At 39.9% G+C, this 120393-nt stretch overlaps 4 protein-coding genes across 9 annotated transcripts; 3 read left to right on the forward strand and 1 right to left on the reverse strand.

Moving 5' to 3' along the window:
- Positions 1 to 924: 924 nt before the first annotated feature.
- On the reverse strand, positions 925 to 92980 carry LOC134224133 (protein Fe65 homolog). Of its 3 annotated transcripts, none has more exons than XM_062703389.1 (14): positions 92820 to 92926; positions 92458 to 92501; positions 54083 to 54308; positions 53725 to 54023; positions 53360 to 53663; positions 53108 to 53297; positions 52911 to 53038; positions 51588 to 51686; positions 11115 to 11245; positions 10857 to 11056; positions 10606 to 10788; positions 10376 to 10543; positions 9168 to 10171; positions 925 to 8930 (listed from the first exon to the last, which is right to left on the reverse strand). In XM_062703389.1, the coding sequence occupies exons 3-12, from the start codon at positions 54268 to 54270 to the stop codon at positions 10397 to 10399; spliced, it is 1869 nt and encodes a 622-aa protein (XP_062559373.1). In that variant the 5' UTR covers positions 54271 to 54308; positions 92458 to 92501; positions 92820 to 92926; the 3' UTR covers positions 925 to 8930; positions 9168 to 10171; positions 10376 to 10396. The 3 variants fall into 3 exon arrangements, with proteins under 3 accessions (XP_062559373.1, XP_062559371.1, XP_062559372.1); XM_062703387.1 differs by lacking the exons at positions 92458 to 92501; positions 92820 to 92926 and adding exons at positions 69434 to 69934; positions 80399 to 80564; XM_062703388.1 differs by lacking the exon at positions 92458 to 92501 and having other exon boundaries at positions 92820 to 92980.
- Positions 17487 to 18567, forward strand: LOC134224140 (uncharacterized). 2 transcript variants are annotated; one of them, XM_062703401.1, is made up of 3 exons: positions 17487 to 17635; positions 17724 to 17915; positions 17972 to 18567. In XM_062703401.1, the coding sequence occupies exons 2-3, from the start codon at positions 17828 to 17830 to the stop codon at positions 18265 to 18267; spliced, it is 384 nt and encodes a 127-aa protein (XP_062559385.1). In that variant the 5' UTR covers positions 17487 to 17635; positions 17724 to 17827; the 3' UTR covers positions 18268 to 18567. The 2 variants fall into 2 exon arrangements, with proteins under 2 accessions (XP_062559385.1, XP_062559384.1); XM_062703400.1 differs by having other exon boundaries at positions 17506 to 17664.
- Positions 26073 to 27064, forward strand: LOC134224141 (uncharacterized). Its single transcript, XM_062703402.1, has 3 exons — positions 26073 to 26234; positions 26350 to 26477; positions 26539 to 27064. Exons 2-3 carry the CDS (start codon positions 26390 to 26392, stop codon positions 26868 to 26870), a joined length of 420 nt encoding a protein of 139 aa, XP_062559386.1. The 5' UTR covers positions 26073 to 26234; positions 26350 to 26389; the 3' UTR covers positions 26871 to 27064.
- On the forward strand, positions 40832 to 43090 carry LOC134224135 (uncharacterized). Of its 3 annotated transcripts, none has more exons than XM_062703394.1 (4): positions 40832 to 40955; positions 41007 to 41210; positions 41293 to 42283; positions 42354 to 42487. In XM_062703394.1, the coding sequence occupies exons 1-3, from the start codon at positions 40880 to 40882 to the stop codon at positions 41625 to 41627; spliced, it is 615 nt and encodes a 204-aa protein (XP_062559378.1). In that variant the 5' UTR covers positions 40832 to 40879; the 3' UTR covers positions 41628 to 42283; positions 42354 to 42487. The 3 variants fall into 3 exon arrangements, with proteins under 3 accessions (XP_062559378.1, XP_062559377.1, XP_062559376.1); XM_062703393.1 differs by lacking the exons at positions 40832 to 40955; positions 41007 to 41210 and adding an exon at positions 42614 to 43090 and having other exon boundaries at positions 41647 to 41960; positions 42145 to 42283; positions 42334 to 42537; XM_062703392.1 differs by lacking the exons at positions 40832 to 40955; positions 41007 to 41210 and adding an exon at positions 42614 to 43090 and having other exon boundaries at positions 41647 to 42283; positions 42334 to 42537.
- Positions 92981 to 120393: the final 27413 nt, after the last annotated feature.

The raw sequence follows: 120393 nt of genomic DNA on the forward strand, positions 1-120393 counted from the left end.
AAAAATTTGGAAGCCGAGAAAATTGAATCCGCCTCCAAGGAATATTTTCCAGAATAGTGATCAAAGGTGGCTAATGCTTAATTTACAATGTTTTGTTTATATTTATGTTATTGTCATTTCTACATTCAATTCAATATAGAAATAAGGACATTAAAATGTCCAAGCGCTAAATGAGCTCTCTCCTGGCCATTGCGAGTTGTGGAGCTAGCCTAGGATCTGGTGAAGTTTGACAGAGGAAGGAAGCATTTATGAAATGTTGCATGTATTAGCAAGCAGGTCCTTCCAGCCAGAGTGATCGTGTGTCGCTCGAAGCTTACTGACCTAAATCGTGGTGTTGGGTGAGATTCTTAACAAACCGAACACGATTGCCTCCTGGTCTGGCCAGGTATAATTAGCCGTCGAGGATATCGATCACTACGAACAACACAAGAGTCTAGGGACATGAATCTGCTTGACGTTCTTTTGAATTTCTAAAATATTTCATTGGTGAACTGCTTTTAGCTGAGCCATAACATATTAAATTTTTATGCAATCAATATCTAATGTTGAGAAGCACAACTATGGTAAAATTAATTTGATGGCTCATGATTCCAGTTTTATCATACATCAGTGCCGCACGGGATCAATCCTGTAAATTACGAGTTACTTGACACCGGCAGGGTTCTGATGATTAGTCATGCTATCAGAAAAATATATTAAGCTCTTTTAGTGGAATGTATTAAACCGTCTAAGACGAATTAAGTACTGTCCATTTAATTCCACCAGTTAATTTTCGTTATCTTTGCAGATACGTATTTCGACCACAACTGTGTGGTCGTCTTCAGTGTCTTGTACAAGTCGAGTCAAGTACAAGACACTGAAGACGACCACACAGTTGTGGTCGAAATACGTATCTGCAAAGATAACGAAAATTAACTGGTGGAATTAAATGGACAGTACTTAATTCGTCTTAGACGGTTTAGTCATGCTATGTTTATACACACTTGCAAACACGCCGTTAAAATCATGGACCTCATGACAGTTGATTTGATATAAATAATGTGCAGTTCAACGCACACTGTGTACGACTTGTTCCATGCGGGGATTGCCCTCTGCGCGTTATTTCCGCGAAGCTATCTAAATTTTTCTTTTTCTCCGTAATACTTTTTAGCGCTAGTGTTCATTCCTTATTCCCCCTAAATTCGCTCCTAGGTGGTAACACTACATTGTTTATGTAGTGTATGCCAACGCCATCACTTAGTGAGATTGAGTTTTTATGTCGTGCAGCCTGCGTTGGTGGCGCTGAGGTGCGATTTAAATCTTTACACACGTTTTTAACGAAATTTTGTTTCATGTCTGTTCTCAGTGCCTGATGGTAAAACCACATTGAAGAATCTCATGCTCATCAAGCCCATCAAGATCGAGTAGACCAAATATAAACCGGTGCTTCGAGACGATCCTCAATGTATGAACTGTTTCCGTTTCGGCAAAGGAACTCAAAACTGTTTCATGAACTCTCGAGGAACAGATTGAAGAAGCGGACCCCAAGTCCGCGTCTGACCGCGCGGCTAAGGAGGGCCCCCGAATTGACATAATCTGGTGCAACGATGAGCTGGAGGTTCATTACTCAGTCGACACGGTACGGAGCCCACACTACGCTCGGCATCTTTGTCACCAACATGGACGACCAAATAGCTCAACCGATAGTCAACCAAGCTACCAGCTTCGGCTACCACTATTCGGTGGAAGTCGAAGTTGGAACTTCGATAGGTCGGCGCCCGCTATCCCGGCCAAATTATCAACAACAACTATAGCCCCTTCATCTATTTTATCTACTTTGAGTATCTTTTCAAAAATTCTTGAACATTTTAACACCTCATTAAGTAATCTTAGTGGTAATGTGATGAATCCGGTCCAACCACCTAAGGCAATTGCGGATCAATGACACTCATCCGTATTCTCTTTTCTCAAGCACGTGCTTTCTGTTGTAGCCCACAGTATCGAAGTGTGTTTGTTTACTTGCCGATGATTGCTACAATGACTCAAATTGATAGCGCTTGGTTATTGCGTCTAAGTGTAGTAGCGCTCGGCTTTGTCCAGCACACTCAAAGGACAATTTGTGATGGATCGCCGTCAAGTTCCCACTGAGGCAGTGAATATTATTGTATATTTCATAAACAAAATATGCAAAATTCCTCCAGGGGCTCCGACGAGAATCCTCCAAGGATTCCGATGAGAATACTTTATTGATTCCGACTTGAATGGTTCAGGGATTCCGAGGGGAATCTCTAGAGAATTCGAGGGAATCCGCCAAGCATACCGAAGGGAATCTCCAGGGGTTCGGAAGATAATCCACCAGGGATTCCAGCAGAAATGTTCCAAGGAGTCCGACGGGAATGTTCCAGAGATTCCTATGAGAAACTTCTAGATATCCTCCATCCTCCAGGAATACCGACGGGAATATTCCAGAAATTTGAACGTAAATTATCCTCCCGTTATCTCGACGGGAGGGAGGATTGTTTGGGAACCGCTGAACCGTATACATCATTCACTACCTCGCGCGCTACTATTTTCTCGTCCTATACGCTTAAGGTGTCTCGTCTATTGTTTAATTTATTTCCAGTCGACTATATGTGTGTCTCGTCGTGATAAACAGTGGCAATAAACATGAACTATGTTATGTTATGTTAGTTATTAAGCGATAAGCGTTTTTCGGCATATTGATGTTGTGAATCTACATTCCAAAGCAATATCATCAGCTACAGTCATTTGCTAATTTGACCTGTTGCCAATTGAAAGGTGCATCACCGATATATTTAAAGTACAGTCGCATTGCGTATCATTGAACTGTTATCGAATTTGCAGTTAACGACATGAAGGCTTGTCGAGTTTGTTCAAATCCACAGAATGCTGGTAGGACTGTAACATGCAGTGGGACATGTGGCATGTTATGCCATCATATTTGTTTTGGACTCTTTAAGTCGCATCATGGTCGGCAAACGTTGGACTTTTGAGGTGAACCGGTCAAGGGCCGAAAACCTCATTAATAAAGACAAAAAAAAAAAAAAAAAAACGTTGGACTGTACTGGTTCTGTGAAGCCTGTCGACTGAATTACGACCCAGCAGTTTACGACCGAGAAAAAACGATTATAAAAGCACTGCGGGAATTATTAATAAGAACAGACTCTATGGACACACGCCTTGGTAATTACGGGGAGAATCTAAGCAAAATCAACAAAACACTCTACGGTAGACACCAGCAACAGAAGCAAGTGAATGTGAATCAGTCCTCAGATCAAACATCTCTCCAACGTAATTTGGATTTGCTGAATTTCGACGACACAAACGATCCTATCCAACACTCCAGGTCCTGTACTGCCCTTCTACGCATAATTGTCCCATGTTACCCTTGATGAAAAATCTCAAACTCGAGTCAATTTGTCCCACTGAAAAAATAAAGTTTTTGCCTGATAATAATAGAGGCTGAAAACCGTTTAAATAAGTAGGGATTCGTTTTATGTCCCGGAAAAGTGTTGCCTACGCTCATAACATTCCAAAAATATTTGTTAAATTTTAAGATCGAATCGATTTTATAAATTGGTGGAACAAATTGACTCGAGTTTGGATTTTTTCATCAAAGGTAACATGGGACAATTATGCGTAGAACGGCAGTGTAGGGACACATCTTTTTTTGAAGTACTGGATGAAATAAACTCAACAGTTGCCCATAATTCAGAAAAGTTTATAGTGGGGTCGAATAAACGAGTGCATATCCTAACCAAGAAACCATCTTCAAGTTCAAGCGGCCAAGTCTATGCCAAAGCTTCAACTCCCACTACATCATCACGTCATCCGAAAACATCAACCACCGCGCACTGAAATCGCTTTCCAAAGAAACAATACGCAGTCGGCAAACAGTAATGTTCAACTACTTAGCAGCGCGGGACCGCGTTCCGGACCATTAAGTGTTGCGAAACTGGTACAATGCGCACCCAATATGAAGGACTTTTACATGACTCCATTCACGCCGGATCAAAAGGAAGAGGATATCAAGCTCTATGTTCAGGAAATATCTAACGTTGATAGCTTTTCGATTAGAGTGGTCAAACTGGTGCCTCGTGGGAAGAAACTGAACGACCTCTAATTCGTATCCTTCAAATTTTCTGTCAATAAAGCTGTTTCGGAAATGATTGGAAATCCGTGGTACTGGCCAGAAATCGTTAATGTTCGAGCATTTGACCACAATAAAAAACAATCACCCATCCATCGTCAGACGCAGTTGTAGAACGTGATTATCGTCATCTACGTACATCCATCGAATCGTATGCACATTAACTTCATTGTCAACCGAAATGCAACATTTTCCACCGCGTTTAGGAAGCCCCAATTCCTCTCAAAGAAGTGGTGCCCTCTCTGCCAGCGAACAACAGCCATTCCGGTCCTGCGCTTGAGTTAGAAAACGGGGTCTTCCGAAACCCAGTTATAGACAAGTATCGTTGCATATTCAATTCCACTGTACCTGAAGATGCTTCAAATTCCAGCGTAATTGTCTCATCAAACTGCCAGGATGATAGCTCTGTCCGAACAACTTCCACCAATCATACAAATTATCAACCAGAATGCACACTTGCCCTTGCCCTGCCTCAAGGAAGCCCCAATTTCCCTCAATGCAGTCGAGCTACTTCTGCCAGCAATCAATAGTCATTCCGGTCCTGCGCTTGAGTTGGAAAACCGGGTCTTCCGAAATCCACCCGTATTCAAGTATTATCATTCATCTGTTTCTACTGTGCCTGATTGTGTATCAGTTTTTTGCACAAGATGTGAAGACGAGACGACAACCAACCAACAAGCTACAACATAACATATACGAACATCATTGGATAACCTATTGGCATTGTACTTTAAAAATGTACGCGAATTACGAACAAAATTGGACGAATTACGGACGCTGCTATCAAGCTGTGACTATGAGATGTATTAGTATTTACCGAAACTTGGCTCCGGGATAACATCTGCAGCTCCGAGATATCATCAGATTACTATTTCTTCCGTTGTGATCGTAGTGTTCATACTAGCGATTTTTTTTCGAGGAGGAGGAGTGTTAATTGCCATAAAAAGCAATCTTAATTGTAATGCGGTCTCGTTATCAGATTACTTGAACAAGTCGTTGTTCGCATCATGGTTTCTACGCATTCAATATTCGTGAGTATATATCTACGTCCAAATTCAAGTCCCAGTTTGTACTGGACGCATTCCACTTCAATTGTTACCATTCTTGGTCAACTGCAAGATCAAGATATTTTGATCTTAAGTGGAATCTTGACGAAGATCTCGGAGCATATCTCTTACTAACGCCAGTTCCGAACAAGAATTAGCACTTCTTGAATCATTGCCTGCTCATGGACTGATTCAAGTAAATTATATCACGAACCTAAATGGACGTTTGCTAGATTTAGATTTTGTCAATGCCTCGGACGTTATTGAAATAATTGAATAATAAGCTACCCAGCCATTACTGCCGATGGATCCTCATCACAAGCCATTTGTCATACTGACTCACAGTTGTGGCAACATAGTGAATAGTCCAGAACAACAAAATGTAATTATTCAGATGGACTTTAGGCGCGCCGATTTTCAAGCACTGAATAGTGCTATAGCTTATATCGACTGGTCGCAGTATTTTACTAGTAATACAGTCGATGCAAATACAGCAATCTTTTATGAACAGCTTTCTGAAATATTGAACTGTCATATCCCTTGTGTACGTCGTACGGCAACTGAAACGAAGCGGAAACCATGGTGGACTGCTGAACATCGTCATATGAGAAACAAGCTGTGCAAGTTAAGAAAACGTTTTTTCAAATCGAGATCCTTAGTCGATAGGGGTCCGCGACGTTAGGCATAAGCTGTTCTTTGGGTAATTTTATGCCTAACGTCCATTATGCCCAACGTACATGATACCTAACGTCCGTTATGTCTAACGTCCATTATGCCTAACGTACTTATGGCTAACGTACTTATGGCTAACGTACATATGTCTAACGGGGCACACCCGTCGATAGTACTCACCTGCGATATATGGAATGTACAAGAGTTTATTGACCAAAACACACACTGAACACATGGAACAAATACAGCGAGACTTGAAGCAAAACCCAGCATCACTCTGGAAGTTTGTAAAATCCTTGAAAGCTACTCCTAAAATACCAACCAATGTTGAGTTCAACGAAGTGACTACCGAAAACTGAAGCCACAAGCATTTTCGCCGACTTCTTTTGGAGAGTTTACAATGAAAAACAACCAAATATCATATCACTTATCGGAAAATCGACCGCGATGTATGTTGATTAATTTGGAGACGCTATTGGCCCGGAGAAAGAAAATTCAATGGTTGTTTGTATTTGATGTGTTGGAGGGTAATATCGACTGCCCGGAACTTCTACAAGAGATTAATAATAATGTCCCACCTCGCAGGCTCCGTAATCTTCCGTAATCCACAGAATCCAACGGAAATATTTCTAGATTCCAATGAGAATCTTCTAGAGATTCCGAATGGAATCCTCCAGGAATTCTGACGGGAATGTTCCAGGAGTTCCAACGGAAATGTTCCTGAGACTCTGTCGGAAATTCTCCAGGAATTCCAACATGAAAGTTCCAGGGATTTCGTAGGTAATGCTCCACGGATGTAGTAGCAAATCGTCGAAGGATTCCGAAGCAATCTGTCGAGGGGTTCCAAAGCAAATTGTCAACCCAACAAACAGTTTTAGCAGAATAAGCTAGTTTTACAGCTGAATAAGACTATTTCTGGCTATATAAGCGCTTTACACACCGCCACTGTTTATTGGGGAGGCACTCCAAATTAATCCTCCAGGGATTCCGTAGAGAATCCTCCAGTGAACTAAGTCTTCGAGAAATTCCAAAGCTAACCGTATTCTGAAAAGAATCGTCGAATGATTCCGTAAAGAATCTTCCTGGGATGTTGAAGCAAATCATCGAAAGATTACGAAGCAATTCGTCGGAGGGATTGTGATCGTCGAGGAATTCCAGAGAAAATCATTGAGGGATTTCAAGGCAAAACGTAGAGAGACTCCGAATTAAATTATTAAAAAAGTGCTCTGAAAAAAATCGTTAAGGTATTCAGAAGCAAGTCTCCGAATGATTCCGAAACAAATTCTCCATGGATAATGAAGGGTGTCCCCACAGATCCCTCAACGATACCGAAAAGCATCTAATGTGAATTCTTCTGGATTCCGGTTGGAAGTCTTCGATGATTCTGAAATGAATTCTTACGAGATTCCAATGAGAATTCTGCTCAGATTCTGATGAAAATTCCTGTGGATTCTGATGAAGGAATCTAGAATGCTGTTGGGATTTGTGAATATTATCATGCTGCTAAGCAAGCGGAAGTCTGCTGATAAATTGTCATTCCAGTTCGTGATGGTTAATCACATCCCTTTGACTGCTGGCGATTGCTTCGATTGATATTTTGGTGGCTCTCCGTTGTTGTTCATATCAAGCTTACTTTGATGCTTTCAAGTAAATTAGATATTGCTTTTTAATCATTACACCAAGTGCAATTTCACTGCCACACAAGAATCTGTCTCGGAAATGAGAAACAAGCTCATATGTCTTCTACTTATTTCATTATGATAGGGTGAATATGGGAGATAACTCTTTTGTCTTCAAACTTTTTCAGTAATTCATTATGCTATATGTTGAACATTGATTTCACTGCTAACTAACTTTTCAAGTCCTAGAGGGGTTAGAACACCCCCCCCCCCCACATATATACGACAATGACTAATGCCTTTCACACTGGGCAACCTGCGCTTGAGACATGTTGTGTTCGCAAGACAAAAACTATCAAGACCAAAATGATGGACCTTCGAAATAGAGATTTCTCCCATAAGGTCCGTGCTTTCACTGACTGTGCTAAGCCCGATTGACCTTTGATCCCATTACATAGACAATAATGGCACTAAGGATCGTTTGTTAAATCCTGCAGACCGCAACGAAGGCCGCCGAATTCATCGGTATCAGGAAGGAAGACAAAGGAGCATCATCCCTCATCTTGGCTGATCTGCTTTGGGTAAAAAAAGACACATCGCACCAAAATGCGAATATCTTATTTCAACGTAGAATCTCTTCATTACTGTGATTTTTTCTGTACAAGAAGTTCATCACTTATAAAACAAAAGTTAAATTGGAACCGAGAAGGACATCGCAGTATCAGACACAGAGACTTGATGAAAATAAGTCATAAGTCGACAAAGATACAACAGGTTAAGGCGATAGTCGGTAATCGTCTAGAATGATGATGCTTCAATAGGCTTCGTGCACCACACGATTAACTACGGTGTTCCAAAACGTCATTATTAGCACTAGCATTAGCATTGTTACGGTGTAATTCGTAGATTGGACACTAGTGATACTCATGTTTTACTTTTGATATCCTTATCTAGAATGCTATCAGAAATCAAGAAGGGTAGTGGACCTTGATTAGACAAAAATAACAAAAGCATGAGGATTACTACTCATGGCCACGCTCATCTTCACCGTAACTAGGGAGAGGAAGGAAGTGTTGATGTGGTACTTACTTAACGAGAGGCCACCTACTTAGCGACACCCTCATAAGTATCACGGAGTTGGATAATGAGGAAGGTATTCGTTGGGTCAGGATTTGCCTGTAGCCTGCAATGTAACCGTGGTAAATCTTACCCCGTAACACACCACGTAAAGGTGTCTACCTAGCGTTACGGGTTATAACAGCGGTGTTCCAAAACGTCGTTATCCACAAAATCGATGATGGAATACCTATCTCATTATCGGTCAATATCGGTAATTTGTTAAATTGATTAAATATATTCAAAGCCTCTCACAGTGAGGATGCTTCTGATTTTCACTATACGATCGTGGATTACAATATTCTGATGTTCAATTATGTGCAACTTCTTGAGACCAAATCGAATCAAAATAAATCCTTAAACGTCTGATACACACTTACAGGATGATAACAACCACATTATGATCACATATTAACAAGAAGTGTAATTGTCACAGACAAAAACGTGTTTGCTTTTGACAAACTATTTGGCCGAAACGACTGTCTGAGCCTTCTAGGCCAAGTAAATTTGTTTTTACCTAACCCAATAAAGATAGTTGCTTTTGAAATTCTAGACATCGTATACCTACCAGTATATCCACTAGAGAAATGTTTCGAAATTTTTAACGTATTGAGCTATTTTGATTTAAACAAAAGCAGATAACGGCTTAGGAATAGTTTCAATATTATCCTACTCATAAGGTGGGATAAGAATTATCCATTCTGCGTAGCATAGCTGAGGACCGCGGGTAAATCAAAAAATAATTCTGCGATATATCCTAACTATGTCGCGAATGGTAAATTTCACACGAGATCTCTGTACTAAAAACCATCACACTCATTCAACCGACTTACTTTTCACTTTCAAACTTCAACATATAGTGGTCTCTCAATTCCCATCGACTGATCGTTTTCCATTTCCATCGTTTCGTGGTGTTGTAAAATAAATGTTGAACATATAATCTGTTCTCTGCTCACACTGTCTATACAAATTACAAACTACATATTTGTTTTAGCTAATACCAACATTTACCGAACTCAGCCAAACTAGAAATCAGGTGATGAATCAGCGGCGTACAATTACAAGGACTCTTCAATCACTCGATCTAGCTTACTGTTGCTTCCGTCGTCATCCTTGGGCAGCAGAACCTGCTGCTGCTGCTGCTGCTGTTTCAACTGTTCGAGCGATACTTCGTCAACAGTGTTTCGATGACTCAATAAACTATTGCTAAAACTATCACTGTCGCTGTCTATGATACTGGCTGTTGTTTGCTGATGGTTGTTGCTGCTGCTGCTGCTGTTGAAATTGATGTACGTCACCATCGTGATGGACGTTTCCGTCGATAGCGTGGACGCGATGGATGCTATCGACAGCGACGACAGCGATGATTTGCGGCTGCTGCTGTCAATTCTACTACTAGTACTACAGGGAGCTCCAGCGGCTTTGGTGAGTGCTATCTTCTGCCAGGCTGCTGGTAGCATCATACGCTAAGGACTGTTGGGACACTCGAAGATTCTCTTGTTTATCAGCGGCGACTGCAGGTGCCGATGGGGGATGACTTCCCTCTCCGCGGCGTGTGGCCAGATTTCCTAAATTACAATTACGGGGGTCTTGATTTACTACAGGTGGAAATGCGAATGGCAGGGGTTCGGTGTATTTGTGAGTCGTGTTGAAATGACATTTTTATTGGGGATGATTGGAGGGACCACGTGGGGGTAAAAAAGGGGTAATTGTACATGTTGTAAGAATCTGGAGGACATTCAACTTCTGGGTAATGCAATGCAATACTGTACCTGCAGCGATTTTGCTCGTTCTCAGGAACTGGCCTTATCCTTTTTTAGTGAGAACGAGCTCATCAAGTTTTTTAAAGTCGCTCCAATTCCTTTTCCGGGTGTGTGGGAATCAGCCGAGTAGCGACCACTACCTTCCGGGTGAGCATCGAGACATTTCTGGTATCGAAGCTGAAAGAGACAATCCGTGTTTTGGTTCAACTGACGATATACTAAATTCCAATCAAGCTCACCTTGCAAGCAGCTTCTATCGTTTTGCACAGTGCCCCGCTAGATGGTTCGCAGTGAAACACGTGTGCTACAAATTTGTCTTGCGCCGTATGCATGATAAACGCACAATTCTTGATATTCTTTCCAATTCCCAAAAAGCTAAGATACCTCACCCTACATTCGCATAACAAACGTGCCTCCGTGTCCTGGAATCGAATGAAACTTCTTTGTAATGCGGCATTCATAAACTATGCGAGGTGAACCGATAACTCACCGATGTATTCACACTGATCATACTGGGAGCCACAGAAACGTTAACGCCGTCCCAGTTTTCCACCGGAATGCTGGTAACAAGCTTGTCAATGGCATCATTCAGCACCTCCATGCCGGTGGGTTGATCAACTTCGAGCGAACCGAGATATTGCGCCCTCAGAACCTTTTTCGGTTCCTCCATTGGAGTGGGAAAAGATGCCGCTGTTGAGGAAGACAGTCATTATTGTTAAATGTGGTGTAGAAACACACGAGTACGTACGGTGTCGTATCCATCGTCGGTTCTCGGTTGGTAGATCAGTAGGACGTATTGCACAGCGGGAGCTGCCCGAACTAGAACTGCTCACATCGAGCTGGAGGGATCGTTCAATCATTATTCGCTTGCAAATGTCTCTGTAGGTAAAAAATAGAAATAGATTGTTTGGTAATTCATTTAAATTGACTGCAAAGCATATGAGCATCCTTATAGACATCACATATAAAAACACACAAGATGAAATAAACCTTTCCCGATAAACATATATTAGCTAAATCGACTCTGTTAAGTTTATCAAAAGACAATCTTCAAAACCCAGATTAATCCACCTAGCGTTGGTGGTGCCCTTCTGGCGCATTATAAAAATGAGAAAAAACACACGAAAGAGGTAAAAATAGATCTTTAGATAGGGGTATAGATTTTATAAATTCTATTAACGCATACCATTTCCCGAAACCCGGGAAATATTTTTTTGGAAATTTCGAAGATACCCAAGTAGGTATCAGGAAACCAAATAACTTTTATTATTCAAAAAGTTTTTGAATTCTGTATACATTGCTACACAGTTGTTTTTTCCGTACTTCATGGAAATATATGCCAGAATCTGGAAGCCAATAACAATTCGTCAAACAATACAATTAACTTACTTAAACTACAAATGTGTCCTTTCAAACTTAACCAACAGTTGTCTGCTTTAATAACCTAATATTAACCTTTAGATAAAAGCATCAATTTGTATGTGTTATATTTTTATATTGTAGGCCCCGACCGAAATCAAAGCCGCAACATTTGCGCGAAATTTCCAAGCAGTAGACCTGTGCACCGATTGAAAATGTATCGGAGGCGGGGTCACGCTGTTGGTAATCGGCGGCAGCGGTGCAGCGACGCAGGTCGGCGTGAGCTTATTTCAAGCAATTCCGAATTTCTTCCACAAATTCTTCCGTAAATTCCACCAGGAACTGCACTGAGAGCTGTCCAAAAGTTCCACCAGGAATTCCTCCGGATGTTCCTCTGAACGATCCTAAAGAAGTTCCTCCGAAAGATCATTCAGAAGTTCCTCCAGCAATACCTCCAGAAGTTCCTCCACGCATTGGAAGTTCCTCCAAGAAGTCCCCTGTAAGTTCCTCTAGGAAGTCCTCCGGAAGTTCCTCCATGAAGTCCTCCGGAAGTTCCTCCAGGAAGTCCTCAAAAAGTTCTCCCAGGTAGTCTTCCAAAAGATCCTCCAGGAAGTCCTCCGGAAGTTCCTCCAGGTAGTCCTCCCGAAGTACCTCTAGAAATCCTCCGAAAGTTCCTCCAGGAAGTCCTCCTGAAGTTCCTCCTGAAATTCTTCCAGAAGTTCCTTCCCGAAGAGCTCAGGAAGTCCTCCGGAAGTTCCTTCTGGAAGTCCTCCAGAAGTTCCTCCAGGAAGTCCTCCGGAAGTTCCTCTAGAATGTCCTCCAGAAGTTCCTCCAGGAAGTCGTCCGGAAGTTCTTCCAGGAAGTCCTCCGGAAGTTCCCTCAGAAAGTCCTCCAGAAGTTTTTCCAGGAAGTCCTTCGGAAGTTCCTCCAGGAAGTCCGCCGGAAGTTCCTCCAGGAAGTCCTCCGGAAGTTCCTCCAGGAAGTCCTCCGGAAGTTCCTCCAGGAAGTCCTTCGGAAGTTCCTCCAGGAAGTCCTCCGGAAGTTCCTCCAGGAAGTCCTCCGGAAGTTCCTCGAGGAAGTTCTCTGGAAGTCCTTTAGGAAGTCCTCCGGAACTTCTTCAATAAGTCTCCTGAAAGTTCCTCCAAGAAGTCTTCGAGAAGTTCCTCCAGGAATTCCTCCGGAAGTTCCTCCAGAAAGTCCTCCGGAAGTTCCTCCAGGAAGTTCTCCGAAAGTTCCTCCAGGAAGCCCTCCGGAAGTTCCTTCAGGAATTCCTCCGGAAACTTCTCCAGGAATTCCTCTGGAAATTCCTCCAGAAGTCATCCGAAAGTTCCTGCAAGAAGTCCTCCGGAAGATTCTCCAGTAATTCCTCCAAAAATTCCACTGGAAAATTCCTCTAGGAAGTCCTCCGGAAGTTCCTCCAAGAAGTCCCCTGGAAGTTCCTCCGGCAAGTCCTCCGAAAGTTCCTCTAAGAAGTCCTAGGGAAGTTCCTCCAAGAAGTCCCCTGGAAGTTCCTTCAAAAAGTCCCCTGGAAGTTCCTCCAGGAAGTCCTAAGGAAGTTCTTACGGAAGTTTCTTCAGCAAGTCCTCCGGAAGTGCCTCCAACAAGTCCTCCGGAAGTTCCTCCAATAACTCCTCCAGCAGTTTCTCAAGGAAGTCCTCCGGAAGTTCCTCCAGGAAGACCTCCAAAAGTTCCTCCAGAAAGCCATCCGAATGTCCCTCCAAGTAGTCCTCTGGAAGTTCCTCCAGAAAGTCCTTCGGAAGTTCCTCCAGGAAGTCCTTCGGAAGTTCCTCCAGGAAGTCCTTCGGAAGTTCCTTCAGGAATTCCTCCGGAAGCTTCTCCAGGAATTCCTCCGGAAATTCCTCCAGTAATTCCTCCGAAAGTTCTTCCAGGAATTCCTCCGAAATTTCAGAAATTCCTCCGGAAGTGTCTCCAGGAATTCCTCCGGAAATTCCTTCAGGATTTCCTCCTAGAGTTTTTCCAAGCATTCCTCCGGAAGTTCCTCCGTGAATTCTACCTGTAGTTCCTTTAGGAATTCCTCCGGTAGTTCTTTTAGGAATTCCTCCCAAAGCTTCTCCAGGAATTCCTCCAGGGATTCCTCTGGAACTTCCTCCCATAAATCCTCCGAAAGCTCGTCCAGGAGGTCCTCCGAAAACTCGTCCAGGAGTTCCTCCGGAAGCTTGTCCAGAAGTTTCTATAGGATTTCATCCAGTAATTCCTTTAAAAAATCAGAAATTCCTCCGGAAGTGCCTATATAAATACTTCAGAAAATCCTTAAGAAGTCCTGTAGCTTTTTAGATAAATTTCTCCTGAAATTCTCTCTGGAGTATCTCTTAAAACACTTCATAAAATACTTCCTCCAAGAACACTTCATAAATAACTTCGGAGACGCTACAGAAATTACCTCTTCGGATATTTTTTCTGAATTCCTTCCAAAATTCACATGAAATTCCACTAAACCCACCTCCCGGTAATTCTTCCGGAAAATTGTCCAAGAATTCTTGGAAAACTTCTTATGGCAATAAAATTGCGGAATCTAGATCTAGAAAATCTTACGCGCATTCCTCTGGGACTTCTCCACACGAATCAATTCGACCTATCAGTCGGCGCTTCAACGAATTCTTCGACATGTTTTTTCATGTTTTGTCGATTTCTAGACTTTTTCCGTACCGCTGGCCACAACCAATTTATTTAAGTTGTATTCATTTGGACATTTGTTGTCAGTTGGATAATTTTATTAGATAAACAAATAAATCCAGGCATGTAAGATGTTGTAAGGTCTCCAAATTGTCCTGGAGTTCTTATCAAATGATCTACCAAATCAACCACGACTTTCATGATGTTTCCAGTCTCGATTCTCAGCGATTTTTCTTAAAGAATCCCAGAATAAATTTTCTATGAAATTTTCAAAAAAAAAACTCCTTGGTTCTTTCTCTAGACTTCTTCTTATTGTTAATTGAACGTCAGATAACAACTCCAGATCTTGAACTGAATAAGCATAGTTTAGCGGTTCATCACCGATTACGTAGTTTCATAATTATCACCGTGAGCGGGCACTTCTTTCGATCAAAACTTATGATGGAACACTTTAACACGCTTTAAATCATGTAATTTGCCCAACACCTGACGAGAAGCGATGTCTAGGACCCTTAGCTTGATGCATACTGACGATTTATCGACGACAAACATATATTTGCATGTGGTCTGCTCATAATATGCAGTTGCCTGCAACATTGAGGACCACACCGCTTTTTTTTGTTGGGGCGTAGAACCACTGCGTCCATTGAGTTATATTTTTCAAGTGATATCTGTTCGGGCAGTGTTCGGTTATTAGGCCAGTAAAGGTGCAAAGAGCTCTCTTGCTGAGCCCTAAGAGCTTTTCGGTTACTTTAACATTGAAAATTATAAATCTCTTTGATTGAGCACACTTTTCGGCAACCAACCAATTGGTCATCAACCTTTGTGCTTCCCAGGATTTTAATTCCATACTACAACGCTTAAGAAGAGGGAGAATAGTAACGGTCCAAGATTGCTTCCCTATAAAAAAAATCCGTTTGTGAACCATTCAAAAACAGAGGAGCCTATTTTGACCGCTAGTTTTCTATCACACATATAGGACCTGAACCAATCAAAAAGCCCAAACAATTTGGAGATCCTACAACATTTCAAATGCTTGAATTTGAGATGCAAATAAAAGACAAATACTCGGAGGACATAATGAGGTTGATACCGCGGCTGGGGACAGCAGGTTGATTCGGTAGACCATTTAATTCAAATTCCAGGACAATTAGGAGATCCAAGAACTTCATTGTTTAGTTTACATTGAATTCAACAAGTTCGCAGAAGATAATTTGGAACATTTTCTGTAGTATTATACACCCTCAAGGTTCGGATTTCTCACTCACTCACGCGATAACAGATCTCTCCACCATCCATTTTATCCGGATAAATTACAGTGCGATAAACTCCGGCACAAGCGATGGTGCGAAAAATAGTTATCCTTCTTCCCATGTTTCGCAAAAATCAAATGCTGCTTACTTTGCCTCTCCAAGCCGATTGAATCTACTGACGATGCGTCACGATAAGTAGAAGGTTCAATACAGCAGTTTTTCACTTCGTTCTCAATAAGTTTGTGTTGGCGTGGTTATAGTGGGCGCTCTAAACATTTTAAAATTGTTTTGGGTTAGAAATCCACTGCGGTTCTAAATTTTTGTAAATATGCTTGTAAAATTTATCTGGAGAGGCGACGAGAAGGAAAATTTGTGGCGAATTTATCACCCGCCATTCTATCCGGTTAAAAATGTTTAATAAGGCTTTCAAAACAGTAATTTTCACTCACAACGTGGCTTTTAACCTGAAATTGAGCAATTAACTTTGATTTGTCTTGATATTCCCTTTGGTGCCGAGAACCGTCCATGTTTGGGTGCCGACAACCATAATTAGCAATCATTCTAAAAATGTGAAAATAAAAGATTGATAGCGAACGCTACGGTAGCATTCAATATTGAATCACAAAATATAGTAAATTTATTTATTCTTTATTATAGAGGTCTTCAGCCCTTAACTGGTTCACCTCTCAAAATAGAGTAAATTTACTTTTTGATCGTTTTCCGTTTTGTAACACTAAGCAAATAACCGAAAAAAAAACTTCTGAGTTGGTTTTCACTTGATCTGAAAACGTTTTCCTTGTTTAACGAAACATAGGCTTAGGTATAGTCGGCACAAAAAGATCGTACTTATATAGCGCGTGCTTGACATGTGTCAAAATGTCCATATCTGTTACCTGTCAGAGGTAAAGTAAAGATGCAGAAACTCGACCAGTGCCAGCCAGGGTAGAAATATTTCACAGTCAATGCAGTGAAAAACATGGATCTCAGTATAATCTGCAGTCGCCTTCTTCGCCGCCGTGGTGAGTGCGACTGGGTGCAGCCGAAAATTCATTTCCAACACTGACCTTTCAATTTCGCGTTCAGCCACTCACAAGTCACTCTGACATGCTGCTCAGTTCGCTCCTTACCATATGACTGTGAGTGGCCCATTTAAACGCGTGGTGAATTTTTTCAATTTGCTGGGTGAATGTGTACATTTTGCTGTGGTAGATTTCATCTTCGCGGCGCAGTGGATGATGTGAGTTCTGTTGTTTACTTTTCTGCCTCTCCGGGAATGTGAGGTTGATTTCAAAGCAGGAAGAAAATAAAAACATGATATAAAAAAACATCACCTTCATCCAGTGCTGCCGAAAATTTACAACCCTGGTGCCAGCAACCGACCACCTTTCGTGTGTATATAAAGTGTATATTTTGGACCTCATTTCCTGAACTCGTCAAATGATACAAAATTTATAGGAATACTGTCCCGCGTAAACTATCCATTCCTCTTAAAATCCATTCTAGCTGTGGTGCAAATCCCGTTTGTTGCTATGTAATACAATATATGTGTCAAGTGCACACCAAGACGTCACTTTATTTTATCTCTTCATTCAATCGAGCAATTATCTGGACAGAACTTTTTATTTGCACACCCTCTTGTGCATGAAGAAAAAATTGTCTAAGATTGCATAGGTGTTAGGCTTGTAATACACGAATGCCAAAAAAATGGAAACTAAGAAATTTCGAAAGTGATAACTGTGAAAGTGCTTAATGCACAGATATGAAGCGGCAATGTCCCAGTAGGGGATGTAACGCCATCTAAGAGGGAAGAACTCATACTATAAATAATAAAAATCAGACCCTCCACAAGTTCCGGTCTCCGATAAGCTGATAAGCGAACTGTAATATTCTGAAGCAATATAAGAGTGAGAAACGAATCGAACCCATTCATTGTGCCAATCTGAAAAGTCCAACTTATTTGAACCAGAATGAAAGCTTCGGTATTTGTGATTCTGTTTCCATTCTGTCTAGCGGTGAAAATCAAGTTAGAAAATTATACTAACACATTTGAAAGTGATTTTCAATCTTTATTTTGTCAATGCTGGAGCTATCATTGAATCGCATCTTTTCAGCAACATTCGGATGTCTTCAGCTCAGTACGAATGATGGCTGTCGACCTTATCTGTCCACCAACAGATTCAAAAACCTCAGGACAACGGTAAATAACGTTACCACCATGAGGATGGGTGTGATGGCAGCTGAAGGACCGCACATCCGCTTGTCAAGGATCGAGTATCCGGTAGACGCTAAAATTAATGAAATCGGTAATTATGCATATACAGCTTTGAATCGTGCACACTGATAATTTCTCTTAATTCAGTACTTTCTGCTTGGAACAATACGGCAAGTGAGATGCGAAGTTACGTACGCAAGGCAGATGGAACTTTAACGGATTATCAACTGCTGAAACGTATCAGTACCCCCGGGATGTTGTCACAGTTCTACCCGATGCTGTTTACGATAGAAATAGACCAGACGGGAGTTGTCAAACTGGTTAAAGATGGACACAGGGTTCCGTTGGTGGAATTCCAAGATCGAAACCTTTCGTTTAACTATGTGGGATTCTGTAATTACAAGGCACCGGCCACATTCTTCTTCGATTGTCCTCTTGTTTAATGGATAACAGTTGAGCTTCCATCTTATTTATTTTTATTTCTTTATCTCTAAGTTCAGATTTTAGGCCAAAAGTAAATTTCATCACATTTTAATGTTTTGATTTGAGTTCCAAAAATAATTATATTCTATAAATAATTACCAAAAAATATAGGTTCATTCCAGAAATTTGACCATGAATTAGTTTAAGAATCGATTGAGCACATGGAAATCCCGAATTTTCTTCTCTAAATTGAAATTATTGTCATGATTTTTTATGTGCAGAATAAGTTTCCAGAACATTGTTGACCTCAAAAATGCGACCATGCCAAGTTATTTATTGTATACCAGTTTTGAAAGAATAAAATGACCAAGTAGTGTAATTGTCGCCAAAAATGCAAATAACAAGCAACAAAAGAGAATAGCGATAAGTTTTTGTCCTCATCTGCAGATGATAAGGACAATGTTGCGTTCCATTTTCTCTGCAACAAACATGGAGAAGTAATTGTGTTGTTGTAAAACTAGGATGCTTTCGGTTGGGAAACATCCCGGGCAGAAGCCATGAGCAGAATAACAAAACATGATATGGTTTTGATTGATATAAGAGATAAAAGAACAGGCAACAATATCAAAAATTTGCACCGAAATATCATTTGAATATCAAAATATGCTATGGATAAGAACAAACTAATAGCAAATGATATTGATCACTTCTTACAAATAGCATAACTTGATCTCCTTGTGATATTTTAGTGCAAAATATTGATATTATCGTCTGATCTTTTATCTCTTATATCAATCATATCAATATCTCATTATGCTATCTTATCAACATTTGATATTAATGAGCTATTTTCGTCTACTCGGGATTCTCGACACCCTGGGTATAGTGTATCCATTGTACTTGCCGCACAAGATACATACTCATGCAATGGCGGGCATAGAAAAGCTTTCAAATAATAACTGAGGAAATGCTAGTAGAATACTAAATTGAAAAGCCGACTAAGTTCCAATTGGAATGTAGAGCCATTGAAGAAGAAGAAGAAGAAGAAGAAAACACAACCCATGTTAACAGATTGTTAAGTTTATGTCTAATAATTAATAGTTGATACTTATTTAACCTTCTTCAGCTAGGAAACTAGCTTATTCAGCTAAACTTGTTTGTTGGGCTTTTAAATTGCTAAAAATACCGGATTGTACCAAACATTCTGTCGATATTTTAAACCCCGTAGCAGTTTTTGCGGAAATTACTTTATCTTTGTGTATTCCTAATGGATTCTCGATCTGCAGCTAGCACTATTGCTCGGCAAATTCTAGTTCTAGTTTTTGCGAAAAGAATTTAACATGAGTTAAGCTCACGTCACAAATTATAATATGCAGAAGGAACATGTATTTAAACGCTCTTGGAAAAGCCTGAACATTTGGTGTCCGTCAACAAATCTAGGACTTAGGACAGAAAACTGGAAAAATTTCTGCGTCCATCAGTTTCGTTTATGTTTATTGTTGCAATGTTAAACAATGAATCACTTAAAGTGAGCGATCTGATGATCACACAATCGTTCTGTGGGCAGGAAGAAACACAATCGAAAGCGCACTAAAATGTACTCGCTTCTTAAGTTGCTCACTCGCACAAAACAGAATAAACCATACTGACAATTGCGCAATTGTTCCGCGAGCTGGAAAAAACACGATCGAACGCGCACTAAAATTTAAATTACTTGTTCATTTATTCACTTGCACAACGAAAAACTAAATATTTCTATGTTCGCGCGATCGTTCTGTATGATAGAGGGAAAAGGTCGGACGTGCACTCAATAATCGAGAATTTTAAGAATTTAATATAATCTTTTAAATCTATGTGCAAATGCCAAAATTTGACATAAATTCTGGAAGGCTTTTATACAGAAAAAATTATTCAAACTAAGATCAGACGCTCTGATATAAAAACATTCTAATAACTCTGAAAATGTTCAAGGTAATTTTCTCTGCGTGATCAAAATGATCTGCGTGATCAAAATTAACTGAGAATTGAATAAAACTGTGAAAATGGGTAAAAAAAACATCCTCACCGGTTATCTGCTAATCTATTCTAATCTATATAAATTTTAGCTGATCATGAAAAAAAAGAAACTTTTTTCTCTAATGGATTAACACCAGCGGAACGCCATCTGAATATTTCAAACAGGATAAAAAATCACGTTCCCCTGTTAACTCGCCGGACAATCCTACTCCTGTTCCATACCATACTGAACCAGCAAGAACCAACACTCGCGCACTCCACGGAAGCTTTTCCGGCGAAATCCGTAATTCAAATCGAAAAAAAATCGGACTCGAGAAAAATATGCTGTCGAAATATTAAACACAACCGACAGCGTGCAAGACCTACTTCGATCGTCAATGCGCCATTTCAAGCACTCCTGGCCGACCTCGGCACCTAGTGGACGAAGAAATGTCATGCAGGAGAACTTGTCCAGAACCCCCGGTAGTCTCCCATCGATTATGGTACCCCTCCAGATTTTTTCGGGGAACAACAACCCAACGCATCACATGGTTTCGGTTCATCTAACGGTTCATCATTCGCCCCTACCTTCTTCTGGTTTGGAGGTCAATCTCTGTTGCCAGTGGAACATCATCGGCTCATGGAACAACCTTCCCTATATAAAACTGCTCATGCATGACACCCCGCCCCGTGGATTATTAGCCTTAATGTCACTCCTGACGGAATCCAAGTTTCAAAGTGCTCGCGTTTTCGGGGGCACACCACTCGATACGGAAGCAACGCACAACTACTGTCATTTTTATTTGTTCACGCATGCTGTGTGAGGCTCACATGACTCCATGGACTCCGCTTCCTTGGCAGGAAGAAAAAGTGGACCATCAACCCTAGCAGCACCTAGCAGCACAATCCTGACAGATTTGGTTGCGGCTACTTGAGTGTGACTAAATTCAGTTGTATATGGGTCACAGAACCTTTTGTGCAACATTTGTGCTGCACGGGAAGATAGGTTCAAATATCCGGCACCCGAAGGTGATTGGGGTCTATCGGAATATCCCATTATATGTACATCAGCTCGACAAAGACCCTCCAGTTGCAGGAATCCGTCTCAAGGAAAGTTACGTGGTCAGTGAGGTAAATCTCTACTTACCTTGTGGCTCTGTACTGGGCATTCAGAGAAATGTAAGCGACATTATCAACGACTCTCCCGCCTCTAGCCACCGCCATCGACGTGACCGCATCCAGTCGGTCCATACTTCCGTCTTTTGAATGAGAAGTGCCCACTGACTTATTCGGTTTCGGTCACTGCCCACGCTTCACCCGGGCATCAGCCGGAGGCCAAGATAGTGCTACAATGCCGCCAACTGGGACGCATATGATCACCAACCACCTGGATTCACAAAACGTTATTCTCCGCTTTCCGCTCCTGAGCAGTCCTTTGCCTTCTCAAGGAGTAACGGAAAATCATCAAGTCCCGCTGGGATTGGTTATCCCATGATCAAAAACCTTCCACCCACCCTTTCCCAAAATCTGGTTCCTGAAGTTGATCAACCAAGCATGGTCTGAAAAAATCTTTCAGGACGAATGGCGGAAATGTCTCGTTGTACCCATCCCCAAGAACATTTCCTCCCGAGATGGCACAAAGTATCGTTAATTGTCCTTATGTCTACACGGTAGTGCGTCTCCGCGGATAGTGAACCGGCGGCTGAATCGGATAAATTAGATGCCGATGGTTATGTTCGGCTTTCGCCAACATGCGTTTCGCTCTGGATACGGCACGGGCACATATTCCGCATACCTGGAAGATGTACAGCCGAACGATGGCAAGCACGTGAATCTGGTTTTCTTGGATATTTTCTTTAACAGAACTCTTCCCTCTTCGTTCTTCAACAGCTGAAATAGTGAGGCAACCTCCTTACTTTTGTCCGGAATTAGCTCACAGGGCGCTTGTGATTGGTAATCAAAGTACGAGGACTCTTCACGAAGAAACCAGAGTTCCACAGGGCTTCGATCTAGCCGTCACGGTATTCTTCGTGCATGTGAACGGGGTGCAGAGCAGGCTATCATTGGCAGTCCCTTAATTCAAGATCTAGAACTGAACTGTATCGCCTACCGTAACCTCTTCGAAACTCTGTCGCCAATATTCAATTCCTTCGTTCGAACTGTCAGGATTAGGTTTTGTAGAAATCGCTCTCAATAGATAACAATAAAAGAGAGGCAAAAACCTATTCCAATCATAACAAGCAATGAAAACATGTTTATCAAACTTTTATACAAGTGCGAAAAAAACAGAATTGGATAGGTAGCTCCCACCGAGAAGCCGCTTGGTTCTCGCTCATTTTTCGTAGGGACCATACCGCACAGCTATGTAAAACAAGTTGAAACGCATCGTCAGAGCCGGTGACCTCTGCAATTGATGCTTTAAAAGGATAAGTGTGATATTTTTTCCTTTTTCTTCGGATTCAGTTTTTGGTCGAGATTGTTACCCTCAACTCAACACCAGTCGAGTCTGCCTCTGCCAAGGCCATCTGCTTAAAGCCACCTCGTTATGCTACGTACACACCAGTCAAGCAGTTCGACGAACATTGACTCCACCCCCAAGAAAACGCATCGGTTGCTGCTTTGTTGGAACGTGTGTGAAGTTGTTCGAACAACCATTTGACAGTTGGCGGCTCGGTTGGAAAAAATTAAAACGGTTTGATTTTGGTTTGAGTTGTCGGGGGTGGAGTCAAGGTTCGCCGAACATGTTTGATCATTTGTAGTGAAGTTGCACAAACCCCCATATATTTTTTGATGGTTGGTGCTCGAGTTGGTGCTTCGGTCGTTCGTGTGTGATATTGTTGGTCGAATAAATTGATTGTTCGTGTCGGTGTTGATAAAAATTGATGAATGTTTGAATAAACGGGAGGTGGAGTCAATGTTGATCGAACTGCTTGACCGTGTGTACGTTCCATTAGACGCAGCCACGTAGAATATGGGATCATTCTCTTCACTAAAGAGGACCGGATTCAAGGCACGATGGTTGGCGTCGGTCTCCTCTAGTTGGCGCCATGGAGCGAGGAGCTAGTACTCTTCATCAGCTATTATAAATAGCTACATAGCTTAACATCCGTAGAGGTGCAACTCCGTGGCCGAGCTTGTTAACAGAGATTTTCGCAACCACACACACAGGTTTACGAATGGGTCAGTTTCGGGTCGGTTTCACTGTTCCAGACAACCTCCCGGATATGTTCAGCATCTTCTCGACCAAAGCAGCCACGGCATTCATCGCTGCCACCTACCCGTTCAAGGAACTCAACCTCGCCCTGTCTTACTCTGCCAGCGTCATTTCCACATTCCAGAGCGACCAGCCTGAGCCCAACCCTGAATCCAAAGCATCTTTGCGTACATGTTACCGAACACGACCTGAGATTGGATTCCGGGTCACTGCAAAGGGCCTGGCAACATTACGGCAGATCTCCTTGACGGAGCCGGACATGAGGGCGAGCCATACAAAGAAAATTTGGAAAGTTCCTGGATCGCCTCCACCTCATGATACCTTCGGAAAATTAAAAGGAACCACATCGCCATGGACAGATCTACTCAACCTAAAAGACAATCATCTTAAGGCTCCGAACTGGACTCACACGGCTCTTGCATAACTTCGGCGGGATCCCTTTACATACAACCTGCGACGTCTGTGATGTTAGCAACATTGTGGAGCATTATGTCTGACGATGTCTCAAATATTAGGTTCCCAAATTTAACACAAACGGCTTTACGTGCATCCCGAAATCAATATCGGGAGTAACTTCTCGCAACACGAGACTTACTAGGGCATACTTTTGATAACCCCAGGATTATAAGTTCAACCCCAAACCCAACCAAAAACCAACCTGGACCTGTATTATTGCCACCAAAGTTTATCTGGATTTTCCGTACTTTTTTCCTGGAGTTGGAATCATTTTTAACCAGTTTAATTTAAACTTTAAAGTTTTAGCATTAGGTTTTAAAATGTCAGTAAAGCCTTCAGAAATGGGCACTTTATTTTAGAGATAGTGGCGTTCCTAGTGATCGGATATGCAAGTTTTTCACAGCGTTTCATAATTAGTAAACCATTCTTTTGGGTCTTTTTTTTCACAGTTTGAAACTTACATGGTTTCAAAATATTCACCATGCAGGAAGAGAAACGATAAATAATTTACCCTTCATCCAGTCCCATGATGGCCCATTTACGTTTTGGCTAGATTTAGCCAGCTGTCATTGTAGCAAGGAAGTGCTACAATGGTACTACAATAGTGGAGTCTAGGTCATTCCAAAAATCTGAATCCATAAAATTGTCCTCAATTCCATACAACAGAATAATTTTGGGTGATTATTGAAGATGAAGGGAGCAGTTGCCACTGACATTGGCTGTATAAAGAATTGGTGGAATTAGCTAGCCAAAATCATGACTGGAAAAGGTGTGCGCCGACTGACAAGCGGCACCGACAGTAAAATGCGAGATTTTTTTTCGAAACAACGATGCGTGATTCGTTTCAGTCAAATCGGAAATTTAGGAAAACACGTGCTTTTTTTCAGTTATGCTACACAATCGACTTCAGTTTCAGCACTGTATTAAGGCGATTATACAATCAAGCCATGGGGTGAGTTTCAAATTCACCACACGGTTTTCTACTCCTATTATCAAAAGTTCAAATCTGGCTATTAATTTTCGTACAATGTTGAAATTAATGTCGATTGTTTAGCATAAGTAAGCAAACGATCTACGGATGTTTCATCCCCATAGGCGCTGTGGTTCTCTCAATTCGTACTCTTGAAAAATCACAAGAAAAGCACGTGGTTTCCAAGATGGTGTTGGCCTTGTTGTATAACCACCTTAAAATTATTATGTCGTATTTTACCTATTGAAGATGGGGGTGGAAAAACATGTGGTGAATTTAAAATTGATTGTATAATCACATTAAATCAACTCGAAACTAATGAGATAACTGCAGGTTTTGTTAATATTACTCCAAAAGTGGATATTTTTGTTGTATATTTGAATTCACCCAACCAGCGGATGGCAGATTTTAATACTATTCTGCATAAGAACCTTGCAGAAACTGTATAATAATTGGGCATATACAATTTTTGTAAGATTTTAATACAATCGTTGTATTGAAATTATACAGATTTGTATTTCTGTATAAAATACAATTTCTGTATGAAAATCTTACATGCCACGTTTTTATACAATAATTGTAAGATCTGTTTTTTGGGTGTAGGAAAAACAAAGTTTTTCCCATATAAACATAAATTGCCTTTGCGCCACCCCTAAACCACCTCCAAATTGCCTAAATTTTTTCCAGGATTCCTAAGTCATCAAAAAGATGCTGATGTTCGACTTTTCGAACATTTTTAAAAATTTGAGCTCCCTAGTGGCCATTCTGCCACCCCTTTCTGCTAAGTTCCCCTGGCCATGGTCATGGTACTCTTGACGAGTGAAGAACTTAAAAATTTGAAAATTCACATAAATAAAGGAAGAAAAAATCCTGGGTAGTAGAAAATAGCTAAATAATTACCATGCACCGGCAAATCTATATGGAAGGATGTGTTTAGGGAATACTAATCGTTTGAAGTATAATTACTGGTTGCCATCATTGCTCTTTAGCCTATTAGCTAGCATTACAAAGTAGGTAATGTGCATTGCTCTACCATTCAATAACCCTCTTACCATAATCCAAATAAAAACCAGTTATTAATCTTACACAAATCATGGTCATACACATACACACGCTGAAGAAGACATTCATATTTCGTTAAACTCCGATAAGCACATTATTAAGAAGTAAGACAAGTAATACAGCGATAAGAGAGTCTGAAACACTCAAACTAAGCTTGATCTCTTAATGTGTTCACTGTTGCCTGTAAAGGACTGGAGAAATCAATTTCAATTTATACGAGAATGAAGAGTTTGTTTATCATTATTCTAGTTTCGACTTCACTAGCAGGAGGACTCAATCCAGAAAACCACGTAAGCAATTAGCTATTCCAATAATAATAGTAAACTTATCGATTGGCTTAGCAACATATGGATGCTTGCAATACAGCACAAAAGATGGATGTCGCCCGTACCTTTCGACCAACAGGTTCAAGCATCTTAAAACCACGGAAAACGGTGTTACCATTATGAGAATGGGTGTGTTGGCAGGTGAAGGACCACACATCCGTTTGTCGAAGATCGAGTATCCATTTGACGTGAAAATCAATGAGATAGGTAAATCGGATTTTTTTTTTGTCAAATCTAATTGTTGATGTTCAGGTTACTCTTATTTCAGTGCTTTCCGCTTGGAATAACACGGCAAGTGAGATGCGAAGCTACGTACCGAAAACCGGTGGAGGCATTGGAGAATATCAACTGTTGAAACGTATAAACAGTCCCGGGTTGCTGTCACAGTTCTATCCGATGATGTTTACAATTGAAATCGATCAGAAGGGTAACGTTAAACTGATTAAGGACGGCGAACACGTCCCGCTGGTGGAGTTCCTAGATCCAAATATATCATTTGAATATATGACATTCTGCAATTACATGGTGCCGGCGACATTCTTTTTCGATTGTCCGCTGGAGATCGACCGGCGGGATTGTAGTGGTGTTGTATTCAGTTAATAGTGATAAATAATATAAACAAATTTCCTCTATTTCACACGTAGATCTAATACAAGCTAAATAGAACTGAAGTTAGAAAAGTAAAACAAGTATCATTTTGAAAATTTGAGTCAAGTTTTAATCCACTACTGGTTGGTGTAAATAAAAAATAGTTTTCGGCTGTGAAGAAATTGGAAACATAGAGCTGATGATAGGTTGACAAGTTGATTATTTATTTAAAAAAAAAACCTCAACAATGTATTACTTATGGGGTCAAGATAACTTTTCTTTCATGCCTTCCTGAATCATATGCGCTTTGGAAGCGTTTCCCGACGAAAACAAATCCTATCCTTTCCGTGCGCATGGAAGATAACGATGATTAAACGTCAGATAGCCTTATAGAAAATTGGTCATGGGATTATCGGTTCGTATCGATTATTTGGATCCCAAAGCATGACGTGAAAACTGTTTTTGGAGACGTTAACGCTCAGGTCGCTAGAGCGGACTTGTTCCGTCCCACAATCGGTAAGAAGAGCCTTCACTCCGCTACCAACGACAACGTAAATTTCGCTGCTGCCAGAGGGATGGCCGTCAGTAGCACCTACTTTGCACGAAAGAACATCTGAAAGCACACCTGGAAACACCCAAAGGGTGAAACTGGTTGCAGATAGACCATATTCTGGTAGATGGGCGCAATTTCTCGGATGTTGTCGATGTACGGACATTCAGAGGTCCGAACATTGACTCTGATCACTGATCATTGTCAGCAAAATTCGATCACGGTTGTCAGTAAGCATATGCGGTATTTCGAAAAATTTCGTTTTAGGGCATTCGAAACGAAATTTCGCGGAATTCCGCGGAATTTGAGTATGGCGAAATCTGTTTTTCTGATTTCGTTCCGTATCGTTAAATTTCAAAAATTTCGACTGAAAAATCTTTCTTTTAACGAAATTAAACGAAATTTCGCGGAATTTCGAAATTAATTTTTAATAATTCCAATCCCAAAAAATAAAAAAAATCGGCTGCGCCGCTGAATGAAACCATTCAAATTCTACTCAATATTTTATACATAATACATATTTAATACATTTCACTAAATCTCACTACGTAATACAATTCTGTATCTTCAACAGAAACGCATTTGTTAATTTAAATAATATTGTTCAGTGAAGTAAAATAATTTGTAGATCTCATCGTTTTGGTATGCTATATTTTCATTTAAATTAACTGAGTTGTGTATGAAACATGTAATGTATTATGAGGCGCTTGTTCGATTTCTGCTCTTCTAGTTGTAGAAACTCTTCGATAAGCGAAATAATCCTCACTGGACTACTGAGTATTGTCCGTTTTCCGTTGTCTTTTGAAAATATTCAGTTTAAACAATCATTGTTTGAAAGCAGTGAAATGGAGATGGTGGCGTTTCAGAAGTTTTCCTGATTTAGTAGATTGTTAGATATTTGCAGATTAAAAAATGCTCCAGATTAGAGACATTCTCTGGTATCTCATTTATTTCGGATTCTGGAACTGATTCATATCTTTCCGTCTGAGATCATTGTCATGACCTAAACTTCTACCTTCAGATATTTCTGATTCCGTACATTATGGAAATCTATAATTTTCTCACATTTTCTAGATCCTTCAGATCCAGATTATTCAATTGTTTCAAAATCGTACCGATTTTCTGTCACAATCGTGCCGATACGGTGCGTTTACCGTAGGGCAGTTTGTTGTTAGTTTGGACGTGCTGCTGCTTTTAACAAATCATATTTAGCAATAATCGAAAAGGTCTGCGTTCGAGTTGTTGGCATAAAATGAGTAATGGCCAAAATACTATTTTTTGTACAAAAAGCGCGTAAATAGTCCAGTTTTTTTTTTACACGTATTCTCAACCAACAAGTTGCATTCAAATGGAAATCCTGTCTTATCATTTCATATAGGTTCATTTCAAGTAGGCTGGATCGGACTATGGACTCAAAAGTTATGGCAAAAATACTATTTTTCCATAATACACCAGAAAGTCACCGCAGGTGGATTATTCAGGTTTTTTTTTTCTAAATGATTTTTGACTATACCGCTGCAAGTGAAATAAAACATAGGTTTTTTAATTGCAGATTTAATGTTTTATGGTGATTCGATTATTTGGAGGATTGAAAATGAAGTGAAAATAAAATCGATAATCCGGATAATCGAGCCCGACCTGTATTTAGAAGATCTGTGCCAGATTAATTAGGTTACACTAGCGATTACCTTTTCAGAGCTACCGACTGAAAAGTAACAAGGCAGTCTCAATTGAATTGTTATAAGGCTCCCCCAGGCCAAAGCGATTTCATCGCCGCGACGGCGACAACTAGTCGCCGCGATTCTATCGTTGGGTCGCTGCAGGCTATGCTCTATTTACGCTTCCATACCAACGGCGACAGAATCGCTGTCGCCAAACGATAGAATCGCATCGCGACTGTCGCGTCGCGTGTGTTTGGGGGAACCTATATCATGTCCTAGCTTCAGCGCCGTAGCGTGTGGTTGGCCAGGTTGGCCCCCGCCAAGGGCGCCAGCCTTCAGGGGGGCGCCAAAATCAATGTTTACTCTATAATAAATAAAACAGTTTCATTACTTATAGGTCTTGTAATTATCAAACCGAGTATGGGTTGGTCCAAAGATCCATGGGTGGGTATATAGCAGATATGTGTAATCTAGTAATCTATAGAGCAAACAAAGAATATTTTTTCATTATTTCACATCCACATGTTATAAGTGTTTGTTTTGACTACTATTCAGGATTCTCAGGGACTTCTGAAACCGGGTTGAAAAAGGCAATTGAATAAGAAGAAATCTGATAGTATCTTATAAAGTTGAAAATTATAATGTTTGATACCCACATTGCGATTGGCAAAGTTTTTGGGCACTATTACGGCCATCGAGAGTCCTCCGGAACCGTAATGTTTCAGCATTGAGGAATGATTAGTGAAGAAATGATTCAGTTTTTCCCTGTAGGTTCCTTCAAAGGAATACATTCATAAACAAGCGATTAGCCAAATTTCGAAGGGTCCTTTTGCTCCTAGGTTTGTAGTGGTAATGGTTTGGTTTTACGATTTGATATCAATTTGCTTGTTTAATTTAGAAAAACTCCATGTAGTCTGAATGACATTGAGTTATATCGGCGGCTGTATCGAGGAATATCGATAACTCCTAAATATTTGCTTTGTTAGAATTGTTGCTAGGAGAATTTTCTTCTTTTTTAATATTAATCAAATCGAGAGTTGGATATTTTCCTTCGTCCTCCTGCTTCCGATGGCGTTTCCGGCCCTCGACTAAATTGTTTCAGAGTTGGATTCTATTGACCAAACTATGTGTATAAGAGCCTCGAGACCACCAATAGCCCATTGGATTCTATTGACCCAACTAGGTCCAGTGGCATCTAAAAACCATCCAAGGACTTACTCCGGATGGCGATTCCGGCCTTCAACCAATCCACTTTAGTGTAACTTTTCTTCATAATTCGACTAGTTCCGATAGCAATTCTGGCAATCTCATTTCCGAACACAGATTACAGATGCTTGCAAAAACCATAAAGAAAATATTCATTTAGTGCATCACGCAAAAATGATTGATTTTGAACTTCCTCCCCTCGACCCCTTCGTGGCGATATCTATCGAATTATCTAAATGTTTATCTTTTTAATGGGATGCTTCCGACTGATATGCTCTATTTTGTATGAGTATTATCGTCTCTTTCAGTCTTATAAAGCAGCTGAAACGTTGCTACGTCTATTTTCCGACGTGTCGCTGTATATTTCATTACCTTCTTCAGGGATTTAGAGGCTATACAACAAAACGTAGCCTTATTATAAGATTCTAACCCGACTCTGTAAGTTTCCTTACATTATTTGCGTAAAAAAGTACAACAAAATTTCAAATAATTTAAGGATATTTTATTCAATCCTTTTTTGTGGATTTCAGGTATCTGCGTCCAATACATCTCTGAATATTGAATGCTATTTGAAGTATGTTTAAACCATTAAACATTTTTTAGGTATTGATATTCAAATTGTGCTCCAAATGTAAAATTTACGTATTTGATTTCTCTTAGTAGAAGAGGGCCCTCCTTAGCCGTGCGGTAAGACGCGCGGCTACAAAGCAAGACCATGCTGAGGGTGGCTGGGTTCGATTCCCGGTGCCGGTCTAGACAATTTTCGGATTGGAAGTTGTCTCGACTTCCCTGGGCATAAAAGTATCATCGTGCTAGCCTCATGATATACGAATGCAAAAATGGTAACCTGGCTTAGAAACCTCGCAGTTAATAACTGTGGAAGTGCTTAATGAACACTAAGCTGTGAGGCGGCTCTGTCCCAGTGTGGGGATGTAATGCCAATAAGAAGAAGAAGAAGAAGAAGAAGAAGAAGAAGTAGAAGAGGGGCGCCCAAAAAACAATTCGCCAAGGGCGCTGGAAGTCCACACTACGACTCTGCCTAGCTTTCATTTTATTGCTAACATCAGCAAATAACTGTATTTTTTACGGAAATTTGTTCTTTATTTTGCTGAGCTGCAGAAAATGCGAGGCAAGTAAACTGTTCCACATAATCCGGGACGTTTAGCCACTGTAAGCTAATGCCTATATGCAGATAGCTTGAACCTTAGACCTTAGTAAAAAATTTGAAAAAGTCGAGTTTTGTATTGCAATCAACTGCTTAGATCTGTTGAAAATACCATTTTGGAAAATTTTATAGATTCAATAAATCTTCATGAATTTGGTCGAAAATTTACCTGGAGACTTTATTTAAAATGTTAATTGAAATGGAGGGGTGGCACTTTGAATATGTAATACTTTTCAAAATGGTGAACAGATCTAATCAATATGAAATCTGTTGGAAATATTGAGCGATATTAAGCGATGAATATTCTTACGCTGTTTATGGTGAGGGCATACTTTTTGAAAATGGTGAATGGATCCAAAGTGATCTGTTACTTACCTATGTCCTTTTGTAAAATTAAGCCAGCCCTATGGCATATGGGTAACAATAATGTAGAATGAAATCAGTAGTGATTCAGTTTCATTTAAAATGTTCGATCGCTATTCTAGTTTGAATCTGGAACAAAATAGAACGAACTCGCTGGTTTCCCCAACACATATATTAAAAATTTTCAATTTAACGAAATCATTTTGTTGCTGCCAAGAAAGGTGCCGTAATTGCAAAGTGGATTGATCCGTGGATAAAATGACGCATTCATACACCAAAACAAATAATTTTCCGAATTTTTTAATGTTGTCGCATTAACATTTTATTTTAGAGAAAAAAAATCTACGACCTTGACTCAAAAAACATTAAACAAAATTATTTTCCACGCGGAATTTTATTTGTATAATGCTAAAAAACTATTTAATAAAAATTTCGCGGAAAAAAATTAAATTTCGTTTCGTTTCGTAAAATTTCGAATTAAATGGACCCGGATTTCGTTTCGTTTCGAAGTTTCGGAAAAAAAATTGAATTTCGTTTCGCTTCGTTCCGATCCAACAGTTGCATTTCTAATTTCGTTTCGTTTCGTTTCGTCAGGAAAAATTGTGTTATCGCATACCCTTAGTTGTCAGCTGTATCGAACGAAAGATCACAGCGAACGATGCGTTATCCAGCGATTTTCGGCGGAAGGAGTATTGGCTGAGTACCGCCAGAAGCTCGACGAACGGATAAGTGCAATCAACGTTAGCGACAACATCAACGATCTATGGGAGTCGATCCATGGAGCGGTGAGCATAACAGCACGATAAGTGGAAGGCACTGCACAGAGTCGAACGAGAAGAACGATGCCAGAAGCCGGATATTGGTGTCGGGTACTCGATCGAATAGAGATCGGTACAAGTAAGCAAAAGCAGCCGAAAAAAGAAACCCACGGCAGGAAGAAAAAATAGTATGAAGACCAAGTAATTAGTGAGGCGCTTGAAACAATGGAGCAGAATGATATGCGGAGGTTTTATGTCAATGGCGTGCGGAGAAAGACAGCGCCATCTCCCGTCATGTACAACGACCAAGAAGAGAATTCGATGACAGATAAAACCGAAGTGGCTGCCAGGTGGAAACAACACTTTGAGACTTTGTTGGATAGTGGAAGTTACGGGACATCGGTGAACAGAATAAATATTAGCAACGATGGGCGAGCTGTGGAGTCGCCCACACTAAATGAGGTTAGAAAAGCCAAAAACCAATAAGGCTGCGGGAAAAGACCAGCTCCCGGTTGAACTTTTCAAACATGGCAGTGAGTAGCTTTATGAAGTTCTGCGCCATATTATGTTGAAAATATGAAAAGACGAGGAATTGCCTGCTATCTGGTTGAACGGCCTCATTTTCGCTTTCTTTAAGACAGGGCACAGACTGGAATGCGCCAAATATCGAGGAATAATCCTCCTTAATTCGGCGTACAAAATTATGTCCCATATTCTGTTCAACAGATTGAGACAGCTTGAAGAGTCCTTCGTCGGCGAATACCAAGCAGGTTTTCGTGAGAGCCGATCGACGACGGATCAAATGTTTACCCTGAGACAAATCCTTGACAAATTCCGGAAATACAACTTGCAGACACATCATCTGTTGATTAATTTAAAGACAGCGAATGATTCAGTGAAACGGAATGAATAATGGCAAATTATGCTAGAACGTGGTTTCCCGGCGAAACTGATACGGTTGATTAGTGTAACGTTGGACGGATCTAAATTCAGTGTAAGGATTGCAGATGAAATATCGACTTCATTTTTTACCTTAGATGGATTGAAGCAAGGTGATGCACTCTCAACTCTACTGCTCAATATAGCGCTCGAGGGAGCGATTAGGAGAGCTGGTGTGCAAAGAAGCGGTACCATTATCACAAGATCGCATATGCTCCTGGGCTTTGCGGATGATATCAATATTATCAGGATTGATCGCAGTGCTGTGGAAGAGGCTTTTGTACCTTTAAAGAGGGAGACAACTACGATTGGACTCACGATCAATACCAGCAAAACGAACTACATGGTCGTTGACAATCAACGTGGGTTAATTAGCGGTGGTAGTGAAATGGTGCTGGATGGTGCAAAATTTGAAGTGGAAGAAGAATTTGTGTATCTTCGTAACCAGCTTAAGTCCCGTAGTCTGCAAATGACGTAAAAATTCGAGCTGTATACTACCCTGATTCTTCCGGTGGCTTTATTCGGCCATGAAACATGGACGTCAAAGTATGCTGATCGAGCAGCTTTCGGAGTGTTTGAGCGTAAGGTGCTGCGGAAAATACTCGGCGATAAACGAGAGAACGGTTTTTTGCAGTTGAGGAGGACCTGAGGGCGCTTAACGCTCAGGCGACTGGAAGCGATTGGCCCAAGATCGAATCCAGTGGAGAAGGATCCTCCATTCGGCGTAGTATCATCAAAGAGCTGTAGCCCATCAAGTATCAAGTAAGTATTCATCCATAATAACTAAAATAAAATTTGCCCTAAAATATAGAAATTGCCAATAAAGAAATTAGAGTATGAGCAATAAACAATTAAAAAAATCCTCAAACTATAAGGAATCTCCACAAAACAAAAGTCAATTATAGAAATTTTGCATTATTTGTGGAATTTTTTTTTTCGCTTTATTGGCAATTTCCTAATATTTTATGGAAAATGTCTAATTCTTGGGGGAAATTTTGTTTTGCTGCCTATTCATAATATCGGATATATTTAACAACATTATATTAATCCCAAATCTATATCTGTGGTGACAGATGAAAGGTAATACTACTCCCATATAAAATAGTCTAGGCTTGTTACAGTACTTACTTGGTACAGTACCGCCTAAAAATTTGAGCGAATCGCCTCAAGCTAATACTAATATTAAACGGAAAGACACGTTTCAGAGGAAAATTAAAGCCATAGAGACGAGCCAGCCAGTAAAAAAAGCCAAAAATGGGGCTTTCTACAATTGGTTGGTTGGTTCAAAGGTTGTTAGAAAGATTATTTTTTTCATGTAGCTATAGTACTAAGGGTATGCGATAACACAATTTTTCCTGACGAAACGAAACGAAACCAAATTAAAAAAATACTACTGTTGGATCCGAACGAAACGAAACGAAATTCATATTTTTTTCCGAAACTTCGAAACGAAATCCGGGTCCATTTGATTCAAAATTTTACGAAACGAAACGTATTTTTTTTTTGTCCGAGGAATTTTCATTAAAAGTTTTTTAGCATTATATAGATAATGCAAAAAAGAAATTAAAAAAAATCCGCGGAGGAAATAATTTTTTTTTGAAGAATGGAAAAACGAAATGGCTACTTCCGAGAAAAGGATCACATCCGTCGTTGTCTTATTCCAGGAAAACGCTTACACAAAATAATAATTTTAAATCCGCTTACTTGATTTTGACAAACACCTTATTTTAGAGAATGGATCAAATCCAAGATTGTCTCAATCCGGACAAAAGCATACTTTCACAGAATGAATCACATCCATCATTACCTTACCAGGGACAACGCACGATATCAAATTTAATTTTGTTTCAATCCGGGCAAAAGCCCACTTTCAAAGAGGGAATTACAACTACCATTGCCTTACCCCGGGCCAACGCCCGTAATTATATTTACCAGCATATTCCAAGAAAACGCCAACTTCCATAGGAAAAATCACATATACCATTGCCGTATTCTGAACAAACTTCTATTTTCATAAAAACAATCACTTTTAATTTTGAAGAAAGGATCAAATCCCCCATTGCATTCTTGCGGGCAAACGCCCACTTTTACTTTACCACTATCACTTCCACCATTGCCTCAATCCGGACGAACGCCTACTTTTAAAGATAAAAAATCACATCCACCATTGGCCTAATCCAAGCAAATGCCTACTTTTCAAGATCATATCCATATCCACCCTTGCCTTATTCCGAGCAAGCGCCTAGTTTGCAGAGTTCAGAGTTCACATGCAGAGTTCACATCTACCATCGCCTTATGCCGAGCGAACGCCCGAAGGGGTCACATGCATCATTGCTCAAATCTGGGCGAGCAACTACTTTTGAACGCCTTCTTTTGAAAAAGAGTTTGCATCTACCATTTTCTTAATCCGAGCAAGCGCTCCATACTCGGCTAATGCATGTTTTCTTTGAAAGGATTGTGTATTTTATAATGTTATATTCACTATTCCAGGGTTTATTTACAGCACCACTGAGACTTGTAATTTATTTTATGAACAAACGAAAATTATGCTATATGTCCGTTATGCCAAATGACCCTCACTTTTGTCGCTGTAGGCAATTATGCAAAATGTCCGTTATGCCAAATGACCGTTATGCCAAATGGTTTTAATGCCAAATGACCTAATGCCAAAAGATCTAATGCCAAATGGCGTTATGCCAAATGACTTTACGCCAAATGACCCGCTCCCTAGGCATAACCCGTCCCGGATTATGTGGAACAGTCTACTTGCCTCGCATTTCCTGGTGCCCCGGAAAACGTTCCGAATTCCATGATGAATCTGTAAAGCCGTTATTTCTGCAGCTCAGCAAAATAAAGGACAGATTTCCGTAAAAAAAATACGGTTATTTGCTGATTTTAGCTATAAAATGAGAGCTAGGACATGATATAATAATTCAATCGAGACTGCCTTGTTACTATTCAGTCTGTAGCTCAATAGAGGTGATCGCTAGGGTGCTTGGTGGCCTTGTGTCACTGCTTCTGCCTCATAAGCAGGAGATTAAGGGTTTGATCCCTGGCCCTTTCCAATTTCCTATTAGATAATTTCATTAATCATATAACTCAATCTCTTTGCAAATCAAATTCTCATTGCTAGCAAGTATGATTCTAAATATAGAATTGTTATAAAAAGCTGCCTGTTACTTAGTAGCAGTAAATGAAATGTAAAAATAGATTGGTATTCATTTGTACCCGCATACGAATGCTATATGCGGTCGCTATGCTCGTGCAGGCCTCATACAAGTAAGAATGTGTGAGGTTGATGTGCGGGTAGCGATGGTATGGTAGACGTGTGCGTGGTATTAGAATCCAATAGCATTCAAATTCTAATTGTAAAAAATGAATCCCATTAGAATTCACTTTAATACTTTCTCATTACTCTAGTACTTCTAATTCTCATTCATATATTCCTATCCCATAGATCGCATCACTTACCAAAGTGAATCCAGATAATATATCCCTTCATACTAACACAATATCCAATTCTAAGACTATCGTGGAGATGCAGAGGTATACTCGGTCTCTAGTAGCAACGAGGGTTGAACTAATAATCCTTCCTTCCCTTGATGACCGTAAGGACGTGGCCGGCGCCGTAATTGACTTAGTAAAATGCATTGAATTTCCGAAATTTGCACATTGAGAATGATAGCTAAACCCAAGCTCCATTCAATTGGTTCCCTGTGCAATTTCGCAAGTTCTAGTCAATCACGGAGTAGCAACTACGAATTGTACGGTTATCCTGCTCATGCTCATGCTCATGCTCATGTAGCTCAATAGAGGTGATCGCCATGCCAGTGTAACTTAATTAATTTGGTACAGAATCTTCCAAATACAGGAGGGACTCGATTATCCGGAGTATTAATTTTATTTACACTCCGGAAATCAAATCCTCCGGATAATTGAATCACCATAAAAAAAATTTAATCTGCAATTAAAAAATCTATGTCTTATTTTACTTGCACTGCCCATGATCGCATATTTGTATCGACCAATTTAATCGACCAAAGTAGGCATGGGAGAAATGGAACGATGAAGTTTATGATATAAATTAGTATGGAAATCTAACTCATTTAAAAAAAAATCTAAAAATTTCGCATACACTTTTTGCAGTTAAAATCATCGGCAGCTATATCTGTATCACTTAATATATGAGTGCAAATCAATTGTGCTATTTTTTTGTGAAATAATGAAATAATTTTCCAGTGTTACAATTATGCGGTCACTATGCTCGATGTTACAAAACAACTTGGTAGTTTTTTCAAGATTTTTAGAACAAACTTTCAGATTTCACGGACTTAGATGAAAGAACTAACAATTTGAAGACAATTCATGAGCCTAACTCAAAATCGCAAAAAATGCAATATTGTTACAAATATGCGATCATGGGCAGTGCAGTGGTGTAGTTAATTATTTAGAAAAAAATAACCCTGAATAATCCACCCAGCGGCATCGGTGACTTTCTGGTGTATTATGGAAAACAGTATTTTTGCCATAACTTTTAAGTCCATAGTCCGATCCAGCCAATTTTCAATATAAAATGATAAGACAGGATTTCCATTTGAATGCAAGAATGGTTGAGAATACGTGCAAAAAAATGGCGGGATTATTTACGCGCTTTTTGTGCAAAAAATAGTATTTTGACCATTACTCATTCTATGCCAACAACACGAACGCAGACCTTCACGATTATTGCTAAATATTAACTGTTAAAAGCAGCAGCACGTCCAAACTAACAACAAACTGCCCTACGGAAAACGCACTGCACCGGCACGATTGTGACAGAAAATCGGTACGATTTTGAAGCATTTGAATAATCTGGATCTGAAGGATCTAGAAAATGTGAGAAAATTATAGATTTCCATGATATACGGAATCAAAAATATCTGAAGGTAGAAGTTTAGGTCATGACAATGATCTCAATCGGAAAGATATGAATCAGTTCCAGAATCCGAAATAAATGAGATATCAGAGAATGCCTCAAATCTGGAGCATTCTTAAATCTGCAAAGATCTAACAATCTACTAAATCAGGAAAACTTCTGAAACGTCACCATCTCCATTTCATTGCTTTCAAACAATGGTCGAACGTCGAACAAATCGAACAATCGCCTCATAATACATTACATTTTACATACACAAACACAAGTTACTTAAATAAAAATGTAGCAACCAAAATGATGAGATCTACAATTTTTTTTTACTTCACTGAACAAAATTATTTAAACTAACAAATATGCATTACGTTTTATACTTGAACAGTTTTAACAAAACATCGAAGAAATTTTCAAGTCGCAGCATAAAATATTGAGTAGAGTTCGAATGGCTTTATTAAGCGGCGCAGCCGAATTTTTTTATGATGTGGAAATTGGAATTAATGAAAATTATTTTCGAAATTCCGTTAAATTTCGTTAAAAGAATGATCGATTTTTTTTAAATTTAACGATACGAAACCAAATTAGGAAATCGGATTTCGCCATACTCAAATTTCGCGGAATTTCGTTTCGAATGCCCTAAAACGATTTTTTTCGAAAAACCGCATATACTTATATATTACATTTATTTATTGTCGTCAATCATAATGGTAGACCTATTTACATTTGTATTCTTAACTATTCTAAATAACATTAAATAATGTTGATACTGTTTAAACTTATTGTAAAGTGTCATTAGCTTATAATACGAGAGAAGATCTGTTTCAGCTATGTTTTGGACATCGATAAGTCAATAGTGTCACAATGTTTATTATAAGTGATCATCATTTGATTCATTGGGCCATTTTTTGCATAATTTGTTCGATGATAACTTACGGAGAATATTTGACGATGTCGTAAAGATCGTAATGGAACATAAAAATTAAGTTTTGATAATAGCTCCGTTGAGTCAATTCTGTTTGAAACAATATTGTTTATAAAAGTTACCATTGCTAAATCTCGACGCACTTTCAGTGAATGAATATTGATGAGCTTACAACGAGCTACATATGGTGGCAATGGAAATTCGGTCCACCCTAACTTTCGTAGTGCATATAATAAAAATTGTTTTTGAACTGACTCAATTCTGTTGGCATGAATTATGAATAGCTGAAAATGGGGACCAAACTATGCTGCAATATTCTAAGATTGGCCTTACATAAGCTGTATATAGTGTTTTTATTGTGTATGGGTCCTGAAAATTGTCACAGAATCGTTTTATAAAACCTAACATGTTGTTGGATTTGCTTACAATTAAGTTATAATGATCGATGAAAGTGAGTTTTGAATCCAATATTACTCCCAAATCTCTTACTCTATTGCTTCTTACTACGTTCTGATCATCAAAACTAATATTTGCGCTGAGTATGTTTCGTTTTCTGCTGAAGGTTATTAAGTTGCATTTTTTTATATTCAACTGTAGAAGACTTTTTACACCATGTATGGAATACCAATATTTCATCTTTGAATGTATCGATATCCTCGACAGTTTTGATTTTAGGAAAGGTTTCATGTCATCTGCATAAATTAAGACATTCAATTTATGAAGCACAAGAGGGAGGTCATTTACAAATAAAATAAAAAGTAACGGACCTAAATGAGATCCTTGAGGAACTCCAGAAGAGGCTTGTATTGGGGTTGATAATTTTCCTTTGAATCTTACAATTTGAACCCGACTTGTTAGATACGATTCAAGCCAATGAAGAAGTTTTGGTTGAATTCCATCTTCTGCAGTTTGAACAAAAGCATGGGTAAATCAACGCGATCAAAAGCTTTGTCAAAATCTGTGTACAAGGCTTCTACATGGTGACCACTATCCATTGCATCCAAAGAATAATTAACGAATTCTGTTAGATTTGTGGCTGTCGAACGACCTTTAAAGAAACCGTGTTGCTTAGATGTGATTCGATTTTTAGTTTGAACAAATATTTTTTCATTAACAATTGCTTCGAACAATTTCGGTATGCAAGATATAAGAGCAATACCACGATAGTTACGAACATTGGATTTTATACCAGATTTAAAAATTGGAACTAAAAATAATTTTTTCCATATTAACGGAAAACATCCTGATTCCAGTGACATGTTGAAAATCCAGTAGTGATAAAATCAACAATAATATAGATTGAATGTACCCTAAACCATTTTACATATAAAAAGAAAATATATTCGAAAATAAAATAAAACATTGTTTTGAACTGTGCAGCTCGTCACCAATTCGAGCACCACTATACTGCTCCAATCGCATATGTATAATGACGTCGAAACCTGTTCTGAACGGCATCTCTCTTCTATAGACAATTCTCTCAAGCTACCCTGCACGAAGCTGGGATTACCAATCACCAGTCGCAATCAGCAGTTCGTCCGGGCTACAATGCTTGTTTTAATTTCGGCGATTTCAATTATTCTCAGTTCATCTGTTAGCAGTGAACCGGCAAACAAATTTGAAAGTGAGTTTTTATTCTTTACCAAACTTCTGTCAATAAGTTTCTAAATTTTAGCCACATGGGGTTGCTTACAGTACAATACGGATCATGGCTACAAGCATGCACACCCGTATTATCCTATTAGTCGTTTTCGAAACTTGAATGAAACCAAGGATGGTGTCAAAACCTTCAGGATGGGTGTTCTTGGCCCTAATGATGGACATTTGCGTATAGCCCCAAATATGTATCCTTACGATAAAACCGAAATGAATGAGATCGGTAAGTACAATTGTCTACGTTTCAAATAGGTATGTGAACATCAAACCGGTTTAAAAAAAAAACTAACGATTGCTCTTCATAGTTCTATCCGGATGGGGAAACACCAAAACTGTTGTTCGTCATTATACACGAAATTCACCTCAGGAACAGATTAGTGAGGTTGTGCTCCGAGAGCAATCTAGCATTGGAATGCTGTCGTACTTCAAGCCACTAATGTTCACCGTCGCCATTCACCCTGAAGGATTGGTGCAACTCACAAAGGATGAGGATTCTCGGCCGTTTTTAGAATATCGAGATTCAAAGGTGGCGGCAAACTATATTGGGTTCTGCAATTGGGACAAACCGTTGGTGTTCTTCTACGACTGTCCACTGGAGCTGGATCAAAGAGCTTGCGAAGGAATAGTGTTCCGAAAGTAGTGAGATTTCGCTGGTAGTTTATCATTTTTTTTCTCGCCATTTGAAATAGTATAACGCTGTTGGAAATATATAACGCCTCAATTACCTCTTTGTAACGCATGTTTTATTAAATTTTAAACATTTCTAGTTATTTCAGGAATGAGAACGTATGTCGCAAGAGAGAGGTTACTCAACATGTTCTGACTAGACAAAGTGAAAGCGTCAAGACGGGTTAATTTTCATCTTATCACTACAGAACGCAAGTGTTCAATACTTATGGGTCCGTAATACTATGGGTCTCCGGGCCGTCTATGAAAGTTTGTTTTTGGAGCGAAGCCTTTCGGCACATTTTATGTAAGTGAAAGGCAGAAATGCAAAAAAAAAACAATCTGACCACAAAAGTTTTTGTACTGAACGGCTTTCATATCGGCACCAATTCAAGTATCATTATACTGCTTTAACCTTATTATGTATATAATGACGTATGCATATAATCAGTTCTGAATGGCATCTTCCATCTATAATCAATACTCTCAAGCTATTCTACACGATGCTGGGATTACCCATCGCCAGTCGTAATCAGCAACTCATCCAGGCTACAATGTTTGTTTTAATTTCGGCGATTTCAATTATTCTCAGTTCATCTGTTAGCAGTGAATCGGCAAACAAATTTGAAAGTGAGTTTTTGTTCTTACCGAACTTCTGTCAATAAGCATCTAAATTTTAGCCACATGGGGTTGCTTACAGTACAATACGAATCATGGCTACAAGCATACACACCCGTATTATCCCATAAGCCGTTTTCGACACTTAAAAGAAACTAAGGATGGTGTCAAAACCTTCCGGATGGGTGTTCTAGGCCCCAATGATGGACATTTGCGTATAGCCCCAAATATGTATCCGTACGATGCAACCGAAATGAACGAGATCGGTAAGTTCGATTGTCTGCGTTCCATAGATATATGAATGTCTGGTTAAAAATTGAAAAAAAATATTGATCTTCGCAGTTCTATCTGGATGGGCGAACACCAAAACCGTTGTTCGTCATTACACGCGAAATTCCCCTGAGGTACAGGTCAATCAGACTGTGCTCCGAGAGCAATCCACCATTGGAATGATGTCGTACTTCCAACCACTAATGCTCACAGTCGATATTCACCCTGGGGGATTGGTGCAACTCACAAAGGATGATGATACTCGGCCGTTTATAGAATACCGAGATCGGAAAGTGACGGCGAACTATATTGGATTCTGCAATTGGAATAAACCGTTGGTGTTCTTCTACGACTGCCCACTGGAGCTGGATCGAAGAACTTGCGAAGGAATAGTGTTCCGAAAGTAGTGATATTTCGCTATAGGATGACCTTTGTTCTCGCGAGTTGAAATTGTATAACGCTTATTATATTTTAATTTTGAAACGTATAACTTGCCCATATCTAATGTGTTTTAATTAAATTTCAATAAGAATTAAAATTTTAAATATATGCAGGAGTAAGAGCGTATGTCGCAATCGTTTGTTTATACATCATGTTCTACCTTTGAACAAATTCCAATCGTCGTCTCTTCTTATCATTATGAGAAGTAAGTGAGAGTTCAATGTTATCGTTAACACTTCAATTCAAAACAAAAAAAATCAATTAGGGGAACTCTCATTTGCAAATTACGCCAGTATTGCTGGAAAAAAATAAATTGTAAGTCAACTATTAGTTTTGTTACACTTTGATCTTCTATCTCTCGTTACTCAGATACGACTAACAACGAACGAGGTTATCACTCAGCGTTGGAACTAAGAGAGATTACTAGAAGCAAACTTCATTAGATAGAAAGAATAAGAATTTGGGATTTCTTAGCTCAAGTAGAGATATTTAGAAATGTATAAATTATAAAATTGAGCTGAACTTGAGCAATCTCCCGTAATTGCTACTCTTTCATGGCCAGATGAGCTTTTCTTGCACAGAGAACACACAGAGAGATGTGTGCGTCACCGCCGATAGTTTTTAGCATCACACCGTCGACGACAATTCGAGTTCCGGCGGACTTGCTAGGCTCTCCAATAAACCAGCCGTTTTCATTCGCCGAACTTTCCCTCGCTCTTGCTAGAAGCAACGGGATGGAATAAGGTATACGTTGCTGAAGATTCTTCCCCCTACCGCAAAAATAGCATTCTGGGAAATCAAGCCTGGATCATACGGTTGGTTCGCTCGAAGGAGTATTCAAGCGAAAGTGTGAAGACTTCTCTTTCTAAATTCGTTTTCTGAGAGAATCGTACAGGAAACCAGTTTCTCTTTGTATGCAAGAGCAAGCGTCATACCCACTCTTCATCACACAAACCCGCAAATGTAAAGAGTACAGGCAAATGACACTTTACTGTTTTCAATAATGCATAACGTTAGACCTTTTTGACGTAAACTACGTCTAAAGGGAAGCCTCGGATACAGGGTGCAAAATGAAAATTTGTTAATTGGGGACCGTGACGAATTCATGTAAGATTTCAAACGTTAATAGCGACTTTATCTTTACGCCTTGGAAAAATTTCAGAACAAATCAATTCCGTTCATCCACTCCCAACACGGACCTCAGATTGATGTAAGGTACGTCCCTTTGTTGGACCACCACCGACCGCTTCATTTTCTCGGTGCATAAAAAGAGCCGTGTCTTGCACGCGCGCGTAGAGATGTCGTAAAATCTCGATTAATCGGTTAGTAACTAGACCGACTATTGGAAAGTTCAGCGCTCACCGGCTGACGAACGAAAACGGCCTACGACTAATTGATTTCGCCGCCTCCAAGAATATGGCCATTCGTAGCACCTACTTCCAACACAGCCTCCCGTATCGGTACACCTGGAGATCACCACTGCAGACAGAATCACAAATCGACCACGTTCTGATTGATGGACGGCACTTCTCCGACATTATTGACGTCAGGACATATCGTGGCGCTAACATCGACTCTGACCACTATCTGGTGATGGTTAAACTGCGTCCAAAACTATCCGTCATCAACAATGTTCGGTACCGACGACCGCCGCGGTACGACCTAGAGCGACTGAAGCAACCTGATGTCGCCACTGCATACGCGCAGCATCTCGAGGCAGCGTTGCCGGAAGAGGGTGAGCTCGATGGGGCCCCTCTTGAGGACTGCTGGAATACAGTCAAAGCAGCCATTAACGACGCAGCGGAGAACAACGTCGGGTATATGGGTCGAAGTCGACGGAACGATTGGTTCGACGAAGAGTGCAGACAGATTCTGGAGGAGAAGGACGCAGCACGGGCGGTCGCGCTGCAGCAAGGTACCCGGCAGAACGTGGAACGTTATAGACGGAAGCGGAGACAGCAGACCCGCCTTTTTCAGGAGAAGAAACGCCGCCTGGAAGAAGCGGAGTGCGAGGATATGGAACAGCTGTGCCGTTCTCAAGATACACGCAAGTTCTATCAGAAGCTCAACGCATCCCGCAAAGGCTTCGTGCCGCGAGCCGAAATGTGCCGGGATAAGGATGGGAGCATCTTGACGGACGAACGTGTGGTGATCGAAAGGTGGAAGCAGCACTACGAGGAACATCTGAATGGCGCTGAGAGTACAGGCAGTGAAAGTCAAGGCAGCGGAGGAGATGACTACGTCAGTTCAGCGGACGATGGAAGCCAACCAGCCCCCACCTTGAGGGAAGTTAAGGATGCCATTCAACAGCAAAGACCAATAAAGCAGCTGGTAAGGATGGTATCGGAGCTGAGCTCATCAAGATGGGCCCGGAAAAGCTGGCCACTTGCCTGCACAAACTGATAGTCAGAATCTGGGAAACCGAACAGCTACCGGAGGAGTGGAAGGAAGGGGTTATATGCCCCATCTACAAGAAAGGCGACAAACTGGAGTGTGAGAACTTTCGAGCGATCACCATCCTTAATGCCGCCTACAAAGTGATATCCCAGATCATCTTCCGTCGTCTGTCACCATTAGTGAACGAGTTCGCGGGAAGTTATCAAGCCGGCTTCGTTGACGGCCGCTCGACAACCGACCAGATCTTTACTGTACGGCAAATCCTTCAAAAATGCCGTGAATACCAGGTCCCAACGCACCATCTGTTCGTTGATTTCAAGGCGGCATACGACAGTATAGACCGGGTAGAGCTATGGAAAATTATGGACAAGAAAAGCTTCCCTGGGAAGCTTACCAGACTGATCAAAGCAACGGTGGATGGTGTGCAAAACTGTGTGAAGATTTCGGGCGAACACTCCAGTTCGTTCGAATCGCGCCGGGGACTAAGACAAGGTGATGGACTTTCGTGCCTGTTGTTCAACATTGCGCTAGAAGGTGTCATGCGGAGAGCCGGGTGTAACAGCCGGGGTACGATTTTCAACAGATCCAGTCAATTTATTTGCTTCGCGGATGACATGGACATTGTCGGCCGAACATTTGCAAAGGTGGCAGAACTGTACACCCGCCTGAAACGTGAAGCAACAAAAGTTGGACTGGTGGTGAATGCGTCAAAGACAAAGTACATGCTTGTGGGCGGAACCGAGCGCGATAGGGCCCGCCTGGGAAGCAGTGTTACGATAGACGGGGATACCTTCGAGGTGGTCGAGGAATTCGTCTACCTCGGATCCTTGCTAACGGCTGACAACAACGTTAGTCGTGAAATACGAAGGCGCATCATTTGAGGAAGTCGGGCCTACTACGGGCTCCAGAAGAAACTGCGGTCGAAAAAGATTCGCCACCGCACCAAATGTGTCATGTACAAGACGCTAATAAGACCGGTTGTCCTCTACGGACATGAAACATGGACAATGCTCGAGGAGGACTTGCAAGCACTCGGAGTATTCGAGAGACGGGTGCTTAGGACCATCTTTGGCGGTGTGCAAGAAGACGGTGTGTGGCGGCGAAGAATGAACCATGAGCTCGCCCAACTCTACGGCGAACCCAGTATCCAGAAGGTAGCTAAAGCCGGAAGGGTACGATGGGCAGGACATGTTGCAAGAATGCCGGACAGCAACCCTGCAAAGATGGTGTTCGCTTCCGATCCGGCAGGTACGAGACGGCGTGGAGCGCAGCGAGCGAGATGGGCAGACCAGGTGCAGAACGACTTGGCGAGCGTGGGGCGTATCCGAGGATGGAGAGATGCGGCCTCGAACCGTGCATTGTGGCGTCAAATTGTTGATTCAGTGTTATCTGTTTAGATGTTAACTAAATAAATGAAAATGAATGAACTAATCGATTACTCTCGATTCTTGACGATTATTGAAAAGATTCATCGTTGAATAGTAATCGATTCAAAATTAATCGATTATCACAACGATAAATCGATTATTCGAAGTAATCGACATCTTAGAGCTGTCGTAAAATCTCGATTAATCGATTAGTAACTAATCGATTACTCTCGATTCATTGAATCGATTAATCGTTGGGAAGTAATCGATTCAAAAATAATCAATTATCGCAACGATTAATCGAACTAATCAATTAATTTGCGACATCTCTACGCGCGCGTCATTTTCGTTCGAGAGTTCACGGCGAGCGGCTCACTCCGCTGGAACGCAGACCATCTGGTAGCTGTCTGGTAACAACGGCTCGGTGGCGTTGGCGTTCGGTGGTGTCTGTGGCGATCGTGGCAGCAGCAACAGCGCGTCATTTACGGTCGTGATTTTACGGAGCGTGTACCAGCCGGCGTTCGTAGCAACGAATCATCGGATGGCGGTCGTGATGCAATTAAAATCCATCGGTCCTTTGTTAGGACCACCATAATACACAGAAGAGAATTTGTTTTACGGAAAATGTCCAGCAAAGTGAAAATTTATCCAACAATGGCGGCCATCGCCGGTGGTTGCTGCAGAAAACTCGTCGTCAGTAGGAACATCACTCAAGTGAAATCGTTGCCCGCATGCTGTTAGTAATTGCAAAGACATTTTAAAAATAGGTTCTTTGTCAGGACCATTACTATTAAGGTCACTCCTGACGGAATCCAAGTTTCAAAGTGCTCGCGTTTTCGGAGGCACACCACTCGATACGGAGGCGGCGCACAACTGTCATTTTTGTTGATTTAGCTTTGCTGCGTCGCAGCATGCGTGAAACAATAAAAATGACAGTTGTGCGTTGCTTCCGTATCGAGTGGTGTGCCCCCAAAAACGCGAACACTTTGAAACTTGAATTCCGTCAGGAGTGACCTTAAAAGAGATTGGTTTGATTTGTCGTGTTTGAATTTGATACTTGAATTTGAGAAAAGATTTCTTTTTATACTGCTGAATTGTTACAGACTATCGCGCAGACTATCCACCACCACAGTCGGACAGCTCTGACGCCATAATAGTCACTTTCAATGTGAAGGTTGCTTCTACAGCAGCCTTCGGCGATGGCCATCATTGGTGCCGTTGGGATCGCTAACAAGACATTCATAGTCATTTAATTTTATTTCATTTTAAAGAAAAAGTTTAACTCTCTACCGTTGAATGGCTATAGACGATACCGTGGCGAATAAATTGTCTGTAGCAACCACCGCCGACGGTCATCACTGATGCTGCTGGGATAACGACGCAATCATTGCAATTTAATTGAATGTCGCTTTAAGGAAAATACAGTTCAAATCAACTCTTCCGTTTCAAATGGGGGTTCTGAGAAGAACCTATTTATGCTTCTTTAGGCATTGTTGAGCATTCACAAATACTAACAGCAAGCAACCGATTTTCCAAATCTTGCAAGAATATTTCACTTATCATATCAGATTTCCTTAATGCACTATTACATACAAAAGCAAGTTTAATATTGAGAGAAGTTTTCACCAAATTACTAAGCACATTCTTATGGTGACTGTCGAAAATTAGATGACGTCGTTCTTGAACTCTGTGGTGGCAGTCGGCAGGTTGCGAAAGGATGCGAAAGGAAATTATACAAAAGGATGCGCCTTTCTAAATATTAAGCACAATCTAGCAATCAAATTTCACTTTCCATTGCAAAATAATTACAGACGCTAAATTCACTGCAGCAACCACCGCCGACGGTCATCACTGATGTTATCCTAATTGTCATCAAATTTTCTGTTCCTGTAAAGAATATGCGTCACATATATAGTGTCTTCCATTTAAAATATTGATCCTGAAAAGAACCGGTTTATGTGCCTTGAAGCATATCCGTTGACGATTGTTGCGGATGGCCATTCAATGCTTCACCACGATTTGCTGTATACTTGAGTACTGATTCTGCAGCAACAGGCCGACTAGCACTACCGATATCGATGCTGGAACCACAACCCACTGGACGCAGCAGACTCCGACGAAGACCACTGATGCCGATACAGGGACCGCTCTCCATGGAATCTCGAACAAAGAGCTCGCGCGGGAAAGCTGTCTTCTTGTTTTCAATATAGTGAGCCTTATGCCCAGCCTCTTTGTTAATCTTTATTGGTTAAAAATTATGTGCACTCATTGCGAATAACAAAGGGGCGGACATACTGAGCTTACTTCATTAGATACTAGGAAGCAACTTTACAACGCGCGAGAGCCATTTTATTCGAGATTTTGCAGAGAGCGGTCCAACACGGTCCCAGCATCGCAACCAGCAATCAGCGCGTGAGAGCCAGTTAGTCCGAGATTCTTCGGACAGTGGCCCCAGTATTGACATCAGTGGTGTTCTCTCGCGTAATTGACAAATGCTGCAGATGCGGTTTGATGTAAATATTCGTGTGGCTGTCGTCAGCAACATCATAAAGATTTCGAAATTCATCCAACAATTTTGGACGTCGGCGGTGGTTGCTGCTGAAATCTCGTCGTCGGTGGGAGCAGTACTAACGCTAAATTTTCTCGCATACATTGATAGTGAATGGCGCACTTAATCGGTCCTTTTTCAGGACTATCATTTTATAATAAACGCTGCGATGCTGATGACAACCGCACGATGATTTCAAGCAAAACCGCAAACGCGCGTGGGGGAGCAGTTTTTTAATTGACTTGAAACGATGTTTGCGTCGGTATAGCGGTCCAAGTAACATCCGTGATGGTCGTTGGTGGTGATTGAGAAAAATGTTTATACTGAGATCAGATTATGATGATTTTTGGTTAAGCTTCGCGAATGTGTCATGTATACAACCTGATATTCATATGATATTACGAATTATACTAAGAGATTTTATGTAGTGTACGTCGAGCGGTCATGTCTTGTGCACAACACTTCTAATTTGTTGTACACAGCAACAAAACACACGCGACCGAAAAAAAAATCTTCTTTATCGACCATGTCTCTCCCGGCTTGATTTACACAAACGTGCAAATGCTCTCGAGTGTGAATCAATACATTTCTCTTTACTGGTGAGATCTCTACACAGTATACACTTTATGTGAAAATGCCCAACCCTGGCATGGACAAGTCAAACTTTTCCCGACGAATGGCGGCTCAGTCAGTTCATGCCTGGATTTGACGTATATGTAATATATTTGAGCATTGGAAGAAATAAACTGGTACAACAGCTCAGTAGAGCTGATACGAGATCTATTGGAAGTGTGAGAGTGACCAACGGTGTAAAAATGGCGGACATTGAATTACGAGCAAATTCCCTGCGCATCCGTTTTGATCGCGGCGTGCCGAAGCCAGCGGACAGTGAAATTTTTAAGTTCATAAAGGTACAATAGATGTAACCGAAACGTCGGATAAAAACGTAAAACCCGTTTTTGAGCATAAAAAGACTGAAAGTTATAACCTCAAATTACCGAAGAACGTTTACAAAATTGTCGCATTTCGCATGATCCAAAAGTTTTGATTGGGTAATTGTCAATTCCCGTAATCGAACATTTTTCGGTTAAAATTATAATTTCCTGTTTCCCCGGCTGACGATAAAGCCTGAGTAAAAAAAATTGTCGGCCAGACATATTGCAGGACCTGGAAGCTTCGGAAGGCAAAAGAATCCACGGCACCTTGGACCGACATACCCAGTATCAAGCACCAGCAAGTCATCTTCCACCTCCACATCGGCCACACCCGATTCTCACATTCTCTCAACGGTAGACCCTTCCGGACCGTTTGTGAAATCTGCGAGATCCAAAACTCAGTAGAAAGTGTGATTTGCTGGAGTCCAAAGTTTGACATTCCTCGATCCTGCTACGAAATATCGTTACTGAAGGGTTTGAGTAAGTTACCATCAGCGTGTGATTATAAACACCTCAGCGTGTCAATCGATGAGCAGTATAGATAGTGGAATATATAGATGAGCGAAGATAAATCCTCTGTCTCCAAACGAACTGTCAAACGTGTCTCCAAACGAGCATGACGTCACGATTTCAATGGAAACGTTAAGGGCTGTGACGTCATATGCGCGTGTGCATGGGCAAAAAAATCGACTCAGCCATGCTTTCGCTCATCTATAGATTCTACTATCTATAATGAGCAGCAAGCCATGACTCGGCCTCTTTTTGTCAGATCTCCGTGGCGTACACACGCACCCACGGAGAGCTGCTGTCATCGCATTTCGCTCCGACCATTTGGGACCACACACACACATACGAGATGCCTTGGCTAAGGATAGCCTACCAGGTTTCAGCCCTTATCTGCGTCCTCGAAGATGGAGGGCTGCACTACCTAATCTAGATCCAGCTCAGGTCTCCCGGGCACCCAACTCCAACCTACGGAGGCGTGCGGGTCTCCCTTGTCTTTTCAGGAGTATCTGACTTTAGATTGTTACAATACGACATACAGTTGTATTTTATTTTTTTCGCTCAAATTATCGAAGGAAGAAGTTTCGATAAAAATAATGAGGTTAGCTTAACTAAGCAGCATTATGAATTTATCGAGACAAATGTCCCGGCATATAAAAACCATGCGTAGTCGACCGAGTGGAGTGAAAACGCATGGAATTGTTTTGTGTGCCTGAACAGTGAACATCCATCTCGACAACTCATTAACTTGATTGGGAATTTTTGTTGGATAAGAAACATTTGTATGTAAACAACCGTCCACAAATGATGCCTATAGCAGAAGCGTTGTTCTGTTCAAAATCTTCTAAACTTACCTTAACGTGTTGGCGATCGTCCTGGCGGCGGTATCACATCGGAAAACGTGACACATGTGGATTCGGGTGAGTCGATCTCTGGCCACGTAAGCAAAATCTCTGCAGACATACAAAATAAACGAAACCAATCCATTAGTCACTAGATTAGGTTTTAACAGATAGGAAAAATATTATCAATAATAGAAAAATGAAAGTGACATTGTATGACACCATTTACTTCAGTCACGCTGGTGATTAATCATACCTTTCTCTGGGAGTACAGCAAAATAAGATACCACACAGAAAGTATAGTTTGTTTGAATGAAAGTTTATGCATGTTGTGCACCAGTGATAGAAAGCAGCAGGAAAAGAAACAGACAAAAGAAATATTTTGAAAAAATATGTTGGAATAAACAAATCAAGGGTATCTGGACATGAAAAATAGATTATGAAACATCCGTTTTAGAATGTGTCTTGTTTATGATCTTTTTTAGAAGCAATATTACTTATGACCTTCGGGGACTCGCATAGTAGTGAAAACCTTTGACGAAAGCACTCTTGTCGTTCATAACAGGGGCAGGACCTGGCGAGTCCCGGTAGGCTAAGGGCTGTATTGTTAATAATAAACATATCAGGTGCGTTACTATGTACTAATTGCTTTAAATGAATATCGGTTTCACTGGTTACAACCCTAAGTGAAATGTGTATAAAATATATCATCAAAATTTAAAAGTTCATTCAGCTGAAAATCATAGCTAAAACTGACTTAGAGAGACAGCATTACTGGATTAAGGAAGGAAGTTGATGGGCGGTGTGCAATTCCGTTTACAGCGTTGGAAGTGGCTTCTCGGATTCATTTCCTATTGCATTTGTATTAGTCTCCTATATTAAAGCCCAGTTGGGCATCAATGTGTTAGGCTTGAATGCAATAGGACAAACGTACATAATACCATGGATATGCCATCGGTTAAGGACAATCCTCACGGAATCCAAATTTAAAAGTACTCGCGTTCTCGAGGGCACACCACTCAATACGAAAGTCACGCACAACTGTCATTTTTATTATTTCAGCTTTGCTGCGTCGCAGCATGCGTGAAATAATGAAAATGACAGTTGAGCGTTGCTTCCGTATTGAGTGGTGTGCCCTCGAAAACAGTAGTACTTTTAAATTTAGATTCCTTGAGGATTGTCCTTAAGAAATATAATTTAGATAAAATTTTGCAGCCTTCGATCCCCTGTTACATTTTTCGTTTATATCTTGTTAAAGTCGAATGTATAAGCCTAATACTAATTAGTCGTAGCGGATAATTACATTCTACAATAAGTTAAGATCAATTAACTCACCTTCCATTATCTCGACCAACGCCCCACACTCGTATCGTGTGTATCGGCTGCGAATTTAGTATTGTCAACGATTCTGGATCAATTAATTTTAAAGCACCTTCATCTAAGTCCATAAACAAGTCTTTACCCTAAAAAGCACAATATTGGCAATGTTAGTAAAATTCGCTCATCCCCAGGACACCAACAGCAAAACTTACATCACCCCATCTACCCACAACGTCCAGCATCTCATTTCTGCCAAGCGAGAGATCCACTATGCACTTGTTGACCGCTTTAGAGGACCGTTCTGGAGTGAGATCCTCTTCTGCAATCTCAACCCAACCCAACGATCGCACCGCGAATCTTATGGGTCGGTCTGAATCTGATTTAAGAGGAAAACTTCGTCGTCTGGAAAAGTAATTCACCTTTAAATAGGATACCACCCACAACAGTTCCACCCTTTAACTAACTTCAACGCAATGTCCTCTCTCCGTCGTCGTTCATCTTCCTGATCCAGGGCCGAGCTGGTACTGCTACGGGTAACGGACGTAATACTGTCGTGTAATCGACCACTGCTGGACGAGGTCGAACTGGTCTCCGGTTTTGGTGTCCCGTACAGGCTGGCCAGCGTCTGGGAGAACATGGAGTTCTGAATATAGCGAGGCGTTGGCGCTATCGGTGTCTTAAGCTCTTTCGGTGGTTCTTTTGGCCAAACTGGTGGCTCGCGTTGTATTGTTCCCGATTTGATGTGCCAATAGTAAGGACCACCATTGTCTGCGAAGAAAACAAAGTTTGATTGTTTTGAGAATAATCAACATGAAGTCGAGAGACTAACCTTCATGCTTTTCCCAACCCGGCGGTAGATCACTGGTCTTGTCCTTGTCTTCGATGGCTTCAATTTCTTCCTGTTTACCCTTTTCTTCTTCATCTTCTTCCTCGTCTGCAGGGGCGACCTCTCCCGCTGGTTGCTTCTTCTTGTTCGGCACTGCGTACAGATCATCGGCGTTCAGCGTTCCAGCTATGTGTTTGATTTCCTGCTCTTGAGTCTTTTTGCCTTTTTCCGAGACTTCATCCTTCTGCGTTTCTGATTCGTTGGGAGAGCCGTCCAGCAATTTATGTTTTTCTACCAAAGAACTAAAACCAAAAATAATGAATATACTTATACGTCGATGTTTCAGAATCATGTTGGTTACTTGTCAACTTCCTTGCTGTCAACAGCCATTGATGCAATGTCCAGATATCCTTTCCGATTGCTACCCAGCAAACTCGGGTCCCTAACCAAATTTACGCTTCCGGCGGGTCGAAGAGTACCCTGCTGCTGCAATTCGGAGATGATCTCCTCGTACAGATGCGAGTTACGCTCCATTCGGAGTGGGTCCATATGATAGTTGGGATTCTCGTAGCTTAGCAAGCCGTTTTCTGAAATTGGGACCGGAAGCAGTGGTTTCATTTAGTATCACAATACTTTGAATATGATTTAAGTAACAAAAGTCGAAAGGAATCAAATAAATAGTATGTGATAACCTAAGTGCTAGCAATTATCAAACAAAAGCATTGAAGCGCTAATACATCTAATGTTATAGAAAAAAAAAAAAACTTAAGTTTCTGTGCAACAAATTTTGACATGCTTTTGAATCTGACCATTTCGAAACATTTCATAATTTAAGGGAATGACAATGGGCCAAATGAGGGTGAGATTAGCCCACTGTTTAAACTACTTAAATCTAATGGAACTATTGTATCTAAAAACAAGAAAACTAAAACACAAGAGACCCTTTTGAACGATTTAGTTATCCGACCTACGGATTTTGCATGAGAGCGATGACCAATTTAACACCCCAGGCCCGTTGTCACCCCCATTGACGGTATTAATAACGTCGGTATTTACTTCGTATTTACGGCGGTATTTACGTTTCGCGTAGAGGGTCTGGGAGTAATCTGGACACCCTAAGGAATCACGCCATTTTCACATGAAAAACGTTGTAATATTGAGGACCTAAGCCACTTACGTGAATCTTAAACAGAAGCATTACGATGCTAGAATTTTTATGACAATGAAAACCACGATGAAAAGTCCCAGTTGAAAAGTATGCGGGAGAAATGGACATAGCGTGTGGGTAAAACGGACAAGTTAAGAAATTAAGATTAAAACAATGAATCCAGTTGACGAATTGTACGCATAGGCTAAGCATCTATAAAATGTGTTTCTTGAAATTAAAATGTTGAATAATAATTGATATATCGGTAACTTATAATGATTTTACTAAAAAAAAAGCATGATACATCAATAAAAATGACTCAAAAATAACATTGGTCTGAACAAAATCGAACATTTGAATTTCCTGAGGTAAACAATACAAACTTGCCTAAACAAAATTTCGATGAAAAAAATTTATGTACTTCATATGGTCCATATTACCCACACCATAACGTGTTTATTTTACCCCACCATGATATAATTTATTAAAGGAATTCATTTTTTTTGTGTTCCCTCCAAATCACTATTTTGCTTTCTAAAATCGATCTAAACACGGTTTGGGAATTGAAAATTTTTAATTCACGATTTTATCAATTTAACACTTCAATTTTTTAGAAGTTTGTTATTCAAGTTTTTTTATCCAATCAAATAATTTCTTGAATCTATTTTTTTTTTTTATTTTCCAACATATTTTGAGTTTAAGGTGAGTAACGGCAGCGTTCAAAAATGGCAGCCACAATGGCCGTGCTATCCCTCACCTCGCGTTTTTGCTCGCACAGATGTGAATATTTAGGCGGTAAGCACATCTGGAAACCATTTTTTCGTGTATGCTGCAAGTGAGCAAAGGTGAAAAACTACCTTTTGCTTTTGTCTATCATTTACTTTTCAAGTTATTTGCCCTCAAAAGTGCTATGTAGATTTGAAATTGGACTACAACGCGATTCACCTTAAAAACTCCTGTTCAATGCTGACTTATTGTAATTTAATTCCTTTTTATTTTTCGTGTAACGAGTTGGATAAATATTTTAGAGTATAACATTTCCCTATTCGTTTTACCACCCCCACCCCCAACCCCTCTACCAAATCAAAATCATAATTGTACCGGTTGCTGATTGGGTGAAAATGACAATCGATTACATCGACCGGCGGTGGCATATTTTCATAAACAATCTTAATCTTCTTCTCCATTTTCACTCTGAAACTCATTTAATTCCATGTAAAAACTTTTGTCTGTAAGTACGTAGTAAGTACGAAATAACGTCAAATATTAATATACATATAATTTGGCGGATTTTGCCAAAAAAAAACATGATTTGGAAGAACTGGCCACCACCTCGTTAAAGCAATCGGCTGATGATATAACAAGACAGCCGAATTTGAATTATGACAACCGACAACCTAGATCTTAACCAATCTGACATTATAATTGTCATTATTCATGACATCATTACTTTTAGTTTTGGACAATAAATTAGTTCTAAATTTGGCTCTGTACTTGTCTAATAATTAGATTAGACACATGACACTTACAGAGTGCTTATCGATTTTCTGTCTCAAGCTATAACAGACCAACACCGGCCAACAATTCAGCTTTTACCTAGATCCCAACTTAAAGTAGCAACGGTTCGGTTAATTTCCCTCAAGATGTGGCACTTGACATTGAGCGAACACATCAAGTTTATTGGGTTTTATCTGTTCGCTAGGGAATTGTCCCCTTATACCCGGTCCAACGGGCACGTGTACGTGGTATCTTCTCACATTCTTTCACACCTGACGGCATGTGTGAAGGCCCCAGACGTTGCATGAGTTGCTGTTTTCTTCAAGTGGAAATGTAGAAAAGTTAATTGGTTGAGCAGAGAAACGGAAAATTTGGAGCCAGACAGGGAGATAATAAAATCCTACAACTGGGAACGGAAGCAGCACACACTGTAACCCGTCTTCGGATGAATGTCTTAGCGTAGATGGAAACGGCAAGAAACATCAAGCCAACTGTTGGTTATTGTGGCAATGTGAGTTGGATGCTACAACAACCAAAATTTGGCACGATATTCCAGTGACTGAATTATAAAACTCCTTTGCTTTTATTAATAATCTAATGTTTCATTAAAATTATTGAACCAATGTGATCATCAAGCAAAATTGTAAAAAAGAAAAAAAAACTGATAAACTGAAACAGTTCCTAGTCAACACAAGATCGTATATGATATCAAATAAGATGCTACAGGGGAGGCCATATAGGTACTTCCCCGTACAATATGTACGTATATCGCCTCCACTTAAGCATATTATGTTGCATCATATACGATATTGTGTTGACTGGGTTTTCAAATTGAAAATCAAGTAGGCGTGATTAAGCGTAGAGGAATTGAGCTCAGTAGAGTAGAGAAAGCTTTTATATCGAAAGCTGCTATAAAACAAAACACAGTGTTGTATGTAAAAATAGCTACGCATGAAAAAAATAAATGCCATTACAAAACCACGACAACAAAATGAAGTGCACTACACACACCAACGAAAATACCAACTCCTAACATCCTGAAGAAGGTCAGACAAACAACCAAAACGTTGAATGTAGAAGCAAAAAAACGTATTTGCTACTTGTTAAGACTGTTATTGTATAGCAATCACATTGCTGAACGCCGCCTACAAGGTACTCTCCCAAATTTTATGCCGTCGACTAGCACCAACTGCAAGGGAGTTCGTGGGGCAGTACCAGGCGGGTTTTATGGGCGAACGCTCCACCACGGACCAGGTGTTCGCCATTCGCCAAGTACTGCAGAAATGCCGCGAATACAACGTGCCCACACATCATCTATTCATCGACTTCAAAGCCGCATATGATACAATCGATCGGGACCAGCTATGGCAGCTAATGCACGAACACGGTTTTCCGGATAAACCGACACGATTGATCAAAGCGACGATGGATCGGGTGATGTGCGTAGTTCGAGTTTCAGGGGCATTCTCGAGTCCCTTCGAAACCCGCAGAGGGTTACGGCAAGGTGATGGTCTTTCGTGTTTGCTATTCAACATCGCTTTGGAAGGGGTAATACGAAGAGCAGGGATTAACACGAGTGGTACAATTTTCAATAAGTCCGTCCAGCTATTTGGTTTCGCTGACGACATAGATATTATGGCACGTAACTTTGAGAAGATGGAGGAAGCCTACATCAGACTGAAGAGGGAAGCTAAGCGGATCGGACGTCGAAGACGAAGTACATGATAGGAAGAGGTTCAAGAGAAGACAATGTGAGCCACCCACCGCGAGTTTGCATCGGTGGTGACGAAATCGAGGTGGTAGAAGAATTTGTGTACTTGGGCTCACTGGTGACTGCCGAAAATGACACCAGCAGAGAAATTCGGAGACGCATAGTGGCTGGAAATCGTACGTACTTTGGACTCCGCAAGACGCTCCGATCGAATAGAGTTCGCCGCCGTACCAAACTGACTATCTACAAAACGCTAATTAGACCGGTAGTCCTCTACGGACACGAGACCTGGACGATGCTCGTGGAGGACCAACGCGCACTTGGAGTTTTCGAAAGGAAAGTGCTGCGTACCATCTATGGTGGGGTGCAGATGGCGGACGGTACGTGGAGGAGGCGAATGAACCACGAGTTGCATCAGCTGTTGGGAGAACCATCCATCGTTCACACCGCGAAAATCGGACGACTGCGATGGGCCGGGCACGTAGCCAGAATGTCGGACAGTAACCCGGTGAAAATGGTTCTCGACAACGATCCGACGGGCACAAGAAGGCGAGGTGCGCAGCGGGCAAGGTGGATCGATCAGGTGGAAGATGACTTGCGGACCCTCCGCAGACTGCGTGGTTGGCGACGTGTAGCCATGGACCGAGCCGAATGGAGAAGACTCTTATATACCGCACAGGCCACTTCGGCCTTAGTCTGAATAAATAATAATAAAATAAGACTGTTATTGATGAAAGAATTGAAACTTTGGCAAGAAAATCTTTTAAATTCAGCAAAAACCCTGAATAATCCACCTAGCGGTATGAGTGCATTTCTCGATGTAAAAGGTAAAATGTATATAAGAAGTCAGAAATAGCACTGTTAAGTGCATGGGCCCGTTATTCAAATAATATTAAACTCAATACAAAAAGGGCATTAGTATTTTGGCCATGATTTTGATCTCATAGTCCGATTTGAAATAGAAAAAAATGGAATATGATTCACCGTCGAATACAAACAAATCGGTTAAGGGTAAGTATCTCACAAATGGGCAAGACATTTTAACGCATTTGTTGGCATAAAAATGTATTCATAACTTCTGATCTTATAGTCCGATCAGACCAATTTTCAATAGGAAACAATGAGACAGGGTTTCCGGTCAAATGCAACTTGTTACAAGCAATTCGGTTAAATTACAGTTGAACGGGTGAATCACTTGAAGGATTTGGGTGTGGTTTTAGACTCACAACTGAGATTTTCACACCACCTTTCATACGTTGTCGACAAAGTGTCTAGAACCCTGGGCTTTGTCATGAAACAGCGAAAAAAAATTTACGAACGTCTATTGTCTGAAAGCGCTGTACGGTTCTCTGGTGCGCTCTACATTAGAGTATTGTTCGTCAGTATGGATCCCGTATTACAACAACGGCGTAGAACGCATTGAATCTATTCAACGGCGTTTTCTGCGGTTTGCGCTTCGAAGACTAAACTGGAGAGACCCGCTGCATCTTCCTAGTTACTAGGATCGCTGTCACTGGCGAACTGAGTCTCCGGGCGTCCTATAAAAAGTTTGGTTTTGAAGCGAACATATAGCCTTCACGTTAGGGTGGCTCAAATTAGTATGGGAAAAACTTTTTTCAATTTTTTTGATGGGCCCTCTTATTCGGTTCTTTTTGATGCCTCGATGCTCTGGACAAAATTTCAGCCAAATCGGTCAACGTTTGGGTGGTGCTAAACTTGTTGGAAGTTTATATGCAAAAATGTATGCAGAAACATCCAAAAACAGTGAATTGCAGTTGGACGGCACAACTTACGATGAAGAACTATGATACTCATTCAGATCTTGAAGAATTTAGTACAGAATGTTATGCACAAAAACCGCGAGAAGATTAGAGTTTGCTCGGCTAAGTTATTAGCATTTCTCTGAAGTGGGGTTTGAGCAAATTTCGTTTGTTTTACCTTTGAAAAGAAATAACTTTACCCCTTCAACACTCCAGTAAAATGCCAATATCTTTGCCTAATAAACTCTAATCTTCTCGCGGTTTTCAGCAGAAAGTTCTGTATTTAATTCTACAAGAACTACAAGTATCATGATTCTTGATCGTAAATAGTGCCGTCCAATTGCAAATCACTGTTTTTGGATGTTTCTGCATACATTTTTCAATATAAACTTCCAACGAGTTTAGCACCGCCCAAATGTTGACTGATTTGGCTGAAATTTTGTCCAGAGTATAAGGGCATCAAATAGAACCGAATAAGAGGGCGGCCCATCAAAAAATTGTAAAAGTGTTTTTTTTAACCACCCTACTTCACGTATACTTTGTACATAAGAAAGCAAAAAAAAGAAAAGAAATTGTGGAAATTTAAGTGTTTTTTTTTAACGAAGTTAAAAAGAATTGAATGAAATTAAATTCAGAAAATTCTCCAAAAATAAAAAAAAATGAAAAAACAATTGTAAATAACACGATTATAAAAGAAAGCCAAGTCTACGGACGTAAAAATAAAAAATATTATAAGTCGCTTTGTGACACCGACAAAATGCCGATAAAGAAGAATACCATGATTGTAAACTCCACGGAGTATAAATAGAAATAGGTTGCACATATGGCCTGCGATGCCAGTCCGAAATTGATTTCGCACCACAGACAGTTACCTATATAATATATGTTTCTAACAAATCATAATCGTTATTTGAAATATATCTTATGTTACCATTCCCACATACTCATAATGCATTAGAATGATTTTAATAGTGTTGATTCAAACCTTCTAAAGTGAGGTGAAACTCCAAAATTTTAGGCAATTTTTTCAATATCAAATAAAGATCTGCTGGTTAAGGACCTACAAATAGCTTTCATTTGTACTGCGAGGAGATTACAAAGGGACCACTGTACTGTTTTGGTAAGTGTCCGGTATTGAGAGGTGTCCTGCGCTGGGAGATCATAAAAAATCATATTCATTCAGGTATAGGTCCACAGCTGCACGACACCTACTACGTAGTATATCTGATTCAACCTGATCATTGGATTGCTGTCAAGAACCATTTTCTACAAGATATTGTCCGGATTGTGCGGTTTCAATCCTGGATTCAGCCCAACTTTCCCGAATTATTGTCAGGTGTCCCGGAAAACGTCCCGCATTCCATGATCAGTCCTTAAAGTTTGGGAAATCTATGGAATCATTTGGAAATAGGATGTTTAGAAAATATGTAAAAGACCGTACTATGCAGAAGAAAAAGGAAAAAGGAAGCAATCTAAAAGATTTACTGAACTTTGAATATTTTGAGAATCTGAATCTCACTAAACTTTTCAAAAGGTCCTAAGTAACATTTTTTCATGAATTAATTTGAATACTGCAATCAATAGCTTTCATGTTGTTCTGTTGATTGCGCTATTCAAATTAATTCATGAAAAATATGTTACTTAGGTCCCTTTGAAAAGTTAAGCGAGAAATCATTTCCGTAATTTTAAATGGGACCAGTCTAATTAATATTTGTGAAATACATTAAAGAATTGAAAATATTTTTTATTCGTTTTTGTCACCTTTTGACGTAGGACTACGTCTATCTTTTCTATATTGGGGTACACTTTACGATTGCGAAAATTGGGGAAAGTTGAGTTAATTTGTCAGCCTTCGGATAACGCAGAAATCTCTGGAATCTTAATCATTTTAATGAACTAAAAGGAGGAATGTGTGAATATTAAGGATTTGCATGATATACAAAATTAAAAATGTCTAGAAATATTCTGAGAAGTTTCAGAACATCAGAAAATGTGTAAAATCTGGACGCGTCGCAGCATGCATGGAATAATAAAAATGACAGTTGTCCGTTGCTTCCGTATTGAGTGGTGTGCTCTTGAACACGCGAGTACTTTCAAATTTGGATTCCGTGAGGATTATCCTTAAACCTGCAAAGATCTAAAAATCGTCAAAATCAAGAAAATGCTTGAAACATGCGAAAATTGAAATAGACAATTCACCGTCTTCAACCAACAACAATCGTTCAGTTGGAGACTTACATAATACAATGGACAACTAACAACATTTAGTAGACCACTGAGGAATGTTTCGTTTATCGAAGATTTTCGGTTTCCACGACTTAAGCGGCCGTCGGCAATCGAACTCTCTGCTCATAATACATATCATATAACTACCAAAGATTTTAGCAAATTTGTTTCTATGAAATCGAGCCATAAGCATCATATTGGATGTTGTAGGTTGATTGGAGGAAAATGTCATTGACGATTTGATAACTTTTAAAAATATAGAAGGTGTCCCGGATTGGTCCAAGAAAAATCTGGTCACTTTATGTTACAGGCAATCCGTGGTTCATTTGCCTTTTCTGTTTTCGGCGGTTTCCGATGACCCAAAAACACAATTTTTTCAACCACTTTGGTTTTGTCATCACCAATTTAAACTCGTGGTGAATAAGCACTGTCCTCTCTTGAGCTACTATTTTTGCACTATCATTGCACTCCGTTCTGGACATGTTAATAATAGCCTGATCCGCATAGCTTATAAGAGATCGTAACAAGTGTAATCAATCGTGTACCAAACCATGGACCAGCCAATTACTAAGAATCATTTGAGCGAGTTAATGATGTCCTGTTATCGAACTGGGGCTATGATGAGCAAATTAAGTTCAACATCCTGCGGCCGGTCTTAACGCCAACGTCAGTGCAACCAAATCTTTGGAATTCAACATGAACAATTCCTGCAACTTTAGGTTAGCCACAGGACAAGCAGTGCAAAAAAGCTCGAAAGTTTTCAATATTTTGAAGGAGAGATAGCGAAGAACAACAGAGCTAATATCAAAGTAGATATACAAATCAAAGGAATTTGAGAAAACTATATAGAACTTTTTAGTGGAACTAGGGTGGGAACGTGGCCACGTCTGTCAACGAAGGCACTAACTGGGAAGTATTGTGCAGGAAAACCCCATCCCCAACCATAAAATTGTAAAGGTGCTTGACGTTCCCAACAACCGTGGCCTTACCTTTCTGCCTCATATATAATTCAACTTCACTGATGTGTGTCAGTCTGTAAATTGTTGTTGTTATCGATACACACTGTTTTTTTTGGAGCACTGTCCAAAATCGAATTTAAAAATATTAAAGGGAGAATTGATCCTGCGTTGAACTTGCTTTGATAAAAATAGAACGGTGCACTCAGATTTTTTAAATATTTTTCCTTCAACATACGCAGATCTTTCGACTTGCTGAGTGTATTCATGAACGAATTTTTATATTGAATTCGACAGCGCATCTAATCTTAGAAATTGGAGAGAATTGATCTTTTTTTATGATATCTACTCTATCCAGTATTTTGCGCTCGATAATGGCGTCCATGAGTGCCTTTTTGACATTCAAGAGGTAGAAAATATTTACATATTTTTATCAATGTAGGCCATGATTCATTGAAAAACATTGGCACTCATACGGTATCTACAAACAAACAAAACTGTCAAATATTCTCCATTAACATGTTATTAGGGTTTGGTAGTTTCTCATGCATTTTCTGTAATAATTTTATTGTATTTTCTAGGAGTGTAACGAAACACCCTTTTACCAAGGCGGCGGGTCCGTAGCGGGTGAACAGGTAACAGCTGCTGGCTAACTGAAGGCATTTCATTACCAACTTGCCGCCACCTCTAGCAGTCTGCTCATATACTGTTGAGGACTTATTGACCCTTAGCGTGGTGGCAATACCAATGACGAACTTATAAGTAAGATTTGAAAATTAACATGATACATGCCATACCTGCCACCCTGTCCAGGCGCTGCAGACGCTTCCGCCGTCCTGGTAGTGTTGTGGCATGGGTTTTTTTCACACAGGTTGTGCATGATACAAGAAGCGTAAAGATGTACAATGCAGTGAGCGCAACGCACAATAGTCACTCCTTGAAGTATTTCCGGAGTGAATTTGCTAAGTGTAAATAAAGTAGATTTTATAGGATTTTAGATGGTCGGGGTTCAGCCAAAACACACCAAGCGCCAACGAAAAATTACCGATTTTTCTGCTCGAACTTTCGTTTAGCATATTTAATTGATCGTAAATCGTATCGGATATCCCTCAAACCCATAATTGAGGATATCCTACTGCAAATGTACGTTTAAAGTGATATGAAACTATTTCCGTTGTCCTTTTACAAACAAAATATCACAAATCAGTCGAAAAGCCGCTTGGTGCGGTTTGGCTGAACCCCGACCAGATAGCGTAGTGAGCCCAGCCTAACACTACCTGGATATTGCCTCATCCAGATTTCATTTCCTCTTAGAAAAATACTGGTCATAGATTTGTCGATAACTTGTGGCTTTCATATTGCTAGGAAATACAGTAAAATTATTATTGGAAACGCTTGAAAAATGATCAAATCTTCGCATAACAAAATGGACAGAAAAAAATAATGAAAAGTAATCAGCGCGTAAATAATAAAGACGTGGAAATTTACATTATTCTGGGCGTACATGGATCTTTTCCTACAAGTCCGCCCAAAATGTATGCAATTTACATAGCATTATGACTCTCATTTGTAAAAAAGTGACATAATGTAAAACAAATTGCATAAATTCAGGTGACAATATCGTTTCAATTTACGCTCTTTTTGGCATTACCTTTATGTGCATTACTTTCGTGTAAATTTCAACAACTTTTTCTATCTGTGTAGTTGACATTTGATTGTTTGTAGATAGTTACCGGATGAGTGCCAATGTGTTTTAAAGAATCAAGGGCTACATTGATTGAAATATATAAATATTGTCTACCCCTTGAACGTCAAAAAGGCACTCACTAGACCGCCATTATCGAGCACAAAATACTGGATAAATAATTATTGAAGACAAGCCTTCATTGAATCTGTCAAATCTACACAAGAATAACCGCCTAAGAATAATTTTTTTTTCATCAAATTTGTCCCTATATTGACGCTACAACTTGAATTCCAAATATCCCAAAATAAAGATGGAATATTGACATTTTAACCAGACAGATCATTTACCATATTTATTATTTTTGTGATGCAAAAAAATATAGCATTTGATCATTAGTAGGAGAAGTTTTGCGTGGCCACTAAAACAAAATCCTTAGCAGAGTCAAAACAAACAAACCGTCCAGCAGAATCAATACGGTTGCTAATCCAAAATAAAACTCACCACATAACGATCTGAATAGGCCGTTTGGCTGCATGCCGTTTGGACGAAGGCCACTAGGCCGAAAATTGTTTGCCCGAATATACCATTTGACCGAATAGGACAAGTGAGATTTCTCTCTTCTCATTCCTCATTTTTCACTTCTCACTGAAACGTGTATGAAACGTTTATCATGTTAGGCTGAAAATCCTATTCTCCAAATGACCTATTCGGCCAAATGACATATTTGGTCAAACGACATATTTGGCCAAATGACATATTTGGCCAAAAGACATATTCCGCCTAATGACATATTCGGCCGAATGTCCTATTCGGCCAAATGACCCATCCCCATAATTCACATAGCGGTGACTGTGCCTTCTCTTTTATTATAAAATATGATGAAAACAAATGGCCATTAGGCTGAATGGTCATTAGGCCGAAAGCTCATTAGGCCAAATGATAAGTATAATAGTGAAGGTGAGAAGTGAAAGGTGGTAAGTGAAAAGTGAGTAGAAAGAAGTCCTGTAGTAAGAAGTCCAGTAGTCCAGAACTGAGTAGTGAGAAGTAAGAAATAAGAAGTGGGAAAGAAAAAAGTGCGAAGGAAGAAGGAAAAAGTAAGAAAAGAGAAGGGAAAAGGAAGATGAAACAAAAAAGAAGAAAAAGCAAGAAGGAAAAAAATAATAAAGAAAGTGGAAGAGAAATGGAAGAGCGAAGAATATACCGGATTCTTGTTTTAAACGGGGGATGCGTTTCGTGTAAAAAAAAGTTTTCAGTTCAAAATTTGAGAATCGGTGTAACACAAGTTTTATGATTTCTTGACAAACCATGCAAAATGGAGCAACTTTGCAAAAATTTGGTATGGGATTTTTTACACGGCCGTGTGAAAACCGAATCGGGTTTAAATAATATTATAAATAATTTTATATTATCATGATGGAATTATAAGCGAGAGTATAGATTAGCTTGTTCCCTTAACGTAATACTGTTAGCATGAACAATAATCAAATCATCATCATTTTTATTATCGATGCTTATCTTCTTTCTACAACAAATAGGGTAATTCGCTAAATGTTGATAGACCAATTTCTTCCCTATTGTTGAACACACGTGCATTTCTTATGGGTGTTCAACAGTATTTAAGAATTTTAGCCGTTCAACATTTGGCGGTTTCCCCTATGCCTTTGAAAAAGTGTCTCAGCCAAGGAATGTAATTGTTGCTGAAAAATGCAAAAAACAAGCGACAAAAGAGAATAGCGATAACTCTTTGTCCTCATCTGCAGAGAATAAAGACATTGTTGCGTCCCATTTTATTTGCAACAAATATGGAGAGGTAATTGTTGTGAACTTTTCAAACTGCGATAACTTCCATATTTCAGAAGTAAAACACAAATAATGTCAACAGATGGTTAAGTTTATATCTAAACTATGATAACTGATACTTATTTAACCAGGCATCGTCGATGAAACGCACGACGTGCATCCAATTCGTCATGACGACATCAAATAACTTCACACTCCATTTTTATTAATCTTCTTTAATAATGAATTTGGAGGCGTTATAAATGTTATCGATACATTTGTGTTACCAAAGTTCCTACTATTTGTTTGTTTGAGACGCCATTATGTTCCTAACCAGTTCGTCTATAATGACATGCAATCAATTATGTGAAGAAGTGACGACGGAAATCGTCATAACTTTTTGCTGCGCAACTATCTTTGTGGTAGGCATGCGGCGCGAAGAAACCGAATAGTTGTTGCGTCGTGCAATGCTATGACGAACACTATATTTTATTCGCTTTATTTATACGGCGAGAATGACTATTGTCAGAGTTGGAAAAATTGATGAGAAGTCCGAAGAAAGAAGTAAGAAGAAGAAACGAAAAAGAAAGAAGGAAAAGGCAAGAAGGATGAAGAGAAAAAGAAAAAGGAAGAAGGAAAAATTAAGAAGGAAGATGTAAGGAAGGATGAAGAACGTAGAAAGAAGGTGGATTAGGGAATACGAGATAAGAGAAAGCAAAAAGAAGGAAGAAGTAAGGAGAAAGAAGAAAAATGTATAAGGAAGAAGTGAGAAGGAAGAATGAAGAAGAAAGAAGCGAAAATAAAAAGAAAAGATGGAAGAAGGATTATTAAGAAGGAAGAAGGAAGAACAGACTTATTATTTCTCACCTATCACTTTTTCCGTTCCATTCAGTCTATTGACCATTCGGCATAATGACCGTTCGGCCAAATAACCATTCGACCTAACGGCCGTTCGGCCTAATCACCATTCAGCTAAATGACCTTCAGTGTTCCGGCCCTCGGCCCAATGTCATGATACCATTTTCTGCTCGCTTTCAAATCTATTTCCATATAAATTTCTTCATGCCTGTCGCAGATTCTGTAACAAATGCTATAATCAAGTATCCGAATAACGTTTACCCGAATGCCATTCACAAGAATATTATTTACCCAATTGCAACATTTACCCGAATGTAAAATTTACCCGAATAGAGGAAAAAAGAGAGGATTGAAATGTTTCAACTTAAACATTGAGTTATTTGTAGTAATCAATTTCACAGAAATGTCATCACCATTCTACAACATTTCAAAGGGCCTTTACACAGCGACCGTGTACTCCTGCGGCATATTGTAGCAAACATATTCTTTGAAAAATGGATTCATTTATTTTGTATGCAATATTCCGTTCATGCCAAAGAAAGTGTAAAGTTAAACAATGTTATTGCCAGAATGTATGCATTTTATACGAATATGTAAATTGCATACATTTAAGGCGAACTTGTTGGACAAGATCCATGTACGCCAAGAATAGTGTAATTTTCCACGTCTACATTTTTTACGGGCTGATAAGTTTTCATTTTTAAGCTTGCTCAAAAAATCTTGTAAAATCATAAAAGACTTATTTTCTTAGCAAACTGCAATGGCATTAGTTCTGATGAATGAATAGAACAATATTCAATCACTTTTAAATAATTAATTTTAATGTTACAGCAGAAAGAAATTTATTGATTTATATTTTTTTCGATTTTTCCTGTAAATTTATTTTCCGGTAAATGTTACATTCGGGTGAATGCCATTGGGGTAAATGTTGCGTTCGTGTAAATGCCTTTTGGATAAGTGTCCCATTCGGGTAAACGTGTTTCGGGTATTTGTTATTCGGGTTCTTGGTTTTCGAGTATTTGTTATGGAACCTTTGTCGTATCCTAACCAAACAATCTAACCTACACAGAAAAAATAAAGAACCTAAAAAAAAAGTTTAAAGAACTCAACTTTGAGTACGAAATTCAAATTTTTAACTCAATATTAGGTAGTTTTCTCACTCCCTCTCATGAATGATATTATAAATAAAGAGAGCTGCATCGACCCAACGTGTGTTGTTTCGTGGAAGAAGCCAAATTTGAGTTGTTTTCACCATAGTCTCGAGTGAGTGAAAATAACATAAATTTGAGTTGGTGAAACTTCATAGTGGGTGAAAATTCAATACGGAAGTAAAGGCAAAGTACTCACCGGATTTTTTCGCATTTTACTTATTTTTGGCTTCTTCCACGCAAGGGCGGACTTGAGTGAAAGGAACAGTAAAGTGAGTTGTTTCGCGGTTCCGTGTACACTTTGGCATCTAAATCTATCGCACATCATAGTATGAATATGATACTGACATCTTCATATAATTTTGTTTGATTCATGTAGGATGAATATGAATAATGGAACCTATGAGGTTGATTGCAGTTGCAGTAAAAGCATTTCTGCAATGCCATTCTGTGGAATACAGTCTGTACTACTTTCAAATTACTGCAATAACAAACTCAAATCAATTCCATTGCTACCGACCTTGATTGGATACCGCCCATTGGGTTTCACGCTCACATTGATTGAAACTTCACAGTCTCACGTAGCGCAATCCCTCGAGTCAAAAGACTATCACGCGTAGAAACACTGAGCCACCTAACAATCAGAGGAGGCACGATTTCGAAAGAGGAGTGCTCAATAATAAAATTAACCAATCCACCCCAAAGTGGGGCAGAGCAAACAACTCTTGATTACTTTCCGAAAAGGACAGGATGTAGGGGTTTTACTTTGAATTGTTATTGATGTATATTCAAAGCACATGTGTTTATAAAGAAACACTGGCAGCGGTAAATCATACCTCATTAGTGGATCTCCTGAAAATGAAGTAGGAAATTAAAAGCATTGATAGGTCTCCTTCACCAGTAAGATTAGGACATCAAGCAATATAAAATATCACAGACTTACTGTTGAAGTTATCCTCGAAGTTCGATCGAATGTCATCCGGCGCTTCGTATATGTTTTCGTGCCTTTGGATAGTTACCGCATCATACAGGTGATCCTGTTCCTTCAAGCTACCGTACTGGAAATAGATCTCCGCTGGTTGATGCCAGGCGGACCGTTTAGGCAATCTCGCAGCCCCCAGTTGGTGAAATCCACTACTTGATGCCACCACCGCTTTAGGATTCAACATAAACTGACTCACCCGAGCCGAATCCATCCGGGCTCGCTCCAGTTTGGTCAACTTTTCATCCAAACGTTTGTTACGCCGACGGAGCTGACAGTTTTCGAGCTCGACCACTTCCTGCTGGATGGCTCGGTCGATTAGGTCGCTGGTGATGGATTCCAGTACGGTGGCGATGTTGCGTTGGAACGTTAGCAGCGTGGACAGTTTGTCACGGAGCTCGTTCAAGTCGGACATGGTTGGATTAGGGTTTTGCTAAACGGTGTATTACCTTGAGCAGAAATCTGATGCATTCCAACTTTTTGGTGATGGAATCTCAAATTCTATATATTCACTCAACTCTATTTTGGTTCACAATAAAACGCACAACGGTCCAGCAAAGTAGAAGCAAACGGCCAATCAGTCTGTAGAGTGCACATAAGAGTGATTCAAATTTTGACTTTTTTGCTTCCCGGTGCTTAAACGATTGCATTTTCCATTTGAATAATCCTTCTAAAATTTTAGCAAATTTTGATATAATTTCATTGTGCGTCATTTGAAGTTTGTATGGAAGTTACTGTGAAAATCGACCCTTATGTGAAAGATCATTCCGTGACTGTTTAAATGAATCGACAGTTCACTACATAGAACATTTCCTAAGCTAAAAGGCAGTTGTAGTTGCGAAGCATTTTGTCATTTGAAAGCAAAGTACATGTTATGAAGAAAACAAAAATGCTCATTGTTGACATTTATTTTATACTTCAAGACAAAATTTTCAAAACGACTTATCTGCTTTTGTAAACAAAGATTCAAGCGACGATTTAACGAATCTGATGGCTCACCCACGCAAACCAACATCATCAATAGGTAGGGGAAGGATTCCGCTACCTGTTGATGGTGTTGGTTTGCGTGGGAGAGCTATCAGATTCGTCAAATCGTCGTTTGAATTTTTGTTTACAAAAGCAGATAAGTCGTTTTGAAAATTTTGTCGTGACTTACAATTCAGTATTAGCATTAGCATTTAGCAGTTCGCACAAATCCGTATGTGGACAAGCCACGACTATTGCATTAGAGTAGCATCACTTTCATCCGTTACCACAGATATTGATTTGGGACTAATCACTAACTCTTAGATGGGAGCAATGCACTCTCCAATAGTCGAGATCTGTCCTGGCCCCGTCCTTGCGAATGCTGAGGAAGGGGAAGGATGGTTTGTTGGACACCTACTAAGGAAAGATGCAGAGAACTCTACGACCTCTGATAGATGCCACGGGAGGTTTTGGGATTGTAGGAACAGTAGGAAACGTTTTGGTATAACGTGAAGCACAGAAAGAACTAAGATAGAAATACAAAGTAGGAAAGGAACGAGCCTGGAATTGAACCCACGACCTCCTGCTTATAAGGCAGAAGCGGTAGCCACAAGATCACCGAGCTCGTCCTACTTACAACTCAGTATTTCCCTAATAACTTTTCTTACAAGCATCAAATCGTTTCGTAACCAAGACGACCTGTTTCCTTGGAAATCCTATGTTGTCAATGTACTCATATATTTTTGGAGCTTAGTTGGAAGCGTTGAGGAACGATTTCCCATAAGTTAAAGTTTTCAAAGTAATATTCATGTTCCGAGATGAGCCAGCCAAAGGCTGAAAATCTCAAAAATAAAATTAATAATAATAATAGTAATATTCATACAAACTTTAAACTGCGCGTGCTCACTTAAATTACATCTAAATTAGCTAAAAATCAGGAGGAGGATTATTAAAATGGCAAAAGCAAACTTTTAAGCATCGGGAAGTAAAAAAGTCAAAATTTGAATCACTCTAGTGCACATATAAATATCTTTCAAATTATTCAGGTCATTATTTTCGTCAAAAAATATTTTCGTAAAAATGAATCAGAAAAATTGATCAAGGGTAGAACATTAATTTGTAAACCCAACCAGCGAAAGACAGATTTTAATGCAGTTCTGTATAAAACCCTTGCCAAATCAGTTTTGGAACACTTTAACAAAATTGTTGTATTGTATGAACCTTGTATTGATTGACCTATACAGAGTTGTTAAATACAATGTGCATATAAAAAGCCTACAGAATCTGTATATGCCATGTTTTAATACACAATTTCTAAATTTGTTTTTTGGGAGTAATCATTGGTTTAAAAAACAAATGAATCATTTGTTTGAGAAACTGCATAAGTCCATTTCACACAATTTCGAGAAAACAACACAATTTCGAGAAAACAACCAGTTTCTCAAACAAACGGTTCAAAACCAAACAAGGACAAATCACAAATTCTTAAAAATAGTCGTATTCATGGGCACAAAAAACAAAACAAACTATTCAGCCTATAGAGTTGTCAGGAATCTTACAAAAAAAGGAATAGAACATTATAAATCATAAATTACAAAATCAAATTGATGAAACCTTTTGTTGAATATTGATACCATGAATCTAATTGGGTCATGTTGTCCGTATCGGATGTTGCGGGCGGGTCTGGCGGTTGGCATAACGCCATTTGGCATAAGGTCATTCGGCATAACGGTCATTTGGCATAACGGACATTTGGCATAATTTTGAACTGTGAAAGCGAAAGGTATATTTCATGTATTATTTAGCGTAGATAAAATAGGTCGAGGTTGTTTTCTGATAAATTTAGACTGATGGTAGACATTTTCCGGAAGAACGAAATAACAAAACGGCAAAATTACTTCCAAGGGATCACATCCATCATTGACTTATTCCGGCCACATGCCTACTTTTAAAGTAGGGATTACATCCACCATTGCTTCAATCCGGGCATGCGCCTTGAGACCGGATCAAATTCACCATTGCCTTAATCCGGGCAAGCGCCTAACTTTAAAAACTTAAGCAATACATTTGTCGTAAACGAGTTACTAAAACCAATCAAGTCACATATTAGGTACTGCAACCAACCGGCAAGTGACTACTTAGGGAGAAGGAGTCACATCCACCACTGCCACAATTCGGGCCACACACCTACTTTTAAAGAAGGGATTACATCCACCATTGCTTCAATCTAGACAAGTGTCTACTTTTCAAGAACGAATCAAATCCTCCTTTGCTATAATCCGTGCAAGCGCCTATTTTAAAACAAGGGATTACATCCACCATTGCCTCAATCCGGGCAAGCGCCTTCTTTTAAAGAAAGAATCACATCCACCATTGTCATAATCCAGTAAAGCGACTACTTTCAAAGAAGGGATCACATCCACCATTGCGTAAATCTGGGCAAGCATCTTCTTTTAAAGAAGGAATCACATCCACCAGTGTCATAATCCGGGCATGCGCCTACTTTTAAAGAATTGATCACATCCTCTATTGCCATGATCCATGCAAGCACCTACTTTTAAAGCAGGAATCGCATCCACCATGACCTTAGTCCGGGCAAGCGCCTACTTTTAAAGAAGAGATCATACCCTCCATTGCCATAGCACCTACTTTTAAAGAAGGGATCACATCCGTCATAGCCATAATACGGCCACACGCCTACTTTTAAAGAAGGGATTACATCCACCATTGCTCTAATCCGGGCATGCGCCTACTTTTGCATTGCATTGCAAATACATTCTGTCCACGAGAGGATAATGTCTTTTTAATATTGTTATCGACGGGTGTTATATTGCCTATTCCGGGGTGTTTCCCGTACCACTTAGTTACCATTTAGCGAACGCAAAGAAAAATTATGCCAAATTTTGACGCTGGTCACAATTATGCCAAATGTCCGTTATGCCAAATGACCGTTATGCCAAATGGCTTCTATGCCAAATGACCTTATGCCAAATGGCGTTATGCTAAATGACTTTATGCCAAATGGCCCGCTCCCGTTGCGGGCGCCTGTCAGTAGAAAATTTCGCTGTCTCAATGGTCTTTCCGGGGCATATATGTTCAGCTCAGAAAGAATACCCGGGAATCGAGCTCGCAGCTCAGTACTGTATTGATAAAGGCGGTTTGCATTGCAGATCTTCTTTTTTCATGTCTTTATTATCGAGACTTTCAGCCCCAGGTCTTCTATTTTCCAGCTTATCGAGGCCAATTAAGATACACCGGTGTTCGTACGGAGGAAGACGCACAGGATCACGCCAAGGAAGGTCCCGAAGTGCCAGTCGAACAAATTTCCTTTGAACGGCCTCTATACGGTCAATCCAGTTCCTGTTGTATGGGCACCATACCAGCACCGAAGATTCCAGAATGGAGCGAACCAATGCACAGTAGAGTGATTTGAGGCGGTGAGGATCACGAAAATCTTCAGAAATCTTAAACATAAAACACTTGCCTACCGCGAGGCAATACGGACGCTGCATCATTAATACATAATGAAAAAAGCAGTGGTCCTAGATTACTTCCTTGCGGAACTCCCGGAGCGGAACTCCTGACCGTTTCGGAAAGAACCCATGTTGAGCGGTAGAGATGTAATTTTTGCATGTTTCGAAAAGAGTATTGTGACGATTATTTCGAACACTTTCGAACAGGTGCTTAATGATGTTATTCCTCAGTAGTTCGCGATATCGCATCTGTTTCCCTTTTTATGGATCGGAGATAAGAATGACGTTTTCCACGCCGCGGGAAAGGTCGCCTTCTGTATCGCATGGTTAAATAACTTCATCAACGGTATAAATAGAGCACCAGAACATTTTTTTAGCAGGGACGATGGAATGCCGTCCGGCCCGGGCGACATGGAGTACTTAAGCTTTCGCAATGCCTGTAGTGCGTGGTCTTTAGAAATTTCAAAAATTCCTAAATCGAAGCGGTCCGCTGGAGGATCTTGGAGAGCTTCCTCTATTTGAGGTAGAAGAAGTCCTGCGTTCGCGAAGGCCTTTTTGAAGTGCTTGTCAAATAAGACGCACTTTTCGGATGCAATATCGGCAGATGAATCACCATAATACATGCTTGTTCGCAACCCGTTTTCCTAGCGTTTAGTTTGAACAAAAGACCAAAATCGTTTAGGATGTAATCGTAGATTCCTCTGCGTTCGATCAATATACCGAGCGTACGATAGACGATTATAGCTTGTATATCTGTTACTAGCAAATACAAAGCAGCGCTTGAAGTACGGATTGAGATTGTGTCGGTACTTTCGAAGAGCGGACTGCTTACAACTTTTTAGTTTACGGAGATTTCAATTTGTCCAAGGAGGCTTCAGCGGAGAACGCTTGAGTGGTACATGGAGCTCCACAACTTGCCGGATTTTATGATTGAATATGGTGATCATATCATCTAACTCACAATCAGAGTCCAGGAACTGCCAATCGATTTATAAAAATGCACATCCAACCGTCTAAGACGAGTTAAGTACACTTCATTTAATACTTCTCGTCTTCATCTCGACGTCGAGTCAAGTATGAGACACTGAAGACACAGTTGTGGTCGAAATACGTATCTGCAAAGATATCGAAATAATTGGTGGAATTAAATGGAGAGTACTTAACTCGTCTTAGACGGTTGAATACATTCCAATAAAAAGAGCTTAAAATATTTTTTCTGAAAATGCACATGTTAAGAGATTATAATCGGCCCGACGATAATCAAATTGAGTTCTATCGAAAGATTGTTGAAACTGCAGCGGTAGAACCATCGTTATGTCAACCTCGATTGAAGGATGAGCGATATCGGCAACAACCATTTGTTCCTCTGCTTCCGAAACGCTGCGAACAGGTAACGTCCAATCATTTACCGGAGCTAAATCAATAATCCTGTTGCTAGTGTTTGCTATGAAGTTTGTTTGTGTCAAACCATTGAAACACAAACCGTCGTATAGTGCATTCTCAGATCGTGTGAGTCTAGAACAGCTAGTATCAATCTTGAAACCGCCGTCCTCGGGGCAAGTCAACTGCATTTCGGGGTGGTTGTAGTCACCCAGAAGAAGAGCAAAGTCGTTTTGTTTTTTGATAAGGTGCAGAACGTGTTTCCGATCGGGAGGTAAATAGGGTAGAGAACCATTCGGGCAGAACCCCCTATTCCCGTCAGCAACGTTCATTACTCGAGCGCATTACAACCGAATTATTTGTTTTTTAGTACATTGTTAGTTTCTGTCGATATCTAGTGATGTACATGCAATCAAGCCATTTGGTTGGAACGCGGTCGAGTTATTAATGTTGCGGACTGGAATAGGGGTGCTGCCCAATATAGTAGTATAATACTACTATATTCACCAGAGTGTAAAATAATCGAAAATTTTTGGTGAAGTCCACCTTTCTTCACTTGTCAGTTCACTTCCAGACACATTCATAGTCGGCTCTGGACTGTCAATATTCGGCTGAATATTAGTCATTAAATATTTATGCACATTTTACAAATCGATAAATTATCTGAAATCTAAATATTTATTTAATGAGTTAAGTAATTTATCACATAGAACTAAATCCGATTTGCATCCGCGACTAAAGTTGCTTCATGAAGATGAATATTCTAGCTCTAGTAGTATATAGGGGAGGAGGTTCGGTTGTGGGCACCGTTCGGTTATGGGCACCCCTATGTATCTTTTGATAGATAAGAGATGCTGTCATTCTGACAACCGTCATTTGTTTGCTATAATAGCATGATGTTTTGTGCTCAATATCAAACCGGATGGGCATCTCTACTTTGAACTAGAAACAAATAAATTTTTTGTACAAGAAAAACAACACGGAAGTTTTTTTTTGCCTTTTTCAAAGTGTCATAAATTTAAGTGATTTAATCCAAAAAGAGAGTTCTTATGCGTATTTACACATTAAATTTAATCTATTTTGAGGCCCAGTGTTGATTGCCATCAACATTTTAGCGGGGAATTTTTTTTCTCCACATTCCAGAAAGGCTGCGAAATTCGGTTGTGGGCACCCTTATTGGTTCGGTTATGGGCACCCTAATTTTATTGATAAATCATTCAATATCGTTTTAGTTGTCCCTTAACTTATTTTTAATAACGTTTTTATGCAGTTTTTATAATTATTTTGACATAATTGTTCGAAATAAGGAGTTTATTTAATATTTTTGTTCTTTGGGCATGTCTATTTATTATACACACACTTTTTGAAACAAAGCGTTGACCGATTTGCTTGCAACAAGTTGCATTCGACGGGGAATGCTTTCCCATTGTTCCCTATTGAAAATTGGTCAGATCGGACTATGGGATCAAAATTTATGGCCAAAATATTATTTTATGAAATTAAGGCACTATTGCCGCTAGGGTGATCAATCAGGATTTTTTTGACTGTGACGCATACCAATAAAACGTAAATTAATGTGAAATTGAAACCCATTCACCTAAAGTGCTATTTTAGACCTTTCTTATGTGATTTTTTCAACATCCTCCTTAATTCACCGAGAGAGAGTGTCTCCTGGCTTTTAGAAGGAATAAACTATTCCTTGTCTCTAAATCTGGGTGGTTTTTTATTCATGCTTCTTTGTTTTTAACGAAGTTTTCAAGGGTGCCCACAACCGAACCACAAAATGAAAATGTCCAAAAATGTCAAATTTTCTAAATTGTCAATATTTTTTTCCAAATCGATGAAATCATACTAATTTCTTTGCTAGTAGTAAGGTTATACGTTTAGCTTTCTATTGCTATGCAAATGTCGACATAAGATCAACCAGGGCCAAAGTTATGGACAAAACAAAAAAGGGTGCCCACAACCGAACCTCCTCCCCTACTATTGAATTACTTTATGCTTTCAATCTATTTGATACGATTTTGAGTTAGAATGTCCGCCACCTTTGAAGACTTAGTTCCGAGAAAATCGAGTATCGCTCGAAGCGCTGGTTCGCTTTTCGGCCTGCAATTATGGAAGGCCAAATAGTGACACTTAGTCAATGTCAAGAGAAATCCAAGAGCTCATGTAATTATACTCAAGATAAATTGTATAATTCGAATCATTCAATTGACTCACCTTAGGATTTCTTGTATTTTTGTCTCGATCGATTTTTTGGTAAATTAGTAAAACGCAGCGATTTTACATGTAAAACAAAAACTCAAAATTGCACGCGCGTTAGAACTAGATGAATAAGAATGATTTTATCAGTAACACTTGTTGTAGAAAAAGTGATGAAATTTAACTTTTATGTGAAGTTAATAACTAGGTTGTGAATTACAACTTATTACAAAGAACAAAGAGTTTAATTTAAACAGCAATTTTGCAGCAAGTTAAATCCCATTTTGAGGAACAATGATTTGTATGGCTTTGAACATTTTCCTACAACCTTTGTACTTTTAAATGTTTTTTATGATTGAAAAACATGTAACTAATTACAAGACAACGAATAAATACGACTCACGAATCTTATAAATCTACATTCGGTCTCTTTGTTTATTTGAAAACTTTAAAAGGTTGAAAAGAAATACCACTTAGAAAATAAGACTGTTACCAGAATTCGCATAAATGGACAAATAAGCAGCGAACGAAGTAACCAATTCAATATATATTCTTTGAGACTTTGAGCTTGACGTAAGATGAAGAGACAATCTTTTGAAAATCCAATAAAATAAAATCAGGGTTTTTTATGATTCCTTCCTCTGTCTGCGGTTGCTGAAACCAAATCTTGAAGTCAACTAATGCAATTTCCGGTAGATTCGATTCCTCTTAGAGCACCACGCAGTCGATAGTTATGCATCGTCGCGCTGCTGTTTAACATTTGTCACGGGTCTAATCTTCCACGCTGCACAGTGGCTGGAGTGTTTATGTCAACAAGTTTTGAACATGTTCGACGTATGAACATACAAGCATATGGAGACGCATGGTGCATTGGTTCATACACTCCTTGTGATGGGAGATTGATTTTGCTTAGCATAGTAGGATATGTGTTTTGATGAAAAACTTCTTACATTCGCTTACAACTCTACAGTTCAGGTATTAATTTAAAATTCATTACTTGTACTTTGTTATGCGTATGAGATTGACTGCCCCAATTTTCCCGTTGTCATTTTGCAGTTAAATCAAATATGACTAAAAAATCCAACAAATCTGTTACACCTTTTTTTCAAGTTTTTAAGTCGCAATAGCCACCAAAAGGCGTACTTAAATATTATCTGAAACATTCTAGAACATGCGAAAAATGTAGAAACGAAAATGAAAAAGATGCGATGAAAAACCCATTTTTAAGGAGTTGTCAGAATAAAACGTAAAAAATCTCCAAAAGTAACGGAATTACGAACTTGGTGTCTGTGACAAAGTTTGTCAGGAGAACTTTTGCTACAACTTTTATGAAGAATCAAACCTTATATGTTGTGCGGTGGATACATTTTTATTTTTTTAATCTCACTTTTAGGGGGATTGATCAGTAAGCTAAATACTTCCAAAGAAGCGCATCAACTTACTGATAGAATGTTTCGAAGACATCATTACGCTAAATTACATAATAAATATTAATACGTATTAATACAATTTCATCTATCCCGTATTTTCAAAATATACTTTAGTTCCACTCACGTCTCAGAACGTGGCCGCTGATTATAACAATTATAAAAATTAATCATCTAAAAAAAATATTCAAAATTATGATTCGCATGACAGTCGTCTGATAAACAATTTCCAAGAATAAACCAAATACAATATTCGTTCAGTTCAAGCACATAGTCAGATATCCGTTGCGAAGCTCACACGGTAAGTCGAATATACAAACATTGCGCCCCGCACGTGTACGCTACATACATAATATTCATGGCGGCCCTGCTGATTCACCGCTGGTACTGCTGAAACGCCACCGCGCCAGCCAGCCGGTAGAACGATGGAATCGGTAAGGAAAGTTGGCGATATTAATATTCTAACGATTGTAGTGCGGTTGCCGTCATTTGGCGCCAGACTTACTGACTGCTTACCTTTATTATTTCGCCTTACTTTCAATTGTACTTTCGCCGATCGGAGACCAGCCCGGCAGGGTGAATAGGCGGTGGGTGTGAAGGGGGGTGTCATAGCCCAACAAGAGGCTTCTTCAAACAATTGAAATAGGGGAGAAGAGTCCAAAATGCAGCAGTTGAGCTTTTTCGGTGGTTTCACCAATGTAAACAAGAATATCGAACCATTTCAACGTACAGAAATTGTACAATTGTCTCCTATTCAAAGCAACAAGATGTTTATGAATTTAAATAAATTTTGGTTGCATGTAAAATGATGGTGAACGCATGGTTGCTTGTTTTGTCTAAATGGATTGAACGACAATTATACGGGTGAGGTGATAGATTCAAAGAGCTTAAATGAGTGAAGCCATTTTATCCCGTGAGTGCGATATGCACTGTTCTACCCTACTGTGGGCAGTGCGGATTGTGGCGGAGAGCTACGGAAATTTCCGTTCGTTACGGCATTTTATTGCTCAGTGGAAATGAAAAGGATTGGAGGGGGTAATATCCTCTGTACCATGTGCCGCAGAATCGAGGTGTTGCTGGTAACAACAGCAGAAAATTAATGCGATGTTTTCGTAGTTCTCTTGCAGTGAACTGAATTAGATTTCCTAATTTTGGATGTCTTTATGGATGTATATTTTTATACAATTCACCGAAATGGTAATCACAACAGGGATATTCAGATCCACATCAATTATGGTGTAGACTTGTGATTGTTAGTTTTCAACGGATTGATTATTAAATGCTGTCTGCGTCATTGATATTGTACTAATTTCTAGTCGACCATTTGAAACATAATCATTATGCACAATATTTTTCTTTCGAATCACAGGTTCATTAGTCCAGCATCATAACATTTGTAATTTGTAATAACATATGTTGGAACTTTCGCACTTAAATGTGTGAATTTAAGCAACACTTCACCATTTCACCGCACTCACTTCATACTGAATTGGCTTCTCTCATTTCTCAGATGGGACACTTAGTACACAACTAATCCAACCCAAGATAACGGAAAAAGTTTAGATTGGAGCGCCACAAACTGACCGGTAGCAATGCAGAATAAGTACTGGCAACTACAGGAGCCAATCACATATAACGCTTCAATGTCGCCAAGCAGCTAATACACACCAAGCAGTTTTTACGATATTGATAAACATATAATAAAGAAGTTTATGTTAGTACAGCTTTGACCCCTCATTTGCAAGACTGTGTGTCATAACCATAACTTATCAGATGCAACATATTGAAGGTGACTCATCATAATTCGGTGTAATCTTTTTCTTTTTTGGAAGAAGTGATTTGCATGATATGCTGAGTAAAACTGTTAATCTCGAACAAACTCGTAAATTTTGCAGAACGATATCGTATAAGCTCTATGGTTCAAATTTATCTAAAAATAGTTTTATTTTTTAGGGCTTCGCATTGTACACGTGGAAGCGACAAAAAAAATCCAAGATTTAAAATGGAGCATGAATCCTGTTATGGAACACAACGGCTTGTCAATAAAACCTGTATAGTTAGTAAACTATCTTCGAGAATGCTCTTGTCTGCAAGACTCCCTGTATATGATGCTAATAAATAAATTAAGAAGCTATTAACCCGACCTTTATCAAAACGACCCTCTACCTTGGCTCTGGCCACACCCACCAATCTGATTTCGCTATGCTCCGCAGTGTTCCAAAGCCCCATAAAACTAATCCTCGGCTAATCTAATAATCACTCTAATCGTGCCTACGACCACCGACAAACAATACGCCATGCCATATGGAGGTTTCCTTATGAAGCTATAAATGGGATATTGTTCCCACCGCACTCGGTGCCAAACCGTGCACCTACAAATAAATAAACAAACGAGATAGACCGACAATTCTGGCTTTGTTTTATCACTTTTATCTATTCTGGCCGGGTCGACGGAAGCGAGCTGAATGTGGGTAGGCGAGGAGTTGATGTTATCCGCAGATCACAATTATGTTGAATCGAGAAGGTGTTCGTGTGGGTGCATAGCATGCAGAACGTCCGGGGACTGGTCAGCAATAAAAAAAAAGGCAAATTGACTAAATGAGAATGACAGCGTGAAGTGATTTAATTTGATAAATTGATTAATGGTGAGCGTGACTTGTAGCGTTGACCAACTGCGTTGCTTTATGACTCATGAGTAGAGTTCGTAGGTACTTTTCGTTTCGATGAGACGAAATCAAACGGAGCTCTATTTTCATAATTTGTGGGAAAACTTGGGTTAAACACATCTTTCACTTTACCAATCTTTTCTAAGGAACGAACATGAAAGATAAAGGAAAATTACGCCTATTTCAAGAAAATTTCTTCTTAGTTTCATTGTTTTTACACCTCACTCATTCGTTTTCGAAAAAAATCGTTTAGCTGTTTATAAGATCGGGTCACAATTATGCAGGCATAATTGTTTGAAATAATGAGTTCAATTTATATTTTCGTTTTTTTGGGCATGGTCAAATGCGTCATTTGACGGCCGAATGAGCTATTTGGCCAAACAGAATATTCGGCCAAATCACCTATTTGACCAAACAACATATTCGGCCAATTGAACTATTCGGCCATGATAGGACAATTATTTTAAACTTTTAGTGGAATGTATTCACTTGTCATAAGAGAAGTTTGTACTATTCCATTTAATTCCAATACTTTATTGTACCTTTGACAGATACATATTTCGAACTCAACAGTAAGGCCGTCTTCAGTGTCTCGTACTTGAATTCGACTATTCGGCCCTATAACCTTTTCGGTCAAATGACTTATTCGGTCAAATGACCTATTCGGCCAAATGACCTGCTCAACCTATTCGACCATATGACGTTTTTGGCCAAATGACTTATTCGGCCAACTGACCTATTCGGCCGTATGACCCGTTCGTCAGAATGGCCTTCGGCCAAATGACTTTCGCCCAGACTTAATGGTTTGTTCGGCCTAGTGGCATTCGGCCAAATGGGTTTCGGCCAAACGATCCTTCCCCGTATTTTCTATTGATCGAATTTTCTTCATATTATCAACATTTATTGTTCCTGCGTAAGATTTGTTCATACAGTTCCATTTCAATTTGTTTATTCAATTGGCATTTGCTTATTCAATAAGCAAGAAAATTAGGCCTAATTCATCAGTGGATTAACCGGAGACAGGTAACTTGATAGTAGATACGGGCGTTCCGATTCTTTTAAATGAGTGAATGATTCGTAGCTCACTTTTTGAAAGATCCGGTTTACCAGATAAGCAAATTATCTAACAATTTGTGAGGAAATGACAGAATAAAAAGTTTATTGTAGGTTCGCTATACATGATATATGTACTTGTAAGCGGAAGAGGGGTAAAATTATTGTCTGTACGGGTCAAAAGTGTGGTGCTGAATGACAATACCCGATCCGTGTGAAAGATCTGAATCACTGAATACGACATGAAAAAAAATACAAAAATATTACAAAATTGACTTTTTTTTACTTTTGATGGGCTACAGCTCTTCGGTGAACCTACGCCACTGGACTCGATCCTGGGCCAATCGCTTCCAGTCGCCCTGAACATTGAGCGCCCTCGGGTCCTCTTCAACTGCAAAAAGCCATCGTGTACGCGGCCTTTCACGAAGCCTGCGGCCTCTTCCGGGTTCTCAACTAAATATTATCTTCGCTTGACGTTCTTCCGGCATACGAACAACGTGACCAGCCCACCGTAGTCTGCCGTGTTGAATAAGCTTAATGATATCCAGCCCTTTCCACACCTGGTAAAGCCTGTCCACGTTAAATTTCGGACACTTTGATAATGTTCATGTGATTTGTCGCCAATTCATAAATTTGGGCAGAGCTAAAACATACTGAAAGCATCACATAAAGTGTAGAAATGGATCTGTATAAAAATGGATCGTGTCAATAGTTTGTGAATTTTTTAAAAATTCGCATTGGCAGATGGGTGTCCAAAATTTAACGTGGACAGGCTTTACAACTCGTGATTCATGCGATGCCGCCAGATACCGTTCTCCTGTTTACCGCCAAGTATTATTCGCAGCACCTTACGCTCAAACACTCCGAAAGCTTTCCGATCAGCCTACTTTAACACGTACGTCCCCAACCCCCATTTTACGACAAAACTCAAAATTCAAAACCATGCAGCTCAGCCAATTTTTAACGGATTTCCAAGCAATCTTCTGGAATCGATCACAAAATTCCTATAGTTTTAGGAACCGAATTCAATTTTTGTCCAATGGCCATGGTTCCGGATATATTCCGGGGAGTACTGGGGTTACCTCCCTCCCGGAAAAAATGGTCACTGGCAGATCGGCTTCGAAATCCGTCGTGCGACATGTCAAACTTCATGATTTTGCAAAACAAGTACACTGGAGTACATTTCGGCGATTTTAGATCGAATTGGCCACTATCCGGGTACTTCCAGGGCCTGGTTCCCTTGGGGAAGTGGCCAATTTTCATTCGCTCTTGGAACCCATCTTGCGACATATCAAACTTCATGATTTTGCAAAACAAGTACACTGAAGTACATTTCGGCGATTTTCGATCGAATTGGCCACCCTCAGGGTACTTCCAGGGCCTGGTTCCCTTGGGGAAGTGGCCAAATTTCGTTCAATCTTGGAACCCATCTTGCGACATGTCAAACTTCATGATTTTGCAAAACAAGTACACTGAAGTACGTTTCGGCGATTTTCGATCGAATTGACCACCCTTCGGGAAGTACCCGAAGGAAGCAAGGCCTGGTTCCCTTGGGGAAGTGGCCAATTTTCGTTTACTCTTGGAATCCACCTTGCGGCATGTCAAACTTCATAGTTTTGAAAAACAAGTACACTGGAGCAGGCTTGTAAAATGTCATCTGCATGTCATTTGACTAATTTGTTCATAACTTTCTTTAGAAGCCAAATTTATTCCATAATTTTAGATGCACTCATAACGCTTGAGTAGGCCTATATTTTTGTCCAAGGGTACATTGCTCTAAATATAACATCTGAGCCTGGGGAGTGAAAACTCTCCAAAATGTCACGTGTCATTTGACATAATGTCATTTGAATGACATTTTGCCTCCCACGCCCCAGATTACATATTTACTGCAATGTCTTGTTAGACAAAGTTGTAGGCACATTTAAGCGCTATAAGTTCGTCATACATCATGATTTGATAGCTACCTTCTGGAAAAAGTTCTGAGAAAATTATACATACGAATGCAAATGACATTTTACAACACTGCACTGGAGTCCATTTCGGTGATTTTCGATCGAATTGGTCACCTTCCGGGTACTTCCAGGTAGACCTGTGCGCTGATTGAAATTTAACAGGCGGTGGCGGGATAGATCATTTTCAGCCAGCGGCGACACGCTGTTGGTGATTAGCGGCGGCGTGGATCGGCGTGAACCAGTTTCAAGCGCCAAAATTTATTCAGAAGTTCCTCCAGAAATTTTTCCAGAAGTTTCTCCACGAGTTTTTTTTTAAAGATCGTCAAGAAATTCCTTTGGACATTCCTCCAGATATTCCTCTATAAGTGCCTCAGGGGAAATTCTTCCAGATACTCCTCCCGGATATCGTCTGGAAGTTCCTTCAGGAAGCTTTTCCAAGAATTACTCCACGAATTCTCCGGAAGTTCCTCTAGGAATTCCTCCGGAAGTTCCTCTAGGAATTCCTCCGGAAGTTCCTCTAGGAATTCCTCCGGGAGTTCTTCTAGGAATTCCTCCGGAAGTTCCTCCAGGAATTCCACCGGAAGTTCCTCTAGGAATTCCTCCGGAAGTTTTTCTAGAAATTCCTCCGGAAGTTCCTCCAGGAATTACTCTGGAAGTTCCTCCAGGAATTCCTCTGGAAGCTCCTCCAGGAATTCCTCTGGAAGTTCCTCCAGAAATTCCTCTGGAAGTTCCTCCAGAAATTCCTCTGGAAGCTCCTCCAGGAATTCTTCTGGAAGTTCCTCCACGAATTCCTCTGGAAGTTCCTCCAGGAATTCCTCTGGAAATTCCTCTGGAAATTCCTCTGGAAATTCCTCCAAGAATTCCTCTGGAAGTTCCTCCAGGAATTCCTGGATGAACTTCCGGAGGAATTCCTCTGGAAGTTCCTCCAGGAATTCCTCCGGAAGTTCATCCAGGAATTTCTTCGGAAGTTCATCCAGGAATTCCTCCGGAAGTTCCTCCAGGATTTCCCCCGGAAGTTCCTCCAAGATTTCCCCCGGAAGTTCCTCCAGGATTTCCCCCGGAAGTTCCTCCAGGATTTCCCCCGGAAGTTCCTCCAGGATTTCCCCCGGAAGTTCCTCCAGGAGTTCCTCCGGAAGTTCCACCAGGAATTCCTTCGGAAGTTCCACCAGGAATTCCTTCGGAAGTTCCTCCAGGAATTCCTCCGGAAGTTCCTCCAGGAATTCCTCCGGAAGTTCCTCCAGGAATTCCTCCGGAAGTTCCTCCAGGAATTCCTCCGGAAGTTCCTCCAGGAATTCCTCCGGAAGTTCCTCCAGGAATTCCTCCGGAAGTTCCTCCAGCAATTCCTCCGGAAATTCCTCCAGGAATTCCTCCGGAAGTTCCTCCAGGAATTCCTCCGGAAGTTCCTCCAGGAATTCCTCCGGAAGTTCCTCCAGGAATTCCTCCGGAAGTTCCTCCAGGAATTCCTCCGGAAGTTCCTCCAGGAATTCCTCCGGAAGTTCCTCCAGGAATTCCTCCGGAAGTTCCTCCAGGAATTCCTCCGGAAGTTCCTCCAGGAATTCCTCCGGAAGTTTCTCCAGGAATTCCTCCGGAAGTTCCTCCAGAAATTCCTCCAAAGTTCCTCCACGAATTCCTCCGGAAGTTCCTCCAGGAATTCCTCCGGAAGTTTCTCCAGGAATTCCTCCGGAAGTTCCTCCAGGAATTCCTCCGGAAGTTCCTCCAGGAATTCCTCCGGAAGTTCCTCCAAGAATTCCTCCGGAAGTTTCTCCAGGAATTCCTCCGGAAGTTCCTCCAGGAATTCCTCCGGAAGTTCCTCCGGAAGTTCCTCCGGAAATTCTTCCGGAAGTTCCTCCAGATATTCCTCCGGAAGTTCCTCCAGGAATTTCTCCGGAAGTTCTTCCAGGAATTCCTCCGGAAGTTCCTCCAGGAATTCCTCCGGAAGTTCCTCCAGAAATTCCTCCGGAATTTACTCCAGGAATTCCTCCGGAATTTCCTTCAGGGTTTCTTCCGGAAGTTCCTCTAGGAATTATTCCGGAAGTTCCTCTAAGAAATCCTCCAGAAAATCCGGGAATTCCAGGTGGCCAATTCTAGTTTTACGGAGGAATTCCTGGAGGAACTTCCATATAAATTCCTGAAGGAACTTCCGGAAGAGTTTATGGAGAAACTTCCGGAGGAATTCCTGGAGGAACTTCCAGATGAATTCCTGGAGGAATCCCTGAAGGAACTTCCAGGCGAAATCCGGGAGGAGTTTCTGGAGGAACTTCCCAGAGGCACTTACGGAGGAATGTCCAAAGGAATTTCTTGACGATCTTTTGAAAAATCTAGTGGAGGAACTTCTGGAAGAATTCCTTGACGAACTTTTGAAGAAATTTTGGCGTTTAAAACTGGTTCACGTCGATCCACGCCACCGCTGATCACCAACGGCGTGACGCCGCCGCCGCTGCCTGAAAACGATCTATCACGCCACTGCCGGTAAAATTTCAATCAGTGCACAAGCCTACCTGGAAGTAGCCGGAGGGTGGCCAATTCGATCGAAAATCACCGAAATGGACTCCAGTGTACTTGTTTTGCAAAATCATGAAGTTTGATATGTCGCAAGATGGGTTTGAAGAGCGAATGAAAATTGTCCACTTCCCCAAGGGACCAAGCTCTGGAAGTACCCGGATAGTGGTCAATTCGATCTAAAAACGCCGAAATGTACTCCAGTGTACTTGTTTTGCAAAATCATGAAATTTGACATGTCGCAAGATAGATTCCAAGATTGAACAAAAATTGGCCACTTCCCCAGGGGAACCAGGCCCTGGAAGTATCCGGAGGGTGACCAATTCGATCGAAAATCGCCGAAACGTACTCGCGTGTACTTGTTTTGCAAAATCATCAATTTAACATGTCGCAAGATGGGTTCCAAGATTGAACGAAAATTGGCCACTTCCCCAAGGGAACCTTGACGTCGCCCTGGAAGTACCCGGAGGGTGGCCAATTCGATTGAAAATCGCCGAAATGTACTCCAGTGTACTTGTTTTGCAAAATCATGAAGTTTGATATGTCGCAAGATGGGTTCCAAGAGCGAATGAAAATTGGCCACTTCCCCAAGGGAACCAGGCCCTGGAAGTACCCGGAGGGTGGCCAATCCGATCGAAAATCGCTGAAATGTTCTCCAGTGTACTTGTTTTGCTAAATCATGAAGTTTGACATGTCGCACGATGAATTTCGAAGCCGATCTGCCAGTGACCATTTTTTCCGGGAGGGAGGTAACCCCAGTACTCTCCGAAATATATCCGGAACCATGGCCATTGCACAAAAATTGACCTCGGTTCCTAAAACTATAGGAATTTTGTGATCGATTCCAGAAGATTGCTTGAAAATCCGTTAAAAATTGGCTGAGCTGCATGGTTTTGAATTTTGAGTTTTGTCGTAAAATGGGGGTTGGGGACGTACGTGTTAACGTCCATGTTTCATGGCCGTATGAAGCCACCGGAAGAATCAGAGTAGTATACAGCCCGAGTTTTGTTTTCGTTTGTAGACTACGGGACTTAAACTGGTTACGAACTCCGTAATAAACCTTATTTGCAGCTGCTATACGCCTTTTCACCTCGCGGGTAACATCATTATCGCACGTCACTAATGTTCCACGATATACAAATTCTTCTACCACTTCAAATTTTTCACCATCCAGCACCATTTCACTACCACCACCATTAATGAACCGACGTTGATTGCCAGCGACCATATACTTCATTTTGCTGGTATTGATCTTAAGTCCAATCCTCGCTGTCTCCCTCTTAAAAGGCACAAAAGCCTCTTGCACGGCACGGCGATCAATCCCGATAATATCGATATCGTCCGCAAATCCCAGGAGCATATGCGATCTTGTGATAATGGTACCGCTTCTTTGCACACCTGCTCTCCTAATCGCTCCCTCGAGCGCTATATTGAACAGTAGATTCAATCCATCTAAGGTAACAAATGACGTCGATATTTCATCCGCAACCCTTACACTTGATTTCGATCCGTCCAACGTTATACGAATCAGCCGTACAAATTCGTCGGAAAACCATGTTCAAGCATAATTTGCCATAATTCATTCCATTTACTGAATCGTACACCGCCTTGAAATCAATAAATAGATGATGTGTCTGCAAGTTGTACTCCCGGAATTTATCAAGGATTTGTCTCAGGGTGAACATTTGATCCGTCGTTGATCGGCCCTCACGAAAACCTGCTTGGTATTCGCCGACGAAGGACTCTTCAAGCGGTCTCAATCTGTTGAACAGAATACGGGACATAATTTTGTACGCCGAATTAGGAGGGTTATTCCTCGGTAATTGGCGCACTACAGTCTGTGACCTTTCTTAAAGAGAGAGAGAGAGAGAGAGAGAAACTGCCTTCATCGGGAGTATATCTGGTACCGAAGCATAAGTCATCATCTTCATTGTTTCATTTATCCTAGCCCTGCTCATCAGACCTTTTTTTTCTTTCTCACAAAACGATTACTTTGCGAAAATCATCATGAGTAAACATTTTCCGCTCGTGAGAATAAATGAGAATTACAACCACTGCTCATGAATTATCATTTCATCATTCTTTATGGACGAATTTTTTTGACGTGGATCTAATGTCTAGAAATAAAATTTTTCAGGAAAAGAAATATGTCCAGCAAGATGTATGTAGGCTGACCATACGTACCGTATTTAACGGGACAGTACTGTTTTTCTGACTTTATTGTACTGTTCCGTCGTAATCGAAAAATACTCCATCTGTCCCGTTTTTTCATTGATTGATTATATTTTATTTTCATTTTTTTTTAATAACTCTGAAATTTTATTCAAACGAACTCAATATTTTTGGTAGAAAACAAAAAAAAACACAACAAAAATGTATAGAAACCCATCAAAAAAGTGTAAAATTTAAAAATAAAACTGGGTAACGTTATTTATGTTGCTGTAAAAAGAATGTTATCTATGCTGTTATGTATTTTCCGGAGAAAGGCCGTTTGGTCTGAAACCTGAATGCCACGAGGCCGAAAGTTGTTTGGGCGAATATACCATTTGGCCTAACATACCATTTGGCCGACTAGATCATTTGGCCGAACAGGTTTTTATGTACTAACAGGTCTTTTGGCCAAACATGTCCTTTGTCGTCTTTTGGCCGAATAGGTCATTTGGCCGAACAGGTCATTTGATGGCCGAAAGACCTGTTTGGCCAAATAACATATTCGCCAAAATGACTTGTTCGGCCAAATTGGACTTGGCGAGCGTTGGGCGTATTCGAGGATGGAAAGATGCGGCCTCGAACCGTGTATTGTGGCGTCAAATTGTTGATTCAGTGGTATCCCGACTAGAAGGTCATATCAAAATTATATCATACTATGTTATTATGTTATACTAAATTTTTATAACAAAATTTGTTAGAAACATGGTGCAGGATGTTGTTAAAATAACTAAATTTCTATCAAAATCTGCACTACTGGAAACAAAAAATTATCAAATTTTGTTACAATTTTATCATAAAAATAACATATTCTGTTAGAAACTTATAACATAATCAGATACAAAATATTTTGGTGCTTTGCAGTTGGAATTTTTACAGGTCGTGATAGGTTTCCAGATTGTGATCAACAATCATAATTTTTTTGTTTTTATCTGAACAAGAATATTTTTCGAGAACATGAAATTAACAACATAACAAATAAGGCAACCTTCTCAAATTATATCAGCGTTGTGATGCCTATGGCTGGGAGACTTTGCTACATCTTTTTTAATTGCCTACTATTGGGCAATTCGGTGTTAAGCATTTTTCAAATCATATTATGATATAATCCTGTTACAACATTTGAAAGATACTGGCTACTGAGAACAAAATTGTATCAAAATAAGTTATAAATATCACAATATGTTAAAATTGTGTTCAATTTTTGTTATGCTCTTCTAGTCGGGATCTGTTTAGATGTAGACTAAATAAATGAATGAATGACCTGTTCGACCAAATGACCAACTGATCTATTTGGCCAAATAATATATTCAGCCAAATGACCTATTTGGTCAAATAATTTATTCGACCGAAAGACTTGTTTGTCCAAATGAACTGTGTGGCTAAATAACTTATTCGAACAAATGACCTATTTGCCCAATTGCTTTCGGCCGAATGGGTTTCGAACAAACGATCCTTCCCTGTATTTCCATTGATCGATTTTTCTCAATATTCTCAACATTTATCATTCCTCCGGAAGATTTTTTCATACAGATACATTTCAATTTGTTTCTGCTTATTCAAAAGGCATTGAAATTAGGCCAAAGTCATCAGTGGATTAACCGGAACAAGTAACTTGGTAGAAGATATGGGCGTTCAGATCCAGAACCGTTGAAATAATCCGCGGATCTTTCAAGTGAGTGAATGATTTGTAGCTCACTTTTTGGAAGATCCGGTTCATCAGATAAGCAAATTATATGCTTGTAAGTGAGAGAGGGGTGAAATTATTGTATTTACGGGTCAAAAGTGTGGTGCTGAATGATAGGACCCGATCCGTATGAAAAATCCGGATCACCAGAGCGAATGAACCAGATCGGATCCGGTCTACGAAGTGATCGATTTTGCACATCTCTACTTGAGCATCAAAGAATTAGGACATGTCACGCCTTAACGTATAAAACGGTGCAACATTTTCAAATTCGGCTAATTTTGGATTATTTATTTTAAATATTTCAAAGTAGGTAAACCTTTTTTTCGTATCTCGGTTTATCATATATGTTTAAGATATTTGAGTTTTTCAAAAACTAACAAATCATTCAAAGTAATTCTGCATAATTATAAGTTTGTTGAAATCATTCATTGAAAAAAAAAGTCATGAAAAAATAATTTACAAAAATAATACAAAATTGACTCCAAAATAAAATACGCTATTCAAGCACCAGCCAGACCTCCATCACCTCGGCAAGATCTGCCTAGGATCCGACGTATAACATGCGTCAGTACAGAAGCTCCATCACTGCTAGAGATTCAAACAGCCATCCAAAGCATGAAAACGAATAAAGCCTCAGGAGTGGGTCGCATATCACCCGAGATGCTCAAAGCTGACCCCATACTTGAAGTTTTGCTTAGAATACAGTTGATTGCTCATGCTCAATCGATATCCTCTTCCAAGACAATCGTGGAGATGCAGAGGTATACTCAGTCTCTAGTAGCAACGAGAGTCGGACTAACAATCCTTTCCGTTCTATATGACCGTAAGGACGTAGCCGGCGCCGTTATTGACTTTAAATATTCTCTGTGCAATTTCGCAAGTTCTAGTCAATCACAGAGTAGTTACTACGAATTGTGCTGTCATAATGCATATGCTTATGCTCACCCCAATCTTCATTGTTCGACACAAAGGGATTTAATATTCTATTGTTTTTAGAATACTCAGGTGTTCTATTATACCACCTTCGAAGAGGCTAACGGATCTCTTTATCTTTAAAGGACTAATTTCCCCTTCTAATTGTATTAACCATATCTCTCTCAATGTCAATGGTCCTTTCATTAGTAACTCATGAGTGCTCATCAAGCTAACATCCTGATGAACAACTTTGCTGTATAAATTGGGGCCCTAGTTCTCTTCTGTGATTATACACATGACACATCCAATAATGTAATACAAAAATATTTCCCCGTTCATATAGGATGATGGTCTTATAAATATTTAAAGGTCATAATAATTAAATAAAAGTATAAAGGTATTATATAAAGTAAAAGCTGTGTGTTGGCAGCTGCTGATTAATGGATAAAGTTAATCTAAAATAGCTGTAAAATATGTTCAAAGCATGCAAACTCTAAATTCTATAACTAGGCTACTGGTGACTACATATCTATAAAAAATTAAAACGATACCGGTGATGACGGAACTGCTTTCTGTTGGTTCCAAAAGCAAAAACCTAAAGCGGATACACAAAAAATAAAAGATGTCACAAGTTTATCTGAAACAAGGGAGAATATGAAAAAGCAAGAAACACGAGAGGAAAATGTAGCAAAATCTGCTGCGCATAGAGTCCATGTAATATCACAAAAGCGACTGAGATGTGTTCTGTTTGGAGAAAGTTCAAATGTGTAGTAGTGTGGTAGAAAAAAATGTAAAACCAATTTAACTTAGATAAAATTTGCTCATAGAAACTCATAATTGAAAACAGAAAATTACTACACTGTGACATTAAACCATCGAGAGGAAAAGCATGTATCCATTTAATCAGAATTACCTAGGAAAATGTCGTCATCATCGATATTTTGCTGATTGGCGAGCGTGGCGATAGCTGCCATAGTTCTACAAAATTCAATTAATGAGGGTGGCGGTAGCAGCACCACGCTCAATGGTGATCGGACCAATATGTCACCCGACAACATTCAAAAGTGAGCGGGATACGGCGCTTACCTGTAACGAGAAGAAGGTGGAGAAAACACATTAGTTGGTGGAAAAGATGAGCTCGGTGGTCTAGTGGCTACCGCTTCTGCCTTATAAGCAGGAGGTCGTGGGTTCAATTCCAGGCTCGTCCCTTTCCTACTTTGTATTTCTATCTTAGTTCTTTCTGTGTTTCACGTTCTACCAAAACGATTCCTACTGTTATAACCTTCCACACAATCCCAAAACCTTCCGTGGCACCTATGAGAGGTCGTAGAGTTCTCTGCATCTTTCTTAAGTAGGTGTCCAACTAACCATCCTTCCCCTTCCTCAGCATTCGCAAGGACGTGGCCAGGACAGATCTCGACTATTGGAGAGTGCATTGCTTCCATCTAAGAGATAGTGATTAGTCCCAAATCAATATCTGTGGTAACGGATGAAAATGATGCTACTCTCATACAATAGTCTTGGCTTGTACCACCTACGAATTTGTGCGAATTGCTCAATGCTAATGCTAATGCTAATGCTAAAACACATTAGTTGGTGAAATGAACTACTAGTCTTAATTTGACCAATCATATGAAGATCACTTCCACTCACAATGGATAAGTTTACTAAATCGGTTACCGCGTTCTGGAATTGAAAAGTGCCTCTCGTAATCATATTGCCTTCACTAGAACAAAGCGTAGACAAAATACGTATTCTCCCATCAGTAATGCCTACTTTCTTTGTTTGTCTTCATTATTGCCACCATCAACACAAGACGGATTATTCTACAATTTTATTATCATCCTTGGGTCAACAGTGTTTAAAATCTGTTCAATCGAGCAAAATCTGTTCAAATGACATCAGAGGAAAATAGAGCATCAAACTTGTAACCTATCGCCCGTGAAGGTGAAAATATCTTTTCCAATGAACGAGCTGAACTTGTATCCATCTTCTGATAAACAGACTTTTACCAACTGATGGAAATGGATCGATTCCTACATAATGTATTATCTATTTACATTTTTTCCGATCAGCACCTTCATCAAAGTTTTATGCCACCGCTACGAAATGATGGTTTCAGGTATGTACTTCGACACCATCCAACAGCGAAAAAGATTTTACCAGAATGAGAAAAAGCACTTTTTACCTCTCGCCCTTGGTGCCACTATTTCTTGGAAGTTCAGTGCATTCGCTTGAAAACAAAAGTTGTTGAAACAGAAAACTTTTTACTTTTCACTTATTATTTAATCCACGGTAATCCTCTCTCCTTATTGTGCCAGTTTAACACAAGAACATGACTTGTATTCACAAATAGTATAACCATGGACGGGGAGATGCTTTTTTGATATGGATTCTAAGGATGAGGCGATTACAGCTTGGATGTTCCGATGACATTGACATTATCAATTACAATCGACATAGCACCGACAACGTTCAATTCCATCTAATACAAATCTTAATACAAAAGCTACGGACATGCGAGTATTGGACTCAATGTGAGTTACACTTGGACCAGTTCTTCTTCTTATTGGCATTACATCCCCACACTGGGACAGAGCCGCCTCGCAGCTTAGTGTTCATTAAGCACTTCCACAGTTATTAACTGCGACGTTTCTAAGCCAAGTTACCATTTTTGCATTCGTATATCATGAGGCTAACATGATTATACTTTAATGCCCAGGGAAGTCGAGACAATTTCCAATCCGAAAATTGCCTAGACCGGCATCGGGAATCGATCCCAGCCACCCCCATCATGGTCTTGCTTTGTAGCAGCGCGTCTTACCGCACGGCTAAGGAGGGACCCACTTGGACCTGTTACACTTGGTGAAATAACTCTAAAGAATATTAAAGAACATGCGTGTTTCGCGGAATACGATCTTTGTTATGAGGTTTCATCCCCGAGAGAAACTTGATATTTTTTTCAAAGCACGATGAAGAATATGATCAAAAGCTATCGCAAGTGAGCGACAGTTATGAAATCGGGCTATTGAGGAACAACACGAAATTAAATCACCGTTACTTTGCCAAGTCGTTCCTGGGGAGGGGGCGTTAGGCAAAATAATAGTTTTAAACATGTATCAATTTAGCAATAAAAGCCAATGAAATATCAATTGAAATAATATCTACCAAATAAAGCATTCTTACTTCATCCTTTTTCGAACCAAGCCAATGTATTCTGGGTTTATCGTATTGAATCCCAACTAGGTATCGGTAATAGTTCTTGTATTTGAACATAATCCTTTTTACTCTACTGGTGGTTGAAAGACTCCAATTTTCAATTTTCTAGTTTGAAATGGTGTTGTAGCTATTGCTTAAATCTGTAGACCTCTATCAAAGGTGCAAAGGCGTAGTATTGCCAATCCGGAGATGGCGATTTCGTTTCTCAGTCCAGTATATGATGTTTTCGGGTGGGAAACATTCTCACCCCGGGCATAGTGTATCCATTGTACTTGCTACACAAGATACATAATAGGCCTGAATGTGTGCGCAAGCGACAGTGTGCCGCTAAAAGCACACAAGCCCAGCAGGAGTACCAACCGGTACATCAGGATTGATGCCAGTGAGATCCTGATTATGGTATACTGTTCGCATGTTCAATGACTCTGTTTTTGGATATTGTAATAATGTGAAAGCGATGGCTGGCAGTTGGGTCATTCTATTCTCTTAATAAGGCTGGGTGACACCGACCTGAAACGGCGAGTGGGCCAATGTCAAGGCTGTTTTCCGTCCCACAAAACCGCGGAGGGCCTTGTAGCACGCTGTGCAGTCCTGTCATACAGTTTTGCCTACTGGGAGGAAGTATCTCACTCAACACAAATTCCACATACACCCCTTTCTAACGGTAGTAGGAAAGATGAGATGATTTTTGTCTATGATCGGGATGCTACTTTGAAAACTTCCGAGTATAAAAAGTTGACTGAAGAAGTACTGGGAGATGGTGTCCAAGTAAGAGCCCTATGCTCAGTTTCGGTCATCCAGTGCATCGGCTTGGATGAGATAACCAAAGCCGGTAAGCGCGCTGAGAGATCAATGTAACGTCGAGATCCAGAGCTCCCCGTTTTGGTTGCGGAAAGGCTTTGCGGGAATGCAGATGGCCTCATTCCAAGTACCGTCAACTGGGGGGAAGATGATCATTTTTAAGACAAAACATGCAATAACAATGTGTGTTTACATTTTAAATCGAAACAAATATTTTCAAAACATGTACTGCTATACGTTGCAATAATCAACAACTTAAGTTTTCTGAAATGCGTTCGCACTATGAGTCTAGTCTATATATGAGTCTAGCGGGTGATTGAGTCTAGCCGTGTTGTTTCTCGCTCTGTTCCGATCGTCCGATAGTGTGAAATTCGTTGGATAAAATTAGTGAAAATTTGACCTGAGTGCGCATAACTTGCTGATCAATCCGATTTATTACTACCTCGATTGCCCCGAGTGTTTTTATGCAAGTTTTTGCTTAAAATTCACATTCAATCACCATGGGGAAAGACTGCGGAAAGTGCTCTATGTTTGTCGATATTAGCTCAGACTTATTCACTGTATGTGAAGGTAAATGTGCTAAAACATTTCACGCTGTCTGTGTTGGTGTGGCCGAAGAGGATATGCGCGCCCTATCGAGGAAAAACATTATTTGGATCTGCGATGACTGTATGGTACTGTTTTGTAGAGCTAGAGAACGCACGAATGTTGATGTAACTGCAAACACTCTACAACTCCCATCGGTAGAAGAGGAAATAAATTATTTGAAATGCGCAGTGAAAGAAATCATGAACACGCTTGACCAGGTTGCTCACAAATCATCGTCTATTTCACCGCATCCTCATTCAACGCCAGTTTCGACGCCCGTACTTCTTGATGGAACAAGTGACGAGATCGTGCATGCTGGAACAATAGAACCTCCGTCATTGCAAGCGGCCGATTGCGATACGTTCTCACTGTATCTAACTAATATTGACAAGAATACCAGTGAAAATGATATTAGTCGATTAATATCACACTCTCTCAGTATTCCGTTGCCTTGCTGCTCAAATGTGGTGAAGCTGGTGCCAAAGTGCAGAAGCTCTTACGCATTCGATTATATATCGTTTAAAGCTGTGTTGGATTCGAATCTGAAATCGAAAGCAATGAATGCATCTACATGGCCCAAAGCAATCAAATTTCGAGAGTTTGTGGATCGGAGAAATGATACTTGGAAACCTCCCGTATAGTAAACTATTTTAAAATTTACACGTTCTAATTTTTGTAGTACACTTTTGAGATTGGTTTTGTTGTAAGTTTGTTTACATATATGTTGTTATTTGTATTGCATAATAATTAGTAAGATGCTAGACAAGATGTTGTGTGTATTATTAATGTATGAATTATTTGTGTCTATGTTTTATTATGAATGAAAACTATGTTCGTACACTAGTGTTAGGAATTCAATAAGATCAATGCAAATCAGTTGAATGTAAAATAATAAATAAATAAATAAATAAATAAATTTATTAAAATAAATTAAATTATCACACATTTTTTGAGTAATCTGGGTTGGGGTGAAGTTGATCAAGACAGCTCTACTAAAATCATTATGACCTAGTAGTCAAAATACACTAGGTTATTTGTATGAATGTTGAATTTCCTACGTAAAGAAGTCTACGAAGTCAATATTTGAAACGAAAATAGCGTCATTTATGACTATCTCTCTCTTTCTTCCACAAAATACATTTTCATGATTATAATCGAAAAACTCGAATTTCTACCTAGCGGTAACATTACTTGAACTGAGAATATTGTTGACTACCGTTTCATAAAAAAATTTGGCACTTTTGACTGACACATCAAATGGTCATCTTCACCTCAATGATCATCTCCCCCCCCGGTTGACGGTATCTCTGGATGACGCCGAAAACAGGGTGTCGACTACCTGGAAAACCTGGAAAGTCAGCGAATTTCAATAATTTGGACCTGGAATGTCAGGGAAAGTCAGGGAATTTTGATTGAGGTCAGGGAAAAAATCACAAAACCCAATATTGAAAATTTATAGTGATTTTTTTTTAATTCGAGCAAAATGTTAAACTAAGGACACGCTGAATTATTTTAATCCATTGAAAAAAGACCAATAATGGTACCAAAACTTCGGAGCAAAATTAATCTAGCGTTTTAACTGGTCATCAGACTGCATAGCCGATAAACAATACTCCGAGGAAGTTACAGTCGACAATGACTTTCACTATCAAGCTATAAAGCTTTTTCTTGTGACCGGTGACTAGACCGGTCTCTAGACTAAAAGTTTACTCCGGGCCCATTCCGTACATACCATGGTATTCGAGTTTGTTTCACTGACTAAGCAATAATACAGGTGTCAAAGCTACGTTTTTCAAATTGTCACTGTTGAAGCCTGCTCCAAATATTTTTTGCCTTTCTCGTACAACAAAGTTGTACCAGAAGGCTATAATTTCACTCCAAAAGCCAAATTTTGATAGAAGGCTCGGAGACCCATAGTGTTATATACCAATCGACTCAGCTCGAAAAACTGAACAAATGTCCGTTTGTGCGTGTGTGTGTGGATGTGTGTAGCCCCGGGAATTTTTTAATGTTAAGGTGAAGGTGGGTTGAGTACCAAAACAAAGCTTTGATAGTATTGGTACAGTAAAAACTTTCATATACTGTAGTAGTATTGGTGTCGTATTTTAAAAAAACAAAGAATATTAGTAGGGTGGTTCAAAAAACGACCCAGCACCATAACGCTCACTCGATTCCGTCCCATGCTCCGAGTGTCCTAGAAAAACCAATTTGAACAAAAACTGGTTGAGCGCAAGCCGGTTCAAGTTTGTATGAAAACTAGAATGGGAAACTAAACCTTTTATTACACTGATTACGGCGCTTTCCCTCCAAACGCTGGCGAAAAGAGAACCCACATTGCTGAAAGCAACATTCCAGAGACTTCAGTGAACGAAAAACGCACCGCAGGAAAGATCCATTGATTACGTAACGCAAATATACCATTTTATACTCACCCTTATGTCACACTTTTTATATGAAGTATCTGCCCCTGGTACGATAGTGTAGACTAGACTAGACTAGAAGTATCTGGTGCGATAGATATCACAGACAAATTCTGGGTATTTTGTTGAATTGCACGTTTCTCTGATGCCTTCTGAGAAGCCTAATTATCATGCGAAAGAATCACAACCTCGATTAAAATCGACTCCCAACTATTGGAACGACCATTCAATATGGATTGTCTATGGAGTTGAAGCTCTTAAATATTTCATCCCGTCATATGGTCTCCCCGCTCGCCATCGCCCAATGACGGAGTGCCAGAATCAGAATAATGTTAAATTCAACCTCGCCATATCAACTGTCATACAAATCTGAAACGGTAAGCATATTCAAACCAGCCCAAACCATTGGATGACACCCAAATTATAAATCATAATCAACTGAGCGTGGCGAAGCAAAATTATTTTTTGAGCCACCCTACTTATTAGTTTGCTGCTGCCGGTGCCGGTGCACCGCGGTGTTTACATTCGCTCCGCTTTCAATCGTTTTTTCCGGGCAAATCTAGCAGTTTATACTAAGTTTTCGGTTCAAATAAGTGACTTATTTCAAAAAGTGGTGTTTAATTTGCATTCTATCAACATTTCGAGCTGCTCATGTGCGGAGAAGTGAGTAAAAACTTAATTTTTCCAATGCCCTTTGAGAAGAAGTGAAGTGCAGTGATGAACCCAACAAATCGCGGACGGCTATTAAATTGGCACGAAACTGCTAATTTATGCTACAATTCGAGCCGGAATACATAGGATTCATTGAAGAAACATGTTCATTATCACGGGAAGTAAGGAAATATGCTGTGAACAGGTTAGTAATTTGAATAATTAACTTTTGTTCGATGCTGTTCGATGCATTCGAATGTTGGTGGGAGAGGAGTGCGGGAGGTGTGGGGTTGGCCCGTGGAAGGTCCGGTGCCATATTGGCGGCCATCGTGGTACTCTTCCAACTATGTCCTTAAACACGTTTCATAAAGAAGGACTTGACCGATTCGAGTGCAACTAGTTTCATTCGACGGAGAAACTTTCCTAGTTGGACACTATTGTTTTTGTTTGTTAATAACTCATTCGGTTTGAATAATATTTCTATTTTTCTTTTAACAAATACGCTGTTTACATGCACACTTTAAGTCATTAATCAATTTAGCCGTGACGCAATCCATTACTCTCATAGTTGAGTAATTCTTAAGTAGCGTGATATAATCGCATCAAAGCTTTTAACCGCCAAAATGTAGGCAATTTACGTTGCATTTACCATACTAGTTCGAATTCAACACATTGAATCGAGAAAGGCATAATCACCACTGGTGGATAAATTTGGGTTTTTTATAAAAAGTCCCCTTTAAAGTGATTATACAATCGAGCCATGTGGTGAATTTCAAATTCACCACACGATTTTCTACTCCTATTGTCAAAAGTTCAAATCTAGCGAAATAATGTTCGTACAATGCTGAAATTTAAGTCGATTGTTTAGCATAAGCAAGCAAACGTTCTACGGATGATTCATCCTCATGGGCGTTGTGGTTCTTTCAATTCGTGCTCTTGAAAAATCACTAGGAAAAGCACGTGGTTTCCAAGATGGCCGATTTGTGGCTTTGTTGTATAACCACCTTAATATTTTAGATTATTTAGTTTGAGTGGTATTGTGTCGAGGTCGTTTTGATTTTTTGCAGTTTCCTCAGTAGCGTTCAAGTCATGTTCCCATTAAACAAAAGAAGTTCTGAAAGTTCGTTCAAATACTGGTCATTAGACGAGTTTGTACAATTCCATTTAATTCCACTGATTTATTGTACCTTTGACAGATACGTATTTCGACCGTAACAGTAAGGTCGTCTCCAGTGTCTCGTACTTGACTCGACTAAGTCGAGTCGAATAAGTAATTTGTTTCCACTGACTCGTACCTGACTCGAATAAGTTGGAAATTGGAAAAAATGCGATCTATCTCGATAAATTTAAATTGCTGATTAGTAGCCAACTCTAATATATCATATTACCTTTTGATGAAAATAGTTCAGATGAACCGATACACAAATAATCATCAAAAATGTTCAACCTACAACCAACAACTATATTTTTAGAAGCTTGTTTAAAGAAAACGCCGAATAAGCCATTTTATAGAAAGCTCAAATGACAGGAGACCAAATACTAATATTTACATTTTACAAGGAACATTTGTGAAAATGAAATGAAATGATGATGATGATGACGAAATGATGATGGTTTACATGCAAATTTACCAAAACAAAGACCGAGCCGTCCACTCAAAATTTCGATCAGCTGTTCGAATCTGTCTCATAAAATGGCTTATACTATCTTTGTGGACCTTTGACAATACTCCACAGCATCGGCATCATCTCCAACCAAGATTCTGTAGGTTTTAAAAACATTTCGTGAACTTCCATTTGATGATGGGCTTATAAAGTCATTGGACGATCCTCATGTGGTCAAATTATTAGTCATGTAGAGAGAATGATAGTGGATAAAAGCATCATATGGTCTACCTCATGCACGTAGGTGGCGGTGGTCTTAATAAAATGTTTTCTCGAAACTCAATGGTTATGGACTCGGACGCAAGTGGAGGAAAATGTTGTTGTCAATAATAATGTTTCAGTTTAACATTCACTGCTTTTGATGTTTATTTTACAATTCTATCAGGAAATATTCTGGTTGATCTTTGAGATTTTTTACCAAAAATTACTTTAGTGAAAATGCTTTAGTATTTTTTGTGAAGATTATTATTCCCTTCAGAAAATTTTCTAAATTACTTCAGAATTCTCTTGAAATATAAAAAAAATCCCAAAGGATTTCCAAGAGCTCGCTCGACAGTTTAATCCTGGAGCTCCTTGATGGATGTTTAGTATTTTTTTCCCAACGCTTTGCTCCTAAAACTTGGTATTTACTTGGTGTTTACTCAAATTTAAATTGAAATGACTTGGTGAAAGGATTCATACAAAAAGTATGCCAATGAATCTTCAAACATGTTACCACGAGTTGTTTAAAAGACTCCAATAGATGTTCCTTTCAAAATTTCATTGCGTGTTGGTGTTATACTTGTCTGACATATAGTTGATAGTAGTTGAACTTTTTATAAATAAAACAATGTTGGAATTCTAAGACTATAGATGCACTTTTGGCAAAAACCTAAAAATCGATAAAATATACGGAGGAGTAGGTGTAGCTCACCTTAGCATATGAGCCTAGCTATGCCACTTCTTCACAAAAATGACTATTTTTTATATTTTTCCATGGGGCCATTGCCAAAGGCCACAATCGGCAAATATTAAACGAATTGAGAGTATTCAGACCAAAATATTTCAAGTATTGCATGATTAGAATATTTTTCTGGGCTTACAGTAAGTGCTGCATGGATTTATGTGAGCTTGAAGGGATTGAATTCCTGATTATCTGGAAGATTGCAACGTCCGTGACTATTTTTAGAAGTCCATTAACTCCACAGAGAATGAATAAAAATTCTTACTCCGTAATTATTGTTTTGAGCCAATGGAGGTTTCTCGATGTTCACGAAAATACCCAACCCGTAGGATTTTTTTAACGATTTAGAAGGATTTCTAGAAGCTCCCACGACGGTTTGGAAGAGTTCAAAAGTCGTGTCAATAAAAGTCGTGTCAGTAGTCTTGGAGGTCTATTGCGACTCCAGAGGGTCCATGAGAGTTCCCAATGGTGGATGAAGGCACCAGAATGTTTATAATCGATTTTTGGAAAGATGTGAATTATGAAAACCTTTCAGAAGTTCTACGTATTTACTTGATTCTTTGTGAACGACCAGAATTACCTACGAAATTCTACATATCCTTAATGTTTTGCCTATAGAAGTGATTAGGCTTCCAGTAACTCTAGAACATGGACAGAATTCAAACATGCAGAGATTTTTATACACATTTTTTATACCTGGAATTTTTCGAGAAATAGTCTGGAAAGTCAGGGAATTTCATTTTCAAATTTGAGTCGGCACCCTGGAAAAGATACTGGATAAAGCTTAACTGAAATTGGGCTTGTCAGTATGTTCACTCAACATAAGCCAGCCATCTCAAAAATGCTATAGGTGTCTCGGTTATGGTCATAAGTCATTTGACTGTAGAGGACCCGATCGTAGTAAGCTATGCAGTAAATAGGTGTGAAGCAAGCTCGCACCTGCCATGCTGCTGATCTGTCCCCTGGCACAGACAACAGACATCCCATCGTTGTTCAGGCCTGTCCGGCCTCTAGAAGACATGTAAGTAACACAGCTGAACTTAAACCACTGCAAAGTAGCTCAACTGCTGCTACAACATTCGGTTATTGAGCGCAAAGCTGAGGTTGCCTTGCTGTCCGATCCATACCGCACCCCTGCTGGAAACGGCAGTTGGATCGCGTATAAGTCCAGAACAGTGCCCATCTGGACTTGTGGGTGGTACCCTATCCATGAGATATTGTCATCTCCTGACGATGAGAATTTCGAAACTCTAGGAAATCGGACTCTAGGCCTAACTGGTGATGAGTTATCCGGCAATCGCCAACCGGTGTATTTGTGGTCGAACACGATTGCTGATCTTTGTAGAACCTGTCTCAAAGCTAAGAGAATTTTGCGACGGAACGGCTTGAAAAACGTCGAGTTTTCCAGACAGCGAGACAGCGCTTTGTAGGATGGCAAATAACGTTCCATGGGGTGATGCATACAGGATAGTGATGGCTAAGACTAATACCTTAACTCCGGAGAAACCCCTGGAGATGATAGCCATAGAAATCCCTGGTCAATCCATATATGATCAGGAGCTACCTCCAACGATGCCTGGATGAAGGTAATTTCCCGAAATTGGTGCTATTGCCAAAGCCCGGGAAAACACCCGGAGACCCTTCGTCATACACCGATTTGCACTGTCGACATAATTGGACAGTTCGATCTATACTGAGTGTGCTGGTGGCTTATCAACTAACAAGTGTAGTGTCCGTAAAGGCCGTCGGTCGGTAACGGATACGGCTAAGATAGCGTGGTCTAAATAGGCAAGGTATTAGATACTGTTCGTTATTTCACTAGATATAAGAGATGCATTTCTTAACGCAAGCTGGGCAGCGGGGAAGGGTCAATTGGCCGAAACCCATTCGGCCGAAAGCCATTTGGCCGAATGCCACTAATCCGAAAGTTGTTTGGCCGAATATACCATTTGGCCGAACAGACCATTAGGCCGAAAGGATCGTTTGGCTGAAACGGTCATTAGTCCGAAAGGGTCATTAGGCCGAAAGGGTCGTTTGGCCGAAAGGGTCATTTGGCCGAAAGGGTCATTTGGCCGAAAGGGTCGTTTGGCCGAAAGGGTCATTTGGCCGAAAGGGTCATTTGACCGAAAGGGTTATTAGGCCGAAAGGGTCATTTGGCCGAATAGGTCATTTGAAAAGTGAGAAATTAGGAATGAGGAGTGAGACGTCTCACTTCTCACTCCTCATTTCTCACTTCTCGCGGCTAAAATTGAAAAGTGCGAAGTGTATAGCGAGACGTCTCACAACTCACTTCGCGTTCTCATTTTTCTCAAGTGATAAATAAGGAGTGAGAGAGGTAAGACGTCTCTCTTATTACTCCTTCCTAATTCCTCACTTCTCACTGTAAAAAGTGAGTACGAAGGAGTAGGAGGAGTCTCACTACTCACTTCGCGATTCTAACTTTTGATACTGAGAAGTGAGGAATGAGGAGTGAGAAGTGAGATGTCTCACTTCTCATTCCTCATTTTTCACTTTGCAAATGACCTATTCGGCCAAATAAACTTTTCGGCCTATTGCCCCTTTTGGCCTTATGACCCTTTCGGCCACATGACTCTTTCGGCCAAATGATCCTTTTGGGCCTAATGACCCTTTCGGCCGAGTGACCCTTTCGGCCAAATGACCCTTTCGGCCAAACGACCCTTTCGGCCAAACGACCTTTGCGGCCAAATGACCCTTTCGGCCTAATGACCCTTTCGGCCTAATGACCTTTTCGGCCAAATGACCCTTTCGGCCAGATGGGTTTCGGCCTAGTGGAATTCGGCCTAGTGGAATTCGGCCAAATGGCTTTCGGCCAAATGGGTTTCGGCCTAACGACCCTTTCCCCTTACTTGGATGCTAACCACTGACACACCATGTGAGTCTAACTTGGGTGCTCACTAGAGTGATTCAAATTTTGACTTTTTTGCTCCCCCATGCTTAAACGATTGCATTTGCCTTTTTATTAACCCACCTAAATTTTTAGCTAATTTGGAAGTAAATTGAGTGAGCACGCGCGGTTTGAAGTTTGTATGGAAATTGCTATGAAAACAGTAACTTTCATGGAAAACCGTTACCCAATGCTTCCTATTAAGCTTTAAAAACAATACATACAAACTTCAAATGACGTGTGCACAGTCAAATTACATCCAAAATTGCTAAAAATTTAGGAGGATTATGAAAATGGCAAATGTTATCGTTCAAGCATCGGGGGGCAAAAAAGTCAAAATTTGAATCACTCTAGTACTCACCCTTTACGGCACCATGTGAGACTAACTTGGATGCTCACCCTACCACCTGATTCACGCTCTAGCACACAAATCTGAGGCTTCTTTGGGTGCTCACTCTAGCACACCCTGCCACTCCTCCTGACACACGCACTGACACACAATGTGGGACTTACTTAGATTCATACTTCTGACATACCATGCGAGTCTGACTTGGGTGCTCACCTTTAACATGCCACGCGAGTCTGACTTGGATGCTCACTCTACTCACCTCTGCCATGCCTCGAGGTTTCTATAACGAAAGGTACTAACGATTCTACGCTACGACCCTCCTATACTTGTGACAGATATATGATGCGAAAATCACTGTACAGCATAAAATCATATATCTGTCACCCAGAATCACGGTGGTATTACCTGAGCAATGATGATTCTTCGCTGATACGTACCCTGCTCTGCGCCCGTTGTATACAACGTTACAGGTACAGCGCATAGCAAATTTGAATGCAAGCAATGTTAGTAACGCATACAATGGCGCCATCTGGTTGCGGTCACTTCCCATCATTGACGTTAAAACATAATAAGAAAAATGTTTTTTTCTTGTTGGAATATGAAAACGACCAATGAACGTGTTCGTCGGCGATATATTCATATATTCCATTTTAGTTCAAACTATTTATTTTACAAATTTATATGCCACATCATTTCAATAAATTTACTAAATGATTTATTCAGTAATCATATATTTATAAAAATATTGTAACCAGTACTGGAATTTCTCATTTTCAATAAGAGGTGTCACGCGACGTTTACATATCTGCCTCTTTCAAAATTTATTGAAACGCGAAGGATGAATAGCATGCTACAAAAATCTCAAAAAATATTTGTTCCGTGACAGGTCATGAAAGTGTGCAATATCTGCTTTATTTTTGTGTTTATTTTCAGTTTCAACTCGGCGATTTGAAGAAATATGTCAATTTATCGACTAGTCACTATTTTTCGCATGTATCTATTAAAATAACTTAGAAATTTAAACTTTAAAATAAAGCACAACATCCTATCATGACTGCCTTTCATGCGAAATTGATCAAAGTACCCACGATTCTTTCATTTGGTCGCCTGAAATAGAAAAATGCGCTTTGCTCTCTGTCTTATGACGATCACGAGCTTTTCCAGTACTGATTGTAACTGTTCGTCCTGGTTGAACTTGGTGACCTTGAATAATTTTCTTTTGCCATTACATATCAACTTTTTTGAATTCTGAGTTTCAGACAAGTTTGGTACGCTGATCTTTTTTCTTAGTTTCTTGTAATTATTTATAAAAAGGAAACGTCAACATATGTTCTAATTATATTTGATCTAATTATTTCCAAACAATTAAATGAATATTTCATCGCCTACATGAACATTTCTTAAGTGTTTTATATTTGATTATTGATCAGAAAGATATTAGACGAATTATTTGTGTAAGTAATATTTACTTAACAGCATAGATATCTCCATCAATCCTTTTACTAATTTTAACATAAAGTGTCCAGACGTCTCGGATTATGCACTACAGTCCCGGATTCAGCCTGCTTGATCCCAATTGCCCGGAAAATGTCCCGCATTACCACATGATGAATCTGTAAATTCTGGATAAGCTATGGAATTCGTAAGAAATTGGATTTAAAAAAAATGGTCCAGATCCGAAAAACCAACAGAAAAAAAATCTTGGACACTCTAGAGGGTCTACTGAACTTGGAAAATGGAAATTTAAATAATTTTGAGAACCTAGGCCATTTCCGTATATGTACTGAAAAATCAACAAAAGTTGAAATAATTTGCCAAACTCTAAATAACGCAAGAATCTAAGGAATCTGAAGTATTTGATTACCTGGGAGGGTTTAAAGAATGTGGGAATATTAAGAATTTGTATGATTTACTGAGTTAAACGTGTCTGAAGATATTCTGTAAAGTTAAGATCATGACAATGATCCAATCGAAGCTCTAGAATCTGAGAAAATGGGATATCAGAAAATGTGAGAAATCCTTAAATCTGCAAAGATCTACAAATCTACAAAGTCAGGAAAACGCCTTCAAAATCCGAAGAATGAAAAATTCACAGTGATGGTTCAGACTGAACACTTACATATTTTTTTAAGATAACGGATAATGCCTGGTAGACTAGTTAAGAAAAATTTGCATATCGAAGAGTTTCCACGATTGGAGCGGGAATCGAACCCTCAGGCGTTTTATAGGGATTTTTTTTTGGCGTAAATAGGGATTTTGTGTGTTTTGAACAACAACAAAAATGTTTAAAATAATCAGCAAAAGGCCGAATTTTAATGTATGTATTTACATTCTAATAATATATTTACAGGTCATGTAAAAATGAATTTTTATTATTTTGTTAGAAAAATCTATATGTAACGAGATAATACTATAGTAACGCAGCGAATGGTAAAAAAATATGTGTGTCATCCTGCTGCTGTACGTGTACAACATGGTACGTGTATCACTGTACAGAAATCATATGTCTGTCGATAGTACTACCTCGGCATATGCAGTCCATACTAACACCTATGCGGTCACTTTTCTGCCATGCCTCGTGGTCTACGGTGGCCACCCGCTGCGACACTCTTACCTCGACATGTGCAAACCTCTCATTCACTTCCCCGCGCTCAGCCTGTTTTCGCTCTCAATCATAAGTTAGTCATGCTTGTCGACTGCTGCTCGGCGCACCAGATTCTCTGCAAGCTGCAGGCAATCTGAGTGGTTGCAGTCGAAACTGCGTTCCACTTCTCCACCGCTTGGCACATCCTCTGTATAAGGGTATCCGGGGTTGTGTTCCGACCGCAAACGTCTTGTGCTCTTCAGTTTCATCAACACCTGTGCAGCCAGGGCAGCACTACATCTTCCACGGGTAACTGGTTACCCCCAGAGCTCTCGCTCACGATGGGCCGCCGTACCTAAGAATAGATACGGCAACGCCTGCCAGTAGCATACATCTACTGGCACACACCTTGGAACTGTTGGACTCGATAATGCCGCAGCAGTCGATATGGCTGGCGACGTCAGCTTGTCGTCTATTACGACCCCAAGGAGCTTCAAACTCCGCTTTGATGCGATCACCCACGTAAATCACTGCATGTTGAACCGACTTGCGGTTGTTGACGATAACCACCTCTGTTTTATGTTGAGCGAGCTACAGGCCTCTAGCGCTCATCCAATCCTCCACCGTGCTGATCGCGTGTGCTGCGATCAGTTCTACCTCGGGAATTGACTTCCCATAGACCTTCAAGGTTACGTCATCTGCGAAACCAACGATCTTAACACCAGGAGGTAACTTTAGCTTCAGAACCCCGTCATACATAAGGTTCCATAGTACCGGGCGCAGTATTGAACCTTGCGGAACTCCTGCGGTAATAGGTACGCTTCTCTGACCGGCATCGGTCTCGTATAATAGTGCACGGTTCGGAAAATAGCTTTCCAAAAACCGGTACTGGCCCACCAGCAGGCTAAGTCGGTGTAACGAGAGCGCGATGGCATCCCAGCTTGCGCTGTTGAATGCGTTCTCACATCAAGTGTCACTAACGCACAGAATATCGAATACCTCGCCTTTTCTGTTGGATCGCTATCTCGACGGTCTTTACCACCGAGTTAATAGCGTCCAACATGGACTTAGCCTTGCGAAAACCGAACTGGTTGCTAGACAGGTCGTTCGTACCCTCTGAGTACGGGGTCAGCCCGTTGAGAATGATTGAAGTGTCAGCAGATTGGCAGTGCACAGTCAGGAGCGTAGGCTTATATCAGGAGTGGCGTTGTATATTATCCGATACGGCGTACCAGCATGGTTGAAGGCACTAGCATTAGGTTCATTTGCTTAATATTGGAAACTAGTTTATTTGAGGATGCAGTAGCGCCCGTGGCAAGTGTTTTTTTTTGTTCAATATAAACGGTTCATTAACTCACGCATTAAAAAAAAAATCAAAATTTTCAACGTCTGTTGTCTGTGATTTATTTCATCAAATGCTGTGTCTAATTGTCTAAGGTTGTCACTGGTTTTGTTTTCTGCATCTGATAGTAAAAAAGAATTGAAGTGTCAAAAATTGTATAGACGAATCCAAGTAAAAATAAGAAGAAGACACACGACGGTGTTAACTTTGACAGATCCTACAGCTCAGCATAGGGAGATCATTTTAAAATGCTTATAATAAATTCTAGACAAAATGGAATTAAAATCTGATTGAAGTATGATACGGAAAAAGTTCCGAACTGTATGATAGATACATTTTTGGAAAATATTCAAAAAATTGAGATAAGCTTCCGAATATGTAATTCAGAACTTTTTCCGTACCCTACATTAATCAGATTTTAATTACAATTTGTCTAGAATTTATTATAAGCATTTTAAAATGATCTCCCTATGCTGAGCTGTAGGATCTGTCAAAGTTAACACCGTCGTGTGTCTTCTTCTTATTTCTACTTGGATTCGTCTATTGTTTTGTGGGAATTTACCCGCGTGCTGCGTCTGGTTGGCTAGTCACCGGACAGACAAACAGGGCTATTATATACAGTAATAATATCCCGATTTTATCACCCCCCTGGTGAATTTTGGGGTGATAAAACAGGGTATGTGACAAAATTGGAAAAAAAATTTCCATTTTTTTTAATTCATTCCACAAATAGGGTTTCTTACCCCATTCCCGGCCTAACATGCGTACGACTGCATTATTTAATTGATATTTATGACAGGAAGCCACTTTTTTTGAAATTTGTAGGCTGTATAATACTGCATTGGGGTTCACTTCTGCTTAAAAAATAGCTATTCGTGCTAAATATCGTTCAAAGAAGCTTTTATTTGATTTAAATTAACGAGGTGCAGCACTCATTTCAGTCATAGCGATTCCCAATCTGGCATACAAAAAACCAGTTCCCGGCCTAAGCAAAATTTCACTCAATCTCTCAACATTTTACTCTCATTCTCTCTCGGGACGGTAGAAAATGCGATGTAAACAAAAATATGCACGTTCCACGACAACAAGATGCCAGATGGTATTATTCATAATCATTGTTGCGAAGATATATAAACTCATCCAAATTTCTTCCAAATACTTTAAAACAATATTTATTTCACCTTTTAAAATCGAGAGAACTATAAATAACATGATAACGTCAACATATTAGACAATTTTCCTATTAACGATGAAGTATCATTTTTATAATCCTGGCCTTTTGGCAGCACGGTGCGGCTAGAAGTTCTTGGGCCGAGGTGAATTTTTGTTTCGGTTTGTGAATACATTTTAAAATGTATTCTAGTATGTTTAAATAAGTTCTAGTGAAACGAACAAATAAGAATAATTGAAGTGCGGGTGTTTAGAATTATGGTGTGGTGATTAACAGCTTCATGCAATGGTTGTATCAAGAACTGTGACGATTTTCAGGTAGGTGTTTATTCGATAATACTGTTTTGTAAAAGTGGAAAGAATCACTCCGGCTCAGTGGTGTGGCATCGGAGAGTGAAATTTTGAATTCTACATTTATATTTTCTACAATTGAATCAATTAGGAGTAAAACAAGTGATAGAAAATATTGAGTATTGTGAAAAATAAATGGAGACTTTTTAAAATTATCAACCATAAACCTACGACTTTCAAACAGTTTAAATCATTAGTTTTCTGTGCAGTGAGCCGGGAACCGGGTCCATAGGCCCAAGTAGTGATTTCTCTACCTATGAATCATTTTATCAATTACACGACGTTATTCGTTGAAATTAACATTTTAAAGTCTGACTGAATTCGCCCTATAATAGACCCCTATAGGGGTCCATAATAGGAATTTGCTTCCCTATAGTCGACACTTCATTTGATTTTTATGTTCCGTTTCGGGACGTTCTTCTTCCCTATTATGGACCCCCCAAAATATTCCTATAATGGACACTCTCGTGTTCATTTTTTATAGAATTTTAAAAAATCGTTCAATTTTACTTTCCATAGCATTTTCAATGCATGTAATCAAATCATAGGACTGTAAGGTAGGTTCTCCCGATGGAATTTCATAGCAAAATGTTTACATTGTGCTGGAATAATGCAAAAATGGCTGAAGGGTCCACTATTGGTAGGGGGTCCACTATTGGGCGCTTCACCCTATTTACGGAAATAAAAAGAATGAAAAAATTTTTGGGGGTGACAAAATCGGGTCGAAAACGTGACAAAATCGGGACGTGATAAAATCGGGTCGAAAACGTGATAAAATCGGGAGTAGACAAAATCGGGGGTAGACAAAATCGGGGAGTGACAAAATCGGGTCAACACTGTATAGTAATATAGCATAATATTGTTTGAGCTGACGATTTTGATTTGGGGCTTCCTTAGCACAGTAATAAGACTATGCAGAAGATGTTTTGGTTTGATACTACAATATTCATATGAGTCTTATCCTATAAGGTGTAAGACCCAATAGTGGAGGAACTAAGCACTTTCCACCACTATTTGTTAATTCCCACCATTTCACTTACCTCAAGTGTGCACACCCAACCGGTGGTTGTTAGATTTTCTAACAAATCTGTATAAGAATCTACCAAAACCTGTATAAGAACTGGGCATATGCGAAATTGTTAGAGTTTTATACAAAAAATGTAAGAAAAGCTTACAAAATTGTTAGATTCTTATACAATATTTGTATAAGAATCTAACAATTCCGCATATGCCCAGTTCTTACACAGGTTTTGGTTGATTCTTATACAGAATTGTTGGAAAATCTAACAACCGCTGGTTGGGTGCATATGAAAGTTAATTACATCCAAAAAGTGTTCTAATTGCAGCAACATGTGTTTTCTTAACAAAATTGCATTGTCATTTAAAATGGAATCTCCAGTTATTGGTGCAGTGTTCCAATAGTTACGATAGCTTTTAGTCAGTCAAAACGCCGCTTGGTGCGGTTTGGCTGAACCCCGACCATATGAGACTCACAACTGTAGGAATACTACCGCAACCATTGGTGCAAAGCCGAGAAAAAGATAAGGTGTTTTAGTTATACTTTACCGATTTTGCGGGAAATCCAAACCTGTTTACTTTTATTTCGTCTAATGACAGGTTTACAAATTGATGGAATAGATGGGCTTCTGCGTTTAATACGTAGATTTTGTTAAAATAGCACTACCGCAACTATAGGAACACCCACGACTATCGGTTCTTTTATCCTAGGCATAATGAATGCAAAACTATTAACTTGGCTTGACAATACAGCAAAAGACAAAAAGTCGAACATGTTCGTTTTATGCTCGACTAAGAGTTGTTGCAATAATGTCTTTACGCGTTGCCATTTTGTACTTATAAATAATTTCGTTCACAAAAAAACTAAAAGTTGCTTCTGTTCAACAATGTTTTAAAACAATATGCATACATTTTTGTAAGGCAACACATGCGCACACAAGTTAAGGTGTAATTCGTAAGAATCACATTTTTACAGAAGACATAACATTGTAACCAACAAAAAACTGCAGACAACTGCAAACCCCGTTCGAATGTTCGCATTGGTAAAATATGTACCTAGACCATTTATTATTTTTAACGCTTTCTCTTGAAAAGCATTTTCTGTGCATTGAAATCCTCGAAGTACAAATCACCCCAAACGAATGATTCATATTTATTTATTTGATAAATTACCTATGAAAATATTCGCTCCTTTGAGTCCCATCGCTGTCAGTGTTTCCGAGCCTAGCTTGAACGAAAGAATAATCCCAGTGGTGAGCAGGTTCAGCTTTATTAGCACATCAATCAGCACACTATTTATTGTGTTTATCAGCAAACACATAGACAATAATGCGGCACGATATTCGAGATACTTGCTAAGGTGCGCCACTTTGAATCCGTTTTCACTTCACCTTCTTCGCTGATAACTTCTACTTTTTTTTATTTTTGCTGAATTTGCATTAAAAATTCTTCGCACACTGCAGTAGAGAGCAATGTTCTCCCGTGCGCTCCAAGATACCAAGGTGTGCTCAGCACAAAAGTTCACTGCACACAACACAGCCAATCAATATTATTTATGGCCTTCCACCAGGACCGGCATTCATTTTCCATTCGAACTTTCCTTGAACTCGACGCGAACCATCCCAAGATCAAAAAGTCAACTGCAAGCTACTGTGTTTGGTCGGTATGCTGCAAGCATTCCTGTTCGGCAATCGTCGTCACGAACTAGGAAAAACCGTTTTCCACCCAACCGGTTTCTTTTTGTCCCATAAACGTAGAAGCGATGACTCATCAACAGCCAGACATTTTGGCGACCCCGGATGACGATTCATGAATTAATGCATCTATTTTCACGATTCGAAAACACGGAAGCAATGCCAGCGAGAAAACAACTTTGAAACTGCTTGTCACCGCTAAATCACTCACCGGAGGAATTTGTAACAGCCTCAGTCAGTTAGCCTTAGCTGGGCAGAATGAGTCACGGAAAATGCACTTTCCTGAGCCAAACAACGAAGTGCACTTTGCAGTAGAAACCTGAAAACTGTCGGAAATGTATTATTGTTTTCGCTGTGCGACCTATTCCCTTTGAGCGAAGCTTTTCAGCCGGAACAAGTTTTCCGTCCGAGTTCGAGCTTTTGCCGACCGAATGGCTCTTTGTCGTCTGTCGGCGAACTTTCGAGGCCAGCTCTCGCGCACAGTGACTGGACCGGTCGCGGTGAGATGGAGGAGCCGAGCGCCAGCCAAAAGGTTGGCTGTCTAGGAGCTGACTAATCAGAGGGACCCAGGTTCAAGGAAATTTAAGCTTCGGCATCGGGGAGGTATTAAAAACGATCAACGAAGCTCTGTAGCTCGGTGCAGGAAATGAAATTACAAAAAACGTATACCGGCAAGGTGGTGCCAATGTAAATGCAGGTATATTTGTGCGATGCAAGTTTTTAGAGGGAATTTAGGGAAGCATACCGTGTAGGGGAGGGTGCCCAACAACGCCTCCCACCCCTTATGCAAAGCGCTCATCGTTATTCTTCACATTTATTGTGTTTGAGTTTGAAGTAGACGACATCACGAACCTCACGCACTCACCAAGGCCTCGACACCTCAAAACTGTCGACGGTGTACAACACGCATCATAGGCGACAGCCAAAGCTAGGGCGGATACAAAACGATAGCAGTTCTACCGAAAGAGCAACTGAGTGCAGCTTATCCTAAAGATGGCTAGAGAGATATTCGATCTGCTATTGGTAGCACTGTGACCAATGCTAGAGTGCTTTGAGAATAGGTCGTATGTGCAAAAGAGAGCCTCTCTTCGGTTACATTCTCTTTCGATTATTACAAATCAAATTTGTCGAAGTTCAAATCAGCATAACTTTGCGTAGAAAAATCCGATTCGATGAAATTAGGACCATCGGACGCGAAAACGTGGGATTGGCCATACACCCTGAATAAATGTAACTTTCAGAACATCCGGAACCTGTTACAAATTGGCCAGAGAGTCTTACAGTCCTCAAATAATCTTTATAAAGATTATATATTCATCGTCTTGGAAAACATGAATTTTGATACCCTATATATGCATGGTTCCAGATGATGCAAAAACTGGCTCTCCTGGAAGGCCCTTGGAACCTGCTATAAGGGTGGCAGTGGACACTATCATTTTGGAAATGTTTCTGTAATCATCGTTTCAAAGCCATGAAGTTAGATACTCATATTTGCATTATTCCGATCTGTTATGATTTCATAATCCGGGACCGTTTTACAGAAATGGCCGTATCTCTGCGTAGTTTTGATGGATTTCGATCTACAGCACCATTCGTCGGCATATAGTTCTAGTTTTTGGACAAAGTATAAAAATGATGAAAATAAACGTCACATAAAATGACAAAAAGGAAAAATGCATCTTGAACGTACCTCAAAGGAACATCTCCGGTGGTCAGGGCCAATCTCAGGTTTTGCATGGGGATAGTGTACTAGAAGATTCCAGTCCGATGGTCCCAATTTTATCAAAATTGGATCATTCTGCATAGATTATGCTGATTTGAACTTTGACAAAATTTTCCCTATCTCAACCTTTTGTCTAACCCCTGTAAGCGTTTGTCAATAACAGTATATGCTGAAAAATATTAAATATATTCATCAATAACGAACCATCAAAGGAGGACAAAGTAACCTGAATTTTATAAATGTTTTGCATTAAATACAAAACACGTTCAACCACACTTATTCACTGAACATTAAAAGGCAGCCAAATAAAATTTCCATCAAAATTAAATTTTTCCTAAACAAGTAGGAAACTGCCAATAAAGAAATCAATTATGAACAATAAATAAATATAAAATTTCCACAAATAAACAAAATTTCCATAAACTGAGAATTTTCCACAGAAAAAATAAATAATCACTTTTAAAAGCAAAACTGGCAATTATAAAAGAAGAATTTTCCATAAAGAAATGAAAATGTTCCACGAAAAAATACAAAATTTCCAAAATAAATCAATATTAGCAATAAACAATTACAAATTTTCCACAAAATAAAAAAAATTCCAAAAATAATGTTTTCCATAAAATGATCAATAAAGAGCAATCAAAAATAAGAAATTTCCATAAAAATACAAGAAAGCAATAAGGCTGATGAAATTTTACATGAACTTAATGCTTTTAAAGCAAGGTTCAGCTATGGAAAAAAAGAACGTTTGATTTGTTTTATATTTCTTTATGGAAATTTTCTTTTTATTGCTTTATCATTTTATGGAAAAATTATTTTTTATGGAAAAATGTATTTATTTTGTTATTTATGGAAATTTTGTATGTGAACATTATATTTTTTTATAAACTGTTTTATAATTGCAATTTTTGTTTTAAAAGTGCTATAGTTTTGTTTTGTGGAAAATTTTAATTTTTTATGGAAAATTTGTTTTATTTGTGGAAATTTTATATTTATTTATTCTCATACCTGATTTCTTTATTGGCAATTTCTATTTTTGAGAATTTTCTAATTTTTGGGGGAGTTTATTTTAGTCTACAATCAGAACCAAAACTCGGATTTTACGAATGTTCTAAATCCTACCTGAAACACGTCCGATCACGCCAATTGTTTACTCACTCGGCGCGAACTATCGGCTTACTGAGCAGAAACACGACAAACAGGCACTGGCACACGCAATGCAGAACACAATATTTCGGCAAATCGCGTGATCGTTCTGCTGTCGAAACAAGAGCCAACACGCACTAACTAATTAACTTTACCGGCCGCGCAAAACACAAAATTTCGGCAAATCGCGTGATCGTTCTGCCGTCGAACAAGAGCCAACACGCACTAACTAATTAACTTTATTACCGGCCGCGCAATCTCGAAAGGACAAAACGTCCAGATGGACAGAAAGTCGAAAAGAACAAGATGTCAAAGTAGCCGAAACCTCGAAAGAGACGAAAGGCTATGAGGTTGAACTGAACAAAAGTCAGAAACCGACAATAAGTTGAAAGGACAAAATGTAAAGAAGGATGAAAAAAGAACGAAGAGGACGAGAAGGAGAAAATTGAAGGAAGAAGAAGACGGAAGAAGAAGGAACATGCATGCATCGACGAGGTTTGTTCAGTAGTGCGTGTCTGATTGGTGCCTACCTCAGGATCCAAGGCATTCTGTCGGCGAGTGAAGTAGCTGCTTCTGGCGCCAGTGAAGCAGGCTATTGTTTCTGCTGCTACCACAAGCAGCAGCAGCAGATAAGTGGAAGGTATGTTTTATTGTTCTCCATCTCTCTGATACAGAGTGGGATTAATTATAATACATTAAGTTAGTTTTTTTATATTTTTCTAATTTGCTATTAGTTCTAAGTTAGTATAAGAATTAATAGTCCTTCCACCTTGAGAGGTGAGAATGGAGGCAGAGACATAGGGGCAGTCCTCTGAAAGATGTCCGCACACGATTGTACCATGCGGCTTCCTGGGCCTTGGGTTGTTTCTTTCGGCAGAAAGTGAAAAGTCTAGACTGTCTCGGCATTAAGCGAGATTTGACGCGTCGTTTACGAAGCATTTTGATCAGATCAGCAAGACAAGCTACGAATCAGCACCTACATATCAGGTGGCGAAGACAAATTACTAAAGACAAGGCGTACTGTAGAATATTTGGTTTATGTCCCTCGCGGGAGGTCGAAATCGAAGGTGTGATCAACCAGCAGCCTGACTTGCAAGGATGTACTTGCGGAAAAGGCCGCTTAAAGAACGCAATGGAGTCTACCGTGGATATTCTGGATTGCAAGAATTGCACTCAGCAACCATGGTAGATGGCAAAATTATATTCTGTCAGGCTCGCTTCGGGTGACGTTTGCCGTTCGATTCTCCCAAAATATGTCGATTTAGAGATATGTTGTTTCCGGTGCGTCTTTTTGTACCAAGGGTATTTAATTGTACCAATTGCAAACAACTTGGTCACACTGCCGAGTTTGTGACAACCACGTTTGTAAATGTTTCGAAAGACATCGAGGAATCCTGCCAGCAACAAGCCACAAAATGTCTTATTGCGGTATGACTCACCCATGGTTTGAAGATTGCCGGTGTACAAAAGCGCACCCAAAAGTAAGCGCTCGTTGGTGCAGCGCTCCAAGCGAACTTACGGAAATGTTAAGAGTGCAAGACACATCCGCGATACCACCAAAAGGCTGCTATTGCTACCGTTCAAGTAAGTGATTATTATGATCCATATGCATTGACGAATTGGACTCTGACACAGCTGATATGGATGATTCTACGGAGGTACACGTGCCCGAAAGAGGAAGCAACCGTCTTCCGGGATCGCGCCGTAAGAAATCAAAAGTCATCCATAAAGCTTCCCAAATCTGAAGGCAATGGGGATTATTTAAAATCGAAGCAACCTGTCTTCACTGCTCCTTTGGATCCATCTTGCAGCAAGACATTCCGCCATTGCCCACCGATGTTTCAAGAAAACATCCGGCTAGGAGAATCAATGAAAGAAAACTTCAATTCGTTCTTCCCAAAAAGTACTCCGTCCAAGCGAGATTGATCTCCTTTAAGGACCTTGTGGACCGTTTTTGAATTTATTCAATATTCCGAATTCTGAGGTCAATCATTGACCTCTTTATAATGGAAGTTATCTGAAGCAATTGACTGTTTCATGGCCCTTCTTTGCAGGAATTGATCTTTCGATGGATAATACGGCTATTACACAGATACAATCACTGTGCTGCGGTGAACTGTCATAGTCTTAAAAATAAATTAGACGTGTTCAAGTTTTTGATTCGCAATTCCGATTGCGACATATTCGCATCTGTGAACTGGCTTTCTTCTGAAGATGAAATCAACTTCACGATTTTAACATTTCTCGCCAAGATCGGATGATCATTATGGTGCGTTCTTTTGGGGATAAAAATGCTCTTCTTCAGAATTCCCATTCACTGTTCCCGGCAGAAATCATCGCATGCCAAGTAAATGTGAAGAATAAAGATCTTTGCATAGTTTCAGTGTACATTCCTCCAAATGCCTCTTTAATCGTCGACATCTTTGGAGCGCAGTCTCCCTCCTATCATCTCCAGTATTGATTTGGTGATATAGACGCACATGGTATTGGATGGGGCAGAACATTATGACGATTATAGAGCGCCTATTTTCTATGATTTGTGTGACGATTTCAATTTGAATATTTTGAACACTGGTGAAGTAACTCGAATAGGACCAAATGAACAAAGCCGTATTGATCTGTCTTTTGTTCAAATTCACTATCGTTAGATTGCACGTGGAAGTTATAAGATCCCCACGGTAGTGATCATATCCGATAGTTACCATTAAAAGTAGCTATCAACAATCTGAGCCAGTTAATGTTCCTTTCGACCTCACGAAGAACTTGACTGGCAAAAGACGTCGGCGGTAAATATTGTTATTAAATCAGTGTTCTTCCACCGCTAGATGAATATCAATTCCTTACCGAATTAGTTAAAAAGCGCACTGAAGCTCAGAAACGACGCGTTCCAAGTACATCCGTCATAAGAAGACCAGCCACTCCTGGTTGGGATGATGATACTAAGTTGTATTCTGAGAAATCTGATGCTAAGGCTTTCAAATACGGAAGGTCGAGCTTTTGAAGAGTATTTGAGGCTTGAAAGAAAGCTCAAAAATCTTCTCAAGGCTAAAAAATAGCTACTGGCGACGTTTTGTCGAGGACTATCGCGAGAAACCTCAATGACAACTCTTTGAAGAGCCCGCAATATGCGGAACCGCACTTCCACCAACGAGAGTGAAGAATACTCCAATCGATGGATATTCAACTTCGCAAAAAGGTCTGTCAGATTCCGTACCAGCAGAACCGCTATTTCGAGAATCAGTCAATGATCCGTTCTTTGGGTGGACCATTCATGCTAGAACTTTCTATGTCTCTTCTTTCATCGAATAACTCTGCTCCGGGATGCGATAACATCTTCAATCTTCTGAAAACCTCCCAGATATCGCAAAAGACGATTACTTGACCTGTACAACTGTTTCATGGAGTACAACATTTCGCACCTGAATGGCGACAGGTCAAAGTAATACTATTCAAAACCTGGAAACCAGCGTCTAATCACAATCTCTGACCGATTGCCATGCTATCATGCATGAGAATTGGAGAAAATGATCCTTTCAGAGTCGACTATGGGTCGAAGAAATGCATTGCTTTCAAATACTCAGTTTGGTTCGTAAAGGTAAAGGAACAAACGATTGTCTAGCGTTGCTTTCTTCAGATATACAACTGGCTTTGCGAGAAAGTGGCTTCAGTATTCTGTGGATATTAAGGGCGCTTCAGTTTCCATTGAAGTACTGTCAGACAATCTGCGATAATGGGCTACCCGTATTTTTAAATAATTTCTTGTACAATTTGTTCAGAAAAACAAATGAACTTCACACTCGGCACTCAACAACTTCCAGAAATAGTTACATGGGCCTTCCCAAGGTTCAGTTTAAGTCCTTGCTTTATAATTTCTATTCAAAGATATTGACAATTGTTTGGAAGGACAATGCACGCTCAAA

This window comes from Armigeres subalbatus, chromosome 3, assembly GCF_024139115.2.
Source record: "Armigeres subalbatus isolate Guangzhou_Male chromosome 3, GZ_Asu_2, whole genome shotgun sequence".
Taxonomy (NCBI): Eukaryota; Metazoa; Arthropoda; class Insecta; order Diptera; family Culicidae; genus Armigeres; species Armigeres subalbatus.

Excerpts from the sequence above, each read along its gene's own strand:
- LOC134224133 (XM_062703387.1), bottom strand. The coding sequence starts at position 69,887 with ATGTCCGACTTGAACGAGCTCCGTGACAAACTGTCCACGCTGCTAACG. Across the intron at positions 11,057-11,114 it reads CCGACGATGGATACGACACC|CGGCATCTTTTCCCACTCCA; the intron begins GTACGTACTCGT and ends CTTCCTCAACAG. Across the intron at positions 10,789-10,856 it reads TGATCAGTGTGAATACATCG|GACACGGAGGCACGTTTGTT; the intron begins GTGAGTTATCGG and ends ATTCGATTCCAG.
- LOC134224135 (XM_062703392.1), top strand. The coding sequence starts at position 42,091 with ATGCATATAATCAGTTCTGAATGGCATCTTCCATCTATAATCAATACT. Across the intron at positions 42,284-42,333 it reads ATCGGCAAACAAATTTGAAA|CCACATGGGGTTGCTTACAG; the intron begins GTGAGTTTTTGT and ends TCTAAATTTTAG. Across the intron at positions 42,538-42,613 it reads AACCGAAATGAACGAGATCG|TTCTATCTGGATGGGCGAAC; the intron begins GTAAGTTCGATT and ends TGATCTTCGCAG.
- LOC134224140 (XM_062703400.1), top strand. The coding sequence starts at position 17,580 with ATGAAAGCTTCGGTATTTGTGATTCTGTTTCCATTCTGTCTAGCGGTG. Across the intron at positions 17,665-17,723 it reads TTATACTAACACATTTGAAA|CAACATTCGGATGTCTTCAG; the intron begins GTGATTTTCAAT and ends GCATCTTTTCAG. Across the intron at positions 17,916-17,971 it reads CGCTAAAATTAATGAAATCG|TACTTTCTGCTTGGAACAAT; the intron begins GTAATTATGCAT and ends CTCTTAATTCAG.
- LOC134224141 (XM_062703402.1), top strand. The coding sequence starts at position 26,390 with ATGAGAATGGGTGTGTTGGCAGGTGAAGGACCACACATCCGTTTGTCG. Across the intron at positions 26,478-26,538 it reads CGTGAAAATCAATGAGATAG|TGCTTTCCGCTTGGAATAAC; the intron begins GTAAATCGGATT and ends CTCTTATTTCAG.